General features: G+C 43.5%; 5 protein-coding genes and 1 long non-coding RNA gene across 7 annotated transcripts; 4 read left to right on the top strand and 2 right to left on the bottom strand.

Annotated features, from left to right (window-relative positions):
* Positions 1 to 5,918: 5,918 nt before the first annotated feature.
* On the top strand, positions 5,919 to 14,621 carry kcnj16a (potassium inwardly rectifying channel subfamily J member 16a). Its single transcript, XM_083786909.1, has 2 exons — positions 5,919 to 6,000; positions 12,585 to 14,621. Exon 2 carries the CDS (start codon positions 12,585 to 12,587, stop codon positions 13,908 to 13,910), a length of 1,326 nt encoding a protein of 441 aa, XP_083643035.1. The 5' UTR covers positions 5,919 to 6,000; the 3' UTR covers positions 13,911 to 14,621.
* Positions 14,622 to 19,609: 4,988 nt separating this feature from the next.
* Positions 19,610 to 26,023, top strand: kcnj2a (potassium inwardly rectifying channel subfamily J member 2a). The gene is made up of 2 exons (XM_083787855.1): positions 19,610 to 19,812; positions 22,181 to 26,023. Exon 2 carries the CDS (start codon positions 22,447 to 22,449, stop codon positions 23,728 to 23,730), a length of 1,284 nt encoding a protein of 427 aa, XP_083643981.1. The 5' UTR covers positions 19,610 to 19,812; positions 22,181 to 22,446; the 3' UTR covers positions 23,731 to 26,023.
* Positions 26,024 to 81,304: 55,281 nt separating this feature from the next.
* map2k6 (mitogen-activated protein kinase kinase 6) lies at positions 81,305 to 110,377 on the bottom strand (the record flags this gene model as incomplete). Its single annotated transcript, XM_083788065.1, is given in 15 exon segments — positions 81,305 to 83,616; positions 84,451 to 84,496; positions 87,683 to 87,822; positions 88,643 to 88,720; positions 90,250 to 90,377; positions 91,886 to 91,937; positions 92,632 to 92,748; positions 95,002 to 95,121; positions 96,107 to 96,220; positions 97,847 to 97,895; positions 98,681 to 98,744; positions 110,214 to 110,290; positions 110,292 to 110,312; positions 110,314 to 110,359; positions 110,362 to 110,377. Coding segments are annotated over 15 exon segments (1,146 nt in total). The 3' UTR covers positions 81,305 to 83,538.
* A 1,337-nt stretch (positions 110,378 to 111,714) lies between these two features.
* btbd17a (BTB (POZ) domain containing 17a) lies at positions 111,715 to 113,563 on the bottom strand (the record flags this gene model as incomplete). The annotated part of the gene is made up of 2 exons (XM_083787465.1): positions 111,715 to 112,792; positions 113,223 to 113,563. 2 exons carry the CDS (start codon positions 113,561 to 113,563, stop codon positions 111,715 to 111,717), a joined length of 1,419 nt encoding a protein of 472 aa, XP_083643591.1.
* Positions 113,412 to 138,220, top strand: gpr142 (G protein-coupled receptor 142). 2 transcript variants are annotated; one of them, XM_083786982.1, is made up of 5 exons: positions 113,412 to 113,515; positions 123,109 to 123,323; positions 130,552 to 130,694; positions 136,032 to 136,318; positions 136,724 to 138,220. In XM_083786982.1, the coding sequence occupies exons 3-5, from the start codon at positions 130,568 to 130,570 to the stop codon at positions 137,435 to 137,437; spliced, it is 1,128 nt and encodes a 375-aa protein (XP_083643108.1). In that variant the 5' UTR covers positions 113,412 to 113,515; positions 123,109 to 123,323; positions 130,552 to 130,567; the 3' UTR covers positions 137,438 to 138,220. The 2 variants fall into 2 exon arrangements, with proteins under 2 accessions (XP_083643108.1, XP_083643109.1); XM_083786983.1 differs by having other exon boundaries at positions 123,109 to 123,388.
* Positions 138,221 to 139,884: 1,664 nt separating this feature from the next.
* On the top strand, positions 139,885 to 140,974 carry LOC310874142. The gene is made up of 2 exons (XR_014570534.1): positions 139,885 to 140,572; positions 140,877 to 140,974. It is a non-coding gene; the product is annotated as an uncharacterized lncRNA (long non-coding RNA).
* Positions 140,975 to 144,179: the final 3,205 nt, after the last annotated feature.

Raw genomic sequence — 144,179 nt, 5'->3', positions numbered from 1 at the left:
CCTTGTACATACTGCCATTGGGTGAACTCATTACCAATCACGGAGTCAATTTTAATTTCTATGCTGATGATACCCAACTATATCTTTCTGTGGCTCCAGATGATCCCTGTGCTTTAGACCCGCTGTTGACCTGTCTGTCTAGCATCAAATGTTGGATGAGTGAGAACTTTCTCAAGCTAAATGAGGATAAGACAGAAGTTCTCATAATCGGTTCTAGTGAGCAGAAAGAATCAATAATAAGCAGACTTGGCAACCTGACAGTAACAGTACAGTAAAGAACCTGGGGGTCATTATTGATTCTGAATTGAATTTTAATTCACAAATTAATCATGTTACCAAGATTGCCTTTTTTCACCTTAGAAATATTGCACGAATCAGAGCCTATTTGTCTTTGGACGATGCAAAACCGCTAATCCACGCCTTTGTTTTTTCTCGGCTTGATTACCGCAATGCACTTTTTTCAGGACTGCCTAAGAAAACAACTGAACTAAGATGAGAGAACATATTACTCCAGTTTTGGCTTCACTGCACTGGCTTCCGGTTGTTTTTAGGATTGATTTTAAAATTATTTTACTTGTGTATAAAGCTCTCAATGGTCTCGCACCTTCCTACCTACATGACTGCCTGCCTAAATATGTCCCAAACCGCCCCCTAAGGTCTTCCACTGCTGGCCTGCTCGCTTTGCCTAAAAAATGGCAACTAAAAAATACGGGGAAGCAGCTTTTTGCTTCTACGGGCCGTCAGCATGGAACAAGCTCCCACTGTACCTTCGTCAGGCAGCATCTGTAGACATTTTTAAAGCACAGCTCAAGACCCACTTCTACAACATTGCTTTTAATTGATCTTTTATTTTTTGTTATTCATGTCCTCACTGTATTGCATTACTGCTTGTTTTTTAATGTCATTGCCTTGCTTTTCTTTTTTATTCTCCATGTTCTGTAAAGCACTTTGAGCTGCATTTCATGTCATGAAAGGTGCTATACAAATAAAGTTTTATTATTATTATTATTATTATTATTAATATGAATGCATTTACGCAATATGCAGTAAAGTTTAGGTTATACTGTATGTACAGTAAATGGTGAATGGGGCGGTAGAGTTGGTGTCTATAGTGATGGAAGGTTCCTGGTTTGATTCTCCGGGCATTGTGTCCTTGAGCAAGACACAAGACGTGCTCTCGATGAGTAGGTTGGTGCCTTAATTGGCTTGCATGGTTGCCTTATATGCACACATTTTAAAGTGCTTTGGATAAAAGGTGCCAGTTGCCAGTTTTAGGCATTTCAATCAAATCAGAAGACATGAAAAAGGGGAGAAAACACTCTCATTGAAGTCAAAACAAATCCAATCTTGACAGCTCATGTAAATCAATCTGTCCGATACAGCTTTGACTCTCTTGGAAAACAATAATTTATTGCTCCGAGAACGCTTGCCGTGTTCACAGTCAGTCCCAGTTTACCATTTCTGTGTGATTTGGCCAATTACGTCTTTTGACGACAGGTACAAGTCAGAATGTTGGCCTCAGAAGAACCTCAGTTATTTATAAAATTCTCTCCCTCTCTCTCGAAATGCTAGAGCCGAAATGTATTTTTAGAAAGGGGGCCAATCAATGGCAGCCTTCGGATCGTTTTCTTTTGCTTAGGCTTTGTTCTGGACCGCTCCAAGACCCCCTGAGATCCTTCATCAGAGCACACTACCCAAGAGTGTGGTCATGTACTTCTGCGGATCATTTTTATTGGGAACAAATTATTTATTTTTCCTGGAAGTGAGGCGATTTGTTATTGGTCCACTTTGTTAAGATCCCTGTTAACTGACCGGCACACACACACGTGTGCGTGCAGCCGTGCAAACACGCACACGCACACACACACACACACACACACACACACACACACACGACGTTGCATGCACTCGCACACATTTATTCACTCAGAAAATATGCAATTGGGTTCATAAGAATAAAAATTGGCGCTCTCATGCAGACATTAGTCTACCCTTTGACACCCACAAGAATTTAGTGTGAGGACCCCCCGCAGTGTTACAACCAGAAAAATAAAAACAATCTGCCTCTGTGTTATTTGACATTCTTTGCCTTTTTGGCCAGCACATTTTTACAGAGGCATCAAATGGCATGCATTGCTTAGTTTTTTAAGGCAGTGGCCAAATAGTTGAAAGTGAAAATTGATGAATTGGTTGGTGGTCAATATTATAGTGAAATAAATAGAACGAATAATGTATCATAGGGTAGGCCTACATTTAAATAAGCAACTTAAAATGTTTTGCCATGTTGGAAATAAGGGCCCTATTTTCTTTTTTTCTACATTGTCCGTTGTTAACAGTTTGTCGGTGCTACATATCTTATTTTGAAATTAGTTTCTATGCACGCTTAACACAACAAGCATAACATAACATCCAGACAACCGTTCCAGTCTTTGCATACTGTGCTAACCGCTCTGCTGAAGACACATATCCTGCCACATTTGGAGAAAAGGAACATCCATGTTGTGTGAAATGTGAATGCCGTTCTTAGACCCCCGTTTAGCTTTTACAACTATTCCCCAGTATACTTGGTGAGCCCAGGTGAACCCAGTGGATCTCCTCTGTAAATTGTAGTATTGTAGAAATTCTCACAAACAGGCCCCTGTCACTATGGATGGGAAATAACACCTCCAACACCATCTCACTGAAGCACCGGTTCCCCTCGGGGCTGCTGTGTCCACTGCTGTTTACCCGGATGACCCACAACTGTTGTGCCAACATAATAAATTACGTGGATGAGACAACGGCGTGGTTTGGCCTCATCCAGGATGACAAGGAACTGGCTTATAGGAAGAGGAGGAGGTGAAACAATTAGTGGAATGACACCTGCCCCCTGAATGTTGACAAAACGGAAAAAGATCATAAATTGACTTGAGGCGGAACCATCCCAATCACACTCCACTCTGCATCAAGGGCACCACAGTGGAGTCAGTCACACTCCACTCTGCATCAAGGGCACCACAGTGGAGTCAGTCACACTCCACTCTGCATCAAGGGCACCACAGTGGAGTCAGTCACACTCCACTCTGCATTAAGGGCACCACAGTGGAGTCAGTCACACTCCACTCTGCATTAAGGGCACCACAGTGGAGTCAGTCACACTCCACTCTGCATTAAGGGCACCACAGTGGAGTCAGTCACACTCCACTCTGCATTAAGGGCACCACAGTGGAGTCAGTCACACTCCACTCTGCATTAAGGGCACCACAGTGGAGTCAGTCACACTCCACTCTGCATCAAGGGCACCACAGAGTCAGTCAACCTGACCTAGTCCAAAAGCACGACAACCATGACCTACAGTGTATAGTCCCAAAACACAAACCAGAGGTCCCTGCATAGAATGGCGAGGATAACTGAGCATATCAATGGGACCAAGTCCTCCAACATATATACTGTGGCTGACTAGCAACTTGATGGAGACTGTTTTGGCTTGAGGTGGAGAGACAGTACAACAGTGACGGACAGCTTGAACCTGATTGGCTATAACACTCCACAGTCTCGCGATCATGTACATGCATACCAAAGCCTGGAGGGATGGTGGGTCTACTCTACGGTTATCAATTCACAAAAATAACAGTTGTCGTTGACCGAATTAAAAGAAAAATGGATTGAGTTGACTGTAGTCAGACTTGCTAGCAGACATATTCTGCTGATTGAGACAGACAGACAGACAGACAGACAGACAGACAGACAGAGCTTTCTGCGCCTTGCCTTGAAAAAAGATAATTAAAAGAGCTGACACACTGAAAGTGTCAGATGCACTTATCACTTCACTAGTACTATAGTGGACTCATAATGTGCCATAGTGAATAGTAAATCAGTGTCATACATATTCTGAAGATAACCTGTAGACTTGACATTCAGTAATAGGGTATTATGATCAAAATATGAACATGGTGTGTGAACCAGTGTCAAAGAAATTGCCACAGAGCCACGGACAAGGACAAGTCTTCGCCACGGACACATTTGTCCTTAATACGGACACAGGGTTTATGAACCCTGAAGTAACACTGTTCAGTGTTCAGGAGCTGTTTGCTAGCAGTAACATGCATGTACACGTAATAAGCATTCACACCACCTGAATGGAAAAGTCACATTGACCCGACAGGCCCCATTTCTGTTTGTAGATATCCAAGACAAATGGCCCATGTCATTGCCACCAAAAGCTAACCTCTTTTTCCAGCCCATACTCACACAGGGGAGTCAATAGGTTTTCATGTGTGAAACCCGAGTTAGGGGTTTCCTCTGGAGACAATGAATAGAGAACGTTTGAGAACCAACTATTAAGCAAAGGGGAGTCGAGATATTTGAGTTAAGATCTCACACTGCTCACAAAGGAGTCTCACATTGGGAATAAGAGAGTATCAGGCATTTTAACATAAAAGAGAAGCACAATGGAGGAATATTGTTCAACATTTTCTTCCTCCATAGTGAATAGTGTTAAAGTGCAGACCTCATTTTCAACTATTGTTAGGCACCTTGGTTTCTCATGTGTCACTTGTCAACTTTGCAGAGGAAATATATTGTCAGCTCAGGTCTCAGTTCCTGTCAATGCTATATAGCACATTTGCAGTAACAATACTACTACACAGACATGGTGTATGTGTGTAAACATAGGCTACATAATACACACACATGTATGTGTGTGTGTGTGTGTGTGTGTGTGTGTGTGTGTGTGTGTGTGTGTGTGTGTGTGTGTGCTGTATGTACGTATACATGTATTCATTGATTGATTAATTGGTTCATACATTTGTTCTAACGAGCTCATGCATTGTCCTACAGTATAGATGGGAGTGAGTAGTGAAGAAGTGAATCCATTTGAACACAGCAATGTATTTTACTGTAGCGGTTGCCGCAATGTTTTTAAAATACAATGCCAGGTGATTATTGTTTGCATTATGTATCCACCCAAACAAAATGCTCCAATACAATACATAAGTTATAAGAATAAACATAAGAGCTATGTCCAAATGGTATCCTTCACATGTACAGTACAGTATATGGTAAATTTTCTCAGAGCAGAGCCTACAGGTATTATCATAAAGAACAGAACACACACGTACATAAACACCCATACCCATATTATGCATGCACAGACACACGACAGTACTGTATATGCTCGCATAAGTGAATGAGTACAGTACTGTATGTGTTGCATACCGGTACATATGTGCTGCTAACAAATGGAGGCACAACGGACGCTTGCCGTAGCCACACCTCACAGATACAGAAGAAGGTATACGGTAGAGGGCAGGCAATCAAACTTTTGATCTTCTAGTAGACAGTATATGAACTTGGTTCAGTTTTTGATACCGTTTTACCTGGTGCCATTTAAAAAAAATTATATATATTTTGGGGGGCTTTTTCTGCCTTTATTAATGATAGATGCGCAGTCGTCTGACAGGAAATGGGGAGAGAGATGGGGTAGGTAGACACGCAGCAAAGGCCGTCGGGATCGGGACTCGAACCCACGACACACTATCAGGATTACCAGCCTAGGTGCTTATTTATATGACATGAATTCTTCTAGTTTTTAGGATTGATTAATTTCAGATCGATTACTTTCCGCAGTATTTGACATTTTTAATGAATTCATAACTAGGAGAAACATTTTTTTCCTAAAGCTGCTTGCAGAATGGAAAACAAATGACAAATATAGCAATCTTGAAGACGTTCACAAGCACACTCGCAGAGACACAAACACACACACACACACACACACACACACACACACACACACACACACACACACACACACACACACACACACACACACACACACACACACACACACACACACACACACACACAAGGGAGGTGTTAATCTTTCGTTTTTGTAACTACAGGTGGGCTGGACCATTCTGGCAGGTGACATTTTTGGCCAGTGTCTGAGTGTAGGAGAGCCTTCCACTCACGTAGGGACACTGCTGCGATTGAGTCATCGATCCATTTTTTACAAAAAAGGTAGGAATCTATTGATAACATACGTAAGTTTTGTTTCTACTGCAATGTCCAATTGTAGAGATGTTATCTCAAGCTATTGAAGCTATCATTTATGTCATGTTGTGCACAGTAAAGCCAAATCCCTCTCTGTATATGGGAAATGAATGTGCAGTGGCATATAGTCTACTCTGGAGAGTGCAACCTGGGTGCTGATAGAAGCAAAATTCAAATTTACAATTTCTAAAACATGTGTTAAGTCTGTTACTGATTGCCGAGAGCTATTATGTGACTAAAGTAATGGAATGGTGACACATTTGAGATGTACAGATACGTATGTGGACAGCAGAACAATTGAATGGTAATCTGAGCAGCCATAACACAATGCCTGACTGGGTTTAAACATTTGAGAACAATTATAGATGTGGTCAAGGGGATACTTATTGTAGATGAGCTTGTGGTCATGTTTCATCATGCAGTCTGATTTGAACACATTGACTGATTGATTGATTGATTGAAGTATTTATTAACAGATTGGAGAATTACAGTACATTTCAAGCACAACTCAATACAAAACTGTTAAATGTGGACGACACCATAAAGCATTACACTTGTTTACAATAGGGTCCACCATATTCAATTAATCATAATTCATTCTATCCAAGTTGTACTATCCAATAAAGTCGTGTTCAATAGCCGTATATGTAGCTTAGATATTACTAATATAAATTTAATTTATTCTGCGTCATTGCCATATCTCCTCGCTTGCATGCTTCCATGATTGTTTTACATTTTCAGTTAATATAAATAAGCGTAATGTCAACTCAAGGCTTTTTATGGTTTTAGTAGTATTATGAGTGCAGTGTGAAGAGAGCTAGAGCATGCTTGCATGACAACATGACACATGCTAACAGGGCAGGAAAGACACCTGTTTCATAAATATGTGTCTATTGATCTTTCAAACAGTGCACCGCACGAGAATATAAGGGTTTGTGAGATTCCCAAGGTTCAAAGTTGTACTTTATTGTTGCATCTTGTGCACAGGTAGCCTACTTAAGAAGAGAACAACTTATTTTGGTTTGGCTTCCTTCAGACAATGAAGCGGCATAGATTCTGAAGGTCACAGTCAAACTGAGAAAGTGTGACCTAATATTGTTACGCTGAAATACAGAAACAGAAGTTGAAGAAACCACACGCAAGCTTCCACATCAGCTGCTATGAGTCTTAATGAAGGCCAGCATCCTGACTCGGGGCTCTCCTGTGCAAGGAACATTATGCAATGTCCAACGAAGCAAAACTAAACACATGTGGTCCACCAGGGTCCACTTTGATGCTTGGGTAAACTATTACCCATTTTGTAACATAAAAAAGAGACTTGCGGACTGCTGTCCAGAGGAAAGACATAGGGACTGTGAAGGTCAATAGGGGTGAGACAAGGCCCGGGGCAGAGCAAAGGCGTGCCATCCGACTACAGTACATGGTTCTAATCCAATGAAGCACTTGATGGGTGCCACAATGTCATTTGCAGTAAGTGAGCATGTAATGAGTTGTAAGGGCCCCAAGCAGTAGAGGAAGTAACTTCAAGTAAGCCAAAATGGCTAAGTCGTTTCCAGAGGTCACCTCTTAATTCCTATTGTCAAGTACAGTATGGTGAGTGTAGTGGGTGTCTGTGTGAGTAACTCCGCTCTTAAAATCAGTACAATACATTGCTGTATCTTTTTGGCACTGGGTAAGTAAGATATACTGTAGCCCCACACCAAAGGTATAGTCTACCACCGGGGCCAAAGAAGAAAAAGAAAAAAAAGGGGGAAAAAAAGACTGTCCTTTTTTGCGTGTGAAACGTGTCTGTACTGGAAAAAACTATCAAGCCACACAGCCATAAAACGACACGCTAAAGGGCATGGCTTTCATTTGTTATACGCAGTGAGATGTGTTGTTTTGTACACAGAGCTGGCTTTTGCAACTCTACAACTGCATGGGCGCAGTGAATGCGGAGAGAACAGCTCAACCTAGTGGGTCAACACAACAGAGTGTATACGTGCTATCAGGGCTTTCTGTGTTAGATGTATAGCTGTAGGAAACATGGTGTTTTAAATGTGTATTAAGAAGACCAAGACAGACCCCAAAAAGCTCTGAGCCTCAATACAAATGGTACAGGGTTTTATTACTTTAGATCTGATAGAAAGGGCTGTATTATTAAAAATAATTATTACAAATAACACAGTATGCTGGGTATCATGGGAATTCACCTTTATGAACTGAATAGTGTAAGATGTTTTCATAGGGTGCAAGTACAGCGTTATGACTATGATTAAAATGGGCTTTCCAAAGAATGATGTACTCTGTCCAAGGACACATTGCACTTTGTTAAACCATATTAAGCCGTAAGAACCTCATGTCCCAAAGCTTTATCGTTCAAAATCTCACAAAATACCTTTTCTGAGGCTAGCAATGCCTTTGATGTTTTATTAGGATAAGCTAACCACATGCGACAAGATATAATTATCCCCTTTATTATTAAAAGTCTAACAGATTCAAGTCTCAACCACTTTGAATACCTTTATCAGAAAAGGCATTTATCTTCTGTTGGAAATGTACAGCTTTCCATTATAGCTATATGAAATCTAATCAATTATGAAATGTTAAAATCATCTTCTGTAACACAGACCGTATAGAAGGAAAAATAATTATTTGTGACAAAGATAGTCTTGAGACCATAGTTGAAATAAATAAATAAAATAAAAAACCTCTTTAACACTAATAAAATCTATATTTCTTTCTGCTTTGATGAAAGTACAAGTAATGTCTGAATCCGTTTATATTTTCTACCCTTGGGAGGGGATTGTGGGAAGTTGATAGGACATTATTTCTATGACCTCATGGAGTGAGTTCCACACTCTGGCATTATCGGGACATTATGTGTAGCCAGGAGGAAGCCGAGTCTGCGTCCAGAGCCCATTTCACTCAGTCAGATAGCGGTGATCTTTTGGGCGTAGTGAGGATGCTCTCAGTGGTTTGGCTGTGATTGATCCTTCCCCTGCCCGTGATCGCACCACGAGCCCGTTCCAGTTTCCACATTCATTTTCCCCCTGCTAACCTAGAGCAATTCAGTCCTGTGGCGCTTCCTTTATTGGCTTTCTGACAACTCTTTGGACTCCACCCAGAAAAAGAAAAAAAAAAGGTCTTGGGCCAATGCTTTGGACAACAGTAAACCTCTGCATGGAAACATTACAGTATGTTTACAAAGAGTTCAATGTTAGTGTGGGGCACAGCTATTATACTTTGATGCAACAACAGAGCACTCCTTGCAAAACAGACATCGGAATATAGGTTATAACTTCACACTGTATGTTGTGAAGTTATATCATTTCTGCCTCGAAATATATAATTACAAAATTGTTTAACCAGGTGATTCACAAGTACATTTCTCTCATCAGTTATTAAGTGTTGCATGTGTTATAGGCCTATCCCACTTTTTATATTTGTTGCACTTATGCTACGCTGGTCTCGGAGTAGAGTCGCTACTGTACGTGTTGGACAGATTCCTCCAATAGTCTACAGCGGCTACCAATGTGTCGCTTACAGCACTGCAGATGACTGTAGCAAATTATGAAAGATAAGTGCCCTTTTCAAAGCACATTTAAGTGGGCATAACTTTTTATTGGCAAGAAATTGTATTGGCCTTTATTTAATCAGGGAAGACCATTGAGAGCATGCTCTTTTGCAAGGACGCCCTGAGTACAATTTGATCACAATGTACGAACATTTCTTACATAAGGTGAAATATAGTGAGCAATATAAAATAAAAATACATCATAATGCTAATACACAGGGGCTACACAAAAACATGTATGTACAGTCGCTATATGTTGCATCTTCAAGTAGTGACTTAAATGACCATAGAGACCAGTTTGTCCAGTTTCAGAGTCCTGGATTTTCTTCCATTTGTCAGGGGCGCAAAAGATGAAAGCAGACCTTTCCTTGTTCACTGTTCATTCGTGGAGTTTGGTGTAATTATGTCTGTGAGCGCGTTAGATATCCCGTGGTTTTTGGAATTAAAAAGCGAAGATAAATACAATTGAACATGTAGAAGGAAAATGCACCTCTGCAATAATACCACGCGATACTTTAGGAGTTTCGAATATTACAAAAAACACTGGACCTAGCGTGGGTCTGTTGCGATGGGTTTTGTATCTCTAGGCAACTGCCCCATTATGATTAACTGTATTGACACAGTGCACAGAGGCAGGAAAAAGAGAATCATAGATGGTAAACATTCCCAGATTGGTGTATCTTAAAAATAGTCCTTGAGAGCAGTCATAGAACACACACACACACACACACACACACACACACACACAAAATCAGACAAAATATGAAAGAAAACACGTGAATAAAATTACGAGGAGAACCCGCAATGGAAAAAGTAGCAGGCAACACAGCTCGCCCCTATCGTTTCCTTGTCTCTGCCTCGTCTTACTGTTTAGTTCTTGTTTAACTAAGTCAAACCTGCGCTTTGCATTGAAATGAATATGCTGCAGCAGCGTGTGAGGAGAAGGCTGTAGCTTTCCAGTGGTCAGCCAATCTTAGCTTGATGCATGGAAGACTCCATTGTTAATTATTTCCTCCGACAAAAGTGGTTGGAAAAAAGAAAGAAAGAAAGAAAAATAAAGAGGTGGAAAATGGGCAAGCCTGGTGAAGGTGAATGCAGGGCCATATGGCCTGTATGACAGCCGCACGCTAAATGCTCATAGCTTAGGGTAGAGTAGCCGGTGGTTCCCCGCAGTTCAATCCCGCGGTCCCCCAGAGTTAGTGTCGAAGTGTCCTTGAGAAAGACTCTGAACCCCTAATTGCTCCTGCTGTGCATGTTGGTGCATTGCATGTTTTCCTTCGCCATCGGTGTGTGAATGTAATGCAACTATGTAAAAGCGCTATATAAATGCACATTTTACCATTTATTTACCATTAATTGGCATAAATAGTGATCCCTTTGACATGTGGCACACGCATGTCAAACGAGATATAGAGGGTTTGCGCATGCATAAAGTGAGTGGCAAATCGAGTGGCAAAGTGAGTGGCAAAGTGAATTTAATGTTGTTTAACATCATCTAATGCAATCAGATAGGACTTTTCTGTTTGGATGTATGGGCTGTCAAGGACAGAAAGTAGTTTTTTGCCACTCGGTAGGCAATAATTTACGAGTATGATGATGATGTCACGCCTATACCCTATTACAACCACTGATTGCCGACCTGAGGCCGATATAATATAATAATAATAAGTCAAAAATGTTCGTACACATTTTTTTCACAAAATAGCAGATATACAAGCTCATAGCGTGGCACTAAGTGATGTGCTATGAGCTTGTATATCTGCTATTTTTGAATACCCAAAGGAATAAAAAATGACACGTTGTAATGGGTTAAAAAGATTCTAATTCATTCTATTACTAATCGACTTCTCCCTGTTACGGAATCACATGCAGCTGAGAGTCAGAGCAGAGTTGAGAAGAAGCAGTATTTCCATCTACAGTATGCACTGATTGAGTGTGTGTGTGTGTGTGTGTGTGTGTGTGTGTGTGTGTGTGTGTGTGTGTGTGTGTGTGTGTGTGTGTGTGTGTGTGATTAAACATCAAAGCTGCCATTCGAGCAGTTTGTTCATTATATGGCTTTTTCATATTGAACTGGTGTGTACCTTAATTGCATACCTTCTAAACTAACATGTAATTATAAATAATGTTCTAGCGAATAAATCATATTAAACCCTTGCATCCTTGTTTAGATGTGAGACGTTTTATGGGTCATTAACATTATACAAAAAAATTCTCTGACTATAATTATACAGTATATTCCATGCTCTTCATTAACCACATGAACCCAGCTGTCCGTATTTTCTTTTCTTTAAAACAAATCTTGAACATAGATGATCTACAAGCTCACAATGCATCGTATTGTGATGTGAGTATGTTAATTGGCTATTTAAAAAATAGCTTATATATAATGGCTTATGTGGTAGATGTGATGATTCGTTTTAATAATTTGTTACTGTATGATGCTGACGCATTGAGTTAATTCATGCGGGGCACAGTAGTTGTCGCACGCCTCGACCATGTGAGTCTTCTGATTGTTTTCAATCAGCCTAGCTTTCCTACTGTCCAATCACAGCTCTGCTGGTCACTACCAAAAGCACACTTTTCCAAACTCGAATCAGAGCTCGCTCTTAACACGGCAGCTCCTTTAAATACAGCTTCTCCATTCGATGTCTGCTTCTCTTGCTGCTTGCTGCACTTCTGCTGCTGCTTTAGCAGCCTCCTCCACCCCAGCCTTCACCTTTTGATCAGAGTCTGGCATAGGCTCAAATACCGTTGTAATTTTATTTTATGTCAATCTGTCAATGTGTTGCTTTGGCCCTTTTTAGCTTAGTGTTCCCTGATTTTGCTTAGCAAGCTAAATTTCCCGAGAGCAGAGCCATTAATGCCAAGTTTAACTGTATTACATTTGTTGCAATACATGGATACATCTACAATGACTGTTCCTGACTGAAATGTCATTATATACTGACATTGAACAAAATATACTAAAACTTCTTTCTGATTTTTTTTGCCACAGATGATGATGCAGAAGATGTGCAAAAAGTACAGCTCCGTGAGCCCCTCTGACAATAACACCGCCGTGACCGTGACGACCGAGAATGGCTATCAACACAAGAAGTACCGCTACGTGCGCAAAGAAGGCAGCTGCAACGTCATATTCCGTCACGTGCCAGAGGAGTGGCTCCTCTACGTGACAGACATTTTCACAACCCTGGTGGAGATCAGGTGGAGGGTGATGTTCCTGCTCTTTGCCCTCTCCTACATCTTGTCTTGGCTCTTTTTTGGCATCCTCTACTTTGTCATCGCTCTGGCCCACGGCGACATGAAGGAGCGCACGGAAGAGCCGTGCATGTACGAGGTGCGCAGCTTCACCGCCGCGTTCCTCTTCTCGATCGAAACCCAGGCCACCATCGGCTACGGCTTCAGGGGGATGTCGGAGAACTGCATGGAGGCCATCGTCCTCATCACCGTACATGACGTCATCAGCTGTTTCATCGACACCTTTGTCATCGGAATCGCCGTCGCCAAAATGGCCTCGGCCAGGAAGAGGGCGCAGACGGTGTGCTTCAGCCACCACGCCGTCATCAACTTGCGAGACGGCTGCCTGTGCCTCTCCTGGCGCGTCGGAGACTTACGCAGCCACCACATGGTCGAAGGCAAGGTCGAAGCTCAGATCGTCCGCACCACCATGCACACCACGGGGAAGGTAGACGTGACGTACAAGGACCTCGCCATCCAGCAGAGCGAGATCGTCCTGGTCACGCCCATCACAGTCGTCCACAGGATGGATTCCAAGAGCACGCTGCACAGGATGAGCCTGGAGGACCTGCGGAAAGACGACTTTGAGCTGGTGGTGTCGTTCACCTACACGGACGACTCCACGGGCATCCTGCATCAGACCCGCACCTCCTACACTCCGGCCGAGATCCTGTGGGGCCAGCTGTTCCAGGAGATGATCCGGGTTAACAGGAGGCACTACAAGGTGGACTACGCCTTGTTTCATGACACTGCCAGGGTCCTGGCACCGGAGGTCAGTTGCGAGGAGTGGGAGCGCAGGAAGCGACACTCTCCGCGGCATTCCCCGAGGCTTTCTCCCCGGTCCTCGCCTCGGTCCTCCCCGCGGTCTTCGCGGCGGGGAGGAGGACCAGGAGCAGCTAAATCACAGCTAAATCACCAGGAGCAATATTTGAAACCCCCGCCGGTGGTGACTGTGGAGCTGGTGAAGGACAACACCCCTGAAGTGGAGGTGGCCGTGGCCCATGTGGCCATTTCAACAGCCCAAGGTGACCACTGTCATAAACAGGACACTTTGAGTCCTCCGAACAACCCAAGCACTACATAAGTTAAATTGGGAGAGCCATGATTTTGTTTTTTTGATGGCTATTCCAAAACACCATAGGCTCATGGACAGGTCTCTGTGGAGTAGGGGAAACTTAGGTAGCGATCACTTTTGACTTTTATAAACAGTGCCATGGACAACACCACAAAATACCACCATCCAATTATTGTATAAATATAATTCACTGAATATTTCATTTGTAAGTTGGCTGAAAGCAATAATCAGTTGCATATTTGTTGATGTGTTCTGATGTGTAAAAAAGCATAGAAGCAAATAAAATGATAATAGTGTCCCAACAACACCACAATGTCGGGAATAGTTGCATGTAAAATAGTGTGCTGCTTTCTGTGTGTGTGTGTGTGTGTGTGTGTGTGTGTGTGTGTGTGTGTGTGTGGTGCTGCTTTAATTTCAGCCACAATGAACATTTGGGAATACTGCAGGCTGTTGGCAGCGTGTTCTAATCATCGTTAATCAAAATAATTAATTTAGCATTCCACTGTGCTTAACAGATTCAATCCATTATAGTAAAGTTGTTGTTTTTTTATAATGAGGTGGGTTTTTTTATCTGACCATTTGGCCCACATTTTTTAGCACCACCAATGATGGCAAATGAATGCGAGTCATGAGGACAATCAGTCAGGACATGTTTCTACATTTAGGCAAAAGTATCCTTAATTAGCACAAAACTAAAGAAAATCGTGCTCGGAACACTGAAGTACAATAACCGAAACCATTAATTACACAACTCCCATTCCTTTCAATATAAGTAGTGGCGGAACATGGTTTTGTTTGTTCAGCGGTTACCACCCAAGCCATGCAATATCCCAATTTGTATTATCACACATCATGAGAATAAAAGAACGGAAATATAATAATGTCTGGTGATTATGCTGAATTTCTGAGAATGAATAATCAGTAGGCCTATTAGTATTGCAGAGCCCTGAACAGACCAAAGCTTGAAATCCTACCATTTGGTTGGGGTTATAATGTAGTTAAGTTATACATAGCCTAATAGTTGTTATTAACCACTTAATGGTTAATATGATTAGTTTACCGGTGTTCCCCAGGGCTCTATCCGCGGCCCCCTCATTTTCTCCCTCTAGGCCTACTATTTACAATATAGGCATTTAGCAGAAGCTCTTAATCCAGAGCGATTTACAGTAAGCAAGAACAACACATGGTAATACAAATACATAAAAATTGTCAGAGAGAATCATAAGCCATTAAGCTAAGAACCTAACATCTGTCTAACAGTAGAAAAACTGTACAGTAAAGCTATGAGTATACACTATAGAGTGCTATGTCTACATAAAATGCTCTCTAAATTACATAAATTGAGCCTTTGCATACGCCTGCAAGGTTGTCGAGGCTAGGGCAAGTGCTACGACAAGTGCTGCGGGCTACGATGGCGTCTGAAGGTGGGTTTTCAGACTACGGCGGAAGAAAATGTCTCCGCCGAACGTAGCCAATCCACAAACTCACAACACATCACAATGCAACACATTGTGCACTTTGTAGATCAGCCGTTTTTGCTGAATGTTTGCCTATATTCTATTCTCACCGAATGTTCGCCTGATATGCCCATTGTATGGATGTCATGTGGTCAAAGGCCATAAATGTTAGTATTACAGACCAGAAGGGGACCTCTGATTATAAAATCAAAGAAAGAGATCCGGCACATTAGAGAGAAAAAGAAAGAAAACTCTTTTTTGTCCTGCCACCAACCTTTGAGTTGTGCATCGGTCCTTTACAGACCAAAAATAACATGACCACTTTCAATCTGACCAGCGCTTTTCTTACCGTAATCTGATGTTAATACTAAAAACCAGTGTTAGAAAAAAAAGAATCACACCCGTGTGAAGTGTGAACTGAGCGGTGCAACTACTGTAGTACTGTACTACTCGTACTGTACACTGTACTCTGGCCTCTCTCTCTCTCTGTGTGTGTGTGTGTGTGTGTGTGGGTGTGTGTGTGTGTGTGTGTGTGTGTGCCCTGAAATCAGCCCAAATTAGCCCAATAAACATTGTTTGGGCTGATCAGCATCAGCTGCAGGGGTCATGCTCAGACACAGGGACATGGGGACATGTATACAGACATACACACAAAGTCACTCATAAGAGCAGTTGGCACCGCTGAAAGAAATGCGTGCTAGGGCACATGCTTGTTCGCCTTTTTACAGAAGCCCCTTTGGGACAAAACACTGTGCATCATATTTGGTCATTATGAAAGATAGAAAAATAATCCGAGTTTATCAAAATAAGCAATTTAGCGTATGACCCAACCCGTACCACTCATTATTGGATATAATAGCATCAGATTAAGGTAAGAAAATTGTTAATCCGGAATTCTCCTTTAAGTGGTCAATTTGAATCACATTTTACTATAGCTGAGTTACATAAAAAGCAAGGCTTTTGCAGACCTACAGGCGACAGGTGTGTATAGGAGGACGAACAGCCAAGTGCTGGAGGTACTAGAAGAGGAAGAAAACTCCCGGTTGCCGTTTTCAAATGCAGTTGAAACGTTTATTAAGGGAACAGCAACGTTTTGGTCTATTCGACCTTCATCAGGCTAACTTTATAAAGATAGCCTGATGAAGGTCGAAACTTTGCTGTTCCCTTAATAAACCTTTCAACTGCATTTGAAGACCGTGTGCGGGAGTTTTATTTTTCCTTTTTCACTAGCTATACGTTACGAAATATAAAAGAAGAATACAATACTACTTCAGTGCAGTGACAATGTCCACAACCCAACTACTGACGCTCCCACGTCTCTGGTATACAGCGCGTCTCCTCCCCTCTTCCAACAGGCCTGTCCACTCATCCTATATGGATCATGTCTCTTGTCTGAAAGAAATCGCACGGACTGGGCGACAAGCTTCTTAGCTTCGACAAGCTTTGATGTGCGATAAACAGGCACTGCCTTAACGTGTGCTACTGTGTGACTGTGTAATACCACCAAGACCAGACAACATACATAGACTTTTCATCAAAGTAGAGATCAATGCAGGCTGCATGGTTTGGTTCAGGCTGTTCCAGAGGGTTGCCAAAAAACTGTACAAGGTGTACAAGGTCACTGTACAAGGTCATGTTCAAATTACAGTATGATGCTGCTGATGATTATGACGACTGACAACGATGAGGATTGTCACGACGATGAATGATGATGATGATGAAGAAGTACCAAAAGTAGAAAGTACCCTATATGCAGAACGTCCTATTTCACAATGTTTTCAAATGTATAAAATGTATAAAGATCTTTTCAAAAAAGCCGATCTACATAAGCTCACAGATGTGATACATCTTGGGCTTGTAAATCGGTAGAAATGTGGGCTTGGAGATCGGTAGAAATAGGGCTGAAGTGCAGGTTACTGTATATGTTTTGTAATAATAGCCTATAATGATCTAAATCTACGATTTAAGTAGTAACTAAAGTGAAAGTCATACTCAAATATAGCAGAAATACCTCACAAAATGTACTCAAGTAAAAGTACAAAAGTATTGGTATCAAAATGTAGGTCTTCTTTAAGTACCCAAAGTATAGAAAGTACTCTTTATGCAGAATGTTCTATATCAAGTTTTCAAATGTATAAAAATCATCAATTCATATAATTGTATAGTGGAATAAAAGTACAATATTTGCCTCTGACATGTAGTGGAGTAGTAAAAGTAAAGGAATTTGGAAATTGTTAATACAACAGTACAGTACAAATACCTAAAAAATATACTTTTAAGTAAATGTACTTTCCACCACTGCCTGTGCAGTGTGCGTGTGTGTGTGTGTGTGTGTGTGTGTGTGTGTGTGTGTGTGTGTGTGTGTGTGTGTGTGTGTGTGTGTGTGTGTGTGTGTGTGTGTGTGTGTGTGCGTGCGTGCGTGTCCAATTATCAGTTAATTCCTGCAGCCTCCAGCTCTCCACCTTGTGGTGGTTCTTTGACTGGAAATTGGGCATGGAAAGCAAACACTACAGTTCGCACTGACACAGGTCATTTGGTCTAAATATACAGTATAGCGCTGCTATAAATAGCAAAGCCCCAATCTGTGACACACAAATAGGCAATTAAGCTAAACTCTTTTAGGGAGGTGGGGTGTGGGGGAAAGAATGTATCTAAATAAAAAGCTGTTGCGGGTTAATCTTTTAACATGACAAAGCAGTAAATAAGACTGTTATTATCCTAAAATGCTAAGGGCATGTCATCCAAATGAAACTGTGCTGTCGAACACAACCAAAAGGCTGACCTAAAATTATAGGCAACAGATGCATGGCCTAAACATCCTAAGCAACTTGATAGCTTAGTGGAGAAAGACAGTCATATCATAATACCCGGCATGTAAGGCCTTTTTATTGAGTGAGTCATTCTTTCCAACAGAACACATTTTCCATAGAGGCATTAAAACAAGAAGAATAAAAAAAAAAAGACAACAGACATAATCCTAATATGAGGACTTCAGTCTGAGTATGATGAGGATGATGGGAAGTTACATTGTAGCAGGTACTCTGACTGCAGGTCAAAAGGCAGGTGTTCAATTTTGCCACCATCTTGCAAAATTCCATCTGGGAAAGATTTAAAATAATAATAATAATAATAGTAATAATAATAAAAAATATAATATAGCCTATACAAAATGTGATATCCTCCCATGGCAGTTGGCACTTCAGAAGCAGCAGTTCCCATCACTGAGTTTATCTGACTTCTGACTCTGAGATTATGGACAAAAGCTCTTTTAAATTGCCCTCTCGTGGTATAGAGCATAGCAGTGTTTTTCTGGTTCCACTGAAAAAACGGCCATTCATTTTTCCCCATAGAGAATTACAAAAAAATATTTGTATCAATTATTTTAAGCCTAGCGATCCAGGATCCTAATCATTCATGACCAAGAAAACCTTTGATTCTGGGGGGATATTTAATATTTAATTACGATATACTATACATTTAATAAATACTCTTTGTTTAGCTTCTTTTTTTTAATGTTTTCACAGAATCAAAGGTTTTATGGCCATGAGTCACCAGGATCCTGGATGGCTTGATTATATAGGCTTAAAATAATTGATATAAATATGTTTTGTAAGTCTATGGGAAAAATGAATGGCCGATTTTTCAGTGGTGGAACCAGAAAAACACGCCCACTGCTATGCCCTATTGCCCTCTCTTGGTACTGGTAGTGCTTGTCAAAGTGGGGTCCTAGAGGGAGTTCCAGGGGGTCCTGAGCTAAATGTGATAGATAGTAGCTATAGGAACCAAATATTTGGTTCCATTTATACACTCTCAGAGTTAAATGAACTGTAACATTGATTGTACTATTTTTACAATAAAGTTGGGGTCGCACTATAGTCTAGAAATGCCATTAAATGGGGGTCCGTACTAGTCTAATGCATGTCAAACTGGGGGTTCTTGAAATTAAAAATGGTTGATAAAATTGAGAAAATCTTCTCTTTAATGAGGGTCCCTATTTTCAAATAGGGGGTCCGCAGGCTAATAAGTGTCAATGTGGGGGTCCTTGACATGACAAAGTTTGAGAACCATAGCCATAAAACACAGTTTATTATTATCCCCCCCTGTCTGTCTTGGGTGCCTTCGATCCTTCCTTCCCTCTCTGTCTTTATCATCCCCATCATCTCCTCATTGGCTGGGTGCAGATGGGGGGAGGAGCGTGCCGGTATATGCTATTTAAATTGCTTTGGGGATCTCTCCCTCTCCGCAAAGCACATTAACGAAGATCAGTCTAGTTTTGGCGACATGAGGGAAGTTTCAGTCCTGCTCTTTCTTAACAGTCGCATGTTAAATTAAACAACAATACGTCGGGGGAAACAGCACGATCGAGGATATAATAGCGGAGGTTAAAACTTCTGGGAATATTATTTCACCATCCTATCCTGTGATCTCAACCCCGGTCTACAAATGAGCAACAGGTAGATTGATTCAATCTGAAATGATGCTTCTTCGTTTGTTGTATTTACGTCTCACAGGGGGAGTAATATTATATAGGCCTATTTGTGATGCATGGATGGGGATATAAAGTGTAGAAGTGGTAGACTATACAACAAAGTGTGTGTAACTATAGCACAACGAGTGGTTTTGACTTGAGGCAGCCCAATAATGCTGCATGCTTTGCGCGTCCTGCGCGTAAATGTTATCCAAATCATTGCTTTGCGGTCATCAGAAAGATTATAGCCCAACTAACATCCAGTGCATAAAGAGATATATATTAAAGGAGGGGAAACAAGATCAGCATAGCCTATAATTTCCCCCAACTCTCAAAAACAAACTCAACCTTTGGACGTCACTTACATTTTCCAATTAAAACAGGCCTAAATAGGTTATCTAGATATTGACATAGGCTACTGCAAATGAATAAAACGAGCATACAACTCGTCGTTTAGGGGGTGTGTGTGAGCGATTGCATCAGAAGCCGCACGAATTCCCATTTTCACGCACCTGTTAACATTTGTCGCTGGCATTCTGGGTGCAGCTTTAAAGTGTATCTTTTTAGAATCACTGATCTGTTATATCAAGGACTTCTTCCCGACTTCCTCCCTATCCGTCAACTGACAGACAGCGTAGACAATTTGACAGATTGCAATTAAACTTTCAAAGGCGCAAGAATATCAAATGTGACATTGAATAATAGTCCACTTTTCCAGTAAAACTAGCTCATATTGTAAAGGTCCAGAACAGAAGGAAAAAAAGGGCATAACTCCAATTACAATCAAGTCTGTTTACCAGCCATCAATTGAGTAAAGATGACGATGAATGCCTGTCAATGTCAACAGTCCATGCAAATTGTTCCCTAGTTTGGGTGACATCATTGTTCTTGACCTCACTGGATACAAATGTTCCATCCATTTGGTGTTAAACTTGGAAAGGAACATAAAGATTGTGAATTAGCCACTCAGTTTAGTTGTAGGCCTGTCGTCTGTCATAGATTAAGAAATAAATAAAAAGGTTTGACAGCTCACTCACTACTGCACATCAAATGAGCCTAAAATGACCTGACATTTTATTTTATGTGGTAATTTTGATATGATCCAAAATGCAAAACATTCATCAGGTTTGCCCCTGTATATTCTTGCTCCTTGTCATATTTAATTCCCATCCTTCACCTCCCCAAAAAAGAGAGAACATTTGAAAAAGATGTATTAATTCATATATATAAAGGAGAACTCAGGGAAGGAGCTGACTTTGGAGATTGTTGCCAGGACAGCAAGGTCTAAGACTTGTACAGCAGACACAGCCTGGGTTAATGAGTGGAGCGTCCTCACGGGACAGCCATTATATGGCAGAGGATATTAAATCCTTGGAGTGTTCCTGCAGAATCAACAAGCCATGCTCCTGTGCATCCAAAGGGGGGGGGGGGGGGGGGGGGGAGAGAGTATACACTCCATTTAATGGTGATTGGTGATAATTCTGTTTATTTAAATTTAGATTTAAAGAGGTTTTATTCTTCTTAATGTAGAGATTTGTTGTAGAGAGAAGGGGGAACATGGAGCCCTGCCAAATCAGGTTTAAGTGGTTAATAATGCACCAATGAGCAATGAGGCCAGGATCGTGCATGTAATGTGATCAACAGGTTGGGTGTGTGTGTGTGTGTGTGTGTGTGTGTGTGTGTGTGTGTGCGCGCGTGCGTGCGTGCGTGCGTGTGTGTGTGTGTGGCGCCATATAAGATACAAACTCGTTTTCATCATTAGGGCCAACCCTTTGTGCAATTATTGCCTGTACATGGGTCCGAGTAGTCTCAGCTATAGTTTTCCTTTTTTTATTTTTTATTTAATGTAATAATAAATAAATGTTCATGGGATTCCATAGAAACATCACAACCCACAATCCAACAAGAAATGATCATGTCAGTGCAGCGCAGCCAAGGAAAACAACACTGCTTTGTAAATGCCCATCATTGGGACCTTAGTCCAATTACTCAGTGACCTCTTTCAGTGAAAGTTGAAAAGTCAGAAGAGGGTTAAATAGCACTGTTATTTTGTCACAATTGAATTAAATATTGTTGGCACAAGAAAGGCCTAGTTTTTTTCCGTGCCCCTGGGGTACTGAATATTCAATGGTTTTCTCAGACTTGCATGCAGAGTTTAGGGTGACGTAATTATGAATGACAGGTCATAGTTCAATACCTAATTATCATGTTTTTTTAATTAATGCTTGCATAATGTTTCATTGCCTGCTTTCATCAAGGCTACATGAGTGGCCTACAGTATATATAATTTGATCCATTTAGAAATGTACAGTTTAGGTATTTCTAAAAAGCTTGTCTGTCTTTCTTTCTCATAGCATACTGTGGATGAGGCCCCTGATGACAGAGGACTGACCGACTGACTCATCGTCAGTGCTGCATTACCCGTCCGTGGTTGCAGTCAAACCCAGAGGCCAACGAGGACAAAAGAGGCATCTCTTCTGTCCTGACCCCTTATTTCAGCACCATTTCCTGCTTGAGTCGGTCCCCGGGAAGTGTTTCAAAACTGTTTCTCCAACGCTTCTTCCAGAAACTGTTTTCCAAAGCAGAAGCAGCAGTGGCACAACCCTCCCAGACAGAGGTGATGGGAAGTGTGCGAGCCAACCGCTACAGCATCGTGTCATCAGAGGAGGACGGAATGAAGCTCGCCACTATGGCGGTGCCCAACGGCTACGGGAACGGCAAGGGCAAGGTGCACACGCGGCACCAGCCTCCGAGCAGATTTGTGAAGAAGGACGGTCACTGCAACGTGCAGTTCATCAACGTGAGCGAGAAGGGCCAGCGGTATCTGGCCGACATTTTCACCACGTGCGTGGACATTCGCTGGAGATGGATGCTTGTTATTTTCTGCCTCGCCTTTCTCTTGTCGTGGCTGTTCTTTGGTTGCATCTTCTGGCTGGTAGCCATCTTCCACGGGGACTTAGAAAACGACGCCCAGAGATGCGTCTCCAACGTTAGCAGTTTCACCGCCGCCTTCCTCTTCTCCATCGAGACTCAGACCACGATCGGCTACGGCTACAGATACGTGACGGACGAGTGCCCCGCCGCTGTCTTCATGGTGGTCTTCCAGAGCATCGTCGGCTGCATCATCGACGCGTTCATCATTGGTGCCGTCATGGCAAAGATGGCCAAGCCCAAGAAGAGGAACGAGACTCTGGTTTTCAGCCACACCGCTGCGGTGGCCATGAGGGACAACAAGCTGTGCCTCATGTGGCGCGTGGGCAACCTGAGGAAGAGCCACCTGGTGGAGGCGCACGTCCGGGCGCAGCTTCTCAGATCGCGCACCACGGCCGAGGGAGAGTACATCCCCCTCGACCAGATGGACTTGGACGTGGGCTTCGACAGCGGCGTTGACCGCATCTTTCTGGTGTCCCCCATCACCATCGTCCACGAGATCGACGAGGACAGCCCTTTCTACGACATGAGCAAGCAGGACCTAGAGACGGCGCAGTTCGAAATAGTGGTCATCCTGGAGGGCATGGTCGAGGCTACCGCCATGACCACGCAGTGCCGGAGCTCCTACCTGGCCAACGAGATCCACTGGGGCCAGCGGTTCGAGCCAGTGCTCTTCGAGGAGAAGAACTATTACAAGGTGGACTACTCGCGCTTTCATAAGACATACGCGGTGCCGAGCACGCCGCTGTGCAGTGCCAGGGACTTTGCAGAGAAAAAATATATCCTGTCCAACTCCAACTCCTTCTGCTACGAGAATGAGATGGCGCTGGAGAACAAGGAGGACACGGACGAGGGGAACGGGGGTAGCGTCGGCCCGGACGGCACCCAGACAGACAATATTTCGGAGCACGAACACACCCAAGCCACCGTGCCGCTAGAGCCACGGACTCTGAGGCGAGAATCCGAAATATGACTGTATGGTACTGTATAGACCTGACATGAGAGATTTAACAAAAGAAAATCACCTCGATCGCTCTGAAATGCACATTGAGCTGAGCCGGGCCTTGGGAAGAGGGCAAGTTCACGCTGACGGTACTGCTGTGGAATGGGGCTACGGTTGAGGACTTGTATGTAAGAATGTACTTATATACAGTAATGACAAAGACACAGCACTTAGAACAATGTTCATATTGAAGGAAGAACTCTCCATATGGTCCCTGTGAATGTGTGCATCTATTTAGTGTCTGTTGACTGCAAGGTAACACAGAGGAAAGGGTTGTTAAGACTTGAAAATTGCAGGCATGTCTCCATTTCTCTGTTCAGCACATTGTAATAACAAGTTGTATTAAGAATGGGGGTTTTATTCCTCAAGTGCTGCTAAATAAATTAATGTATCCTTAATACACAGGCACTATTGAAATTTTTGCAACAATAAAAAAAGCCCTTTTCATATTGACATTTTGCTCTTTCACAATGAGAACCAATGACGTTTTCTTTGCTAATTTGCACGTTCCTGAGCAAACTGTTTAAAAGTTCTCTACAAAAATCCTGTTACTATACAGTATATAACTGAGCTGGTTGATTTTTAGATACCCAAGAGAAAGTTAACAGTTTAAAATGAAGTACACAAATATATATCAAAACACTAAAGATCAATGGGAAGATATTTGATATTCTAAAACTTCTACTTCAACAACAAAAAAAGGTACAATACTGTAGATTTACTGTTCATGCATGAGCTGGTCTCATATCAGAGGTTACACTTTGCAAATATCTCATTTACCTAGCCCCCCCCCCCCCCCTTTTTTCCATTTTACAAAAGAGGGACATTTTTAGTCCTGTATATTCTGCATGGAAAAGACAGTCAAACGACACTATTAGACGTTTGCATCTTCTCATAGCTAGGCTTACCTTCCCGCAAATGGTCATGTTTTATTGTGAATGAACAGGTTAATTGTGTGACTAAAGGAGAATGTCTATTATTGTGAGTTAACCTTTTCCGTCACTGATAAAAATCCTGTTCATTGCTGGGCAACTAGAAATAGAAGCATGCCTGTTGATGTGAAGGAAACTAGCAGGGTAGTATTAATGACATCACAATGAAAAGAGATTACTTTAAACCTACGAAGGGAGGTTAAAGCGAATGTTCTTAAAAGTGCTGCTATGTTGCATTTTATAGGGTTAATAACACAAGCCAAAGAGTATTATTATTATCATAGTTATGTGTTTCTCAAAAAAATTTAAACTGTAAATTAGATTGGTACAGAAATGAGTAGATCATCATTTAGAAATGAAGCAGGTTTTCTTTTCAAGAACATGTACATCTTAGCATTCACTGTATGATGATGGTGATGATGCCTATCTTGAGCCACTTCATCAAGCCACAGTCAAAGAATGACATGAATATTCATGACCAATTGACCAACCATGACATCACGGTCTGTTTTCTCGGGGCAGGAAACACCGTTTTATGTTCTGTCGTATTGGCTGACCTAAACAATAGTAAGTTGTATAGGCCTACTAATGTTTGGACAATTTGAATCCAAGTGTAACCAAATCTTTGATATTCAATACAGGTTTTAAGACCATGATGCCCTACAGATGTCTTGTGCAAATCTCTATCACAGTGTTAAAAATGGAGATCTTCATTTGCCAGTTTCTGTAATGCACAGTTTGCCAGCAGGAGTTGGACTCCGTGATAACTTTTGATCAATAATATCATGTACCCATGCTGCAAAAAAGAAGAAGAGATTAAAAAATAAACGTTTTCTGTTTCTGTACAACTGTTCTAAGTAAACAGTTGAATTAATACAACTGCCCATTATGGCTGTAGATGCATATATACTTGCAGACTATGGATTGGCCTGCTTTATTATCAATAGCCTACTACTCTGTTTTTCATTCTCCATTTTTAATGCTTTGTTTTAGGGGATCTGAAAGTTTTGTTCAAAGCCAAAATGTACTGTAATCCTGGCATATGAAGGTGTAACGTTACTGCACAAGAGTTTGCATTAAGGCAAATTTATATCCTGTTTTTTTTAATCAACGATGGAAGGCCTTTAGGCTGCATATTTCCTACATGTGTAAATAAATCCCTTCCCTTTTTTGCAGTAATTTTGTATCAGTCTTCCAAATGTACTGCAAAACCATGGAATGTACAGATTTTTGTATTATTAATAATATTATTGTTATTATAATTATTATTAATATTATTTTACATGCTATGATAGTTCTTTTTTCAATAAAATGTCAGTGAAGGATCAAAAGCAGACGCGTCCTTTTGTCACATGAAACGGTATTAGTTTGGTGGAAATAATGAGAAATCGGTGTTACTGTGCAATTGCTTAACCACTTGAACCCCAGCATGCATATCCTGGGGGGTGAACATTCGCCAGAAATAGCAAATCCACAAGCTCACAGTGCATAGCAAAGTGATGTGTTGTGAGCTATTTTTTTAATATATTTCGGCTATTTTTGTCAAATAGGTTTGCTGTAGACAGAAAGAAGCATTCCAAGTACAGACTTGAAAACTCAGACTGATTTGACTACGAGTAGAGTGTAAGAGTGCATACATATATATTTATATAGAGTCTATATTAGCCACTATTATTTGAAAAAAATATTAGTTTGGCTGTTATGTTAAGACTTACACTGTTAATGCACATCAGAGGGCTTACCATCCAGTGTTGATTTTGACAGCAAATTTGGAATTTGTTTTAGTCTTTTGAATAAAATTCCATTTACTTCTTACTTTCATATTTTAGTCATCTGAAAAGTTTTTGTGTTTTAGTCGGCAGATTTTACACTTGGTTGCATGCTGAAAATAGCCAATCTACAAGCTCACAACACGTCGCAGCTCAACGTGTTGTGAGCTTCTAGATCTGCTATGTTCAGAGTGCAACCAAACATAAAATGACTTGTCTTTTAGTTAGTTCTACTGGATCTCTTTCTCCACTAGTCCCTCCTTAACATTTTAGTCAAGCTTTTACTTGACAAAATTGTCAATATATTAAAGTCTTAGTCATCATAGCCTAGTTATTATTTAGTTAGTTAAAAGGCAGTATTAAAAGGTAGTCAACATTTTGTCGTAGTTCGACAGAATCAACACTGCTTTGAGCCCTGCTTCAACACAACATTAATTTTCAACCAGTGGTCCGAGGTGGTCCCCAGCTAAATGATGGAGAGTTGATAACCAAATGGCCCAATTAGATCTTTAACTCTTGAGAGTAATTTTACACTCCCAAGAGTTAAATTATTGTTAAACATCTGCATTACTTAGTACATTTACAAGAGGTCTACACAATTAGTTATTTTGATCAATGTTTGCCTGTTATCTCTCCTATGGTACCAACATCACTATTCACTACAGCATGGAATTGTGGACAAAATGTTATCCAACGACAACAACATATTCTACGTTTTGTTTCTGAGAGGCTAAATCTCATCAAATGGTGGTCTGTGGCTCAAATGCCGAATAATAATGGACCTTGATATGAAAAGGGTTGAAAACCACTGCTCTTGATACATCCTTTGCTTATACACTTGTTATGCCGTCTCTCATCCTCCATCATTGTACTTCATTGTAATCTCCTTGGACCTCAGAATGTCAGGCTGCGCTGTGCCTCTGCCATAGAGCAGAGGCATATCAGAGGGTTTAATCCAAAACAAAATATACGTCCGTTATGTCATAATTAGAAACCTTTTTTTGTTTTCCCCCCTTGTTGAGTGGGTGGGTGGTGGAAAGACTTCTGCGAGGCCTGACGGTAACTCTTGTGTTTTCATCCAGAGCTCCACCTCTCTCCACTTCTGGTGAAGAAAGCAGTAGATTCTTGGAGAAAAAAACTTGAGGTCAAGCCTCAAAGCGTCATGGAAAATCCTTGCTTTACAGTTTAAGCGAGACTGACACTAATGTCAACTTCTGGAATCAGAACGGCAGAGTTCGAGCTACGGATGTGATATACTGTATAGTGTGTGATGCGTTTGTGTGTGTGCACACACACTTGTGTGCGCATTTATGCACGCATGTATGTGTGATTTATTGCACTCCAACATAAAGCAGTTATTTTATCTGAATGATCTCCATCATTTTGGCAGAGGAAGAGTGGGAATGAGACAAAATTAAGTTAGTTCCTCATTGCGATCAGAATCTGATGTTTGATATTTCCACAGTATTATAATATAACCAATTACATTTAAGTAATCTAATATAATCTCATAATAATCATGCACGCATGTCCGGACTCATGCAGCCCCCCCACCTACGTCGCACTGCTACTATACTGTATGGAGATATCTGTATCTGTCAGACCCTGCTACTATACTGTATGGAGATATCTATATCTGTCAGTCCTTGACCGATTTACAGGATATGGAGATTCCTGATGTTGCCGCAAATAATTCTAAACACAATCACCACTACAGTTTCACATGGCCACAATCTTCCCTTCTGTTCCTGGGTTATTATGGCATTAAATAATGTCCAGGAAAGTGTTTCTGCAGATTATGTCACAGTATAGTGTGAAAAGAAAACAAAAACAAAAATGTGTTGTGTAAGGTCACACAGATGCACTGGATGTGAAAACATAATGCCTCCAGCCAAGGCCGTCACTGGCGGAGGCATTAAAACCTAATGCATGCAACAAGCATTATAAAAGTGTGTTTCAGCTGACATCAAAGCCTATCACTCTACCAAACTCTGGTCACCTTCTGACCAGAGTTTGGCATTTTAAAACAAAGCTCATCTTAAAACACGGAGCTAGGGTGGCACCGGGGTGGTGGGAAAGAGTTTAGGAGTTGCCCTTTTCCCGGTCACACACACCATTTAATATTCCATTTATTTATTGAATTATTAATTTAAAGTTATGACCAGGAAAGCCACATTGAGGTTACTTCCTGCTCGGAAGGAAGAATAGTAGTACATTGTTAAGCACCACCGACCGCACATAGCAACGTACGGTAGCTTATAAATGCCGCTGAAGGTGAATGTGTCCATGTGCCATTGTGGTCTTCCTCTCACCCCTTGTTTATGAAAACAATAAGTATGTATACAGGCTAGGGCAAACATCCGAAAGTAAATGTTATGTTAACTTCCATTATTATTGTGTAGCCACCTATAGATATCAGTTCTAAGTATCAGAACAATTAACGTTTTATCACATCTCATTTCTGCTCATTATACATGCGCTCCCACTGATAAAAAAGCTTTCAGATACTCGAGGTACAGCTGCAACCTGCTGGAAACAACAATGTGGGACTAAAAAAGCCGACATTATTGGCAACACAAACACAATCCGTGTCCCTGACTATATAAACCGGAACGCCCCTCTTTTATTGAAGCTTCTGGGAACAAGACTTTCAGACAGACTCAGCCTCTCGCCCAGACCTGTGATCCTTTGTGTTGTTTTGTCTTTCGCTGGAGTGAAGTCTTCCTGCTTCACACGGACCCCCGCTTCCCCAGACACAACCATCCTCTGATGGAGCAGAGCTGCATGAGGGTGTAGATTAAGCTGCCTGGCTCATAGCTCATATTATGAGTAACGGCACTGGTTGAAGAAAAATATTAAGAGATCAAGCTGCTACACTGAAAAGCAAAGTGAAAATGTTTTGCCTTGATGATTAAAATGAACATTCTATCCTAAAAATTTACACATCAACAGCAGGCACAGATAAAAAGAACTGTGGTGCTAATTGCATACTGTAAGCTTCTAATGTCCACAGCTAAAGCACTAACGATGCAGAACCGGGGATGAGTCACAGCCATTCAGACAGGCAAGGTGATGGTGGAATTTTCCAATGACCTGACCATCCAGTGGACCTCAAGCCCCCCATGCACCCACCCCACCCCGCCCCTGCTTCTCACCAAAGCCTGACTTTGAAGCTTTGCCAAACCGTTTGGCCCAAACGATGTTGAGTCTTCTGTGATGTCTCGCCAAACACTGTCCGAATCACAGGCAAAAACTCTCTTGTCACTACAAGACAACACACAGTAATCATTTCCTACTGTGCTATAAACTATTTGATTTAGCTGAGGCCTTAATTTGTGCCATTTCAATAGGCAGACATTACTATACCCTAGTCTGTTAAACGGCTAAACCTTTTCTAAGTACCGTACATGCAGTACGTGCATTACTTGGCAAACACAGAGCACTAGGGCCGAGAGACTCAGCTGGTTCTTTGTGTGAGTGAGTGCGGCTCAGCGCGCAATGGACTAAAAATACAGTAGGAAATGAATTATTTCTGAACTCTTCTGTCGTCTATGCTCACTGAGGATCTGACTGCTGTGGCAATGTAAGAGTGACTAGGCCTATTATATGATTAATATTGTGCAAATTGCTTTCTTTTAGGAACACCTGTTCCCCGTTTTAAATTGGGGAGGAAATAATAATACTAGAAACCAGAATAGCCAGAAACCAGAATTGTGACATACTGTAGCCTAATAATTTGTCCAGCTGCGATCTTGTAGTCTTTAAATAGGCCAAGTAGAAGATTAATAATTTATAGTAAGGCCTAATATTTCTGTACCTTGGCTATTCTGTGATGTCCTCCAGAAGGTAGAATTAGATCTCCTCTGCACTGCCGACCAGACCAGCTGAATTGTATCCCCCAAAGAGGTCCCTCCATTTCCTGCATCTGCTTATTGGCAGCTGCCCAAGGCCAGGCTAGAGATAAAAAAGATGCCAGTTTCAAACCTTAGAATACATGTAGTGTGAACAGTACATGAGGCAGAATGTTGTGCATGGCCAATTAACTGTTGTTACAGAAAACGGATAGATTGAATGATGTCTACCTAACCACTTAAACCCTCTAGACTTAGAAAGCTGGACGCGTCGTGAATTGGCTCTGTACTGGACTGGACTGTTTTTTCACATCTCACCTGTGAGCTTATAGATCGGCTATTTTGGATGCTGGTGTAGTGGTGTTCTGGGCTTTTAGAAACATGTCCATTCTGATATTGTGCAATACAATTCATACAAGCTCTTGCTAATACTTTTCATTGGTTAAATATGTATAAAACCCACATACTGAAGTACTTAAACTTTGAAAATAAAAATAAAAAGTAAAATAAATCTGGTAAATAGCAGAGCCTTTTATAATAGCAGAGCTAAGCTCCCAACACACTGTGAGCCTGGCTATTTTCACTACTTCTAAGTATGACATCAATTCATGAAAAAGACACAGCCATTCGGCCAAGGTTTCCATCCAACATTGACAAAATCAAGCCTAGTTCCTACCCATCCCATGCAGGAACAGGTTTTTGACCTGACACATGCAGGTTTAACCTGGATCTCGACTGCAATGGGGGTTAACAGAGGCTAAGGTCGGAGGCAGACCACAGCTGGCCACAGCAACCTGAGCCCAACACTGGGCTTTAGTCCATGATGACAAATGAGATTCGGTTCTCTTCTCATTTATAGCTCATGGCCTTGGGGTCACGCTAGAGCTTAGCCTCTTCACATACACAGACATATATAGAGAACATAATAAGAAAGTTGGTGTGCAAAGCCCACTCCTGCATCCTACAATAAGTTGTGATGTGCCGATGCGTAAAACGTGATGGCTCTCTAAGGCCCAAACAGCACCAATGATTCGCCATGCAACTCAAGTAGATTGTCTGTAATTTTTGATAGAATAGGTTTTTTTTAAAGATTTTTTTTGGGGGATTTTTATGCCTTTATTGATAAGGAACAGTAGGCTACACAGACAGAAAAGGGGGAGCGATATGCATGGGGAGTGACGCGCGGCAACGGCCGCCGGGCTCGGGAGTCGAGCCCGGCGGCACACCGTCCGGCTGGCTTGTCTGCCTAGGTGCCCTGATGGTAGAGCTAACCGCCCGGGCCATAATCTTTGATATTGTACTATTGTGATATAGCATAAGTGTTCTATAAAAATATAAATACCGGACCGGAAAGAAATTGGTATCGGCAGATACTCAAAATAATCAAATATTCTGAATCGGGAGCAAAATAACGTGATCGGGACATCCCTAGTTGTGACACATTGTGACACATTGTGAGCTTGAAGATCAGCTATTTCCAGCAAAGAGATTTTTTGAGATGTTTTGAATGTATTAACATTTACTGCATGTAAATGTAAACCTTGCATTCATAGTGCAAAAGAAGGTACCACAAAATATCATATTGGCATAACAAAAGTACTATATTAAAGTAGTGTCTGCCTTTTCTTTGCCATTTCTTTGCATGTGTCCCCTTTAGGGTATATTGTGAAGAACAAATGTGGCAAAGATATGACCATTTGTGACTGATGTCCTCTTTGAACCTCATAGTTAACAGTATAAAATAGTTTAGTCAGTATAGCTCTGAGGAGAAGTGTCTATGGCCAGTTGGCCACATTGTGTAGTAACGGACACAGGGGTGTAAAAAACTGAATTTGCCCCTTATATTACATTCCATGTGTTTCGCAAAGAATGCAACAACCCTGCAAACACAGCACAAAAGGTTTCTGAGTGAAAACGCACCAGAGTTTGTTCAACAAATTCCAATTCTGATCCTCCCATTATTTGCGCCATCAGACAGTCACCCACTAGTATACGTCAGTTTAGACAAAAAAGAAAAGGAATCTGTGTGATGGCAATGTAATGCAGCTGTGTAACAGCAGAGTTATTTTGTCTATTGTACAGGACCACAACAGTGTGACAATGCATCGGAGAGGGTGACAAGCCCGCGGTTTGTGTGTGTGCGTGCGCCTTGTGTTATGAATAAAGACTGCATGTTGCCTCATCCCACTGACGGCCACAAACAATAACAGAAAATTAAGGAAGCTTCCCCATCATAATCATAATCATCATCATCATTACATGGCTGGATCGTTTTTCTAATTCAATTCTGGCCTCTTGTTCTTTTTATAGAGCATGACGACACAGACACCACAAAACAAGAGTGGTCAAGTTAACGACCTACGAATGGAATCGTTGTAAACATGTCCCCTCTCTGTCGTATACAGTATATTGCCCATGAAGTATAGAGTAGACCACACCCATAATAGCATAATAAAATCATACGCGTACCTGGCGGTGCATGTTCAACTTTGACTTACAAACTGTACTACTGTTGCGACCATAATGGACAACTCAAACCCCTCATGAGCTGCTATAATATGAGCTTTAGACACTAGTAGACAGGGCCTCACAAGGAATATTATATGACTACTTGGCTATTGGGAGTCTATATGGCCCTGAAAATGCAAATATTAAATATATTTTTTAGAAAATAATCAATTCAATTGAGTTACAATACCTGCAGACCACCACAGGGATTGCTTTCGTGACAGCGGTGCCTCAGGCTTGGTCCTGAACTCAGTTCACTCCGCTACGCCAGGGCATTGGGTTGGGTATTGGCACCAACAGTAGGCCTAACCATTGGGGAGACAAAGAAAATAACTTAAATAAGCTCACGTGTGGCATCGTGAGCTTGCTTTGTAGATCGGCTATTTTCTATATTTTTGTGTGACACTCATGTACAGTATGATGAAGTAGGTCATTCATTTACAAACCTTTTTTTTTTTTTTTTTTAAGTTGAAATATGGAGAATAGGGGAATTCCCCTTTGGACAGGGGAGATAAGCTTTTGGTCATTAGGCAGAGGCTCTGAGCCACTACCGTATAGGCACAGGCTGCCCTGTGAGGACCACTCTAGGTCTGTGACACAGGCTAGAACATTCCACTCACTGGTGATCAGCATGGAGGCTTGAGGTCAGAGAAGGCAGCTGGCACCAGAAGAGTCGACTGCCGGTCGGGGCAGGCCGCTAGTGCTGGCTGGACAAACTTCCGGCATCCAGGAGTACAAGACCAGAGACGAACCGTCTGCAAAGCTGCATTCACACACAGAAACACATACGAAGGTGTTCAAATATGCAGCCACGCCGATAAGCAAAGCTATATATGGGACACTGAATCGGAACAGGAACATAGAACAGTCAGTGTGTGTCCTTTGGGAGAGGAAATAAGCACTGTAATTGACATTACAGCTACACAAGTTGATTGTCAATTGTACACAACAATAAAAAGTAATGCAGGATGCACGATTGAAAACCAGTCAGACCTTGCGGCCTGGGTCCAAGAGTTAGACACATGGATGGGTCCATTTCTTTCCTAACTATCAATCAATTAGCTGGAGACCCCTTGTAACCCCCTCAAGGACCCCTGGGGTCTGTCCGTCCGTCCGTAGGTCGGTCAGTCCAGGAATCAGGGGGCTAGTAGCCTATATGTAGCCTACTCTGTTATTTTTATAATTATTTTAAGCCCACAAACTCAATCATTAAAAATTTAAACCTTGACGACTAACACTGTTAATTAGAAATAAATACTTATTTGCCATTTTATTGTGAACATAGACATAAAACTGCAGTTTTATTTTCAAAGCAAAAAGTTGAGGTCAGATAACGGACGGCTGCAATTCAAAACTGGCCCCTGTAAAATCTGAATCCCCCCCCACCGCCCACCCCCTTTTTCCCCTCACTGTATATGTTTATTTTCCCTTTTTATCTCCCTTATGATGAATTCCTGTTCTGTTCTTTGACTATATAGAAGTGTCTATTTGTACGTCTCTAAATGTTTTGATGCATTGAACAAGGTGGACCCTCTTGTAAACAAGTGTCGTCCACTCACAGTTAACAGTCTTTGTATTGAGTTTGTGCTTGAAATCAATGAAATGTACTGTAATTCTGCAAACTGCAAACTGAAATCTTGGAAAGGGGGTACTGAAGCCAAAACTGTTTGAGAAACACAGTTCTATATTAAAGCACAATGTATATTGGGGACTAGTGACCCCCGTGCAGCGTGCCTCGATAGAATTCCAACACATTGTGAAGAATGGAACTTGAACCGTCGGAAATTCCTCTGGGTTCTGAATCAGCAGGTGTTGAGCTGTCACATTTCAAGCTCCTCTCGTGCGGGGGGGTTCACATGCTTGACCTGGCTGTATCAATGTGTTTCACGCTGTCTTTTGACACAAGCTCCTACACACGGTACACCCCGCCACCACATCACCTTTATTGCACTATCAATATAGAATGGGATTACCACTGATTTAGCATTTATTGACAATGTGTGCATATAGACTTTCGACAGCTGTGCCTCCAATGACATACAGACCTCTGCAGGGTACAAAGGCTGTCATACTTTTGTATAGCTACTGTCAGTAGGACACATCGCTTTTAGTCACCTAGCTGGCTAAAAGGTCCTTTGTACAGTAGGTCAGTGTCACCATCCTGTGACGTGCTTCTAATGGACCGATTTTTCCCCTGAATGACCACAGAGTCCTCACTCCTGACACAAGAAAATGGTATCATAAAAAAGGTTGAACTTAGCTCCAACATTGCATCTACAGTGAACAAATATATGATACAATGGTAATCATTCATAACCATACTTAATTTTTTTCATGAAAAGAAAACGATTTGTCGAAGATAAATTCAGTTGATTCATTTTGTGTTAATATTGTTTAAGGGCGGAAGAGAAACTGTAAGGCAGAAGCTTGTCTACAGAGTAACCTGCATGAAGCCTGATATCTCCCTTGGCCAGGTGGGGATACCCCTTCCACTGCTCTTACAAAAGGGGAAACACCCTGCCGTCTGGATTCACACGGTAAGTTGAAATTGGCACCATTGCCACCTTCCTAAAGCGTATGAATTCAGAGGATGCTGCTGATGTCTCCCTGCATCATGTCTGCAATGCTCTTCCACACGACGTGGAGGTTCTTATCACGCAGTGCGTCAACTGCAATAAGATTGTGAGAGGGAAGCACTACAATGTTGTTAATGTTATGTTGCGATAGCCCCCTTATTCGATCCATTAGTTGTTCCACCGGTCAGTGGAAGGAAGGCACGAGTCTTGCTTTGTGATGACCATGACACTGTCTGGGCCACATACTGTATGTAGGCTAATGATCTTATTACCGGGGCAGAAAATTAAAGACCGTCTTTCCACAGCAAATACAAACTTGGTGACCCCACTAAAAGCTTATACTGCTGCAGGGTTCCCCAATAAATGGCCTGCAGGGATCATCTGTTGCTTTTTTTTTCCTATTTGAGGAGGGCTAGTGACAGTTACAGGTGCATGTGATATGAAATGTGAGCTTAGCTTTAATCACAGTGAATAGTGATCCTTAAAGGACAATTTAGTTTTTTTTTTACAACTAAGGCTATTTTTGACAGGGGGCTAAAAATGTTTTAATTACGTTGATTTCTTCATTATTTAATGAGCATCGTGCCTGTCACAGAGAAAGTTCAGTCAGGAAACTCAGTTTCCGGCCGCAGTTCATTGGGCCGCCTCAGCATCACGTTCTCATTCACATGATTCACTCATCCAATCCGCACACTCGTTCCATCTTCAAACCGGCTATTTAAACTGGAAGTTTGTACTCCTCATCCTGCTTGCTTTCTGCTGCATACTGATACTGCTGCGCTGCCCAGCGTTTTGGATCTGCTGTTTAGGTACAGGGGATTCAGAGTTCCTACGGTTGGGAGTCGGGACTGATGCGCTTGATCAGAGTACCGTACCTAAAAAGCAGATCCAATTAATCGCCGGCCAAACCATAATAAATATATTGCTCATTTTATATTCAATAAATATAATATTCCATTCATGAGTTGTCCTGACTGAACAAATTGTCCTACTAGACCCCAGAAAATTACATCTGGCCACAAACGATCATGGGATCTACTGAATGTTGACAAACAGTTTGGCATCCCCATGATATCCCCCTACACATTCCGTAGATCCCTTGATCTTTTGTGGCCAAATGTAATTTCCTTTCTATAGTTGTAAACTTTTTCTAGTTTATTCTGCATTTGAGCCATAGTTCGGAACACCATTTGATTGAGATTGAGCCTTGCAGACCCAAAACTAAAGAATAGTACACATTTCCATGCTGTATTGATGTTGGTACCCTAGTCGAGATAAGTTCAATTAAAAATAACAATTCTTCTACATTCTCTAATTATGTAGACTTCTTTAAAATTAACTTAACTAAAAAATATTTTTAATTATGTAGACCTGGAACCCCCTAAGGACCATTGGTAACCCGCAGTTAGTTAGGTCGGACTATAACAGGAGGTCTGACTTAAGGGCAGTCCCCTGCTCGGGAACATCATTCCATAGTGAAATGATTGCACAGCGTTACAGAATATTATAGATTGTGTCGAATTGACTGAAAAGGACAGAACAGAAGCTCTCCTGCAGCCACGGCCTATCACCGTACTTCAGGTGCATTCTATAGCAGGCATGCAAAGTAACACTTTGCACAGTCAGAGGAAGAAACGCGGTAGCTGTACTTCATACTTACTGGAGTTACGGCCATTCATTTTCATTTTGTCAGAGGCCTCATGGCTTTGTTGTTAACATGGTGATTTTATCGCACAGGATGCGGGATACACAAAGACATTGTGAATGATTAAATGGACGCCACAAAAGGGTTGGGGATAAGGCTGCGTTGCTGTGTGTGCCAGATATCAGCAGACAAATGGAGAGAGGGATTAACTTCACATGAGGGGAGGAGTACACGCGGGGAGGGGGTTATTCACTGGTCAGTGTGGTTGATGGGGGGGGGGGGGGACAAAAAAAGGAGAGAGAGAGAGAGAGAAAGAGAGAGGCAGGCAGGCGCATGTTGGCAGAAGTCTGGCAAACACCTCACTTCTCTCACCTTTTGAGAGAGCAACTGCATCCTGGATACATTACTCGCCTGGTCTCAAAACATGAGCATTAGGAGGGCTCAGATGGAACGGGTGAAATAGTGAGTTACCCACAAAGGGTTTTCCGATGGCCTCTGTAAAGCCCGACCCATTCTAGATATTTTTGCTCAGATGTCAATCCAGAGAGTCCAAGCACTGCCCCCGTTGCCAATGTTTTGACTGACATTTTGTAAATAATAAAAATTATAATTAAAAAAGGGCATAGGCCTAATCTAAATAAATTTCAAAAGCAGAACATTAAAAGGAGGCTGATCTACAAGTTCGCAATGTGTCACAATGCAATGCGTTGTTGTAAGATTGCATCTGCATTTTTGAGGGGCCCTTGCCCCTCCAATGCATGGCCTTTGAAAATTGTCATATTGCAGCCAAGTCTATGATTTTTTAATATTTGTTTAGAGCACTTATGACGTAAATCGAATGGCAGGCAAGGGTATGGACTTTTAATGTTTGAATGGAAAAATTACATCATAATGTTTCATTTACTTCATATTGTCTCTTTATTGTTAATGGCGTTTAATGTTTGTGTTTGCACCATTTGTTTTAAATCAACTAATCAACTTGAGTTTTTAAAAATGTTCTTAATCCCATGATTTTGTAACCCATTTTTCACCCCTGTGTCAATTAGGGCTCTATATGGGGGACATGGGGAGAGCAACGGACTTGAACTCATGCTTCCTTCATGCCTGAGTGTCAAAGTTTCTCCTTTACACCTGACAGGGGGGAGTTTCCCTGGTTGGACGTAGCGCGTGGAAGGAACACGTTATTCCAACCAGTTCCTTTCCCCCTCCATGGAAAAGAAGCTCCACCCATGTGGCTGAATGCCGCGACGATTCCCGGAAACGCTTGCCCCAGTGGCATTCTGTCGCGTGGGTGGAGCTTCTTTTCCATCCACCAGCTGTCTAAAAACCCGGAAGAGACCCCGGCAGACAGCGGAAAACGGCCGCGCCTGTCTGCTCAGGTCTGGAAAACAGCTTCTCGCTTTCTTTTTTTTGCGGCTTTCGCCTTTATTTTATATTTTTATAGAGAGACAGACAGTATAGGCTGACAGGAAATGGGGGAGAGAGATGGGGGAGCGACACGCAGCAAAGGCCGCCGGGATCCGGAGTCGAACCCGCGGCACACCGCCAGACCCGGGCCACCGGCCAAGGTGCCCGGACCGCTGAGCCACGGCCCAGGCCCCCTCTTTCTTTCTTGCCATATCTGTACACACGCCTGAGATGCAACACTGTGCTCATGCGTCAGCCGAGGAGTGTGTAGGGACACTCCCCTGAGATGGAATGGGACAGATGAAATGCGAAGAGGCTGAATGTGCACAGGATACAGGTGAGTTAAAAAAAAATTACCCACTGCCTATTCACAATGAAAGCTAGTGTTAATGAGTTCATCCAAAGTCTAGAGCATTATGAGCGGGCTATAGGTGATTGATTGGGCACTGGTTTACCTGAGATAATGCTTAATATAGGGTTAGGGGTTGGGTATGCACAATTGTGGTTGAGAGAATGAGAAGCAAATATACGAGATAAATTAGTCAAGTCAAAGTCGTACGATTTGTCACACGTTACCGCAGTGAAATTTATTTTCCGCATTTGACCCATCTCTTGGAGTGGTGAGCCGCAGCTGAGCAGAATCATTTGATTAGTTGATTTGAATTAAGCTGTTGGGAGAAGTAAAATCACAACCGTGTGAAGTGAGGGGCGCTCGTATCATGATACATCATGTCCAGCTCCTAATATTTGTGTTAAAAATGGCCATTCATTATCAAAGGCATTTAATGTTTGTGTTTGGACAACAAACTTCCAGGTGAAGAGAGGGGCCACATAAGGGCTGGTTAATACCAGCATGGTTTGGTAGAGGCTGTGCCAGGCCTGAGGAGCTAGCCTGGCTTTGGCCACACTGATAATGTGGATTCACTTACGCTTCCAGGTGTGAGTGAATCCACGTTGTGTGTCTAGCAAAGCCAGGCTAGGCCTGAGCCAGTGCCCACTGGTAGAGTTGGCTATGCCGCTGTACGTGCCAGGCCCGATAGCCAGTGCCCATTGCCAACCGGATTATGTCATTACTTGCGCAAGCAGAGCGTGCAAGTAATGTTTTTCGTCAGCTGCTACGATGCGTATGTCCCGTAGCAGTACATGACGTGATGAAGATATGTACCAATGCCTGGGTATAATTGGTTGTCGATGGTGACGTAATGATGATATGTTTCAGTGTCGGGTGGATTAACGGTAATATGCCCCTATGTATACATGTATGTAATCTGACACCACTGCCATATCAAGCACAAGTAATCATTACGTCATACGCTGCCACGGGACATATACGCAAGCAGACCGTTCTACATGGTCTGGTTCTACATGGCCTGGTTCTACATGGTCTGGTTCTACATGGCCTGGTTCTAGAGTACAATATGTATGGCCTCTACTTGAGTGTCAAACATGACAAACAGAAGTTCCGAAGTTTAAAAACAGAGACATCACAACAGTCTGCTCCACCATACAGATGGGGTTGGATTAACACTACATGCATATGGAATAAACTACCTGTACATGACACACTGTATCAGCAAAAGTGAAGTCTTTACTAATCAGTGGCCTAAGTAAAGCACATAGGAGTGGAGTGGAGCGAGTGCATTGTCTGGGGCTCGCTCACATGTTGGTGAATCATCACAGAGGTGGCGCTAATTGAAGAAAATGAACAGGGATTTCTTTTCCGGGTCTCTCGATGGGGCGGGACTGCAACACTCTATAGTCTGCATCGTGTGAATTTACAAAGGGTGCAGAGCGACCCCTAAATTGGGCAGTTGGCGCCTCTGGGTGTAGCAGATAACCCTACACAACCTCAGCCTGATGGCCTCCAAAGTCCATCTCCTCCGAGTATCCCTTTGGCTTAGTGGTTAAGATGTTGGTTTTCCATGCAGGAGACCCAGGTTTGAGTCCTGGGTGTTACACAAAGACCACTAAATGAAGGCCGACTGTAGGTCATTTATAATTTCACAATTAATTATCACATGTCTGTTTCTGCACTTATATGTTTATAAAAAACATTTTACAGAGAAAACCTGACTATAATTTATATTACACACACACACACACACACACACACACACACACACACACACACACACACACACACACACACACACACACACACACACACACACACACACACACACACACACACACACACACACACACACACACACACACACACACACACACACACACACACACACACACACACACACACACACACGTGTGAAGTGAGGGGCGCTCTTATCATCATGCATCAATAATCATACATCATCTCATTCCGGCCAATCAGAATGTTTGTGTTTACACAAACCCTCAAAGCTGACCATTCATTATCAATGGCAGTCAATGTTTGTGTTAGGACAATGTTTGTGTTTACACAAACACATACTATTTCCGGAGTTTACACTAGCCCCCCTATAACGAATATCTTCATAGAAAATAGCCAATCTACAAGTTGTGAGCTTGTAGATCTGCCGTTTCTGTAGAAACATGACCTTTGGATAACGGTTGTTGCCACGGAAACGGTCGGTGGCGTGACGTCAGGTCACGACGTCACGTCACCCTATAAAGTATGGCTCAGAAGACAGATCAGCGCGTGTATTCACTTCCTCAGAAGTGTTACAGAGGGATTACCTCAGAAGCACCAGATCTAAGACTCAGACTAACTAAGTGTACCAGTGTCAGGGGAAGACCGACGAAGTGTGCCAGTTCAGTAAGGAGAAGATCAATATAATATAACATAATATAAGCACTATAAAAAGCGGTACTCGAATTAAGATACTTCGGGCTCAAGCCCTAGACTCCCACCCACAAACCTACCAGCCCTTTGACAGCTGCCAATATAGGAAATCGTCATTACAACGGTCGCTTTTTAAAGCCCCGGAAGGAGGTAGGGTTTCACTAACGTTTCGATCGCACAGGATCTTCATCAGGTCAGTAACCCCCCCCCAAAAAATAAATGAGGTGAAGAAAGAAAGATTCTCAAATGTCCTGGTATCCCTTGATGGATAATGGGCTCCAGAGTACACACATAAGAACCACGGTAATGGGGAAACACCTGCTGTTGGGTTCATCGTGTACGTCTCTCATCACTTAGGCTCCGAAACAACACGCCAATGGGTGATTAATGCTGACATGCCCTGGCTTTTTATGGTGGCTAATGGTTGGTGGTGCGAGCGTCCATGTGCACACGGGTGTGCGTGTGCGTGTGTGTGTGTGTGTGTGCATGTGTGTGTCTCAGTCACCTGCGCCCTGCTGTCTCAGCCTCTTTGCAGCGCACACTTCCATAGCAACCAGAGGGGAGGTGTGTGTGTGTGTGTGTGTGTGTGTGTGTGTGTGTGTGTGTGTGTGTGTGTGTGTGTGTGTGTGTGTGTGTGTGTGCGTACGTGTGTGCGCTGTGCATGTGTGAACTTGTAAACATGTTCTTGCACGCGATGTTAATATCATTGGCCGTTGGTTAGTTTTATTTATCACCTACTCCCTGCTTTGGTTATACTGTTTGCACAAATGGATTGATTTGATACAGTATCACATCTGTCTAGATTAAAAACAACAGATTGCATTGCTGTGTGCAAGAACAAGGGAGCAGAAGTTAAATTAAGGTGAGACACTACAGGTGAAATCATGATTTTTCATTTTTTTTCTTTTTTGCTATTTTGCTTCCTAAACATGTTTTCTTTCAAACTAAAGCAAAATAAACATTAAAAATACAGATTTAGATGTTTATTTTGATAGTTTATTTTAGCCAATGACAGCTCGTTTTTCTGGGTGAAAATCCACCATCTCTATTTTCATGATTGGTTGTTGGTACAAAGGAAGTGACCATATTTGGATCAGACCACAGTCAGCTCGAGGTCCAGACCTTTCCAATGATATATGCCATTATATGTTGTTGCCAAGGTTTGGATGAGATATTTGTCTCCAAATAGTGGCTTCAAATAAAACGTTTTGGAATTTTACAATACAAATCTTTAAAGGCCGTTTTCTCAAAATAAGTTTTCCTCATACCTGGGACAAAGAATCTCCACTTCAGTTGAACTCACATACACCAAACGTTCCAGTCTCATTCATAACTATATTCCGCAGACATTTACACATGGATTTGTTGATATATCATTCACAGCCTGATTTACATCACATTTTATATCTAAAAACATGCCGAAAATGGGTTTTTTATGCCTGTTGACACTATTTTCTGATTTGTGGAGTGATAATTAGAGATATCAAAAATCCCATGTGTAATTTTCTTTGTCTCTAATGTGTCAACAAAATGAAATGATAATTTTGAACCTGGCTTTATCCGATCTTCAGATTTATCGTCCCGAAATGTATGCAAATTAGCGCATATAATGCCTAATTTGCATATTTAAACATATAATTTCAGAAAACTTGTAATACAAAAAATCTTATTTTTTATATAAGTAATCAACTGGAGAAGTTTCATTGTGATAGCTATTATTTAACTTTTTTTCCCTATTCACCTGGGGTGTCTCGCCTTAAACAAAGTTCCACACATTACTCCCATGCAGCTCAATTTGAAGTTTTCACCCATTTCAATTACAGTAAGACACCCTTAGGGCGAGGTCGCATGCACACATCCGCCTGGGTGACGGCAGAATGATGTGCGAGCGTTTTTTCATTTAAGAGAATATAGTACAATAGTATGTGTATGTAAGTGAGCTATGGGTCATTTAAACCACTTTAAACCCATTAAGACCTGGAACGCATTTGTGTCACCTTAGCTTTGAACCACTTTAACCATTATTTTAAACTTAGCTTTTGAGAAATAGCAGATATACAGCTACGAGCTTGTAGAGCTACCATTTCTGAAAAATTCTGAAAAGGTGTGCAAATCTTTGAATATATATTCTTTCACAGCAAACGTTTTTAACTCATGTTTGATTGTGCAACATATTTTCAGATGGGGGCCGGCAGCCAATTGCATATGATTTTTGGGGTCCTTGACTTGAAATAGTTTGAGAACCACCGATATAGCTAGATATAGAATCGGGTCCTAATGATTAGGTCCTAATGTTCCTAATCGGGTCTTAATGGTTTTAAACCTTCCATAGTCACTGTGGGTTAGAGGAGGACGGGTCAGTCTCCACGTGCACGTCCTCACCTAAACCCACCGACACACTTACCACGTCCTCACCTAAACCCACCGACACACTTACCACGGCAGGTCATCGTTTCAGTCACACCAGGATAGCCTTTCCAGCAAGCTGCTCCCTGTGACACCGGCACCTGTTGAAATGGAATTCACTTTAAGCGATGAATCATCAATTTTCTGTGCTATTAACTCAAAGGAAAAAAACAATGATACAAACCTGCCATCGAAGACAAATCAAAGCAAAGAAACCAAACAGAACTAACTTAATTGATGTTACGGGCTAACAAAACCACAGTTCAAACTAATTTAACTGACTATGCTGCTCTTTTGGGACAATCAGGGGTCATCAACATGTCCGTACAGGTACATGGATAAACATGTCCGTGGCAAGACTTGTCTATGTCCGTGGCCCATTTTATTTACTAGTATTTACCGTGAAATATGGTGCAGGAAAAGATCAAAAACAGACCTGTTCATATAAGGATCTACTTGCTATAAAACCAAAGGAGGACAGAACAGGGCAAGTAAAGCTTGCTGTTTCAAGGTGTTCATAAAGTAATATAATAACTAATAACGCTCCACAATCATAATCTGTGGAAACCCTTGATCCACAATCACCATCAGACCTCTACTTATACAGTAGTTTGTTCACCTCTGATCAAAGTTAGGAGACCTTGCATGAAACTAATTGTGACCTAGTTGTGACTGCTTTAAATCCTGTCATGCCCTTTTATCATTATCTAATCGCTCATCATGTACGTACGGTACAGGACTATAGGTACATGATGGTTTGAATCATATTTATTTTGTTCCAGTTTCACCACAACACAAGGTCTAAGGCCCTCATTTATCAACGTGGTGTACGCCCACATTTGGGTGATGGGTGAGTACACTGCGTTGATAAATGAGGGCCTAAGACTTTATCGCCATGATAGACGTCACCGTAATAGAAACAAAAACTATCGAAGGTAGAGTAAGGTACTGTAAAACTGGTAGAACTTGATCTCCTGACTAAGTAACACTGTCCTCTGAAAAACCAGCAATCTCTATAAAATCACACGTGTGTGAACTGAGCGGTGCAATATTTATTGGTAGTTACTGTACTGTACTGTACTGTACTGTACTCAACATCCAGCAGTTACGGTACCGGGGGACCAGTCCGGTTCCAACAGGCCGCCCCGTGTCTGAAACGACAGAGTTACTGTGTGGGGGTCCTCAGGGGTCCCAGGAACATCCAGACCCCCAGGAACACGCCCAGGGAGACGGCCCGGTTCCGGCAAGCCACCCCGCGTCCGAAACGGTGGAGAAATGACAAGTTACCGTGTGGGGGTCCACAGGCAGTCCCTGATACCTCCCTATACTGTACTGTACTGTACTTTACTGTCACACCCGAAATCACGTAATTGGCTGCTGGGGTGAATGGGTCATGCTCATACATACAGACATACAAAGTTAATATCAATGGATGCACACTCGTGCACGTCACACACACACACACACACACACACACACACACACACACAACCCCCCCCCTGTATGGCTCAACCATATGAACCATATGCCACACAGATATTTTACTTATATTCATTAAATGTACCTAAATGGCCCTTTGCTAAACATGTGATGGAAGCACTAACTCTACTGATGTACTACCTGTTCATCATAGCCACCTGGCAGTCTTAAGGTTTTCTCCAGCATCCTCAGGCATTTTGGGCAGGTAATCATTATAAGCTAAGTATCACGTGTGCGAGGCAGAAGGCTCAGGACCCAAGTTAAGTGCAGACAGCGTCAGATAGGCAGAGGCCAGTTTAATTTAATAATTTAACAAAACTTAAAAAGGAACAGAACACTGCTGACAAACGAACAGGGGTGTATATAAAGACACAGGCATAACAGGACACAGGTGAACACAACTGACAATCAACACTGGGATAGGCTGGGGAACTAAGAGGACACAGGTGGAAACACTGACAAATCACAAGGTTAGACAAGGCAGGTAGAGAACTACAGGGGCCGACAGGAAGGCACAGAACAATACTGCAAAATAAAGGTACACAAGTGTAAGGTAAACTTTAACTGGAAATAAACAAGGAAAGCAACATTACAACAGAACCAAATTAACCCTAGAACACTAAATGTAACTTTTGTCAAACCATCACTAAACCCGGGTATATTTTACCCAATGTCTCATTAAATCTCATCAAAACATAGGCCTATTGAAGAAGTACAGCAGTACATGGCAACTTGAGGTACTCTTCTTTAATAGTTCATCATGACTTTTCACAAAGAAATTAAAATAAAATAGATATCTCCTTTGTGAGAATGGTCCAGTGATAAAAAAGCCCATTGTGGGTGTATGACATTTCTCTATCAGTCTATCACTAAGCCCAGGTGAAATTCACCCGAACACGTGCCTGTAGAAAAAACACTGGTGTGAACTGAAGGGCGCTCTTATCATCATACATCACATTCGGTGCTCAACCAATCAAATAATTTGGTCGTGGTACAATTTACAAACACACAAAGCTGGGCATAGGAGGGGGGGGGGGGGGGGTACTACCTGTCAGTGGGGAGGGGGGAGGCGTACTACCTGTCAGTGGGGAGTGTTGGCTGATGAATGAATATCCACATCCTAATACATCCTAATACAGGGGGGTCTAATTATGACAGGCACTTTGTTTGAAATAGACACTCATGCTTTCCAAGGTGTGATTTGGGGTCCTAAGGATGAATACAAAATTAATATCAACATCTTAAAACCAAAATGTTGAATTGTGGGTTTGAGTTCACATGCCCTTTTGATGTAAATGAAAAGGGGGGGGGGGGGGGGGGGTAACTACCTGTCAGTGGGGAGTGTTGGCTGGGAGGAGGAGTAGGACTAAGGCCCTATACGACCTCTCTGGGGGGCGCCCCTCAAAAACAGAGATGTGGGCATACTGTAGGAAACAAACCTACCTTCTAATGATGTCGCTGAGTGAGCATCATGAAGGTACTGAAAGACCCATGCACCCACCTCATGGACATCAGCAACAATATGAAAATCACCCAGGTTTAGTGTTCTAGGGTTAGGAAGCGAAAGGCTTCTCTTACTTTGTCATAATGGGGCTGTTAGTGTCTTTTCAGGTAGTGGCCCCTTCATTAAGTCTCGCGTATAGCCAGAAAACTATTCAGCTGTCATCTGTTCATCATATCCTTTCACAAAAATCTCAAAATCTCTTTACATTCCATTTTCGCTAAGCAGCAACAAGCTTAGATGATTTTGATATATATATTTGGATGAATCTGCTCGACTGTAAAGCCGAAACGGAAACGGGCAGGAGGCTTCACATCCGCTTTATCGCTTGATCATTTTCAGATCTAGCTTCCGTTGCTCCAGACTGTATGACGGAAGCATTTGAAAAGTATGGGAGGCAGCAGTCTGGTTTGCGAAACTAGTGGCCGCTTGCAACGTGACTTTTCGCACACCAGGGAGAAGAACTCTGTAGGGTCCAGTACAGTACATTATGTCCCCCGATTACCTCATGTACAAAACGGAGCACTACAGCTTTAGGGGATAACTTTCCTAATCCCACGTGCACACTATCGCAAACCCCCAAATGTCCCAGACAAATTCCGCCGTCTGCTGTAGGCCGTACGGTACTGGACGGTGGACACGCCTCATAATTGTGACAAATTCCTGGTGACACATTTTGAAAGTATTTTCTTCTCGCGGGGAAATGTCACCGCTCCCTTGTAGTCAGGCAGCTGTTTTAGGATGTTTATGGAAGTAAACCTGTAGCCGTGCGTGTATCAGACGGTAGCCCTTGTGTCTGCTGGATGACCTAGACCAGTTGTACTTTTCCATTATGTTTCCCAAGATACCGGCCTCTTCTAACCCTGATCTGGGGGAAACACTTTGTGAGCTTGTGGATTGGCTATTTTTGCAGGAGAAACTTGTAGAAATAATAATAATATTCAAACTGGAGGGTTTTCATGATTCTGAATACATTCCAAGCATTAGTTTTACACGAAAAACACTCCTTGGCCTAAATTCGGCCATAGCCAAAATGTGCCCAAATGTAATGACCTCATCACATTTGTATACTGACTTCATCACATTTGTGATGACGGCTAAGGCCCTTTTTAGCCCAAGGAGTTTTTCGTGCAAAACTAATGCTTGGAATGGATTCAGAATCATGAAAAACCCCTAGTTTGACATGTCACATGGCACTTAAAGCATGATGAAATTTGGAAAATGTTGCCATATATGTAGGTTGTCTGTGGTGTGGTATACAAAAATGGCTATAAAGTTTTTTTCGCGATGTTTCCGGCAGAGCAGGCCTATATTCTGTGGACCCTAATGACCAAATTAAGAGAAAAAAACACAAATAAAAAGTATGGCATGACATCACAGGTCCTCTCAGGCTCCACGGCTAATAGGTTGGAAGTGATGATGTAACTGGGATGATCAGTGTCACTTGCTATTGCGTGTGATGAACCCTATTATATTGTTCATATCATATCAGAACATAAATAGGCCCAGACTGCTGCCGTAGCCGTCTGAGCACCTATAGTAGGCTGGTAATCCAGTCTGACAGCGTGTTGCGGGTTCCACTCCCGATCCACGACATCCTTTGCTTACCCGACGTCACTCGTGTCATCTATCAATAAAGGCAGAAAAAGCCATAAAAGAAAGAAAGAAAGCACATAAAAGCACACTAAGGACAGAGAAAATCACGGCCGTTTTTACCCAGGGCGATATGGGCTGAAATTGGCCATGAGGGCTTCATGAGTGCTACAGATGCAAAGTGTCTTTCGCTTTCATTATGACTCTTTGACGTGTTCTCGGTAGGTACAGCATGTGCTCCAAGAACTGATGGGAATCTGCATGGAAGTTAAAATAGGGAAATTACCCCTAAAGAGATGTCTCATGTCAAAGCCATCATTGCGCTTCAAAGCCAGATGATAGTCAAAAACAACCCGTCGTTCTTGTTGCATCATGCGTACACGCAGAACATGACGTGACTGGCAGGCAGTGATGGCCACAACAACAGCTAAGCGTGACTGATGTGATAGCTGTACACAGGGAGGGACATTAAGTGTCGCCTAATGACAGTTAATGAGATACTGGATAGGTTGTTGTTGGTTTGGTCCCTATATGACGCTCTTATGTAATTACATCCCTGCAAATTACTCAGTCTTCAGTATGAAGTGGTTTATGTATGTGGCTACTGCGCACCAAGGTATAGTAGTAGCATTAAGGTTAGAGATATTTGCAACACTTTCTATGAAGCCCATGTCTATAATTATGAACTTACTTATGCAATATTATAATCTGCTCATAACACATTAGGCCTGTCCCCGACTAAGAATCTATATAGTCGAATCTGACCAAATGTTGTCTATAGTGTACTGGAATCATGCAAAATGATTTGCATGATTCGACTGAGAGTTTGAAATAATTTATTTATTTTATTTATATAGCGCTTTTCCTATCAGTGCCTTACAGACTTTTCAAGAGGTTTTTTTTCAGCTGATAAAGCAAGGAATGTTGACACGTCATCATAACATGCTTTATAATGTGTTGTTTATAGTTAAGAAGCATTATGAATATGTATGAGTTCTAATGGTTATAATTATACAGAGTTATAAGCACTTTATAAGCAATTTATAAATAATACATTGTAAGTTTATAATGATTATATAGATATGGACTTCATAGAAAGTGATGGTATCATTACCTGCACTACAGTCTCCACAGTTCTCGTGTTTGTTGTTGGAAGAGTAGCCTGGAAAACATTGGAACCTTAATGTCCTCACATGATCACCAGACACAGGAAGCAAGCAGGGTCAAGATTTATTTCCATACTTTTTCATTGGAAATCCTCTCTCCACTGCCGCGACGGCCTGCGGCCATTAGCAGACATGTGATAGTTAACCCATTTAGGCCTGATTTTTACGATTTCTCAAAAATAGCAGACCTACAAGTTCATAGCACGCCACTATGAGCTTGTAGATCTGCAATTTTTCAATAGCTAAAGTATAACAGAATGCTTGAAACACCAAAAGGGGTTCCCGCCAAAAACTTTCACTGTTCTTCAATGCATAGCAGAGCCTGCGACAGTTACAGTATGCCATGCAAATTAATATAACTTATAATTAATAGATACAAATAAAAAGCTACTTCCCGTATAGCATTAAGCCCGACATACTGTCAGACATGTCCTGAATAAAAAAAGAGAAATCACCCGTTGACCCAACAAAGTGATAAATGCTTCGGAAACAATCCAAATATTGACATTAAAATGTTAAATTGAGTTGAGAGGAGCTGACTTTAAATATCATTATTTGAAGTCATGCTAAAAGTGCAATCTTATTTCAGCTGAAGTTCTGTTCTCATGTTGCATCGTTGCTGCTACACGTCCAAAGTGCACACGTCTTTGCAGTTCTGCGGTCGATTACGTGTATTCTGTTACACTAAAGTGGATTACATGGAACCAAACGTTCTCTTACAAACGCTTCAGTGGGTTTCCTGGTATCAGGTGCAGGATGGGCAGAGACAGGAAGATTGATGGACACTAACTAGCTAACCTCTAACCTTAGATTGGAGCCTGGTGTGTAAGACAATACAGTTCCTGTCACAGTGTGGACACACAGAGGTGTAGGACTCAAATGAAGGACGACCAGGCACAGGTTTTAGAACTGACCACATCGTATACGACGACAAACTGACAAGGCACTGAACCCACTGAAGCATATATATATAGGCTATAATATAGGGGAAAACTAACCTGACACAGGTGAACTGAAACAGACAATCAACACTGGGATAGGCTAGCCAAACAGAACACAGGTGACCCGCGCGCGGCGAGAGGTGAGACAAGCATAACGTTATAAAGGATAGAGAGCGGACAGCCCCTGTTATTAATTTCAATGGAAGTTGCTCAGTGGTGTTTTGAAGCACGCGGAGGAACGGTCTACTTCCGCATGTCTTCGATTTGGACACCACAATTTGGTGTCCCAATGTTAAACCCCAGCTGCACGTTTCCTAGTGCTAAATACACGGGCCCGCCTGCAGTCCCAGCTCTGCAGCAGTAGGGCCGAGCGCTTCAACGTTGGCCAGCCATTCTGGGGGCTTGGAGACAATTGGGCATGAAACAGCAAACAAGGCAGACAGGAAAGCACAGAACATTACAAAATATGTACTGGGAAAACAACAAACTATACCAGAATACAACACTGAAACAGAACATAAGTAAAAGTCCAAAAACTAATAATAAACACATACAAAGTCCAAGGGCAGAGGAGCGGAGCGTGACTAGATTTCAAGATATCCGCACATGTCAAACATGATATGTGTGTGTTGTGGCGTGTGCCTCGGTCTCCAGAGACTGATTGTCTCAAACTATAGCTTTACCAACACGTGATTCAATTGTTTGCACTTTATACAACTTGTTAAATTAAAGGTTGTCGTAATACCTCACCTATTTTACACATTACACATTTTACACATTGACAAGAAAACATGAGACAATCATGTAACATGAATAGACAGTGGGCCCATTTTTTTTAAGTATAAAAGTCCTAATTACATTTTTTATTGTGCATTTGGTTTCGTAGCCTTGCAGGTATATTCCATAAACTCCACTACTTTATATCTTAAGTTGGAGGCCTATTGTTCCACCTGTAGCGGCTGTAAATCATGGGACGTACACTGAGTGCACACACACACACACACACACACACACACACACACTCTCTGATTTCTGCACAAGTCGTGGAAACGGGAGCACGATTTAGACAATTACAGGAAGGGGGGGGTGGGGGGATTCCGCCCTCACTAACCTTTACATAATAAAAACACCACATTTACGACTGCATGAAATCTTTATTTTTAACTGGCCGTCTGATGCCGTTTCAAGTTGCGCCGCAGTTGCCCTCTCCTTCCTGCAACACAGAGTCTGAAATACTCCCCAGCTCCTATGGAATCTTTGGATGACACTATAAACAAGCGGGTCATCAGAGTCTAAAAGCGGACGGTATGGGCCTTCAACTGTTATTGTCTCCCATCCGTCACACCCTTGTCTCTCTCTCTCTCTCCCACACAGCTGTTTCACACACAGGGCACATGACAGCTGGCTGCAGGCAGGCAACCATAGCACGTTACCGAGGTCAGAGTGCTGTGGAACCAAGGAAAAGTGGGAAATCCCAGGGTGGGAGGCCGTGGTATGGGGCAGCTGATGGGCCTGACGACAACCTGTCACCGCTCCACTCAACAATGACTGATAAACATATTTCCTCCTTTCTTTCTTTCTATCTTTGCTTCTTTCTGTTTCACTTTTTACTCCGACAATTGTGTGCGTGCGTGCGTGCGTGCGTGCACGGTGACGCACACAGAAAATGCAGACAGAGCACCTCATACAGTTGATATACACTCGCGTACGTACCTCCTATTATTGACAGTACATTTGTTAGAGCGAACAATCGTCCTTTTCCTACTCATGATCAACAACCTCAGAATGCATGTACAGTAGCATGAAGAAGATTATTAAGGCCCATAAATAGTCAATACAGTATGTAAGTTTAAGTGTGGACCCTCTGAACGTTTCTTGTGCCATCAGAGGCCTTGCATATTTCCATGGTGGACAGCTGTGATCTAAATATACAGCTAGGGAGGGGTTCCTACCTTCAGGAAAATGACTGAAAGGGCTCGGATTCAGATCTCCCTGCCAGTTTCCTATAACCAAATAAAGAAATAAAAAATGAAAACATTACAGTGGTGATATCCAGACATCCAAGGGCAGACAGGTCTAGTGTGTTTGTATATTATTTTCCACTCATCCGCTCACAGTCTATAGATGCAGAATGTCTATGATTTGCCTCTGATATATCTGAAAAGAACGTCAAAATGAGCAGATCTACAGCTTGTGGACTGGCTATTTTTGAACAGTGTTTAGATAAAATAAAGTTAAATTTATTTCTTTGTTTCTTTGTATGTATAACAACATTTATAGGTAATTTTCCTATATTGAAGTTTAATAGTTATTTTGAAATTAAACTAGGCCTACTTTCATAAAAGTTGATTTCAAGATGTTGTTATTTTTTGCAAATAATTGTTCGAAATGTTGGTAATCTGACTCTCCAAAATCGGGATCAGCATCGGACTCCAAAACAATTGGGACGGGTTGGGCTCTGTCTACAGCGCAGGCTTAGTATGTAGAAGATGCAACGACTCCTCCATGTCAAGACTTTGAGTTCACACCTGTCCGTTTGTAGCATTCCAGTGCTCACAGCTGCTGGATGTATACTGCCGCCAGTCCGTCGAACTTCAAATGAATGACTATACTCAGTGTATACTGTTGTATACTGCAGGCTACGCCTCATCTGTGCCACCAGCTTTTGTGGCTTCCAGAGCAAATCTCACAGCGGCCGGGCCAGGCTGAGAGCTAATATGCACAACTGTGTGCCATGTGTGAGGCATGAGGTCTTTCATTATGTACGAGCTGTGCTGCAGAGAATGTGGCCATCGACAGCAGTCCCTCTGTAACTGAGCTTAAGTTACGTAAGCTCAGGGGAAGGACGTGGATCTCATGTGATTTAGGAACGCCTAAAGGCCATGCATTGTAATACAGTAGCTTTATGGGCTAATGTCATAAACAGTTTCACAAATCATAATGTCTTAATCTTATGGGGCAGAGCTGGGGGTTGTGGCCTGCAAAACAAGTTCTGCTGAAACCCATTCCAGTTCACTCTTTTGTGTGATATAACTGTCTATAATGTGTATTACATTACCAACGGAGTGTTCCAGATAAACTGCATTGTTTCTGCCTGCAGGAGACATTGCGAGGATGGCTGACCTCCGCCCACAAGGACACATGAACATGCAGGCCAGGGGCCGTCGGTGCTGAGTGGGTTCACGCTGTGATAAACTGAGGGTAGAGAGGACAGGGGCCGTCGGTGCTGAGTGGGTTCACGCTGTGATAAACTGAGGGTAGAGAGGCCAGGGGCCGTCGGTGCTGAGTGGGTTCACGCTGTGATAAACTGAGGGTAGAGAGCTGACGTAGGCTAGTGTCCGGCCAGGGCTGGAGCAGCCGTCCGCCTGTAAACAGGTCCTCTACTGTGTCACCCCGACTCCCGTAACAGCTGGTTCCGCCTATTGTTCCTCGCTCCTGGAGTACGCGTCACCAGCCTCCGTGTGACACCTCTCAAGGGTGTCCCCAGAGCGACCCAGAGCAGTGAGCGCACCTCTTTCACACAATTCATGTCTGTCCATCTTGGAGAGAAGAAATGGACCCGGCAACCTTGTGCAAAGTATTGTTGTTATTTTGACCAATTAAGAATCGTGTGAAGTGAATACACGAGGGTCAATGCAGAATGGCTGTTGGTAACTCACGGTGGGCAGAGAGAAACGTGTACAGGACTGGGCTTATGAAGTTATACTGTACATCATTCACACCCTCGTTTTCAGTGCTGAAAGCTCTTCTTATAAGGCCATCAGTAAACTATTTAGATACATGTCAAACTGTTTCTGCCCAATGCTGCCCCTGAAAGCATAGTCTTGAAGGACAACTTTCACCTCTCAGATGGTGTCCTCACCGGGTCACAACAAGATAAGTTATAAATCGGCAAGCAGAAAAAGAGGTATAGGCCTACTCTTGATCACCATAATTAGCCTTCCAGTAGTGGCAGGTTTGTGTACAGTTTGTTGGCTGCAGCTGTCCTGCCGCCCCACCCATGGCCTAATTTCATGACAGGTAAATATTGTGTTTCACCGTTCCTCTCCAAGGGTCACTTCTAAAACAGTCCAAGTCGCCCGGCCCCGTCTTGGACTGTGTGGGTAAACAACGCGTGCCGCAGATGACCCAGGCTTGGGTTACCCTGTTTTGTGCGCTTCACTGCACTTATTAATGGAACCAAATGTCCATTAAGAATCTCAGACGGGAACTATGACATGTTTGCAGCTTGCAACACACCATATGGTTTTCCATAGCTCTACAAGACCCTGACGAGAAGATAATTAACACATGGCAAATCATCTGGAACAGAGTCATATATTTTCCATCTTGCGGTCTATCGTTGATGGACATCTGAGGCGGCTCAGAACTGTAGATCACTGTCACACAGTAGGGCTGTCACGATTAAAGCTTTTAAGTTGTTGAGGAACTGCCACAACAATATTCGATCGTGTCGTGAAAACTAAAAGCACAGGCCATGGCATCTATACCTGTATGCTGTTGTTTCTTCCACAACACTATTCTGGAGCTCTGCGTTCATTGTCATACACCACCGTGTATGACAATGAACGCATTAATTATAGTAATGCTAACGCAGGAGAGGAGAAATGTGACGATGTGGGGAAAAAATCCATTAACTATCGATTTGAGCTCAACCACTTATCTTAAACGCTATGTACGTAGTACCCCAGAGCTCTACACCAGGGGTAGGCAACCTTAGGCACCGGTGTCAACATTGGCACCAAGGATGGTTATCACTGGCACACTGGCATGTGTGTGTGAGAGAGCATTTTTTTATGAACTATTGAAAAGGTCAAATAAATAAAGTCCCTCACATTTGTATGCAAATGACATCGTGTACATAATTCTACATTCATTAAAACTCTGAACTCTGACTTTGGAGGGAGTCTGGGAGAGAATCGAGATTATTGTTTTGAGTCTAATGATCATTATAACAATGTAAAACATGTAAAAGGTTATTGTAGCGCTGTCTGTTGCTAATGTGGGTTCCTCTCAGTCACATGGAATGACAACTTGATGCAGGTTCACTCATTTATTGGCCCCCAGACACTTGGTTAAACATAACATAAATACTTGGTGACAAATAAAGTCAGCCCAGCCGTGCTGGGAACATTGCCTGCCACGCAGATTTTAGTTCAGTTGGTCTTCTCTTGCACTCTGCTCTCTGTGTGTGTCTTCAGTCTGTGTAGCCGCGCCAACACTCTACTAAATAGAGATCAACCTCGTTAGTCACAATCACAAACACATCACAAACACCTGCCATTCAAAAAACCCTGACACTGACTGCTCCCATGAGCCACTCCCCCCCATCTACAGCAGAGCCCAAATCAAACCCCACAGTTACATTCGTGGACAAAATTACCGTTGACAATTTACATGGCACATCTAGAAAATAAAAACATGGCACTTTGTTTCCAAAAGGTTGCAGACCCCTGCTCTACACTACTCTATACCCAATTATAACTTATAATTGCATCATCCAATGGTTACATGCTTCCACAATATATTGCACTTTCATGACAGGATTAATGCATGATAAAAATCCATTCAAATATTAATCACTCAGTATATGACTCACTTGTCCATTTCTCAGAATGGCAGATAACAACGGTCTTCACTCAGCTAATGACAAGCACACATCCTTTGCTTGACATTATTTCAATTTGGTGTTTTTTCGTGTATGCATGTCATGTAGCTTTTTTAAATTATTGCAGTATTACCCACAACCTTATAATGTAGGTTAAAAGCCATTCAATCAGGATCAAACTATCTCTCAGCACTTCTATTCACAGCGGTGCCATAAAGAGAGATTGGCAGATTGCATTGAAACCAGATGGGTGTATGGATTCCAGATAGATTCTCTAGTCTGTTAATCTAAATTTAACCCCCCGTGGTTTTATTTTCTCCTTTAACAAGGGAAAAACCAAACTGCAATTGAGAGCAACGTGATCAGCTTGGCCTGTCAGATGGAAAACGAGTGAACAGACAAAGTATAGCAGATCTCTCAGGGGGTGAGCTCTCGTTAAGCACCTCATCCTTTGCAGAGCGATGGTGGATGATCCGAGGCTTCTTTTATCCGTTCCCCAACTCCCTTTTTTATGTTTCGACATTTTAGCCACGGCACAGAGCCGATTGTGTTGTGTGGTCTTGGATTACACAGAGGAAGAGCCGGTGGAAAGAGCAAGGGCAGGAGACATATGATACAATGGAATCACAAGGGGAGAAACTGTGTGTGACGGCCAATTACACATACCATCGTGCATAACGTATGCACGTGCTCCGGCAACTCCGTTTGTTTGTCACCCTATACACTGTTGACATAGCAGTGGTCGGTGAGGAGTTATATGGAGGCTGCTGACCCACTTCGGGCGATGCCACTGAGTGCGGACCATGCAGCATCCCAGCCAGGGTCATTCAATGTGACCGACGCACTGCCGTGTCAAGGTTGGAGATCGCCCTTGTTGTTCCCGGGTAGAGTTTGCTATAAAACATAACACTACGTCATCAGCAAATATCCCCGCTGTTGCTCAAGGTCGGTTCTTAAACGCTGATGTCCACGGACCATTAAAACTCATCCAAGAGCTTAAGATTCTGAGGGCCTGCTATGCATGTCAGCGGGGCTCAGAAGACCGTATCAGGTTTGTCACACATGGAGCCTGCATGGAGGCTGTTCACCAGCAGCAACACATCATTAAAAGAGCATTAATGTATTCAAGATTATACAAGTGCATCTCGGCAATTGCTACATCTGTTGCTTTTCTTCCACTATGAATGCCAGCATCGGCCATGAGGTTAATGGCTGTAAATTAAATTCCATAGACGTTATCTACGGAATTTACACAGCCTCGAAGTCTCCTGGATTTATGTCACGGTTCTCCTCCTTTGTCTCGACTCCCATTTTCCTTTTCCCCCCCTTCTCTTCTGTTATTCAAGGTCTACTTCCTAAAAGTCGGTTAGGAACATTCCTCTTAGTGAAATGATGTAGCCTCTAATATCTCCATTACAACATAGTGGTAGTATTTAGAATGACCAGACGGAGAAAAAAAGAGATTCTTCCATATCTCCATATCAACAAACACCAATTCAAACCCTTGCATCTCCACAGTCCCAAGTGAAAATTCCCATGTACTCCTACATGAACCATTGCACTCTAACCATGCACTCTAATGAGTGCACGCCAAGGTCGAATGACCCCATTCGAATGCTGTCATGCACTGAATGGGACATCGTCACAGACTTTGGAATGGTCTCAGTAGGTCACCTACTGACCTACCGACGAGCTCAGTATAGGCCTTTTGTCACTATTCTGTTGTGGGTTGATGACGGCTACTGTTTTGACCACGACTTGAGGCACGCCATCTCAAGAGGAACTTGAGCCACGAGAGGCACCACCAATCGAGCGAGTTCCCATGCCAAACGTTGCTTCCCTGGCAGTTCACCATTCCTTAGGGGCTCCTTACAGTTCTATAACAAGGCGCCGCCTGCATAGCACGTGCAGTGTGCAGCATATGCACATGGGCATGTCATCTTAAGTTTGTTTGTCACCCATACAGTACTGTTGACATTACACTCCTTGGGCGAGGAGTTATAGTTGACCCACTTCCAGCCATCAGTCCAGCATCATAACCAGGGTCACTGAATGTGACCATCACACATGTTGTTTCAAGATGCCTTGTTGCTCCCAGGCCGAGTTTCTAAAGCACTACCTCATCTGGCACCACCGTTCTGAAAGAAAAGTTAATCTCTGTTGTTGATGGACGTCGATGTCCATGGACCGTTAAAGCCAATCCCAGAGCTTAAAGGTGCTGGAGGCCGGCTATGCAGGTCAGCCCGGCTCAGAGTGGGACCGTATCAGGTTTGTCTCACAACATGAAGCCTGGAAAACCATCTGCGTGAAGATCAACACCGATGGAGGCTGCTCACCAGCAACACCGCATTAGAGGTGCATTAAAGATATACAAGTGCAAGTCGACATTTGCTGCAGCTAAAGTCTACAGTGTCAAATCTCGGAATGAAATCTAAAGCACTGAGATATCAGGCAGATCATTCTACCAAGGTGTGTTGGTGATCGGTCAGAGCTGTGAGTGTCTTTTCATGTCGGCGGGTTCTTGCACACACAGACACAGACACAGACACACACACACACACACACACACACACACACACACACACACACACACACACACACACACACACACACACACACACACACACACACACACACACACACACACACACACACACACACACACACAGTATGATGCAGTGTAGAGGGATCTTAATGGTTGTGGGAAGTACCAATTTCAAGGCTGCTTCGATTATTATGGGACAAAGACTTTGTCTTTTTGTGCCATAACAGCCATTATACGACTTTATACTTGGATCAGTGGAACTGCCGTGGTTGTAAAAGACATTGCATAACATAAATGGAATATAATGGCTGAGTAATTACTTATGATGAAGGCCATTATGAGAATTTTGAGATTATTAGGTAGGGGTGAGTGCAAAGCTAAGTGAGTACATGTGAACCTGTGGGTCTCTCGGTTCATTGCTGCCCCCTCATGTGATTTCAGACAGCTGCAGCAACTCAGCAGCCTTATGAATGTTATGGTAGGTGAGTGAGTGGTAGGATAGAAAGAGATGGAGAGATGGAGGTGAGACTGACGCAAGATGGTGGGGCAACAGCTGAACCTGTCAGTGCCCGTCACCCAAACAAAAGCCAGAGGGGTAGCTTCTGGGGACATGCAGGCCTTTGGCCAGGGCGTGCTGCATGCTTGGCAAGTTGGCACGGCCCGGCCCGGGGAACATCACATAGGCCACATAGGGCACCTGTGCCCACTCTGGACCAGACGTGTCTGAGTGGCAGCTCGGGAACAGGAATAGTATAGCTTGGAATTAGGATGGCTTCAGGAATAGAATGGATTTCGATTCCTTCCAGTGGTACCTCCGGCTTGGCTGGACGCACCACCGAACGCAATGCAATTGGGAGGGTTGGGCGTGAAACTATTAAACTACTGTATGTTGCAAAAAGACCCACCCCCACCTGCCTCTGATTGCCCCATAGGAGGGGCCCCATAGGAGGGGCCTACTAGTTCTCACATTAATACAGCCAGAAAGCCCCTTTCTGAAAGCCAGCTTGGTAGCGTGCCTTGTTAGTCAGACTCTCAACCCACACCTCCTGGGATTGAATCCCACGGCCGTCCAATATTTTTCAAACAACTGCAGACTATGTTTTTGGGCCAATGAAGTATAGTTTTATACCGTGACGGAGGGCCACCGTCTCAACCAAACTTGAGCCACGAGAGACACCACCGAGCGCGCTAAAGCGTGCGAGTTGCCATGTCGAATGTATGTTGTGTGTTCAGGGCACTTGATCAGCAGGGAGCGGAACTGGAAAGGATAGCGTGTTCCTCTGCATGCCTTACATTACCCTCCCGGTTCAAAGATGTGACTGCCAACTCCATGTGTATCGAAAGGAGACACTTGGTTGTCTAGCGGCTAGCCCTTATCCAAGACCAACAAGCATGGGGCTGGCAGTGACAGGGATTACAGTATTATGGGGGGAACTGGCAATGAGATTGGGAGAACAAAAGAAACTGTTGATAAAAAAGGAACAGAATTGACATTACAGCTTTAGATCAAAGCTGTCGATTGGACTGTCAGTACGGGGGCGCATGAAGGTGTCTCGATCGTTGGAGGAAGTGATACTGTAGGTGCAGTGCAAATACAGCGGGAAGTCCAGTGCTGCAGGTATTATCTCAATTACTGATCAGCGTCATCGGATCGCTGTCAACCACCCACACAGAGGAACAGCGCCGTCGGTGGAGAATGCAAGGCACTGTGCCAAGCACAAGCTCTGTCAATCATGCCCCGTTACATCAACAGCAGCAGCTTTATGTAACTCCTTACTGTCAGTACATCAGCACGCATGCTGGGAGTAGTTAAGTTGTGTTGGAGGAAAAACAGTGTCATTCCATACCTTGTTTCTTTTACTTCGCCCCTAAAAGGAAACGCCACACGACAGCAGTTGTTGCATAATGTGACAGACAACACCAAAGCTCAAAATAACACAGAACAAGGATTTAGACAATTGGAAGGCTGGCTTTCAGTCTTACACTACAGTACAGTAGTTTCATGTTTATGTTATTATTTTATTCCATCCATGTGCATTTGGGGCTTATTGGGCTAGTGGGACAATATACCATCTAACCCAATAGTACCCCTGAATTGAATTATACAGCAATTACACCTTCATACACCTGCTATATAAACAGTGTACTGTAAATTGAGAATAAATAAAGCGGAATCTTGTAAAAAACTAAACTAAACTAAACACACAAAAACACATACAATATACCAATCCAGTGTTAAATGTACGGTGCGTATGGTGAGTGAGTGAGTGAGTGATTGAGAGAGAGTTTGAGTGAGTGAGTGATAGTTTGAGTGAGTGAGTGAGTAAATGGTAAATGGTGCATTTATATAGCACCTTTATCCAAGGCGCTTTACATAGATTGTGCATCAATTCACCCATTCACACACACATTCATACACCGATGGCGGCGGAAACCATGCAAGGCACCAACCAGCACATCACTCCTGATGTTAGGGGTTCAGTTTCTTGTTCAAGGACACTTCGACACTAACTCTGGGGGAGCCCAGGTTCAAGCATCCAGCCACTCTACCCCGCTAGCCCAGAGTGAGTGAGTGAGTGAGTGAGTGAGTGAGTGAGTGAGAGATAGTGTTTGTGCAGGCGTTTGTGTTTATGTGTAATAATAATGTGTCACGCATATGTCAGTCTGACATCATCAAACCCTCTACACGCAAGACACGCTATACTGTATATGGCCATGAACCCTGGCCATGGACTCTGGACATACCTGTTTTTCATTGTGCATTTTTTGGCCAAAGTTGATCCCATGCCAAAGCGACAGCACTCGCCCAGCAGTTTGTACTAGATCTGCATATATGAGCCGGCCAGCAACTCTACATCTTACCTCACTGACACCAGATCAATAGTTTAACTTGTGCTTCTCAACTGTGCCGTATTAAGAAGCTCTGTTGTTTCAGCGCGACCTCGCCCTTTAGGTCGAGGTCGCTTCTTGCCCTCAGGGCGTCTTACCGGTACATTCTGTCTGATATACCAGTGGTTCATGTCAGGGACCCCCAAATTGGCACCCATTAGCCTGCAGACCCCCATTTGAAGAGATATGCCAGGGTCCCCCATAAGAGAAGATTTTCTCGTTTAATTTCAAGGACCCCCAGGTTTGACATGCATTAGTCTACGGACCCCCATTTAATGGCATTTCTATCTCTAGGGACCACCAATTTAAATGGTAAAATCCATTTGGTTCCATGTGTAGACTCAAGGACCCTTAGGGGTCCCCGGACCCCACTTTGTGGGCCAACGTAATAAACTATTCAATCAATCTGAACAAAACTATAAGGCTTAATGCTGCACTCTTCATCCTCCCCATGCTCTCCAGGCTGCTGCTGTTGTTGTGGGGCATCGTGGAACCAACAGGATGCCCCCTAAACACACACTGCTCCCCCTCGGCTAATAACTTTAACACTTCGTCTTCCCCTTGCTGCACACAACCGGGACATACTCGCTTCCTCTTTGGCAGTCACTTCCTCTGCATGTGGTCTGTGCGTGTGCGTGTGTGTGTGTGTGTGTGTGTGTGTGCATGTGTGTGCGTGCGTGCGTGCGTGCGTGTGTGTGTGCGTGCATGCGTGGTCAGCCTGCCTTTATGCAAGCACTACGTCCCCGGGGACCAGCAAGTAACGCATTACACACGCTATTCTGTTTTGATGTTTGATCATTGGCTGGGTGATCGGCTGGGTATGTAAATGGTGCATTTATATAGCACCTTTATCCAAGGCGCTTTACATAGATTGTTACATTCACCCATACATTCATACACCGATTGCGGTGGAAGCCATGCAAGGTACCAACCAGCACATCAGGAGCAATTTGGGGTTCAGTGTCTTTCCCAAGGACACTTCGACATGTAGACAGGAGGAGCCGGGATTCGAACCGCCGACCCATGGATCATTGGATGACCTGCTCTATACCTCTTGAGCCACAGTTGTATGCATGCATGCATGCATGCATGCATACATGCATGTTGGGGTAAGAACGGTGGTCCCTGATTGGCCGAGGGACAATACTGACATACGTGGAGATGTATGTATGTTGATGTTCTCCACCAGCTAATAAAGTGCCATTATTGTTTTGGTTTTGTTGTTTGGCTTTTTGCCTTTATTGATAGATAGGCTACAAGTGAAGAATGACAGGAAAGAGGGAGAGAGAGACGGGGAGAGATATGCAGCAAAGGTCGTCATGAACGGGATTCGAACACGCAACACGCTGTCAGGCCAAAGCCTATATGTGGCATGCGCCTGGACCACTTGGCCAGCGGGTGCCATTATTGTTGGTGACGTAACTAATCTATGTTTCAAAGCTATATATAGGAAACGTAAAACATTTAGAAACCATTATAGTGGACATCTTGGTTAATAGCACTCAACAGATTTAAGCCAAGGGACCGAGACAGCTGGGAAGGAAGGGGACTCGGAGGGGAGCTATATAAAGTTCTAAGCTGTTGTAACTTCGTCTTAAACTGTAAAGGACGGTCTAAGCTGTTGTAACCCGGTCTTAAAGTGTAAAGGAGACAGCAAAGAACAGGGACTCAGACGGAAGGGACAGAGACTCACTAACAAGACGACAGCTGTAACCAGTCAGACAATCCAGTGGTCATCATGGTAGACTCAGAAAGAGAAGACAAAAGACCTCTTCTTGAAGAGGAATTGGTTAAACGATAAGGAGTTGAGTCTCAGAAAGAAGAGAAAATACCTCCCCATTGGCTGGGTTCAAGTCCAAATGATGCATGGGAAAAACTTTTGTTGTAGACTAAATCGAACATAGAATCAGAGACATGAAATGCATGCAGAAGGGTGATCGATTGGGGATCACCCTTCTCTATATTTTAACCCATTTAGAAGCAATGATATGACTTAAAAACGTTTGCTGTGAAAGAATATAAACTTCCAAGAATTGCACACATTTTTCAAAGATAGCAGATCTACAAGCTCGTAGCGCAGCGCTACGGGCTTGTAGAACTGCTATTTTTCAACAGCAAGTTTAAAATAATGGTTAGAGTGGTTGAACGTTAAAGCGACACAGGTGCGTTCCCGTCCTAATTGGTTTAATACCTCGCTCAACAGGTGAGACCATCGTGACCATATCATGCACACAATCACCCTCACTGCATGATGATGACCGTAACCACACAATCACCCTCAATGCTTGATTCCGGTTTCTTTTTCCCATTCTGAGAAATTGTTCCGCAATCAATAAAGCTGACACGCGTCAGAGTCGGTGTGCGTGCGAGGTGGGCGATGATGTGCGTAACGACCATTCACAGATTGATAATAACGACACATAATGAGAACACGAGCGGTACAACCGTCCGCATAATTATTGACAATTGGACGCGCAATGAAAACAGCACAGACTTTAGTGTGTGGTGCGAGAACCTCCGTCGCTCATCGGTGCTATTCACGTCCCTGCACGGCACGGTGACGCACCGCCACGCCACGCCACGCCATGCGTGAGTAACGAGTCAGAAGTGGTGGGAATTAAAGAGGGGCAGACAAGGCGGAAAGTTGACAAGAGTCAATTCAATTTAAATTCAAAGGGCTTTATTGGCATGAGAAAACATACGTTTACATTGCCAAAGCAGAAAGAACTAGAAAAAGTGCCCTTCTGGGCACAGGTCTCCACCAGGTTATCCACAGATCCGTGCAGTTAGAGGTAAAATCACTTTTCGGCCAGTTATAGCGCCACCTTGAGGTTGAGTTGAAATTGTTCATGTGGCATTTTGTCCTCGGCCTAGTGGGAATGTGGGTGCACAATTTCACGGAAATCACGCGATGTGTTCATGATTTGCAGCATTTTGTTTGAAACTGAGCACTCCTGTGAAATTTGGAAGCCAATCTTAACCAATCAGGATGGAGTGTGAGAAATCTGAAAGACCGGTTTGGTTGAATGGCTCTAGAGAGACTGTGTACCAATTTGCGTGATGTTTGGACAAAATCTGTAGGTGTGCTGTGCAAAAACTTGTTTTGCACAAAGCGGCCTCCTGGTGGCGCTATAACAGGCCGTTCTGGAAGGTTTGGGGCAGAGGTTCATCGTTGGCATCCAGGGAGTGTGTGTGGAAAATTTGGCATCGACCGGGTTAACGGTGGCCGAGATTAGCTGCTAACGGACACACACACACACACACGGACACGCGGACGGACGGAGTGCAAAACATACTCTCTCCCCATGCCTTCGGCCTGGTGGAGACAACAATACAACAATACAGCAATACAATCAAAACAAAAATGATGTACTTTGAAGGTCAGAATCTTCAATAGATCAACTTCTATGTACCAAGATCACTCGATGCAGGTATAGTGCAGGAATATACACAATGATTAGTCTTTAGGGTGGTTGTGTTCCATTTGATATCCTTCTCCTATCACAGCAACTCACAAATCTTGCTGCTGTGTTTGCACATTGTTGTACTTCGCCCAGCAGATATGGGAGTTTTTTGTCATGTTTTCAAAATCTGCGTGTGTGGTTGTAATCTGTGGAAAGTATTTGTCTCTGATGTCTTGGTACAATGGACAGATGGTTAGGAAGTGTAGCTCGGTTTCCACTTCATTTTGTGTGCAGTGGGTGCATAGTCTGTCTTCTCTCGGGATACAGGTCTGCCTATGACGGCCTTTCTCGATCGCGAGACTGTGCTCACAGAGTCTGTACCTAGTTAAGATTTTTCTTTGTTTTGGGTCGGTCACGGTGCTCAGGTATTCTGCCACTGTGTATTCTCTGTTTAGGGCCAGATAGCATTCTAGTTTACTCTGCTTTTGTGTTGCTTCTTTCCAATGTGTCAGATAGTTTTCCTTTTGCTGTTTTATAATTTGGTTTAGTCCAATGGGTTTTCTATCTCGTGGCTCTGTTTGTGTTTGTGCCCGGAGATCTTGCCTTGTCTCTCAGGTCCTTTACAACTTGGTTGTAGTTCCCTGTGCTGGTGATGTTTAGGCCAAGGTAGGTATAGTTTTTTGTTTGTTCTAGTGGGATTGTATTTAGGAAACATTGGTGGTTTTGGCGGCTGGGCCTTTTTTTGAAATATCATGATTGGTTAGGTTCACTGTCAGGGCCCATGTCTGGGAGAATTTGTGTAGGAGATCAAGTTGCTGCTGTAGTCCTTCCTTGGTTGGGGACAGCAGCAGCAGGTCATCTGCGTAAAGTAAGCATTTGATTTCTGTGTTTGCCAAGGGGATGCCTGGAGCTGTAGACTGTTCTAACGTTTTTGCTAATTCGTTGATATAGGAGTCAGCAGTAGGTTGTGCGCTCAGCTCGCACACAAGTAGGCCATTCTTGTGGCCAACTTGTGTTTGAATTGAATTGAATTAAATTGTGTGCAGCCCGACAGAGTGCATTTCTAGTTATGTCTGTGTCCCTTTTATGCCCACATATGGAGTTCTTTGTCAGGCATGCCCACATATGGAGTCTATGCAGATGCCAGAACAACCATTGTGATGTCAGAACAGGCCAGTTCCATATATGGAGATATAAGGGTGATCAGGTCCAGAGTCCGGGCAGATGATTTTGTGCTGGTTCTGGACAACCGGCTATCCGACGGACCCGACACCGGGCACTGCACTCCATGTGGTAGTGTGGAACGTGTGTGTCAAATTTGAAGTCAACGGGGCGAACTGTTCTTGAGTTACGTGGATTACAGACGTACACACGTACGCACTGTATACTACACACACACACACACACACACACACACACAGAGACTTGATTTATAGATATAGATATTATTCCGAGACGTAGATGCTTCATAAGTGAAAGAGAAACAATGGAGAGATCGCTTCTATAGTGTCCACACTGTCCAAGAGGATAATCTAAGGATGAATGAAAAGGGAAAGAGCCGCAAGATCAGTGTCAGGGTTGAAGTAGTTGAATTTGAAACAGGAAGTGCGTGTGCGATTCCAAAACGACTGCATTTCTTGGCTTCTTGGTTCTAAAAGGAAGCCGTTTGAAGGTGACAGAAATATTGCGCAAATACTGGCAGTTTTCTATAAAAGAGACACACACGCACGCACACACACACGCACACACACCACGCCAGCAGTCAGCACACATGCACCGGCAGTCACGTTTTCATTCTCCACAACAGGATGTGATGCCTCTCATTCCCGTCGGCGGAGCTATATAATTTGAATAAAAAAGATGAATGGGAAATGGGAGTGTGCGTCAGCGAGCACACCGAGCAGGTCTATCATACAGATGACCCCTTATGCAATTTATACTTTCTGCTTTGGTCCGGGTTGCCTCTTCGCGACGGCAAAGCCACAATTCCTCCATAATCCTCACCTGTGGTGAGTTTTTGATGATTGGTGATGAAGGTTGGTTAAACATATCAGGGAGATGCAGGACTAAATGGCAGGATTCAAACTTCATTCTTTATTCATATGTCATTTAATACGGCAGAGCAGCAGCATGTCTGCGTCCAAGTTCAACGCGTCGCCCTTGTCTTATGTCCATTTAATATTGCATCTCTGTTAAGAGTGGACTATAAGGACAGTCTCAGATTGGGGTTGGGGAGGACTTGTACCCTGAGGGGCGTAGAAGGCTTGTCGTTCCCATATGATCTGTATGTTATTCTTCTGCCTGCCTGAATCTTCCTAATAAATTCTCAACACTAAACCCTGAATGGACATTAATATTTTCCATAACAGATTCTTCCCTTTCCTACTTTCTACATGGGAGAGCAGGAATAGCTGCACAAACAGTCAATGGGATGTGGTGTGTTTGGCTGGGGGGGGGGGGGGGGGGGGGTTTGGGGTGGGTGGTGAGTGGGGGAGGGAGGGAGGGTGTCGGTGGTGACAGGATGTTGTTTGAGTTTCAAATCCTGTTTTCTTCCTTTTCCCAAGAAGCTACTCGAGCGCAGGTGCACAAGTGGACTCCCCCCCATTACCCCCCCCCCCCCCATTACCCCCCCCCCCCCCCCCAACAACACACACACACACACCCCCCCATCACAGGACATTTCCACCCGGACCAATCTCGGGGCCAATCTCCCGCACACCCAACTAAGTACAGTTCTTCCTCCTCGTTGTTTGAAAACATAGTCCCCCCTCCTCCACCCAGATCTCACCCTTTCTCAGACATCCCAATGCACAGTCACGCATGTACAGTACACACGACCACACACAACACTACACACACACACACACACACACACACACACACACACACACACACAGATGTGCCCTCGCACACCCTCACAAGACTTTCCATTGTTGTCCGGGCGAGTGACCTTTGACATCGCCGATCAATTTAGGGTGCCCTTGGGGAATTAAGGAAGACATGAGGTCAAGTATTTCTGTAAGGATCTGAAGTACTTTTGTCTGATGTTATGTAAGATTTTATGGCCGTGCCTTTCCCCCTTGAACGGAAAGAAAAATATCTACCCATCTGTCACTGAGCAGAGCGGTAGTGCTACCCCAGGCTTAAGTGACCCATGATGAGATGTATTGCAGTTGCATGTCGGTATTGCGCACCAAAAATAGCTGAATAGCACTGCGACACCTTGTGAGATCGTACTTGTGCACCAACCAACTACAAATAAGTAAGTATTAAGCCTTGCCGGGCCATGAGGCCCTTAGGGCAGGAGCCTATCTCCTGTCTCTGTAGCGTGAGGCGGCTTGATGTACATGTACACCCCCTGGACTTGATGATGTACAAGTACACACCATAGGCAGGGACACTTACCCCAAGCCTTGACGCTGCAAAGCAGGGAGGCACTGCATGGGTCCCATTTTTCACAGTATTTGGTATGACCCAGCCGGGGATCGACCCCCGACCTCCCCAGTCCCAGGGCGGACACTCTAACCACAAGGCCAGTGATCTGGTGAAGTAGAAATCAGCCAGGCGTCATGCTCCAGAGGCCTTGCTTTAGCCATGGTCTCGGAGCAGAAAGAGACCACAGAGAGGCTGGAACAGAGCGGTCCGTCCGGTCAAGTGAGCCTTTTGTTTCCTGATGTATTTACAGTGAGAGGATTTAGAAGCTGTGGGGCTGCATGGGGATGTAAAATATGCATTAAGGCCCCATTTTTCCTGCAGGCGCAGAAAATGAGAGGGTAATAGAAAAGAAAGAAAAGAGAGGGGAAAAAAAAGGTCTGGTGCTAGACATGGGGGGGACGAAGCGGCTGCTTTTGGTTACTTGGGAGCATAAATGTCTGTGCGGTGGGGTGGTGGTGGGGGAGTGTTCGAGTTCAATCCAGGTATGTGTGTTTAATGAACATAAAGCTTGCAGACCTCTTGCACTCCCTGCTTTCATTCACCATGTCCAACGCTCCCCCTCCAACGTACACACACCCACCACCACCAAAAAAAGGAGACTCAGGGGCTGCGTTTCATTACAAATCATTCTCCAATTTTTAAGTGCGCTCAGAAGAAGTTTCCATGACATCATCAGCTGTCAGTATGGGAAGCCAGTCGCTTATATTCTGAAATTCAAACCAGGGCAAGGAAAGGCAACATAGAACGCATGCAACAGAGGATCCTGCTGGGATATAGGCATTAATGGTGACACATTACCTGCATGGGGTGAGCTTGCCTTGCGGCATGAATATTTGAACTTGAGCCTCCAGATAAGTGCACAGAATAAAACAGCAATAGCGAGGAGGGAACGGGAAATGCCTACACAAATCTTTAGCGAGAAGAAAATAAAATGACACTGACTTGGCTTAAAAATACTTCCAAAAAAGGAGAGGTGCTCATTGTGAGGTGGGGTTCTTATCCATGTAAGAAAGAAAGTAGTAATTAAACATTGCAAATATTGGTACATTCAAAAATAAATATATTTGCATATACTGCTTATAACAGTGTAAAACTATATGATAATTAAAGCCTACTCAATTCTTTATAACAATTATTACACATTACAAAGCATCGTATAATAACTTAAAAGGCATTCTAATACTTAATAAGTTCTGGACACTCATAATTTTCATAGTGTATTGTTATAGTTGTAGGCCTACATTATGCAAGTAAGTGAGAATTGCTGTGAAATGTTGAGAAATTGAATCAACTGATAGGCATGGACGCTTAAAGTAATAAATTAACACAAAAGTAACAACAAAATAAAGTATTTCCTCGATTACGGTATTGAAAATAGTGAAACTATTAATAGTGACTATAATATAACAACTATTAATAGAAAATATTGTAATAGAAGTGTTGTTCAGGGCGTACACGGTCAAAGGTAAAACATGAATGAATGATTTAATTTAAGTGTCATGCCACCTTGTGGCCCATCCCTCGTAGGATTATAGAACAGCTCATACAGTTAAAAGGATGAAAAGGAAGGAAGTCTTGATTGATCAAATAGAAATACATTTTCGGTTACAAAATCAAATCAAGCACCAGTCTTTGATTAGACAGCAGTCTGTTATCACAAAATAACACGCCACTGAATTCAGCGGTTGTCCAATAAGAATCAAGCATTCAACCGAGCCGTGTAATAAAATGTATTATAATAAGCACCATTCTAATGCAATATAGTGTGGTGTGAAGTTATGACATTCCTGAAGGTGTAGGCAGAAATATGTTGAGTGTTGTTCTTGCATAGTTGAAACAAATTAAAAAATGCATTACGATTGCGTTTATAATTAATTATATTTATAGACATAGGCTACTGTATAGGCTTCATAGGAAACGTGAGTGAAATATTTGGCTTAAAAAGGAAACTTGAGAAGGAACCTTGAACCTTGCAACATATCCCACAAACACCTGCTAACAAAAGATTTGCTGTGAATGAATAAACAGTTTCACCTTTGTGTCTCTTCCTTACTGTGTAGTGCACCCAGACATAAAAGCATAAACACAATGCAAAACCAGGGACAACAAAGCCTGTGGTTTGCACGGCTGGCCATCAAAGGTAAGTGAAACTGAGGTGGAAGGTATTGTTGAAATGTCCCTCGCCGAGCTATCCTCGTGCAGGGAAGAGAAGTAACGTTAAGAAGAAATTAAACAGAAGCAACCCAGCTGTGGAGGCGATAAAAATACATATACAGGATGAACGGCATTCCAATGAAACCGGATATCCAGATGACTTGACATTAGGGACAACGCTGCCCGACAGTGGCCGCACAGGGAGCCTGACCTTTTCCTTGAAAGGTAGGCCGATTCTCTCACTCCGTGTGTGAGAGAGAGAGAGACTTATTACTTTTCAATTCATGAGGAAAATGGCATGTAGTAAAAGTAAATGTTTATTTTATTTTAATTACTTTATGTAGTGTTATCAGTTAAGCCATGTTTTAGCCATGCTAACAAAGGCCCCTTTAAAGGCTGCCCTACTCCTTGGATTATATGAGTGCTAAAGATCATCATCCTGGTTCTCTCTCAAGTCATTTTGGAACTCCATCAGTTGGAAGTTTTATTTTGGCTTTGGTTGTCACTCACTGGGGTCTTTCCACGAATGCAGGATGGGGGTATTCCAACCTGTAGGGTGACCTTTGCTTAGAGGTGGGTCACGCACGGGAAGGAAGACTGTGTGGCATGACATGTCTCTCTCTCTCTCTCACACACACACACACACACACACACAGAGTCTGTCTGTCTCTATGGTGCGCTATAAATATATACTCTGGCTGCAAAAGTCGTGTTGTAGGATATTAGTGGAAGGAGGGATGTACCATCAAAACACAGCACGTCAGAACAGGTGGCCCTGGATGGAGCAGCTAGGGGCCACATGGAAGTAAAGTCTGTGTGTGTGTGTGTTTGTGTGAAACGCCGGCGGAGAGGGGGGCATTGTTAAACTAAAGCGTTGTAGGGGAGTCTCTCATCTACTCGTCTCTCACTGCTGACCAGTGGTGGAAAGTAGGGATGCACCGATATGGAAATTCTTGGCCGATACCGATATGATGTTTAAAATAACAATTTATCCAATACCGATACAATATAGATTAATTCAAATTGTTGATTTTATTTCCCCCTTTTGTGCCAAACAAATACATCTTCAATACAAGAAATAATCTACAACTTGGTAGTCTGCAGATAACCAACAACAACTTATAGCCAATGCAAAATGTATAAACAGATACATATCGGCTACTGTCATTATATTGATAACAGCAATATCTTCCGATACCAACTATGTGGCTGATACATCGGTGCATCACTAGTGGAAAGTAACTAAGTACATTTACTCAAGTACTGTACTTAAGTACAATTTTGATGTATTTGTACCGTACATGAGTATTTCCAATTTCCAGTACTTTTACTCCACTACATCTCAGAGGCGAATATTGTACTTTTACTCCACTACATTTATTTGACAGCTTTAGTTACTGGTTACTTTGTAGATTATTTGGATTATTATTACAAAAAACATACAGAAACCACTTCAGCGCTATTTGCATTTCGGTCATCTGAAAATAGCAATACTGAAAATACAAGCTGACAAGTGAGCTTTGCAGAACTGCTAGTTTCAAAAGATAATTATACATTTGAGAAATTGAAAGTAACAGAGTAGTAACAAAGTATTTCTATGTTGCAGTATTGATACTCCCATTCAGGACGGGAACACCTTTTGGTGTTTTAAGCATCATGTTAAACTTTAGCTATTGACAAATATCTACAAGCTCATAGCGTCTGCTATTTTAGAGAAATCGTGAAAATGTGGCAAAATCTTTGAATATATATTCTTTCAGTGTAGACGCTTTTAGGTGTAACAACACATTTTCAGATGGGGGTCGGTGGCCGATTAAATATAATTTCTGGGGTTTGACATGAAACCTATTAGAAACATACTGTAGGTTTTTCAGAAAACGGTCATGATTTAGAAGATTTTTTTTAGAATCTTGGTCTCAGGTCTAAGTAAATAAATGTGAGTAGCTTTCCACCACTGCCTGGGGTTTTATTTATCTTTGTTTCAGTGTTCTCACCCCCCCCCCCCCCCCCACCCCTGGCCCCTTCCATCTTCCTTTTGTTTTGCCGTATATTTACAGGAGTTTGTGTTTTTATTAGTTTCTTTTTAAAGCACGCAATATCCTCCTACTGTACACGACGGAAGTTCATTGGGTGCAATTCCCAAGACCAAGGCTCCACACCTCTTGTGCTACGTGACATTTCTCTGCCAGAAGCAGTGGTTTTCAACCCTTTTCATATCAAAGTCCAGTATTTATTTATTGGGCATTTGAGCCAAGGACCACCATGAGAATTAACCTCTCATTTGAACCAAGGACCACCATGAGAATTAACCTCTCATTTGAGCCAAGGACCACCATGAGAATTAACCTCTCATTTGAGCCAAGGACCACCATGAGAATTAACCTCTCATACCCAAACGTAGAATATTTTTCTCATCCTTGGATAACATTTTGTCCACAATCGCTACCGTAAGAGAGATAACGGCAAACGTTTGATTGATTAAAATAACAATTATTCCAAATTCTAATTGTGTGGACTTGAATTAAAGTAATGGAGATGTTTAACAATATTTTAACTCTTTAGAGCGTAAAATGAAACCTCTCCATCATTTAGCTGGGGACCACCTGGAACCCCCGAGAGGACCACTGGTGTACATTTACTCAAGTACCGTACTCTAAGGAACATTTTCAGGTACTTTTACTTTCTAATACTTTTACATCTATTCTATTACATCTCTGAGGAAAATAACACACTAACCACTTCAGCCCTGTATATATTTTGGGCATTTGAAAATAGCAGATCTGCAAGCTTACAATGCATCTAATCGCCAAAATGATTTTGCACGTGGTGCATTTATAGATATAGATTTTGATGCAGATACTTTTTTTTTACTGCAGTACTTCTACTTTACTCGACTTCTACTTGTGAGTACTTCTTCTATCACTGCCTCCGAATGAGTGTCGTCTCCACTTCAGGAGCACGCTGCCGGTCAGTCCGTCTTTTGATTTGACCATTATTTTAGTGTACAGGTCAAAGGTCGTGGGGATCAGGAGTCGGACCCGCGACACGCTGTCAGGCTTAGAATTAGCAGCCTCGGTGCCCGGGCGGCTAGGCCGGCCTGCATGGGCTCAGTCTGGCTATTTGAGTCAAAGGGCCTTACAAAGAACAGAAAACCTTCCCCCAAAATGCCTTTTACTCTTGGGCTGACCTCAACGAAAGGTACTGGTACAAAACAGCATAACACGGAGTGCTTATATTGTGTAAAAATACCTCATTTTTTTATTGAATTTCCGTCATTACAATTGCACACAATCAATTTGAGCAATCTAAAATATTAATAGAAATTCATTGAGCTCTAAATGAACAGTCATCAGTCTTAAGCAGAGGCTTTAAGAGACATAAATATACTTGAGAACTTCACTTCCCATGCAGGGGTCAAAGGAACTGTAGCTGTGGTTACCCTCCCCAAACCCGCCCAATAAAATTATAATAAAAATAATTAACCAAATCATTAAGATGCCCCTTTTTCCACATACAGTAGCGTCTCTGGATACGTGTTAAGGTCTTTTTAGACAGGGAGCGACTGACGCGCCTTAGTAATTAATTTTCAATGAGAGGCGTGCGTTTATCTTGGACGCGTGGAAAATTTGAGGGGGGGCGATTACGTAAGTGCTATTTTCACAGACACAGGTCCCGTGAAATTGTCGCTCGCATGCTCGTTTTGTGCACACGCCAGCGGGCGACTAGACCTGGATTGTGGCGAGTTTCTTTTCTTCTTTACGATACACGTCCCACAGGGCAGATACGTTGGTCCGACGTATTAAGACGCTTCCGACATGCGTTGCCGGTTAACACTTCCCCGTGAGGTTGGGGTAAGGTTAGGGTGTCGGGACTAATGCCCGTTAGTAGGTCACACCCAACACATGCTTCCGCGCCCCTCATGAGCAGACCCGTCACTGATCCGGGGCCAAAACACCTGCGCCACTCGCGTCCCCGTCTGAAAGGACCTTTATTCTGAAACCAGTCAGCATCGAGCAAGAACCCATTCTTCCCCATTCTCCTCAAAAAAAAACCCTAATAAGAGAACACAGCACGGCAACATTACGTCACATACAGCCGAGTATGCACCAGCAGTTAACCATCCGCAACAGAGAGAGACATAAAGCTCTGATATTCACAAATAATTGTAATATTCCGTCAATGATGCCACAGACGCAGCAGTTCCCCAGGGAACCGTTCAAGCGAAAGGGCCGTGTGCAATAGATTGAATAAAAACAAAAGCATAGTATTAAAATATAAATGGAGCAAACATGTCACACGCAAAAAGAAAAAACACGCACACATACAACAGATTTACAATTGATATAGTCTGGCAAACGCATAACACAATTTACAACTTTTTGAAAGAAGGGTCTCGCTTAGGATGAGAGGGAAACAGAGTTGCTGCTCATACATGAATATGTAATTTGATGGACTGCACTTGTTTTTTATTTTGTTAAAGAATAAAACAATAGGAGGAATCAATATACTAATTTCAAGGTGTCATGACTCATGTGTTTACAGTTGTCCGAGGATGAGGAAGATGGTCACAGATCAGGCTTCCTCTGATTCTTGTCATGGCAGCCGACACGGCTTTTCCATTTCACCTTTAATTTAACCCCCCACGAGTCACCAGCCATTTAGATAAGGGGGCTTTGTGTTCCGGTAAACGGGCCCCCGAGATTACCGACACGAGGATCCATAAATACACGCTCGGAGAAAAAAAACTGAGGATAAATTAGAATCACAACGGGAAGCTTCGTCGTCTGGGAAGGACAGTTTCCACTCCCGACGTCCTGCCCCCCCAACAACCCCCCCCCCCCCCCCCCCAGTGACAGACGTTTACTCAGCAGGTGAGTAGCACACATGCACACGAATAGAATCACGGACGTGCATTCCCACACACAAGCACACGCAGGACAAAGATCCACATATGCTCACGCTCACACACACACGCACATAAACAGACCTGAACATGACAGAGGCAGGAAACACTTTTCAGTTTGTCTTGTGTTATGCCAATTAGTGTGTGTGTGTGCGTGTGCGCACGAGTATGAGAGATCACACGCAGCCATGTGACTGACCCCATTATCTTCCAAGAGTGGCATCATCAACGCAGGAAGCGCAGGGGGTAAAGATAGCACTGCCGCTCTGGCCAGCCCACCGACACACCGACACACTATGCACGCCGAAACGTAAAATGTTTTTGCACACGCTTACAAATGGATAATGGATGATAAATTAAGGATTTTTTTTACAGTGCACACAGCAGGCACGTACGTGGCCAGCCACACTCGCACAAGAAACAAACCGTAGTGATTGGATTTAGCTTCACGTTTGAGTGGCAGCTCAGTCAATTGAATAGGAGGCAGCTGCAACCACATAAGCTATGCATGCTCGTCAATGCTTGTCCAGGAGGTAAAACAACAGTGAATGCCAGAAATTGTCTAGAAACTGTCCGTGCCAAATTCACACAGTGACCTTGCATACGGTAAACCCTACCTACGCTATGTGGCATGAATGGGCTCGATGCACACAGAATAACTCGTCCTACTTCCAGGCCGCTTCCCTACTTCCTTCACAGGTGTTACCGATGATTCAAATTAAGGCTCCATTTAGTGTAGTGGTTTTGGACCCCCATAACTCCGAGAGTGTACAAATGGTCCATGCTACAGGAACAGGATGGCTATCTTCTTGAAAAAGACATTTGTATTCGTGAACAAAGTGGTAAGCCGGCAGACAAGGACAAGATCATTCAGAATCAGCATGCTGAGCTTGAACGCATGGAGAAGACTACCACATTGCAAGAATACAAGATTGACATTGTCAAGGCCAACAACGTATGAGGAGAACAAGCGCCCTATGCAGATGGAGACCCACTCAAGGACACTTTGAGACGCACACTGGTGTAGCAGAGTGTTTCCAGTGAACCAACATGCACAATAGCAGCACCCTGACTCTGTATGACCAGAATGGAACAGAGCCTTCATTAGTATCATCGGTAACATCCGATGTAGCCCATTTGGCGTTCCCTTGTGGTAGGAAAAAGCCAGCCCTGCGTGATTGATTTGACTCGCCCAGCACAATCACAGCAACGTGCAGCTTCAGTGTGTTACAGAACATGATCGAAACTCTGAACAAAAGAGTGTTGGGCATTACTTAATAGGCACTTAAAGGACCACTTCACCACTTTTCAACTTATCTTCATATAATAGGTCCTCACTAATAATCATGATAAAATGGCACGATTTCTTTCTACTCAGTCTGTGTCTCATAGGAGGGCTGTGGGCAGTTTAGAAACCGTCTTCCAGTCATCATTAGGCAGATTTTTTTTTAAACAAGAATCTTTTTACAAAAATGTTTAGATTTTCATTATCGTGAGAACGATGGCTTCCATTTTCACATTGCAACGTTTCAGGACTAGAAAGCCTGCAGTTTCTATTAGCTTGTATTCCCCATCGATGATGTCACTGGAAGACGGTTTCTGAACTGCCCACAGCCCTCCTATGAGACACAGACCGAGTAGAAAAGAATTGCGCCATTCTTTCATGATTATTAGTGAGGACCTATTATATGAAGATAGGTTGAAAAGTGGTGAAGTGGTCCTTTAACCTCTGAACATTACGCAAAATTACTGCTATGGGGATCATCCACGTGGTTGGCACATGTAGCAAATGGGGACATGTCCATTATTTTCAGCGTGGGCAGGATATACATTACAGTACACAATTATTTCTAGGACTGTATTCGTCACCTTACTTATTCATGGTATAATAATATATTATAAGGAGGACTGAGTCACGGAACACATTGTGTCCCTTTGATCAAAGACCAGCTCCACGTGGTCCCTCGCAGTGACACACTTTGGTCTCGTTGACTAAAATGGATAGAAATGATGATTATCCCAGGCATAATAAAAAGGGAAAATGGGATATGGATGATCCACTGCGTGTCACAATACCATTAGAAACCTAATTAGAGAACTATTCTAGAAGGTGGCGTTATTTTTAGTGTCTTTGTGTAGGCGACAGGCATTAGTCCGACAACACCGTCGCTCAAGACATGCGTGGCCGGATACAACTATCCCCTGGTGGGTTAAAACTCACCCATGGCTCCCGACATGAAACTAACCAGTGGCAGGTTAAAACTCACCCATGGCTCCCGACATGAAACCAACCCGTGGCAGGTTAAAACTCACCCATGGCTCCCGACATGAAACTAACCCGTGGCAGGTTGAAACTCACCCATGGCTCCCGACATGAAACTAACCCGTGGCAGGTTAAAACTCACCCATGGCTCCCGACATGAAACTAACCCGTGGCAGGTTAAAACTCACCCATGGCTCCCGACATGAAACTAACCCGTGGCAGGTTGAAACTCACCCATGGCTCCCGACATGAAACTAACCCGTGGCAGGTTAAAACTCACCCATGGCTCCCGACATGAAACTAACCCGTGGCAGGTTGAAACTCACCCATGGCTCCCGACATGAAACTAACCCGTGGCAGGTTAAAACAAACCCATGGCTCCCGACATGAAACTAACCCGTGGCAGGTTAAAACAAACCCATGGCTCCCGACATGCGTGGCAGGTTAAAACTAACCCACGGCTGCTGGCCCAGGCCGTAGCGTAACGGTCTGGGCACCGGACTGGTAATCCAGTCGCAGTGTGCCGCGGGTTCGACTCCCGGACCCGACACGGCCTTTACTGCATGTCATCCCCCCATCTCTCTCCCGTTTCCTGTCAGCCTACTGTCTGTCCCTTCAAAAATCAATAAAAGGCGTAAGCCGCAAAAAAAATATCTTAAAAAAAAAAAAAAACTAACCCACGGCTTCCTGTGAGGTTAGGTTTAGGGTTTGGATTTTGGGTAGGGTGCCGGACTAATGCCTGTCGGACTGTACGTCGGATCAAACACATATCACCTTCTTTCTGTCAAATTGCGGCGTGAATTTGACGGTCCATTAATGCAACCCTACAATCGACACTCTAATGCAACAATGTTGTAAATAATCAAGGGAAATTAGCATTTGTTTCAGGTGTCTAATCTATGCCTTTATAGGATATTAACATGAGTGAAATCACAATTCATTTATTTTTGGCAAATAAGTACCTTAATTATAATTGAAAGTTGACCGTTTTATGTCTCCGTCGCAAAACTCGGTCATGGGTTTTAGTCCCACGCTCTTGATGAATTAATGTTGTAGAGAGACGCTGCAGTGGACTTGAAAAGCAATGAAACATAAGGAGCGCTAGGGAAGGGAAGGACTGATTGGGTTGACTGAAAAGGTGTGAAAATGAAATGCAGCAAAGACGACGAAAGTCCTTTAGTGCTAAACGCAAGGATATCAAAATAGGACACATTCGTGACTGAATGCAGTTGATGTTGCTCAATGTACTGGATTCAGGACAACAGCTGATGCTTTATTATGTGGAGTTGAAATGCTTCGTCATTTAAAACAGAAAACACAGCTGTGCACAGTTCGTTTGGTGTTCAGAACAGCGTGCACGCCAGTCGCCATCCACAGGTAGTCCACGTTTGCACGCCAGTCACCATCCACAGGTAGTCCACGGCTGCATGTCAGTCGCCACTATAGCCTCGGAGACCGCAGCAGTTTAGCATTCCATGCCACTGACTTGACATACAGCTGAAGGCTTTTCTGCGACTGCAAGGTGACACTGGAATATTGTGTGGAGTGGGAAAACACCACATGCCTTGCCCTTTGCCTTCCACACACGCCTCCAAACAGAAGAACTGAAGGACACAGCAATGCACAGCAGGGTGAGAAGTAAGTAAGTAAGTAACAGGCAGAGAAGGGGAGTGCTTGACGTCATTGATGAAGAAACAATGCTGGAGAAAAGCTGCTACAAGTGGCCGACCAAAAATCGACTTGAGCCGTCAGACCTGCAGTGTCCCTCTGAACGTTCATTTGATAATGACATTATCAAATTAATTCCTTCCCACATAATGATACAGGACGGTCCACTGCTGGGAAATATGGGCATGTGTGCTGGGTGGCAAAAGTTGTACCAAACGACCAAGAAGAAGAAAAGGCCACTCCAAAACAAACTCTTAGATAATGATCCTACTTCCTTGACATGCGACCAGTGGGTCATGCAGAAACGGCGCAGCACAAGAAGACAGCACGGCACGAAATTGACTCCTTGGGACCAGGGCATAGAGCGTGTCCGTAAGATATTCGGTATGGAACTGATCAGGGAGACAAAAGAACCGGTTCCAGATCACACTGCTCCAGTCCAGACCACACATTTTCCTTAAGAGAAACCTTAAGCGGTGTAGGGTGGACAGTAGGGTGGTCAAAAGGGGAAGGAGGACTGTAAGAAAGGCCAAGAGAACGCAGTCCGCCAAAGATGGGAGCCTCACCAAGCAACCACGTGTAGTAAGTAATTATTTTAATTATTGGAAATTGGTTATTTTTGGCTGATTCAGAGTATAAATTAGTCCTAAAAAGACTGCCTAGTTATAAAATGAAATGCTGTAAATATAAAGCAGATACAAGTGAATGATATATATGAACACGGATGCAAAAACATGCACTGGACGTAAGAGTACTGTAAAGTGTCAGTTTGTTACGCGACAGACAATTTAAGAAAGGCCATCACTGAAATGGACACTTATGTAAGACACCAGGACCCCCCCCCCCACACACACACACACACACACACACACACACAAGAAACCTGGCAAACAAACGTGTTTACAGAACAATGCAAACGCATTATTTAACTGACGATACACTGCCAGTTTCCCGTTGACATTCGAGTAGTACTTTCAAGAAAGGCAGAAAGAGTAAAGTAAGTGTGAAGGTATCGGTTTGGCTCTCCCTCTGAGCAGCCCAACGCCATCAATCTATCTCTCCCTCTGAGCAGCCCAACGCCATCAATCTATCTCTCCCTCTGAGCAGCCCAATGCCATTTATCTATCAGCAACTAGCCGCTACCACGACATGAATGAATCAAGCCATCGAGAACAAAGTAATAAAAACTAAAAGATAATTCACCTTGCCATCAACCACTCCCCAATAGGTGGCCCGCGGGCCATTTGCGGCCCACAGAGCACCCCCTTGTGGCCCATGAAAGAATTTCAAAAAAAAAAAAAAAAAAAAAAAAAAAAAAACTTCTAAGGGTCCCAGATATAAATGGCATTAAATGGGGGTCAGTAGCCTATGCATGTCAACTGGGCATCCTTTTCAAATGGGGTCTTGCCCTGAAAATTTATTTTCAGGGCAAGACCTCAACCTCGCGCGTGCAGACTCGGCCCCCAGCCTGGTACGCTAGTCAAAATATGGCCCTTGAGGAAAATTAATTGGGGAACCCTGCCCTATGGACTCAGAAACGGAGAGCACAAGGCTAGTCGATGCCTCACTACGTACAGTAGCATCAGTAGTTTCCAACCTGTTCTGGATCAGGGCACACTTGAATCGTGCCATGAATTTTTTCAGAGCATGTACTGATCAATCAATCAATTGTATTCCGGCTTGGATCAATGGAACTAACGCAGTATACTTTGAAGTTCCTATTCATCGTATCACAAAATATGTTACATGTTCAATAATATCTTAACCCATTCTGAACGGGCACCCATTTTGGTGTCGGCATCATGTTATGCTTTAGCTATTTAAAAATAGCAGATCTACAAGCTCATATCGCGCCACCGAGTGGCGCGATACGAGCTTGTAGGTCTGCTATTTTTTGAAAAATCGAAGAACGACTGACATTTTTAGAATCTGATCTCAGGTCAGAATGGGTTCATCAGACCAGTGTGTGTCCGTCGGAAACCTCGTATGAATCTGATCTCAGGTCAGAATGGGTTAAGCAAACAGAAGGTGGAATTGAAATGTGTCAACGGGAAGGTGGACCGCACGGGAACCGAGGCTGACCGAACACAGAGGAGTACTGAGAGAGGCACACACAGAAGGCTGACCGAACACAGAGGAGTACTGAGAGAGGCACACACAGAAGGCTTACAGGTTATGGTATGTTTACAATAGAGAAGCTTTTGTTGTCACCTGGTGGAACCACACGATGCAACGAGATAAAACCATAGACAAAACGCGCACGCACGCACGCACGCACGCACACACACACACACACACACACACACACACACACACACACACACACACACACACACACACACACACACACACACACACACACACACACACACACACACACACACACACACACACACACACACACACACACACACACACACACACACACACACACACACACACACAAACGTCTCAACTGGATCAGGTCAAGTTTCCAGATGGGGAAAACAGCAGCTGTAATAAATAAGGAATCTGCAGTAAATATCCTTTGGGGGGGGGGGGGGTAATAAACCAAGATCTGAATAATATTAATAATAATGAAAACATATAGTTAATTAATATTTTCCAGTCCTTTTCACCTCGAGTGTGGAACGGAGAGAGAGAGAGAGAGGGGGGGTTGCAACTGGCTCAGTACAAACAAGGCAAAGAGGTGACACTAAAGAAGGACACCCCCTCTGCCAATAACTGACCACGACGACGGTATACACATGCCACGATTTTGTGTTAAACACACAAATAAACGTACACGCGTTTGCACACACACACACACACACACACACACACACGAGAGCCCATTTGACATGTAGTACTGTAGACCGAGGGAAAGCAGTCGCAGCAGTGCAGCACCTACGTCCGACCACGACGAGGCTTTTAAATCTGCAGGTCTGTAGGCTTACTGCTCGGCTATTCGACCCAAGTTAGACTTTAAAGTGTCCTTCAAAAGGTCATTGGAGCCAAATGTAGCCCAGAAATATATTCTGTACATGCAGTCAATTAACAGATCAATGCATCACTCGCTTGAGAATACAAACATTTAGATATACATAGATATAATTACACCATTCATCTTTTTTTATATATATATTTATATATATATAATCTGCATCTCCTTTGCACTCGTATTTTAATACAGGTTGACCACATACGTGCGGTCAACTCGCTGACATCTAACGAACAACAATTAAGCTGTTGTTTGAGTGGTGGTGGTGGTGGTGGTGGTGGTGGGGGGGGAGGGGAGGCGTTCAATCACGATGGCGGGAAAAGTATCTTATACGTTTTTTTCTCAACCAAGGTTCATGTTTTAGGTTGTTGTTAGAGAAAGTAAAAGATTATTATTATTTTAATTTGCTGCTTTCTTTCATTTTAGCGATTTTAGCTATTTTTGACAGGGGGGGGAGGGGGGGGGGGCGGGCATTCGAACATTGGGCTAAATATCTTTTCTTTTCTTTTTTTACACCATTTTATGGCGATTTCTTTATTTATTATAGTCCTACTAGACCTGAGTAAATTACATTTGGCCACAAACGATCACGAGATCTACTGAATGTGAAGGAAGAGGTGACAAACTGACATATTGAGCCTATAATACACAGTATGGCAGGAACCGAGTAGTCAGTTCTGTGGCCAGATGTCATTTGCTCGGGTCCAGTAGGACAATAGTAAATAATAATAAATAATTCGCCATAAAATTGTGTACCGTAAAAAAAATGTTGTTGGAATGTTTGAATGTCCCTGCCCCCATGTCAAAAATAGTATTTTAATAATGCTCTAATCTTTTACTTTCTCTATTAACCCATTTTGACCTGAGATCAGATTCTAAAAATGTCTTCTAAACGTTTTCTAAACTCAAGCTCATAGCGTGCCACCAAGTGGCGCGCTATGAGCTTGTAGATCTGCTATTTTTCAATAGCTAAAGCATAACATAATGCCCAAAATGGGTTAACACGAATGTTGGTTGAAAAAAACTAAAGTAAATTAATCCAGATTATGCACAAGACAGTCACCTCTGGTGAAAAAGGCCTGTCACCGTCCGTCCTTCCCCGCCCTGTCTGGTGTGAGTGACAGGGACGTCCGACCGACAGGGACAGACTCCTCCTCGCCTTCCTGACGGGAAAAAAAGGAAGGACATCTCTTCCTCCAGCCCACCGCCTGTCTGTCCCTCTCCCTCTGCGCTAGAGGGAGGGGTGGGAGGGTACCATGAAGGCCCCCACGCAGGTAGCAGGGGGGTCGCGGGGGGGTCGCAGTTGATTTTTTTTTTTTTTTTTATGTTTTTGTTTTCTCTCTCTTTTTTGTTGTAGATCCACCTCTCCTCACTCAGTCTCCCAGGATGACTTTGACAAATGATGCCACGTCTGTCTCTTTGGCCTCGTAGGACGTGAAGAAGGGATGTTCCTGCACGCATGCACGCGCACACACACACACACACACACACACACACACACACACACACACACACACACACACACACACACACACACACACACACACACACACACACACACACACACACACACACACACACACACACACACACACACACACACACACACACACACACACACACACACACACACACACACACACACACACACACACACACACACACTTTAGTGCATTGGTTTTCAACCATTTCAACCATCAAGGTCCATGATTTATGCAACATTTGAGCCACGGACGGACCACCATTTAATGACATTTAGACTCTCCAAAAACTTTGAATATTTTGTTGATAGGATTTTGTCCACAATTCCATGCTGTGTTGACGTTGGTACCATTAGGAGTGATAACAGGCAAACGTTGATCAAATTCAACAATTATTTTACATCATCTGATTGTGTAGACTTCTTGTAAATTAATTAAAGTAATGCAGATTAAACATCTGATGTTTAACAATAACAACTCAACTCTTTGAGAGCGTAAAATTAAACCAACAATCCATTTGGTTACCAACTCTCCATCATTTAGCTGGGGACCTCGTGGAACCGTTTCATGGACCACTGGTGGTCCCCGGACCACTGGTTGAGAATCTCTCTAGCACCAGCATTACAGTAGAAACCCAGCAGCAGGAGCAGCAGCAAGTGAACCATAATGTCAAAAATAGACTTAGTCCGCCCTCTAGAGGCTGACCTACAGTATTAAAAAGAGGTCTGGGGTCTAATCAGTTACCAAAACATATAGTAGTAAATATACAGTATGTTCCCATGCAAAATCCAAAACCACACTCACCATGAGTTCTGTGTACGCTGGCCGCTCTTTGGAATTTTTCTTTAAGCTGGAGGTATAAACAGCAGTTAAAATAAGAATTAATTCACAATAAATGTGACTCATCACTTTTTCAACATGGATAACTCCGTTAAACTTCAATGACTGAAGTTTGATTTCTCGTAATTTGAAGGATATTTTTGTACAGTATGAGATATGTGCATGAGAGCGGAGAGTGGGATAGACAGAAAAAGCTACAAATTAAACTCTAGCCTAGCATATGAAAACGTGACATGACATGATGAATTGCATTATAAACAGTACGTGTTGATTGTTTGCTTAACGGTACCCATTTAGACCTGAGGCCGATTAAAAAAAGGCTTCTAAATCCTAAAAGTTTTCTGAAAGACCTATTTTTCTATGTCAGTGGTGCTCAAACATTTTCATGTCAAGGACCCCCAGAATTATATGTAATTGGCCGCGGACCTCCATCTGAATATATGTTGTTCCAGGGACCTCCCAGATCGCAAAGATTTTGGTTAAAAACATTCGCTCTGAAAGAATATATATTCAAAGATTTGAGTTTTAGGTTGTTAGTAGAGAAAGCAAAAGGTGAGTGTTCATTATTTTTCATTTGCTAATTTCTTTCGTTTTAGTGATTTTAGATATTTTTGACAGGGGGCTGGGACATTCGAACATGGGGCTAAATGCGTCTTTTGCGTATTTGAATTATATTTTTGTACAGTATGTGTGCATGAGAGCGGAGTGGCATAGACGCAGAAAAAGCTAATAATACTCATCTTTGACTTTCTCTAATAACCTAAAACATGAACCGTGGTTGAAAAAAATCTAAGTTGTCCTTTAACCATTATTTTAAACTATATTTTTGAAAAATCGTGAAAATGTGTCTCAAATCTTTGAACACATTATATATTATTATGAATTATTTCACGGCAAACGTTTTTAACCCTTTGCTTCTGGTACAAAACATTTTCAGATGGACGTCGGCGGCCGGATGCAACCATTTTTGGGGTCCTTGACATTAAATGATTTGAGAACCACGGACATTAGAAACATAGGTTTTTACCACGGACATTAGAAACATAGGTTTTTCAGAAAACTATCATGATTTAGCAGACACTTGTATAATCTGTTCTCAGGTCTTAATGGTTTAAACTCAAAATACCCCCCAAAAAGTGTCAAAAACCTTTCACAGCTCAGTTTAAATCTGCCCTCTGGTGACACATGCTGTGCACTACAATAATAATACAAAGCCTCAATACAGAATCTCTGTATCCGTGTATATATATATAATAAAGTTTAATTGAATATAAAAAGGAGAGCCAGACCGTATAGAATTTCACACATCTGGATTTCAACACCCTGCTATACAAACCCTCGTATAAAACAATTACACCTTCCAAGCCTTTGGAGCTTCTAGTGATTTTTACTAGTTGACTAGTCAACTAGTTGTTCAACTAGGCCTGCCAATTATGTTAAAAATATATATATACTAAAACGTTTTTTTTTCTCTTAAAAAAGATATTTGTACATTTTAAAACTGTACATTGGTAACTATAACTATAATCTAGCTGATTACTGGGAAAAAAAAGATCAACTAGTCAACTAGGTACCAACGAGGTTAACTAGTGGATTTACTAGTCGACTACTTGAATAGTCGAGTTGCTTAAAGCAGCGGGTACATGAATATAATGACAATAACACTAAACACCATCAGTAACATTCTGCCTGTTAACACAGAGAGATGCAAGGCATTTTTAATGCCATTGGACAAACAGTGCAAACCTGTACCAGGAGACCAAGAGACTTTCAGGGGGGGGGGGTGTGTGTTTGGGGGGGGGGGGGGGGGAGTGCTTTTGCTATTGTGCAGCTATGAAAACATGTGAAACCCCCCCCCCCCCCCCCCCCCCCCGACAACGCTAGCTTTGAGCAACGTTTCTACGGCACGGGATAAGCTAATCCACGCAGCAACGCGGACTAGACATAATAACAGGTTGGTGAGAATGCACATCAGACACATTCCACTCAGAGCTCAAGGGCCCTGGCTGGCACGCCCCGTTACATTCTGTCCAGGTCAGTACAGGCTGCCTCTTACAACAGCTAAATGTAAAACAATGTCATAATGAACTCTATTCCACAAACCTTGGAAGCAATGCAATTTTATTTTATTTTTTTGCTTTATGATTTATTGTGGGAAAGCAACGGTGGACTTGGCCAGAGAATCCTGTTGAGTACTACAGACTCTTAGGAGCTTTCTCTTTGATATGGCCAGCCTCCAGTCACACACAAAATGGTGCATTTATATGTTGCATTTAAATACCGCTTTTATCCAAAGCACTTTACATAGATTGTGCATTACATTCACCCATCCATTCACACACACACATTCATACACTGATGGCAGAGGACCAACCTGCACATCAGGAGCAATTAGGGGTTCAGCGTCTTGCTCAAGGACACTTCGACACCAACTCTGGGGGAGCCCGGGATCAAACTGGGAACCTCACGGTTTTCCCATCTGGCCTCTCTACCGGCCACTCCACCCCTGAGCCACAGCCGCCTCACACACCCCTGTCCCCTCGGACAGAGTTTTGAATGTTTGATTGTAAGAAGTGGTTCTGATGGTTTTGGGAGAGAAAAACTCCCCCCCTCCCCCCAAAGACCATGGTATGAACAATGCCAAAGAAACATTAATTGATACAGGTCACATTTGCACCTTTTGACAGGGAAAATGTGTACAGTCAAGTGTGGAGTTACTTTTATCTCCATTTGCTGCTAGCGTCTACAGGCATGCAGCAGTATATTGATGTTTTCCTTTCTTTTTCCCCAATTATATTGTTGTTGTTTATCACTGTTACTATGCTGTTGCAAAGTTTGAGGAGTACTTTTTACTCTCACGTACCGGTCCTGTACGTGACATTACAATAAAGTAAGTAGGTCAGGAGTGGCTTATCATCAGTATCAGCAGGTAACACACGGGAGTCTGTCCCAGAAATGATGCGCAAAATCCCTGGGAGATGGATTTCTGAGGTGGAGCACTACTTCCCGCACGACTTGCTGGACCCAAGCCGTGCTACTCATCCGCTGAGTTGCCAGTGCCCGGGATCAAACCCATGAACTTGTGGTCCAAACTTAAGGCGAGAGCTCTATAGTCTGAGCTACCCGGACAGAATAAAGAACCTTGAAAAAAAAGGGGGAAAAGAACAAGAAAAGATGATAAGGTCATGTACTGTACCACTGGGAGGTGAAGTCCACAAACTCCGGGGAGAAGCGGTCGGCGGGGAGCTGTGGCGACGGCTCCTCCACAACCTGCTTGAGCTGCTGGAAGGGCGTGCCCCACGAGTCGTAGGGGAAGCGAAGGATCGCCAGCTCGATCTGAGGAGGAACAATTGTACAGTGAAGCTATGCGTATACACTATAAAGTGCTATTGTCTAATACGACTGTAAGGTCGTCGAGGCTAGTGCAAGTGCTGCGGCAAGTGCTACGGGCTAAGGTGGAGTCTGAAGAGGTGGGTTTTCAGACTACGGGCGGCGGAAGATTGGGAGTGAGGCTGCAGTTCTGATTGCAACCACGGAACCACGCAACACAGAGGTTACTACTAATACATCCGATAGTTTAACCCCATTTTTACACTCTCATGAATAATGAGGATTTAACTGCGTGCGTACCCGCGGAAGCTTTAAAAAGGAAGCTATAATTCAAAGCCTCGGATACTAAGTCGTTTTATATTCAAACGCTTTTGAGCCTCTAATAGACAATAGAGTGTCTACTCTATACCTACGATGGCCAGTCCGATTAAGGAGACATTGGAAGTGGTTGGACGAATTAACACGGTTCTGCTGAATCGCGTCCAGTGTGAGCTGGAAATGTGCAAACAAGCGAGCTGTGAAGATTTCACAACTCATAATAAAAATGTCTAGACACCATTTTGTCTTTCTTAAGCCATGGCTTCCAGACAGCTGGCCTTTCCCTTCCGTTACGAAGCCGGTCAACCTTTGCTATTATTGTGAGGTTATTTTTTGCAGCAATGAATGCAGCCAGCCAGGGGAGAAAACAAAAAGATGGTAATAAACAACGGGTATGACCCCCTGTGTGTTCTAAAAAAGAAAAATAACAAAATTACGTTAACACAGACACACATTTCAAAACATAATAAAAGCAATAACCACAGCAAAAGACGACAGACAGACTCACCAATGTGATTCCTAAGCTCCAGATGTCAGACTTGACATTGTAGCCTTTCTGGTTCGTCTCCGGGTTGATCCTCTCCGGCTGACGGGACAGAGGACACACCGATGATGTCACACACACACACACACACAGGGGTCGGTTGTCTGAGTCAACGGGCACACCTGGCCATAGCCGTCATCACAAATGTGATGAGGTCAGAACATTTTGGGCACATTTGGGTGTCTATGGCCGTTTTTAGCCCAAGGAATGTTTTTTGTGCAAAACTAATGCTTGGAATGGATTCAGAATCATGAAAACCCCCTAGTTTGACATGTCAGATGCTATATAAAGCTTAATAAAATCTTGCCTTATATGTAGGATGTTAATGGTAGGATCACTTATAAACCCCTATAAAACAAATTACTCAATACCGACAGCCGGTCAGCAAGTGGATTCATGAATGTATGTATATAGACAATATTTTAGGCCAATAAAAAAAGACTATATACCAAATTTCCCACATTAAACAAAAGTCGGCTGCTGGACTATTAACAATTTTGTCAACAAATAAAAACTAGACAAAAAAAAGGGAGGGACTAATGGAGAAGAGAGAACCACTAAAAGACAAGTCATTTTATGCGTGGTTGCATTTTGAAAAAAGCAGATCTACAAGCACACAACGTGTCGCAGTTGTGAGCTTGTAGATTGTCTATTTTCAGAATGCACCAACGTGTAAAATCAGGCATTATGACGCCATCAAGTCTCGCCAAAACACATTTTTGTCAACTAAATCAACTGTAGATTTAGTCGACTAAAAACGTATTGTATTTAGTCGACGAAAAACTAGACGAACACTAAAACATGACTAAAACTAAATTACTTTTTATTCAAAGACTATGACTAAAACTAAATCAAATTTTGCTTTCAAAATCAACACGATTCCCATGGAGCACCGCCAAGCCCCTAAAAATGCTCTCAGCCAGTGTGGAGCCACACTCCTCATTGGTTGTTACGGCAGTTAAAATGTTAACAGGGGGTCATCGAGTGTGCATCGGCTAATGATGAGATGGATGGAACCCACCTGTCTGTCCTACATTGAAGCCAGGAACCACGTTTATATACACGGATTCTGTGCCTAAAAAACAAGTTTTCAAGTGGGGGCTGCCAACTTGATTTTTTTTTCTATCCAAATTAAATTCATGTGATCGTTCTGCCCAGTTTGACCACGTTCAACCTGGCGTCGCCATTTCGGGTCAAAATTGTCAAAGTTTTATTTTATTGTGAAAATCATCATCAGAAACGTTGCTCAAAGCTAGCGTTGTCGGTGGTGTTTACACATGTCTTCATAGCTGCACAATAGCATCATCACTTGTCAAATTTCAAATGTTACTTAATGCAGGTGATGAATGCTACAATATTTCTTTTTCTTTCATTCTTTTGTATCGTTTTCTACTTAACCCATTTTGGGCGGGAACCCCTTTTGGTGTCAGCATCATGTTATGCTTTAGCTATTGAAAAATAGCAGATCTACAAGCTTGTAGGTCTGCTATTTTTGAAAAATGGAAGAATCGTTTTCTGCTTACAAGAAACAAACAAAACTTCCATGCAGCCTGTCCCACCACGGTGCTTACCGCCATGTAGGGCTTGCAGCCGGCGTCCATGGTCTTGGCCACAGAGTCCACCAGATAACCACTGATGCCAAAGTCACACATCTTGACCTGGCCCTGTGTGTTGATGAGAACGTTGGAGGGCTTCACGTCTGGAGGAGGGCCATGCATGGAGAGAGAGAGAGAGAGAGAGAGAGAGAGAGAGAGAGAGAGAGACGCAGAGGGAAAGATGTCAGCAATGTGGACTGCTGAATTGCACAACCAATATTAGGAGACCATTGTGCGGCTGTGCCTTCACCAGACTCCATAGTCACCACTCGCCAGGCTAGGAGCACGGTTACAGTGGTTCCCAAACAGCATGTTTTTTGAGTGGTGCAACCACTCCAAGGAACAGCAATGTCTGTGTCCACCTATGTGTTGTTCACCTATATGTGTTGGTTAATGAGCACCAGTATGAGTACCAGTAGGGGCGCTGTTGTGCCAGAAACAGAGAGAGAGAGACAGTGCTGCACTGTTGCCTGCTAATGAGAGAGAGAGAGAGAGAGGAGGGGGGGGAGAGAGAGAGGGGAGTTCACCACTCGGTTTACACAGGTGTGATTTTTTAAGTACCTCAAAACAGACCATCTTTGTCTTCCACCCCAAGGGGGAGGGCAGTTCTGGGGGGGAGGGGGTACTTCTGTCTTACACAGCCCCTGAAACACGCTTCAGCAACGGTAGTACTGTGATAGTGGCTATCGTTAAGGCCCAGTTGTGGCACTTTATTTTAGTGACATATAATCTTCCTCAATGCCTACACGGGCCTTGGATACAGCAAAAGCCATACTGTGGTTATTGTGGTGGTGGGACCACTGCTGTGGTTTTAGACAGAAGACTTTAACCGAGCAACTGAACTTTAGCCCAGCAACAGAAACACGTGAATGAATGAAGTACCCGGGAGTCTGTCTCCTCAGTCCAGGTGAAGAGCTGGTGACGCTTTACACACTTTATGTATCCATCTTCTAGCACAGAGGTTCTCAACCTTTTCAGACCGCGATCGTTAGGCAGATTTTTGTTAAATACGATTTTGTTTTTACAAAAATATTTAGGGTTTTATTATTGTGAGAACGATGGCTTCCATTATCACATTGCAACTTTTCAGGAATAGAAAGCCTGCCGTTTCTATTAGCTTGGATTCCCCATCGATGATGTCACTGGTTTCTGACCCGCCCACAGCCCTCCTATGACACACAGACCGAGTAGGAAAGAAATGTGGCATTTTATTTTTATAACATTAGTGAGGACCAATTATATGAATGTAGGTTGAAAAGTGGTGAAGTGGTCCTTTCATTTACAAGAAGTCTACAAATTTGGGAGAATGTAGAAGAATTTGATCAACGTTTGCCTGTTACTGTATCTCTCCTAATGGTACAACATCAATACGGCATGGATAATACGGCCCATTGTGGCCCAACGACAACAGAATATTCTGTAGCCTTGGGTCTGAGAGGCTACCGAACTGGATATGAAAATGGTTTAAAACCACTGCCATAGGTATAAGACAGCCAAGATGTAAGTATAATTTAATCACACATTGTCCGAATGTAATTTGAGCCGGATATGGTCATTTTTTGGGGCGGTGGGGGAAATCTGATAGTCAGTTAGGATCCAGCCCTGCTCTTACCTCTGTGTATGACTTGCAGATTGCTGTGCAGGTGCTCCAGAGCCTTTACTATCTGTAAGACAGCAGAGAGAGTTGAGAGGCTGGTGAGATTGGGCACAGGTCATTACATAACGTTATATAACGTGTTCACGCGGCGGCTGCACAAGTATATCACTACCTTTATTGATAGTATCAAGTGAAGACGGACAGGAAAGAGGGAGAGAGAGAAGGGGAGAGACATGCAGCAAAGGTCGTCATGAACGGGACTCGAACACGCAACACACGTATAGGCTTTGTCGGGCCAAAGCTATGCGCCTGGACCACTTGGCCAGTGGGCGCCCCGATAACGACATTTTGTCCACACTAAAGTATATAGGGATTTGGGTGGGTAGCGATAATTAATTAGGGAACAAATTAATTCACACAAATCACAATTCATCTGTCGCACTACACAGTTTTAGTACAGGTTGGCCGCTTGTGGGAATGTCCAATTGTGGTGAGGGTCTACCTCTCCCATCTACTACTTCACCTGTAAGTGCAAAGGTGCTTCATGAGAACACGGCCTTCTAACTAAGAGATTCACTGGGGGCGGGGGAGGGGAGAGAAATTAAGTTTAGCTACCATCCAAATTTTTTGACACAAGTTTCCCTTTCACTTTGTCTGGCATTTCCTGGTTGTGCAGAGACATTTCCAAGGTGGTTCCATTTCGTGACACACAGACAGGCACGCACGCACACACACACACACACACACACACACATACTTACAGAGACGGTCATTTTGCCCATGATGTCCTCTGGGATGGTCATCCCCTTCTCAATCACCTGCTTGTAGAACTTGTCCAGCGAGGTGTCCATGAGCTCCATACAAATCCACACGTCACCCTGTCGACAGGCAGAGGGGGGGGGGGGGGTTGATGTTACTCCGTGGTGGGAAATAAATATTACTCTGTGTTGGCATTGCCTTGGGGGGGGGACACTAGTCTGTCCATATCGTGTTGCAACTCGAACAGGGCTGAGTCGTCTCTAGCGACTAACGATCGACACGGCAACTCTGTGGTGTCTCCCATGGCTCAAGTTCGCTAGAGACGGTGCCCCTCCGTCGTGGTCTAAAACTATACTCTAATCTAATCTGCGGTTGGTGGAAAAATAGTTGCGGCAACCCCAGGCAGTCTAGAGATTCGACCATTATGCTAGCGAGCTGGCTGCATGAGTTGGTTTGGAATTTGTATTTGAGGCTGATAATGTGCTCCGCCCCGTGGGTGCCTAATACTTCTTACTAGTAGTAGTACTACTACCTGTCAGTGGGGAGTGTTGGCTGGGAGGAGGAGTAGGACTAAGGCCCTATACGTCCTCTCTGGGGGGGGGGGGGGGGGTACTACCTGTCACTGGGGAGTGTTGGCTGATGAATGAATATCAACATCCTAATGTATCCTAATACAGGGGGGGTCAAATGATGACAGGCAATTCCTCCTGTCAAAATATGACCCCCCCAGTAAAAAAAACCCACTTTGTTTGAAATAGACACTCATGTTTTCCAAGGTGTGCTTTGGGGTCCTAAGGATGAATACAAAATGAATATCAACATCTTAAAACCAAAATGTTGAATTGTGAGTTTGTACTTCTAGTAGTACTACTACTAGTAGGAGGGGGGCAATCAGAGACAGGTGGGGCGTTACCATGGTTACAGACAGACGTAGTCTAGAACTAGGCGAGGGGGGGGGGGGGGGGGGACAGGTTAGTGTTTTGGCCCTTGGGGAAGTGGAATCTGGAAACATGATGCCAACAAAGGGCACACTCTTCTTGACAGAGCGATCAAACTTAACAGGAAGCTACAGTTCTTTCCAACGTGACTCACAGCGGGGGATATCCTGTGGAGTGACTGTCACACTTTTGGGAGGAAGTCAACCACATCCGCAAAATCTTGAGAAATCTTTTAATTAGGTTTTCATCATTCACTACAATGCTATGATTGGGTCTATCTTCTTTGGGAGTATTCTGGATCGAACTTGTGTTTGTTACACAGAAAGGCAACCAGTAAACTGCCTCCCCCTGCCTGGCCCCTGCCAGTGTCCTGTGTGTGTGTCTATGGGCGCGTTCGGAAATGCACACCGGGAGCGCACTCGCCTATTAGTTTGCATTGCACAGTGCGCTCAGTGCGCCATTTCCGAACACGCCCTTCGTCGCCCTATATGTGTTAGTCTGTCTGTCTGTGTGTGTGCGCGTAGGCTTGGTTCCTGGCTTTTCAGATTGGCACACCTGGCTCTGATCATCTCATCTCACTCACCTGCCTGCCATCTTCTCATCACCACCACTCCATAAAAGCCCTGGTTCTCGCCGCACGCTGCCAGATCGTCCCACAGTCCTCTGTGCGGTAATGCTTCTAGCTGTTTCCTAGTGCTTCTTAGTGTTTTTCTAGCCAATTATTCCTAGTGTTTTTGCTCTACTTTGTTCCAGTGTTTTTTTACTTTGTTTTTTTTCTCCCTCTGCTTCAGTTTGTCTGTCTGTTTGCCTGCCAGCCTACCCACCACCCCAGCTCCAGCCAGCATTCTGAAAAGTAGCCAATCTACAAGCTTGTCTTCTTTTGAATAAAAAACCCTTGTACTTTGCCTTCCTTGTCGTGTTCACATGAAGTGTTTTGACTTGACTATCACCACCCACCACTAGAGACAACGTTAAAGGTGTAGGGAAACGGAAATGGTGATCAATTTATTTTGAAGTTTCAGACGGTTTCAACATGAAACACCGGTCTGAAGTTTCTGAACCAATCAGAGCGTCTTTTTCATTTCACTACGCCTTTAAGACAAGTGTGACTGATCAGGTTCTGTAGTGCATTGGGGGGTCCCTATAGCTAAATTAGAGATAGTTAGGGAACCAAATATACCCTTGTGGGTCTGTAACTCAGAGAGTGTACAAATAGACCTGTTACACACTCTAAGTCAAATTAGCAGTGATTTGAAATTGGGGTGCCAGAGATCGAAATGACATTAAATGGGGCCCAATGCATGTCAAACCGGGGGTCCTTGAAATTAAAATGGTTGAAAATCACTGCCATAAACATCTTCACTTATGGGGGTCCATAATATAATAATAAATGTGTGAAATAGTTTGAGAACCACTGCTGTAGTGGTATGGTACCTCTCGGAACAGCGCTCCGTAGAATGTGACCGTGTAGAAGCAATCCACCGTCCTCATGGAGATGTCCAGATCCATCAGCAGCCTCTTTTGCTCCTGAGTGTTCACCGTGGCCCGGATCCGCTGGAAGGGAGAGGACAAACACATCGGTGTCATGGCGCAGAGCTACACACCACCTACGTACCTACCTACCTACTGGGCATTAGTCATTAAAAAAATTAAGATAATTTTTTAGGGAATATTCTTAGTTATAAGTAAGGGATAATGTATGGCTGAGTGGTCATTGTTTATAGATAACGCCCCTCTGCCCACCTCTATACGCCCCTCTGCCCAGCTCTACCCTCTGCCCAACCTGTACGCCCCTCTGCCCAGCTCCATGTCCCTCTGCCCAGCTCTACCCTCTGCCCACCCTGTACGCCCCTCTGCCCAGCTCCATGTCCCTCTGCCCAGCTCTACCCTCTGCCCAACCTGTACGCCCCTCTGCCCAGCTCCATGTCCCTCTGCCCAGCTCTACCCTCTGCCCACCCTGTACACCCCTCTGCCCAGCTCCATGTCCCTCTGCCCAGCTCTACCCTCTGCCCACCCTGTACACCCCTCTGCCCAGCTCCATGTCCCTCTGCCCAGCTCTACCCTCTGCCCACCCTGTACGCCCCTCTGCCCAGCTCCATGTCCCTCTGCCCAGCTCTACCCTCTGCCCAACCTGTACGCCCCTCTGCCCAGCTCCATGTCCCTCTGCCCAGCTCTACCCTCTGCCCACCCTGTACACCCCTCTGCCCAGCTCCGTGTCCCTCTGCCCAGCTCCATGTCCCTCTGCCCACCCTGTACACCCCTCTGCCCAGCTCCATGTCCCTCTGCCCAGCTCTACCCTCTGCCCACCCTGTACGCCCCTCTGCCCAGCTCCATGTCCCTCTGCCCAGCTCTACCCTCTGCCCACCCTGTACACCCCTCTGCCCAGCTCCGTGTCCCTCTGCCCAGCTCCATGTCCCTCTGCCCACCCTGTACACCCCTCTGCCCAGCTCCATGTCCCTCTGCCCAGCTCTACCCTCTGCCCACCCTGTACACCCCTCTGCCCAGCTCCATGTCCCTCTGCCTAGCTCCTCTCACTCACCTTGACGGCCATGATCACCCCGCTAGGCACGTGCCTCATCTGGTCCACCACCCCGTACGCCCCTCTGCCCAGCTCGCTGATCTGCTCCAGATCATCTGCCTTCACCACAAAGTTCTGCTCCGCACACACAGAGAGAGAGAGAGACAGACAGACAGAGACAGAGAAATATAATATATATTGGAATATAAGAGAAAAGAAAAACACATTTTCAAAAAAAAAGTAGTGGAGTAAAAGTACAATATATGGATCCGAGATGTAGTGGGATTCAGAGACGTTCCAAGGGATCCCCCAGGAGGAAGTCACTAATGTTGCTCTGGAGAGGGAAGTCTGGAGCAGTCTGGAGCTGTTGCCCCATGCGACCCGACTACAGATAAGCGGTTGAAGATGGATGGATGGATGTAGTGGGGTAAAAGTAAAAGTATTGGAAATGGAAATTGGAAATACTCAAGTAAAGTGCAAATACAACATTGTGCTTAAGTACAGTATTCAAGTAACCGTGAGGACGGCCGTATCTCTGTTGTTTGAACAGCTACTACGAGAGTGGCCACATGGCTTTGAACTTTGAGAACTCACTCAGCAACAGAACTCATCTGTCCTCTGTAACAGTATCAAGGTCCATTATTTATTTGGCATTCGAGCCACGGACCACCATTTGATGAGATTTAGCCTCTCAGACCCAAAAAGTGTGTCCACAATTCCATGCTGTATTGATGTGGTATCAAACCACTGGCATAGGAAAGATAACAGGCAAACGATCAAAATAACAATTCTCCTACATTCTCCAATTGTGTAGACTTCTTTTACATTAAGTAATGCAGATGTTTAACAATAATGTAATTGAGAGTGTAAAATGTACAATTAAAGTGTAAAATTTTACACTCTAAAGAGTTAAAGATCTATAAGGGTCCATTTGGTTACCAACTCTCCATCATTTAGCTGGGGACCACCTGGAGGGACCACTGGTGGTCCCCGTTCCACTGTTTGAAAACCACTGCTCTATAATGGCCTAAATGGGGAAAGATGAAGGACTCTTCATGCATTAATCACGGGAACAAAACAAATAAAGAGGAAAGAAAGGGTAACTTTGACATCAGGTAAGGGTGAAAAAGTAATCTTAGCCAATGGAAAATTCCAGTTATATAGTTAGTTATTAGTTTATAAAATAAATATTTTTACTGCCTAATGGTCAATAAAAGGCATTCCAGTCTGCCTACAATCAGAAGTGTTCAATTCAGCGGTAATGCTCACTGGGGTGTTCTTTACAGCTACGAGTCCTTTTTATTGAGCCAACCGCTTTGCAGAGAGAACAAATTAAAGGACAACTTTGGGGGGGGGGGGGGTTTCAACCAAGGTTCATGTTTTAGGTTGTTAATAGAGAAAGTAAAATATTTGTAATGATTTTAGCTATTTTTGACAAGGCTAAACATGACTTTTTGCACATTTTACAGCGATTTCTTGAATATTTCTTGCCATAAGTGTCATAGTCTAAATAGTCTTGTCACATCCCCCTTCACATTTAATAGATCCCGTGATCTTTTGTGGAAAGATGTAATTTCCTGGGGTCTAGTAGGGCTATAGTACTCAATCAATTATTATTTTTAAAAACCCTGAATGATTGAGTAAAAGTGCACGATAATTTAAAAGTAAACGGAAAATCCTCAGTTAGGTACAAACGTGAGCAACTACATGAAGTAGTCAGTAATATCAGTAATATTCATAAATGAGCTACAAAGCACATACCTTATCCCCGATGGTGACACACGCTTTTGAATCCAAATCTCTGGGAGGGCTGCAACAAAGATGATATCGTCACCTAAAAACATCTAAACCTGATTTGTTATGGTATCTGTTTTGGCAAAGCAAATACAACATATAACAATTTCTTCCCAACTCATTTCACGCTGTAAGCCTAGGGATTAAGGGTGATTTATAGTATAATTGGTTGTGCACCGGGTGTCGTGCACCGAAATAGCCTGATCTACTGTAATTTTCAGTGTACGACTGAGTGGCACACATCTGAGTGTACCAGGCCGTCCAGTAGCTGGGTCTGATAAGTGAGTGCTCCCGAGTACTCCCCGAGCCAGGCTAAATGACACCTAACATGACACTCCAACATTTTGCATAACGGTCAGATTAACCACAGAAATCAGCTGCTCTGTTCTCCCAGAGCGCAGCAGACTGGGTTGCTACTTGCTAGGCTAGCGGGTTTCTTGGGACATTTGTGGTCGTAGTGGCTACATCTGTCATCAAAACAATATGGTTTTTTTAGCGAATATCTTAGTTTTAACTTTGAGTTTGAGGGTGTTCTTTACTGAGTAAAGTTTACTCAATTAAGCAATATTACACAAGAGGGTGTTCTTTATGGTCATTAATGCACGCCTGCGATGCTGCAGGAACTCGCCCGCATAAAGAACACCCTCTTGTGTGATATTGCTTAATTGAGTATTCCATTTATGAGGGGCCGTGTAAATGGCAACGCCATATCCAACAATAAAGAAGCCAAATATCATCATTGGGATATACAGTATTTAAATGTATTCATGACTATTCATAATGGTAAAACATCAATCTTACGTTGCTGCAGGAGGAGGCTGTTCAAAGGCCTCCTTGAACAGCTTGAGTTTCCGGGTCTTCTTACCTGACAGAAGAAGACACAGGCAGAAAGATTAGAGTCACTGGAGTACAGTGAATAGGCCTACACCTTGCATCCCAGGCTTCCAATGCCATCAGTGCACTGAATGAGACATCACGCTTAACCCATTCTGACCGGGCACCCATTTTGGTGTCAGCATCATGTTATGCTTTAGCTATTTAAAAATAGCAGATCTACAAGCTCATATCGCGCCACCGAGTGGCGCGATATGAGCTTGTAGGTCTGCTATTTTTTTTTTAATCGAAGAACGACTGATATTTTTAGAATCTGATCTCAGGTCAGAATGGGTTCATCAGACCAGTGTGTGTCCGGCGGAAACCTCGTGTGAATCTGATCTCAGGTCAGAATGGGTTAATCAGTATCAGAGCCATCTCAGTAGCCATCTATCGACCTACCAAGATCTCAGCAGCGGTCATTGTCCGACGTCGCGTTGGTCGCGTTGTCCGACTAATAACCCTTTTACTAACTCTAACCCTACCTCAGTCTAAGGGCCGATTTATACTCCTATTTTACCGCTGTTTCGGGGCTGTAGTGCCAAAATGATTTCGGCTCGTCAGACATTTTCAGTAGCACCGAAGAGCCGACTTTAGGACGGTACCCACCCCCCCTGAAACTCAAATGACGTCACATTGTAGGCTCTACAGCGCAGAGCCGACTTTTATTCGTCTCTAAAATAGGAGTATGAATCGGCCCTTAGCCGGCCCATGTCATTGAACATAGCAAAGTTGTTGTATAGTGCAGTTTCACGTTGTTTTCACTTTGACGGCAGTAATTTCACTTCCGCGTTTCCTAGTCGCCTACTCGCGGTAGGCCGTGTAGGAAATGTCCATATTGATCCATTGCATGGTTTAATAAGGAACATATTGGTGAGTATCGCTTATTACATTCAAAGCGGGTGAGTTAACTATAACTACCCATGTCACTGCAAACACTGTTGGCCACTACAAACACTGTTGGACAAGATTTGAATCAGTTGTATACACTTGTAATCCAGTGTTATTCACGCAATTTTCTACCGTAGGGACGATTAGGTTTTGCTCCTTTTACTGTGTAACAAATGTCTCAAGACAGAGAGAGAGAAATTCAAATTACTCGAATGACCTGCTGGCTCTGCACAAAGCTAAGAACTGCCATGAATCCAAATAATCCCACTCATTTGAGACTGATGCTCACAGGGGGCACACATTTCTCTCAACAACCACCGTACGCTATGGGTATGGTACCAACTACTTCTGCCTCAGGATAACAAACGGCAAAACCACTGTAATGTCAGCACAGTCCATCTATTGCACCGTGCACAGCAGGTACAAGTAGCAACTTTAAGCTCCATTATATTCTAGGACATCATTAGCCCAAGGTGCTGCAGCATCAGAGCAAAACATAAATAAAAAATAAAATAAAAAGCTTAACAAGTGTGCTGGACCCCGGCCAATTAGTAGCATCTTAACACATCTACAATTTCTGGCACATCAGGTCGAGTGCTGGATAATGTGAGTCAGTGCACTGAAAATAACAGATTTTCAAGTTGCAAATGCTGTGGCCGTGGCGCTACAGCACATAAAGCAGAACAATCTGCTGTGGCTCATCTAGTTCTGAATGCACTCTGGTCTTAACAGCACGGTTGGATGCAGTAAGTGCAGATACTTTATTGCAGTGCTTCCCAAAGTGGGGTCCGGGGACCCCCAGGGGTCCTTGAGGGAGTTACAGGGGGTCCCCAGCTAAATGATAGTTTGGAACCAAATGGACCCTTATGGCTCTGCAACTCTGAGAGTGTACAAATGGAACGAATGGCATATCCCTGGCATATCTCTTCAAATGGGCATGCGCAGGCTAATAAATGTCAATTTGGGGGTCCTTGACATGAAAAGGTTTGGGAACAAATGCTTCATTGGACCAAACAAGCATTGTCACAGTAATGCTGCATTCACACGAGGCAGATGCAAAGGATCACAGGATATTTGTTACTTTGTATATCTGTTGCTCACACGGTCGTGGACGCCATCCAGCGTGCGTCCGTACTCCGTAGTGACGTGTGTAATTGCAGCTACAGACAGTTGTAGCTTTGTAGCTTTGCATCTGGAAGTTAAACTAGGCTGAGCTTCAATTTGTATCTTTGTAGCTTTTGCAGCAGCTAGCTACAAACGTCGCATGGACCTTTGTATCTTCATGTCGCTGGCTTCCATTGACAATGAACTGTATCTTTGCATCTGCCCGTGTGTGAACGCAGCATATAAGAAGAATATATCCGTCAGTCCAGGAGGACAGGCGTGGTTGCTCCATCTGAAGGAGATACCGGTACACTGTGTTGTTAACCCAGGTGTTGCATTGCTGGGTGTGACCTACAGAGACTGTTATATGTGCACTTCTGTGCACGCGCATTCGTGTGAGGGCGTGTGACTGTTTGCCTTGTCTCAACGCAGCCTCTGGCTCAAACCTCCCCAGACTGGCTTACTCTTCAGTGAGTGGTCCCAGCCTGGTTGGAGCTCGTTACAGCAAACATATGTGCTGCTCATACGTTATGTATGCAGTCGGGTGTAACTAACGATATAGTAACTGTATCGAAATATAGATTTTATTTATTTTTAACCCATTTTGACCTGAGATCAGAATCTAAAAATGTCTTGTACATCCTGACAGTTTTCTGAAAAAGCTATGTTTCTATGTCAGTCGTTAGCAGACCTACAAGCTCGTATGAGCTTGTAGATCTGCTATTTTTCAATAGCTAAAGCATAACATGATGCCAACACCAAAAGAGGTTCCCGCCCAAAATGGGTGTACGACTGAGTCTGGCACACATCTGAGTGTACCAGGCCGTCCAGTAGCTGGGTCTGATAAGGGAGTGCTCCCGAGTACTCCCCGAGCCAGGCTAAATTACACCCAACATGACACTCCAACATTTTGCATAACGGTCAAATTAACAACCACAGATGTCTCTATATCAGATATTAGGCTGATATTATTCTGCATTATACAACAGGTCGTTTCAAGCAAGCAATCTGATTTGTTTAAACAGCATTCTAGCCGTGCTTAAACGACAGTATAAGGTGTGTATAGGTTAAATCGAAGTATATTGATATGTAAACAGAAAATATCGTATCGCTTGACTTTGTATCGTTTTGCAATGTAAATAATCGCAATCGAATCGTTTTGGAATGTAAATAATCAATTTTATGATATCAATACTAAGTATTTGTGCATTGTATTTATCAACTTTAAGAAAAATCACACCCGTGTGAACTGAGTGGTGCAACTCCCCCACCTCTCTCTCTCTCTCTCTCTCATTAGCAGGCAACAGTGCAGCTCTATTCCTTTCTCTGTTTCTGGCAAACAGCGCCCCTACTGGTACTAATAGTCATATACTGGTGCTCATTAACCAACACATAGACACATAGGTGAACACATAGGTGAACACGGACATTGCTGTTCCTTGGAGTGTAATTGCACCACTCAAAAAGAAAAATAGGGGTTTAATTACATTTCCATATCACTACACTTGGGTCTCGATAAATGTGTGTATTCTATTCTATTCTCTGTGTTCATGTCAAGGCGTGGGTGTTCAAAAACAATGTCCTACTATTTGCCAGTGAATCCCTCACTGTGCTTACTTATGTATATCCATAATAATAAATCTTTCCTTTCCTTGATTTCAATGATTTTCAAATCATTGAATCTTAGCGCCATATTGAACCAATATCGTCAACCATGTATCGTGATGCGTATCGTATCACTGTTACAATGTATCGTTACACCCCTAGTATGCAGCCCTGTTCCTCTGAACCGTAGCAGCAGGACGACCAACGGAAGAGAGAGAGAGATAATCACAATTATTTTTGAACAATCTTCATCATAACCATTTCCATGTTGGATTTTCATTTCCACTACTCATATATAAAGTTATTAGTTTATCTAAGTTATTTGTCGTATCTGACCATTGCATCTTTTCCGAAGCCTAAAAGCCAAAGAGAAATTACAATTATTATTATTCATATGTTCCAATGCACAATAACGCCAGGCAAAAACACGTTAATGGCATTTATTTGTGTGAAAATTAATCGTCAAAGCCCTAGTCATACCCCTGCTGCTATAAATAATAACAGTTGAGCTAAAGGTTATCTTATCTCTGTTTGGAATGAAACGTTACCACTGTCTGGAAAGACTCAAATCTGTTTTACATTATATTACAAAAGCAGTACTGATACATTTGCACCCGTAAGTTTGTTTGTGCGTCACTCAGATACAGTATGATCACCTGCCCTTAAAGGCCCACTTTGCATGCCATGGCCATCTCTTTCACTCGCATGCACGCACGCACGAGTGTGGTTGCCGTGTCCTGGTTTGGGTGAAACAGTGCAGGGTGTGCCGCCACTCTGTGCTCTGCTATGCAGCCCTCCAGCCGGTGGGCCTCATGCTCCCAGCCTCCCAGTCTCTCTACTTTCCAAAGCAGCTTTGTGTTGTTGCACTACAATGTCACTGAGAGCCCCTCCCACGTGCATTTACACAGACAACAATAGTAACTGAAAAACGACACTCTTCTAATACGGTAAGTGCATAACAAAAAAACAACAACATTAGAACTTTCAACCAAACATGGCACAATCCATGGGTTGCAAATAATGTGCATCTTCCGCAAGACGTGACCGTGAAAACGTTTTCCCCCATGACATTACCACAGCGGTTCTATTCACACATGGCCTTAATGTTGTCTGGACTGGTGATCAAGTATCAGTACCACCATCACTGACTGTACATACTGTGTGGCTGCATAATGCACCACAGGCTTATTTATCATTTTATGATTGCATTTCATTTGCTTGATGTTGTGTAAAGCCCATTAAATTGCCTCCTTGTTGTTGAAATGTGCTATATACAAATACAATTACCGTGCCTTACATCTGTGGCTGAACATAATCCACGCACTGCATGCACGCATGCCTACCTAATGGCTGTACAATGCACCGCAGGCTTGCGTGACTTTACATGCAGCTGTGCAATGCACTGCATGCTTTGCTTGCATTACTTTACCTATGGCTGTGCAATGCACCGCAGGCTTTGCTTGCATAACTTTACCTACAGTATGGCTGTGCATGCACCGCAGGCTTGCATCACTTTTACATATGACTGCGCATGCATGATTGCATCATTGTTTTTTAGGTCTGCGCATGCACCGCATGCACCACAGGCTTGCAGTATGGAGTCTGCAACCTTTTACAACATCCGTGTATCCGGATGATGGGACAACAAGATGCGGCACGCTCCGTATGAAAAGGACAGAGCTTTTATCTCCCGAGACCCCGTGCAAACCGCCGTGCGTGACCTGACAACTGCAAATCCCTGAAGCACTTCCAATCCACTTTAATATTCATGGATGCTGCACACGCAGCCGTAGTGTGCAAGTGTCTTGGCTTAGAATCTAAAGAATGGAGCTCTGTAGTCTGTATGCAAAGTGCTGCAATTGGAGGTAACACAGTCAGGTATTGACATGCTACTACTAGTGTGTGACACTGCATCAGGCATGCATGCAAATAAAACTGAGCCAGAGCAAGGGCACGATCAGTCTAAATTGTTGGGATTTTGATGCTCAGCTTTCCTGCAGAGATGAACTGAGTACTAGAAAACCTGCTGAGTGACTGAGTGTGTGTGTGTGTGTGTGTGTGTGTGTGTGTGTGTGTGTGTGTGTGTGTGTGTGTGTGTGTGTGTGTGTGTGTGATCTAGAGCATATTTTGTCCTACATGTTGTGCATGTAGCAGAGAGAGAGAGATATGTGGAATGGAAATAAGAGAAATGGTGGGGTGGGAGGGTTGGAGCAACAGGAACATTATGGATAGTTGCAACAATAATGAGCTGTATTGTTTGACTTGCATCAAAGTGTGAATTATACAAGATCAAATATTGAAAGGCTGAGTGGGAATCATGGTGCATGAATATCGTGCAGGTTTTACACTAGTAGTTATTCTAGATTATCTTGCATAACTCAAATACACACGCTCCCATTGTTCTTGCTGAGCTCAGCATCAAATGTTTTTTACTGTCGCAGGCAGCGAAGGGTTAATTAAAAGCAGCAGTACATATTATTCCTGGTGATTTGCAGCACATGAGCCGAAGTATGTAGTGAAATAAATGCCATGAGTGAGAGGCCACAGGAAGCGATATCTGCATCGAAAACACTCCTAGTCCTTTCTGCAATGACTGTCACCAAGGAAAGCAAAATGATAGGGTTTCATCACAACATGCACAATGACCACTTGCAGAGGAGAGGACTACAACAAATCAGAGGAATTCAACTGAAAAAGACAACGGTATACAACTCTGCCCCACCCAGCATTAATATGCAACAGTGCATAAGTTAGCCGCAAGTTGCAGCAGCATGCCATTAGAAGATAAGAGTATGCTGCCAGGACGGCTGCCTGCTGCCAGCCCGATTCGGTACCGATATGGAGGCTGGTTGGGAAAGCCACGATTCATATTTTGTCGCACGGCGGTGTAGCATGCCTGAAATAGCAGATCTACAAGCTCACACAATGCTTCGTTCGCACAGTGATCAGGAATTTGCGGCACGTGTCACAGCTCAGCTGTACGGCGGAGCATAAATCAGCTGGAAGAAGAAGAACGCTGGGTAAATCTGGGGCGAAACGTTCTGCGTGCACGAGGCGAGGCAGGCGATGGCCTCCGCCTGGCTGATAATGAGCGCAGGATGACAGGAACACAGGGGCGTCTGAGCCACCCACTCCCTCTTCCTAACCCACACATGCACTCCGGTCTGGAATTCCAAGAATCCTAAGAGTTCCTCAATGGAATTCCACAGACCCGGAGGAAGACACATCAATCACACAAGAGAGAGAGAGGGGGGTGGGGGGTGCAGAACCAATAAGCTTAAGGACAGGAGAAAACAGCAACAGAGAGAGGACTGTGGAGTGATTTGGGTTGGGGTTAAGAGAGAGAGAGAGGGGGGGGGGGGGGAGAGATGAAAATAACTCCTCTTGAACCGACGGCTGTTTGGCCCCTCCTGACCGCTCTGGCAGTTTGTGAGATACTCTACACTCGGATCCTTTAGGTTACAGCTGTTGGAACTGGAAGCTCCATTGGGAACCGTGTCGTCACTGACTATACTATACTTCCTGAGCATGCACTCGACTGGTCTTGAACGATACTCCGAAACCGGAGCGCAATATGTGCAAGGGTATCGGCTTCAGATTGCTCCAGAGAGAGGCCCCCCTTCCACTGGTTAGCTAAGAGTTCTAACATCATGATAAAAGTCTAATATCCCCGACTGCCTGACCCTTGACGTTGGCCATCAATGAGCACCTGATACACTTGTCATTGGCGCTTATTATCACTGATAGTTAGCAAAGACATAAGCAAGAAATACATTTAGGTCACTGAATGGAGGGGGTGGACTTCAACTGCTATTGCAGGCCTTGTTACATGCACCAGGCATGTCATACGGAATATGTCAGACATGCCTGTTTGCCTGTGGCCGATATTTACAGGATGGCCCAGCATGTTTGATTTGGCTGGCAGGGGCCTCTGCAAAAGAATCTGGCTCAGTATGAGGCATTACGTAAAGAGGCAGAAACAAATGTCCCCCTCCCCACCATGCTGACCCACCTTGAAACAGGACGTGACAATATACTGACACAAAACGTTAAGTCCTGATCACACTTCCCATCACCGCAAAGATGCAAAGTGGAGAAAGTTAACAACTAGGGCCCAAACCACACAATTAATCGAAAAAAGATCAAGATCTAGATTCAGACACCTATGCAATCTCATTTTGTGAAGAATCATGCAGCATTACTTTCTTTTTTATACTTTTTTTTTTCATGGATAAAGTGAGAATCGTGTGAGAATCGTGATCTCAATTATTGTGGAATGGAAAATCGAGATTCACATTTGAGCAAGAATCGTGCAGCACTACATGTCACACCAATGCAACTCCACCTTGTAATTGCCACTGGGAATAATGGTTGCAACTACTGATGCAACTACTCGCAATGTAGTGTGCAGGTGTACATGACTGGCCGATTAGTAAAGCAACCATATGAAGCTTCTTTAGATGAACTGCAGCATTTTTCTCTTTTTGTTCAAACCAATGCCAATACTCCTTCTCCAAGAGCAGACAGTGCAGCCACTTTACTTTTCTAAATCACCATTTAAGTGTGGAACAAAGTGTCTGGGAATGCTTAAAATTCTAGATAGACCTAGTACCAGCAGAACAAATCCGAGAGCTGTCAACTAGAGGGCAATACATTCTTCTGTGGTAACTGAGTGCAAGCTCTTTGCGAGACAGGCATGCTCTTGAATGTATGTATGGTATGGTAGCTGGCGTTTTATGAAAGTGGAAAAATCGGGAGGTGGGGGGAACTAAGTGCAGTCAGTGCACAAGTGTGACACACATCCAAACACGATGACAACAGCAAGCTATTTATTGCCTCTATCTGACCCAAGGAATCAAAGTTCAACTACCTCCTTGATATGCCTTTTTAGACAATTAGTTAAAATTGCCAATAATAACTAAATGCATGGCTGTAACCAGATCGTGCGTATACTGTATGCATATGACAGTTTGAATGGCAATCAGTGGGAAAAGGAATGAACCACTTAAAACTCTATAGGCTATCTTGCTGTCGGGCAAGATAGCCTATTATCTCCATATTTTCGTAAATTAATTCCCTACTTGATCATATTACAGCGTCACACAAAATCATCAAAACTTTCACGCTTGTAGATCTGCTACTTAAAAAAAAAAAAATTAACAGAGACGATATCCTTTGTCCCCCAGGGGTCTATCCTCCTTGGCCCATTCCTTTTTTTAAGGCTCAACACCAAATCTCCTCACTAAAAATAACTGGTCTACACTCTACAAGCTCAGAACGAGTCGTGTTGTGATGTATATTTAGCTTGAAGAGTTGCTATTTTCACAAAATGTCCTCCGATTAGGACATGCCTAGAAAAGGGACGTTAGGGGCAAATGTACATATGTTTTGATGGTGCATAATAGTAATATGCATAGCTGCATTGTAAAAACAAAAGAAAATAAAAAGTACAGTGCAAGACCCCTCTGTCCTGATCTATTCCCCTTTCAGCAGCACCAAGGTAGGATATTCACAAGGGTTAGTCCATATTGAAAAAAGACAAGACAATATTTTAATAAAGTCTTGTGTCTTGTGTGCATAAAGTTTATACACCTCTCGTTTCCACCACGGCACAGATACTGCACTGTTAAGAGAGCCCCGGGCTATGTCACAATTGCATTAAGCTGGTGTTTCACATACAGGACAAAGCTGGGATATATTGGAAGTGGAACCCTTTCACGTTTTGGGAAATTCTGAGCATCGCACATGCTACTGGTGGTTCTTGCCATATTGGATAAGTTGCTGCTGTCTGGAGTGAGTGGTCGGGACTGTGAGTGTGAACGTGCTTGCTCAGTCAACCTTGCACAAAACGCCGAAGTACAGTTCGTGGATCATCTGAACAATGCACAGTGGACAATTCTACTGTTATTGCAGCAGAAATCCACTATAGGCCCTGGAACCAGACCAACAATCGGCCCGTCGAAACAGCAAATTTAGTATCTGTGCAGCTGAAAACGCAGGTTCCATTTGCATGACAAATGTTCCATTGGTGCGGGGTTGCAAGGGCTGGCTGAGGCTGCAATAGTGGCAGGCTGCAGGCCGCGGACATGGACTGGGAGGACCACTGTCACTTTGCCATCACAGTACAGACTACACCATACAGCACACTGTACAATGGTGAAGGCACACAACTGTGTGGGCCACAGAGGGAGCCCTTGAGGACCAGTCATAAGACATACAGTTGAGTACAGTAGGAAGCATTCTGTGCCAAATGCTATGACAAGGTACAATGAAAACAGAGCAGGGTGCAAGCAACTGGAACAAAGGTGTTTTCATTAACATTTTCCTTTTTTTAAAGGAGAGAGACAGAAAATATGATCGTGGTTTTGTTAAATATGCCATTGCCAAATTCAATTAATTTGGCTGTCACTCTCCCAATTGACTGGACATTTTAATGATGGAAAGAAACCAATTTCCAGTCACAGCCTGGGAAATCCCTAAAACTGACCATCCATCAAAAATCGATTTGTATTATTCATATAGTAACAACATTAGGTGACAACATTAGGCAACAACTCCCTTCTTCCGTGTAGCCAGGCTGATAATGCATTGTGCTAAAAAGCACAGGTAGGTAAACATTGCAAGGCCCTGGCCATTGGGGGCTTAGAAAAACGTAGTCATGCCCTGCAAAGCCTTGTGTGTGTGTGTGTGTGTGTGTGTGTGTGTGTGTGTGTGTGTGTGTGTGTGTGTGTGTGTGTGTGTGTGTGTGTGTGTGTGTGTGTGTGTGTTATGCAATATAACCTAGCCTCTTTTGACTTCTCTTGGTGGAGCTTTTGAGGAAAGGGGTTATTTTCCAATAAAGTGCATCATGGGAATTTTATTGATCGCCGTTTAGCAAGAAAGACTAAACTAAATACAGACTTGACGAAGTCAAGAGTGCACTGCAGTGCATGTTACTGCATGCGCACGGCACAGCTGATATGGTCAATTATATGTGTGAAAACAGTGCATGCATGCAGAAAGTTTCACATAAATGCATGTTGCAACAAACAACACCCCACCATACTAGTGGAAATGCACCCAAGGGGTTTTATCCACTTAAATAGAAGTAGCAGCTGACAGCCTATTTACTCTAGGACTTTTTTTTTGCTTGGAGACTTCTTAGTTATTTTAATAGCCTATTGCAACAGTTCCTTGAACTGTTAGCACCACCTAAACGTTCACACACCAAATACTATATTTAGCTTTTGATTTATATTTTGTACGTCTATGTATTATACACACCAATAAACCTTAGCAGGACGTGGGGCGTTCCGGAGACAATTTACCTACGCGGTCTCGCATAGAAAGAAAATCTGCACCTAATGTAATTGTCACAACAACTTGACAGCTGCATGTGGTCACGTCGTGTTCCATTAGAACCATATCGAATGCACAATGCTAACTACACAAAAAGATACTGTAGCAGAGAGTACATGTACGTGCAAGCAGCTGCGTGCTTTATTATTCTTTACCTTGAATAATAATGCAGATGCACTGCAAGGAATTTGCATTAACTCCTGCATACTTTATTATTGCAAAGTGTAGCAATTTTCCTCTGAAATCTCGTGACTCTGGGGAAAAAAGGGCATGATCTACATCCCTGGTTCAAGCTGGTTGCAGAGAATGCAAATAACGTCAATAATGAGAGAGTACACAGCATCGCCTTACCAGGAACTCTGCAAAGGGGAAGATCTTAAAACAGGAAATGCAACTGACCCTTTTAAAGCACCCAACTTTAAAATGCATTGGTCGCATTCAACCTGCAGCAATGCACATTGCAAAACGTGCAGCAGTGACTGCATATCGGTAGTTTTGCACAGATCGCAATTCATATTCTTACCTCCCTTTGGCTGAGACATTTCCCCTTTGCTTTGAGGGGGGGGAGGGGTAGCACAAAAGACTTTGCCTTCTTTCTCACTCCCTCCCTCCATCGCCCTCGCACTGGAGCTGCTTCAGCGGCTCGCTTTGCAACAAAAGATGCAAAATACAAGCCTCGATCTTCATGCACCTGGAGCCTTTTTGCGTCCGAGTTGTGGGTATCCGTGCAAAGAGCAATATTACAATTGCACGACCTCCAGAACTGCCAGGGAAACGCACAATTTTGCAATTGCACTGCAAAGAATTCTCCGCAGCACTTACATGATGGGCCAAGGCTGGCAGTCGAAAGCTCCTAACTTGGATCAGTGTGAGCCCCTGCGAGAGAACGTTCTTCCTGCTTAGAGCGAAGGGGGTTATGGGAACTGTAGTCCTGCAGTGTCACGATTTGCTACCAATTTATTTACCAACCTTTTTTTTAGTTAGGGGGAACTGAGGGAACTTTTTTTTTTACTTAGGGGGAACTGATAACGTCGTTACTCGTTACTTGCGTGTTTGCGAATATGTGAATTATTGCGTTTCTGTGATAATTCGGATCCCCTCCCTCACAAATATAAATTGGTTGAACGTGTGCATTACTGTTTCAAAACAGGTGCTGATAATCTGCGTTGTTAATTGGTCAAACATTGAATCTAGCAACCTGCTTAATAATAACAAACAAAATGAGCACTATCTGTCTGAAGACACGGTGAGTAGGCTATTTAAACATGAATATATCAATATAAATCAACAAAAACTAACTTATTTTTGTGTGTAACCTACCAAGAGAAAACCTTTTTACAAACTCTTCAACAATCTTTATACACATGTGTTGTTCAATGGCATTTGGCAGCATATGTTCTCATGATATAAATGACACACCACGTCCACGTTGTATAAATTCATATATTTACTCATGGTTAATTATGCTAAATCAGGGGTTCTCAACGTTTTTGGCTGGGGATCCCCGAAAATGTCTCGCGACCCCGTCCCACCCACCACCAATACAAATTGACCGCAATAACCTTAAAATACATCATAAATAAATACTGAAAACCAATCATTAAGGAAAGTTTATGCATGCACTATGTGTACTATGTAAACTAGCTCTACATTTCCATTTTCCAGCCATTAAGTTGCAAAAAAAAACTTTTCCCCCGCTTTTTTTTTAATAATTTGGGGACCCCCCCGAGGGGCCGCGACCCCCAGGTTGAGAACCCCTGGGCTAAATGGTAGAAGAAAAAACAGGGAAAAAACAGACATTTAAATTCAATAAACACATGAGGAGGATTCAACTTTGCCAAATGTGATATGAGGTCTCCAAATTCAAACATAACTTGAAAATTTATTTGGGTCTCTGAAAGTAAATGTTTAACACATTGTTTTGATACTAGGCCTACATTTTGGAAAGTTTAAACATTTTCTGTCAGCAGTATATGTACAGTAGCAGTAGTATCTTCCTGTATGTGAAGATGAATGTGGTTGGTTCAGTTCTTGGTAGTAGTAGTAATGAGGGTCTGGTACAGAGGCTTGACTACCACATGGAGGTAGAGGGAGCCACCAGTGAGGTATTGGGAGCTCCGGCTAGTCAGGTCAGCGTTGGCCAGGAAATCCCCGTTTTCCTCCGTGCTCTGATAAAAGTTATAGATGTGCTTCACGACCACCTTGCCCTGCTGGCGAGCCATCACGAGCACCGTCTTCTGGAAGTTCACGCCGGCAAAGTCCACGCTGGAGGTTGCGGGGGTGACGATGATACGAGGCTGAGCCCCGTCCACACGCCCGGGCTGTGCGGCGCCACCCGTTTCCGTGGATCTCATGCTCACGGGCAGCCAGCGCGGGGAAAACAGGGCGTTCCACGTGACCCGCTTATTGGCGTCGTGCCCGCTAGGACCCAGGTTGGCCAGGAAGCTGGTACTGCGGTCGTCTCGGGCCGGGCTGTTGATGACCCAGGGGGACCCCCAGGCCGGAGACAGGTAGTTCCTGGGCACGAAGAGACTGCAGTTGACGTCAAAGTACTTGGCCATGTGCAGTGGCGAGGCGGAGTGGAACTGGTAGGACATGTAGAGCAGGTCGCGCACCGACTCCTGGTAACGCGCCAGGACGGGTGACTGGGTCTGCAGGCGAAAGAGCTCGCGCGGGGGCATCATGGCGTAGCGCACTGCCCTCAGGGCGTTCTCGGTCGTCAGACCGTCGGGCTCGTTGCAGAGGATCCAGGCCTCCAGTGCGGCGAAGAGCTCCATCTCGCTCTGCAGGACGAGGTCGGAGCGCTGGAGCAGCGACATGAGCAGCTGACCGCTGATGGCGGTCCACTCTTTGCTCCGCAGCACCGACGACAGGTTCCATGCGAGGTAGTCGAGGCAGCTGTCCCTCGTTGTCGAGTCTCCGGCCTGAAGGGCGTACTCGTACCAGCCCACCACGTGGCCCGACGGAGAGTCCCTGGCCAGATTCTGGGTCATGTACTGAGTGATGCCTTGCTGCAGCGCCAGCACCCGGTACTTGGTAGCCAGCTTGTGCAAAGGGGTGGCCTGATCCAATTGCAGGGAGATTTCGCCACAATATAGATACCTGCAATATGAATATTACAAATAATTTGCAAAAGCGATCTGTGAAAGAATCCAGCCTTGTTACACTGGCATAATAAGATATTAGGTAATAACACATCGTTGTTAGTTATTAGTTAGATACCCTGCTGTTACACTACTAGGCAGGCACTGACACTGTTTGGGAACAAAGCAGTTAATTTGTTTTACAGTCAGTGACAAACTGTACCATTGATTGTAGACCCGTCAGGCTGCAAGTGCACATTTCACCCCAGTAGAGGGCATGCTAAGTTCATGAAATCTGCACGATATATGTATACCAGGGTCCATGCAACATTTCCCCCTTATTCTGTGGTATCTAAATAATTAACCTTCATTGAATATTTCCCTGCCCTTAGTAATTTTACATTTCTTTAACTACAGTAAATCTGCTCAGTTGTGCAGCTGTTCCTCACCTAATGAACTTGTCAAAGACGGCTGCACAGTCTGAGCTCTCCTTAAGCACCAGGGTGCCGCTGCCATTGCGGCTCAGCAGCAGACCCTCGAAGGCCGGGCTCTGCAGGGAGAGCACCAGGGAGTGGGCCTGGATCAGCTTCACCTCGTCCGCGTTGGGCGTCTCCACCCTCAGGGTCACGTCGCTGGCATTTCCCTGCGTTAGCAGGGCCTCCAGACGCTGTACCACACCGATTGTGTGGCTAATGATGTCCCCTCCATCCCCGTTGGCTCCCACCGTCACTATTTGAAGGAAGTAGGTGAAATTTGGTTTAACACTAGAGAAAGAATAGAACTGGCACATCTACTGGATGGCAGGTACAGGACCAACAGTGGATGAGGCAATGCATACAAAATAGAAGTCTGCACACTAACTTTGTAAAGCTCCCAGTCAAGACTTTAACGTTTCGACACGTTTCATCAGAATGATTCTGATGAAGGCTCTTATATTCTATATTTTGAGGGGCGAAGTTTCGACTTTGTAAATCTAAAATGGGGCTAGTAGACACACAAGACTACAAAAGTGAAAAGTGTCTGGGGGTGGGGTGGGAAGGGAAGAAGGAAGCCTGCTGTGATGGCAGGCAGTACCGCCCAAATCCATGGCATCGATTAGCACAGCTGCACTGGTTGTCTCCATAATGAGCAGTTGTGGGTAAGAATTAATTAGAGCTTTGCCTCATTTGCTGCTGAGCTTCTGAGATATAACCCCACCACCCACCCATTGACTCTGTCACTGCCAGGATGTGAGCTTTGATTCATCGTAGGATTCATAGCGGTGTTCCTCTTTCTGATTCTTGGCTTGTTTGTGACACTTCCTTTAACCTGATAACGAAAAGGGAACTAGGTTGGGTACTAGTAGGTTGTGCAAAACTGCACATGCTGTCGCCGTCAGTAACGTAGAGCAGGGGCCCACACTTTGTTGAGTGGTGCAACCACTCCCTTACGGAGCTATGTGTGTGGGTGGGTAGCTGGGTAGCTGGCTGGGTATGAGCACGAAAACAACATGGTTGTTTTTGTACCTGCACTTGGAATGGGAAAATAGAGGGTGAGAAATGGAATAGGTAGGGCTTTTTTTGTATTTAATTTTTAATGCTACCAACGTTTGTGCACAGCAACACTCTTGGAAACCAAATATTGCATTGTGGGTTTGAGCTGACATATATATTGAAGTATTCTTTAGGCCTTTAGGGCCATGTCATATGTGATCTACATGCACAGCCTTTGTGATCTACCTTTTGGACACCCCTGCTGTAGAGCATGAGTTTAAGGTTCTTGGTGTGCAGAGACACAGGTGTTTAATGTATTGACCACTTTCAACCTGACATCCCTGTTCTGGGCATGTCATATTACAGGTTCCAAAAAACAGCAGATCTACAAGCTCACAGTTATGAGCTTATTACGCTGTGTGACACCATCATGCGACAGAGTATAAATTGGGGGTTTAGTGGTTAACTCCATAAAGAATGTTAAACATTATCTTAACTTATTGTGACAAATTAAAATGGGTTTTATTACAGGTAATCTGTGACGATCCATTTGGTTCCATGTGTACACCCCCTTAATTTTCAGAACTCAATATGTCAATATGGCATCATCACTGAGGGGAACTGAGGTCCACAGGGAAGCCACCCTGTCTTGTTTTCTCTTTATAGTTGGCTGAGATGTTTTTGGTCATGACTGCCAGTTCCCACCTGGTCGTGTGTGGGAGTTCAGACTTCTCCAGGTCGTACTTACAGTAATAACTGCTAGTTTACACAACTTCTTAAGAGTAGGACTCAAGTCTAAAGGGCAGTCCATACTGTCTCCGACCACCAAACTTTTCGTCCGGATGATCAGACTTTAATTTCTTTTCCGAAGTAGAGTTCGGCGAGTCACAACATCTGGGAGTGCAGCTTTCAGAACAAAAATTCGGAGGAATGCGTTTCAGAAGTTGCGAGTGACGTCATGTTGTAGTTGTACCGGAGCTTTCTGACGAAAAGTTTGATGGTCGGAGACAGTATGGACTGCCCTTAACCCTACGTTTCAACAGCGGGAGACCTTAGAGACCCACGGTGAGCATCGCTTGAATTTCATTGGCTATAGCCCAATCGCCCACTATCGCCGGGCGACGTCGCCCAAAAGATGAATTATTTTTATCTTTTCGGCCGACGTTCCTCCGCCCAGTAGTTGCCGGGTCCCATTGACAAATAATGCACTTCCGGAGAATTCATCTCACTGTTAAAACGTAGGGTTAGATGTACAGGTCATCAGCATGGTCTCCTTTGTCCAAACCCTGCATTGAACATGGTCTTTTCCCCTTTGGCTCAACCTTCTTCCAGGAGAAGGTCTCTGGACTGAATTTCCACAGATCATTGAAGGTCTGGTTATCGTTGTGACCACCAAATATGTACAGCTCTCCATTGTAGGTAAAGGCTGAAGGACCGTAGCGTCTTTCCGGGAGAAGCTGTGCAGAAGTTGGTCTTCATGCATAATTGTTTCTACAGATGAGCAACAGGCACGTCAAAACAAAATGCCCCGGGCAGTTCGAATAGCGTTTGAGACAGACTCTGACTTACCTACAGCGACCGGCCCGTTGTGGAGACAGAGAGCCAACAGCAGCATCCTCATGGAGATCTGGACAAGCATCCCTGCTTGAATGGACATCCTTTTATCACTCGTCTGTGAACTCTGCCTATCTTTCTCGCAGTCTCCGTGCTCCGTGCCTCTCTTGTCCCAGAGGAGATCTGTTTTCTGGGTGCGTGCTTCTGTCCTGTTCTGGGAGAAGAGGGGGGGTCTGTATCTGAATGTGGGACACGGGTTCTTTTAGGCACATCCGGGCGGCAATGCTGATGCTGATCACCCCATCGATTGGTGGGTGGAATCCAGGCCTAGGTTGTTTCCATGGCTACCATTTTGACTCTCGAGTTTCCCATCTTTGTGTATTAATGCTCTTGCGTGGCATTGATCTATACTAGTGAGTAAGTAAGCCATGGGGGACCTTGGTCGGCTCTGATTAGGAAGAGCTGGGTTTGAGAAATAGGGTTTGCAAGAAAATGTAAGCTTTCTCTGGTTGTGTCTTAACCACACGAACCATAGCATCCCTATTCTGGGGCATGTCTCATAATAGGTGAACATTCGCCAGAATTAGTAGATCTACAAGCTACAAACTATATGACATATTTTTCAGATATTGTATATATATACAATATATATACATATATTTTTTTATATATAATAATTTATAATATATATATATATATATATTCAAAAGTTAAAAAAAATATATATATACACTGGTTACCGTGTAGATTCCTCACCCCCACCCCCAAAGGTTTTCACCAAAAAAAGTATCAATTTGTCTTTAGAATGCAAATGTAGTTGTACTGAATGTGGGTCACTGTGCAGCCGGGTTCAGTTCAGTAGGCCAGAAACAGCCAATCTATTCACTGCTCCCGGCCATATAGCGTGCTTCATTAGAAGGACTAAATAGTATAATCAATCAATATAATTATGGCAACGTTCACTTTCACCTCCTCATCACTGTTGCACCAAACGTGCATGATCTAAACTAAGAGCTTATGGTCACGTCAAGGAAATGATGTGTACTACTACTGCATGTAATGTATGTGTTGAGATTGTGCTCCTGCAGACAGTGATGTGGTTGCTGGTGTTACCGGTTGCTCCTTGCGTGTGCATACTGTGGCAGGATGGAGATCAGGCGTGATTGTGTCAAAGTCGATAAGCATCCCAGAGGACAAGTCCTTTTTATTCCAGTCTGTCTGTGTGAGAGGAGACCAGTGTGTCTGGCTGTCAGCCAAAAAGCTAGCTCATCGTGTGTGTGTGTGTGTGTGTGTGTGTGTGTGTGTGTGTGTGTGTGTGTGTGTGTGTGTGTGTGCGTGTGCGTGTGCGTGTGTGTGTGCGTGTGCGTGTGCGTGTGCGTGTGCGTGTGCGTGTGCGTGTGCGTGTGCGTGCGTGTGCGTGCGCGTGCTATCTGTGATGGGATCAGGATAAAGATGTGGCTTGTTTTTCTCTTCTCATAGTTCTTTATAAGGTGTATAACTAGATACCGGTCAGGTCAAGGATAACAGGGGGGATATGTCTAGTTCCAACAACAGTATAATGTTTGAAGGCAGTAAAGTAACATAATGATAAGTTACAGTAGCAGATAATTGGTGCATGGCTGCTTTGAGCGTGTGTGTCCTCCTGTGAACAAAGACATGGGTAAAACTGTGGTGAAACTACAGTGGTACGGATACATTTTATAAAGGAACTGGGGGAGCTCTAATGTCTATTTGGTACCCAGAAAGCAAATGTGATGTGAGAATGTGGACTAACCAACGCCATTACTGGATGTCGATTGAAAAGCAATGAGTGAACATCTATAGGTGTGAGGTCTCCAGGATTGGTTAGTAACTGACTATTATGGTAATCAGGATTACATAATCAGATTATGAAAATGAAGTATAATTATAATCAGCATAGATTGCATTTGGAAACATGTAATTACTATAGATAATATTGTCCTGGTATGGGAATCTCTCAGTTAGACATAAAAACAAGCTTACCCAGGTAGTCAACCAGGCTAGTAAGATCATTGGAGACAAACAATTGCATCTTCAGGACATATACTGTACAACTCACTCCATAACCAAAAAGGCAATTCAGATTTACAATGATTCTACCCAGTACCCACTCTCTTTGCCCTGAGTTTGACTTGTTACCATCAGGCAGGAGGCTTGAAATGAGCAAAAAAGAAGGATTACAAGACTTTGTTTTTGCCTAAGAAAATGTTTAAATACTTCCACCACCTAATCCCCACAGCCCATGATCACTGTTGCTGCGTTATCTGAATGCATTTTATATAGTATTTTAATGCATTTGTGTATATTTAAGACAAATTTCCATTTTATGTCAAATTTAATGGACAATGAAGTCTTTATCTTTATTGTCATTGAAGCTTGAATGTTGATATGATAAGGCCAGTTGCAATATTTGCAATCTATGTTTGATTTAGCAGTAATCCAAAGGTATTCCGATTTAGATTAGGTTTTAAAATGGAATAAGCTAAATAACATTTTCTCGGTTCTTGATTCTCGGTTCAAATGCAAGCCAGGCAACTCCCACACTAAATCCTCAGTGTCAATTTAAATCAAAGGGTGTACAAATATAGGATTTATCTGCTGAGTGCATATCTGTTACCCTCTTTACCTCCCGCAACCAGTGGTGTAAAGTAACTAAGTACATTTACTTAAGTACTGTACTTAAGCACAATTTTGAGGTATTTGTAATTTTGTACTTTACTTTAATACTCCAATACTTTTACTTCTACGCCACTATATCTCGGATCCAAATATTGTACTTTTACTCGAATACATTTATGTGAAAACGTACTAGTTACTTTGTAGATTTTGATTATTATTACAAAACATACAGTAACCACTTTAGTCCTATATACATTTCGGTCATTCGAAAATAACCGATCTACAAGCTCACAATGTGTCACGATGCGATGCTTTGCAGATCTGCTATTGTAAAAAGATATTAATACATTGATATCTTGAAATGGGACATTCTGCACATGCACAATGACATACTTTTATTTCTGTACTTTTAAGTACATTTTGATGCCAATACTTTTGTAATCAAATTTGAGAAAGCCTTGAAGATCATTGCTGTCTATTGTATTAAACTAAAGGGTATCTAATATCTATCCATTTATTCTTGCCAAGTGAAATGATTGTCATTAACGTCTCACAACCACCAGAGGGCACACTAGGCTTTTCTCATCAGCTGTGCACAGCAAATCAGTCACCTCATCTGCCCCTGTGTGTGTGTGTGTGTGTGTGTGTGTGTGTGTGTGTGTGTGTGTGTGTGTGTGTGTGTGTGTGTGTGTGTGTGTGTGTGTGTGTGTGTGTGTGTGTGTGTGTGTGTGTGTGTGTGTGTGTGTGTGTGTGTGTGTGTGTGTGTGTGTGTGTGTGTGTGTGTGTGTGTGTGTGCGTGCGTGCGTGCGTGCGTGCGTGCGTGCGTGCGTGCGTGCGTGCGTGCGTGCGTGCGTGCGTGCGCGCGCGCGCGCGTAGATCTCAACTTATATTTTCGAGCCTTGCACCTATAAGGATTTTGTTTGAACTTGGAGTGCTGCGGGTTGTCTGCTACGGTAGTACTTCTCTCACATGCCTATATATGACATGGCCGGGCCATACTGCCCATATGGAGTATGGCAGTTTGTTTATGGTTATGTCTGAGTCATAGTGACATGCCTATATATGACATGGCCGTAGTCCTGCTGCCCATATGAAGTATGGCACTTTGTTTATGGTTATGCCTGCAGTCAGAGCGACGTCAATTCCGTTCACCCTCCCAGTAGCCAATTCTAATAAAAAGGATAATCCCCAAGAAAATAATCATAGTTGTAGCCTTAGGCTATGCGAGCTATTTTTAAGAAAAAAATCCAAGAACATTGTCTATAACGACAGGAGTAAAATGGAGACGCCAGGGTTAATGTGGTTAACTGTGCCCTCATTACTCAGTCCATTTAAATAAGAGAATCGATGCTCTGTAATCAAATTAATTAAGCACCAGGAATTAATGTTGTTAATTTTTCCTAATGGAGGCCCATTGAAGTCATGTTGGTGCCACTGCCACAGCTTGTTTGTATTACAAAAGAAAAGAAGCTCTTAATTGAGTGAATAATGTGGACTGGATTATTGGCCAAATAGAGTCACGGCAATGGTATGAGTCTGAGCTGAAATAACAAAACATAACTGTGAACTCTGCCGTGAATGATATTAGTAAATGAACCAGCCACAACAAGGAGCTCAGGTAATTTGGAGATCAAACAAACACAGGACTTCTAACAGAAGGCATTTCATGGCAGGACACCACGTTCCCATTTAGTGTGTGAATTGAACAATGTTAAGTCAAGACATGACTGCAAGGCTGAACCCCAGCGAGATAAGAAGAGTCTTGTACTGCTTGCTTTCTGTGTACTGTACTACTGAGTCACAGTTACAGTTTAGAAGCCAAAGTTTATGGAAGCCAGCCCAGGACTGAGGGACGGGGTGACCTACACAAAGTGCTCTGTCTCAGCATCAGTTTATCTCAGTGGAATGGCTCCATTATCTCTCTCTCTCTCTCTCTCTCTCTCTCTCTCTCTCTCTCTCTCTCTCTCTCTCTCTCTCTCTCTCTCTCTCTCTCTCTCTCTCACCACACACACACACACAGGCTGACACAGAAGAAATGCAGGTTACACACACGCTTGTGTGTGCGTGCGCACACACACACACACACACACACACACACACACACACACTCACAGTCACACACACAGTCACACACACAGTTCAGACCAGAGGGAGATTTATTTAGCAGTTGTCTGTGCAGCAGAGGCTGGTGAGATAAAGATTGCCTATAACTCAGACTACACCTTGCAGGCGTGGCATATTGCCTCCATATGGGCTAGTAGGCTACACAAAAACAGTCATTACCACGACAAAAGTAGCCGATCTACAAGCTCACAGTTCATCGCAACAAGAAGTGTTGTGAGCTTTCTGGCTAATATAATGTTCCCCCCAGAATATTCATGCATGCTGAGCTTCAGGTGGTTAATGTGATGGCTGGGCCACGCTGACATTGTTCCAATCAGTGGGCGATAGATAATGTGTTTTACATAATTGGTAACAGAATAGATAAAACCCTGGATGATGGTGCTTGACTTTATGAGACATTTGGTACTAAACAAAAGTAAAAAAAAAAAGAGGTTGGCTGACAGAAATGGTGGAATGCGCAGCGTGACAAGGTATAGTTCTACAATCTACACTACACCCACACACAGGCCCTTATCATTAGTTATCACTGTCAGTATAAGCACAGGTGTATATATAGCTCCAAAAATAATGGAAGAGACCCTCACTCTGCAGGGGTTGGGACTGGTTCAGTATAAAATAATACTGTAATGACAACCAGTGTTGATTTTGACAGCAAATTTTGATTTTAGTTTTAGTCATAGTCACTTGATTAGTTTTCATTTAGTTTTACTCACATTTTAGTCACCTGGAATGTTTTAGTGTTTAGTTTTAGTTTTAGTCGACTAAATTTCATAGGATTTTGGTTGACTAAAGCTATAGTTGATTTAGTCGACTAAAATGTATTTTGGCGGCCCTTGATGCCGTCGTAATGACTGATTTTGAAGTGTAAAATGACTTATACTGGATCTCTTCTCCACTAGTCACTTCCTAACATAACATTTGTTGACGAAATTGTCAATATATTTAGTTTTAGTCACTATAGGTCCATAGCTTAGTTTTCATTTAAGTTTCCACAGTATTAGTCGACGAAATCAACACTGCTGACGACAACAAGCCATACGGTACATTGATGGAGCTACAAATGTTCTTTTGTGAGACCTTTTGGTTGCCGTTTTTTAAATGATAATAGTTTGAATTGTGGTTTTGTGTGTGCACACTCTTGTTGGTAATAAAAGGCCAGCAGAAAATGTGACTGGAACCCAGTGAAGTATATTCATAATAATGTGCAACATGCATGTGAACACAGTTTCTGTGTAATTCTATTCTTATGTTAGGTAGAACATTACATTTCCCACCACTGCTGCTGATTACTGTGGATAAAGGTACACCGAGTACATGAGTCAGTGAGCATATGAGCTATGGCTCATATGCATTAGTATCACGAAGCAAAGAATGCTGGCGACCACCACCCGATCAATATTCCCCCATTGTCCCCCATATATACAGCATCCACCCCTATAGTCCAAGGAGCCTGATTGATTGTGCGTCCTGCCAGCGCACGTTTCTTGTCGCTGGGCGGTTCATTAGATACTTCAGTGAACCTCTGGTGCATTGTAAAGTCTTAAGTATTGTGCATGCCAAGTAAACAGCTGAACACGCAGAGGACAATGATCGTGATGACCTTGGCCTATCTCCTGCACCGAGATCCTCTAACTCTGCATGCAGTCTTATCTGCAGTTCTTTCTATAGACTGATTGCAGGGTGGCCATATTGGGTCAAAACGAGTTTGCTTTAGGCCTGATCAGGTCTGCACATGGTTTGCCAAACAACCGGCCTGAAAGTGATGCAGGTTTTCCTAATCTATGAGTTAAAGTCAGTCATTCTGTGTTGTTTGCTTTGGAGTGTTGCTACCATCAACAATTTGCAATTGTGGGAAGTGTTTTTTCTCAGAGAATTTAGTCAAGTAATTGGGCCAAATTTATCTTATAAGTACAATGCTGGGCCAGGGGCCTGGCAACGTGGCTCCCATTTTGATGATTTACTTAGTTGTAATTGTGTGGGTTTTGACTGCTGTTATGAATACATGCATACAATTAGCAACATCACTTTGTTTCTCGGATCCTACGTGTCTCCTTGCGTGCTGTGGACTGGGCACTGCTATATATAATGGCCGAGGTCCATTTACATTCCGATCACAACCTACAAAAGCCTTTGAGACCTCATTAAACTTCACTCAGGCGCAAAGCACACATCATGTCTGCACGGGTAATGTCGCAAAGAGGAAACCATCTATGTTTATAATGTAATGTCACATTTAGATCTTTGTAAGTATATTAACACATGCTTGAGTTTGTTTGTAATTTCAGCCACGGTTTTATCACTTCTTCCTCTCGCTTGCTCGCCCGCTCTGCAACTCCTTCTCGTCACTCTTTCAATGGATCAGTTTCCTCTCATTTACCTGTTTTCCATCCACAGATCAATCCCTCTATCTGCCCTCCCCTTCCTATACCTCTCTCTCTCTCTCTCTCTCTCTCTCTCTCTCTCTGTTACCCCCTCTCATTCTCTTCCTCTCTTTTTTCACTCCCCTCCTCCTCGACCCCTTCACTCACTCTTGCACTCGTTGCAGTGATGTACCGACCGCTGGGAGCCCGCGTCTCCTTCTCCTCCTCCTCCTCATTGTCTTCCTCCTCCTCCTCCACTTGTGCACTGTGGGTCGTGAGTGTGGCCAGCAGCGATGTCGGGGACTCAGCAGGAGCCAGCCGGGCCGGGGGGACAGACGTATCGGAGCGGAGGACAGTCTCTAACGCAGATGGAGAGGCTCTGTGAACAGTTGAAGTGAAGGTGAGAGTCCTGACCTGCACCTGCATGCGTTGTTTATCGCCAAACACGAGGACGGACCGTAAAAGGTAACACAAACTTGCTTCCTTCTGAGACGTGTACTTGGTAAAAAGAGCTGTGCTAATACCGGTAATTCTTGTGTAAATCGGCGCTGTAAACTGTCAAACGTTGCGTGCATTGTCTTATAAAAGTTAATAGGCAAGAAAAGGCGCATGAAGGGAGGATCTGGTCTTTATCATTTCAATTGTGTTTTGCAACAGAAGATTCCTCAGTTTCAGTTTTTTATCAACCATAAAAACAATATTTACTGTATGGCATTTTTCTGCATGTTCAACCCCCCTCATATTCCAAGGGAGGGCTTCTTATGACACATTTGTCATAATATTATTCTGTGTCATTCCTGACGCCAGCATGCACTCGTGGGTTATGTCTTCATAACAACTCGGGTCAGGGTATCACTGGGCTTGTGAACTTTGAACGACTCATAAACTGTATGTTCAGGAAGTTGGGCTTCTTCAGAGAGCGGATCCGGTGCTGCCTGTCAGCCGTTTCTTTACTGCCCAGGGCGAACCGAGCCCTGCACTGTACATCTTCCCACCCGTCTTACCCCAACCGACACAGGCTTCTCCCGCTGCAAGACAGGCCTGACGTCAAGCCCAAACTTTGAACACTTTTCCTCGCAAACAACCAAAACACATTCTCTTCACTGTGACATGAAACGGTGATACGTTTTTGTGTACAGTTATGCTGGCAGCAAGCGTCCTTTCAGTCCTCTCTAATCTCCCGGGCGCTGTTGTTTCAGGTGCATGTGGCCGCTCCATGAATAATTAAGAGACTTTAGTGAAGGGACAGCAGATAGAGTTTACCGGTACCGAATGCCCCTTTTCCAGCCCTTCTGTGCCGGAACTCAAACTATGGGACGGCCGTGGAAGTGATAGCTTTAATCTTTAATCAGGAACATGCACTGGCCTCTGATCCTTTAAGCTATGGGTGGCTCAGTTGTTCTGCTTACCCCAAGTTCCTTCCCGTACTTATTATCTACTTATTTTCCGGGATATTTCATCCTCTGAGGACACTATCTGCTGATATATACATGGGTGAATCAACAGTTCTCAATTTCGTGAGTAAAGAAGACCATAACCGTTGTGTCAGAAGTGCTAGATTTAATCTAACACCTATAACGAATGTCATTATAATGGTGTGAAGCCCAGGAGAGTGGAAGGAAGATGCTCTCTTTTCACAGCTAGAATGCATTGTGCCTCTGGGGCATTATAGGATGTCAGAAATGTAATAAGCGTGAGGAATGACAGTTGGATGTGTCGCAGCCTCAGCTTTTCATCATGCTTTGTGATTACTGCCTCCTTTCCCCTTTAAGTATAGGACTCTAGCATAAAAGTACTAGCTGTGGGGTTATTGAATGCCGACTGCAATCAGTGGTGCCCTTATCTTGCAATCTGTGCCTTTTTCATAATGAATCATCTAATCTCCCTACCGATTCTGAGACTGGGATTTCATTACAATTTACAATTTACAATTTAGGCATTTAGCAGACGCTCTTAATCCAGAGCGACTTACATTTAAGCAAGAACAAAAGCATGGGAATACATCACATAAAAGCATTGATCATGAAACATGCGTAAGCTAAGAAAGTAACAGTGGAATATCTATATAATGAAACTATACATACACTATACATATAAACTATACATATTTACTACTATGCTATACATATGTACTATGGCGTGCTATGACTATATACATTCATACATACATACATACATACATACACACACAAACATGCATACATATCTGCATGTACACTCGTATCTCCACGTGGATTGCAGATGAAGAAAATATGCCCGGTTTCTTTTTTATTTTTATTTATTTTTCCTCCTACACGCAGTGGAGACGGAAACATGCTGCAGTGTCTCCTCTTTAATGTCAAGCTGCAGTCTAGTGGATATAATAGGGCCAATCTCAGTTCTGGTTCTGTCCCTGTTTTGAAGCTGTGGCTGTGCTTAAAAATGTTTGTCTCTGAGTCTGCGTTGCTTCTTAATCAGAACAAAGCCATTCTTTCTAAATGCCAAAAGGCTACAATCCCGAGGTCAGCAATATGTCCATACACAGACTTTTTCTTTTTTTGTTATTATAATGTTCTTATTTTGATCATAAGACCCAATTACTGAATGTCAGGTTTTCTTCAGAATATGTATTATTTACTACGACACTATGGCACACTAGGACTCCAACTACTGTAGTACTAGTGGTTCTTAAATGTTTTATTTGCGAGGACCCCGTTTGGTTCTATTTGAACACTTAGTTACAGAACTGTTATGGTCATTCAGGGCTATCTCTTTATGTGTTTCTCGTCCACTCAATTTGCATGTTGCCTGCTACCATTCTTTGTATTGGTATGTATGGGGTATTTGTATCGTGGAAATGTGACCTTTTGCTTTGGCAGTGAAGGCAATATATAGTTGTTGTAGTCACTGGTCATGCTAATGGATGAGCACAACGGTATCGTCCACTCAAACAGATACGGTTGCATTGCAGAATCCTGCGTGTTTGTTTTAACTCTGACAGTGAACAGTCAGAATAGTCCCTTACCAAGTCTATACTTCCACTGGGACTCACACCCCCTGTTAATTAGGCGTTCTTCTTCTATAAAGTTCTATTAATACCACGACATCCTATCTCAGCGAGAGTGTGAGTGACCTTACATAACAAAGGATGAAATATGAGTGTGTTTTGAGTCCGATACGGTTGATAGACCAAGCAGCCGCTCGCTTGCTCGCTTAAGAAGAGACTCCTTCAAACGCAGAGAGGCGCTGCCTGTTCTGCAATGGTCCTAGGGAAAGGCTATATTGATTTATTGCTTGGCTTATATGTATATGTCTGCGGGAATAAACCGCACGTGCACAGCATGTATTAGTGGGCTCATTACAACATGTAACGTTGGTGGAGCACCAGACCTGTGGCTGAAGGATCAATTAATCAATCGTTCAGAAGAAAAGACAGCATGTCATAACATATTCACTTGGGGGCGGGGGGGTTGGGGGGGGGGGGGGGTGCGAGGGGGGTCCCATTGTATTTATTTGTATTCCGCAGGACTGCAGGGCCAAATGTATCTTATATGTACAATGCTGGGCCTGGCGACGTGGCTCCCAATTTGATGATTTACTTAGTGATAATTGTGTGGGGGGTTTGACTGCTGTTATGAATACAATTTGTGCAGTTCAAATGACGACAAGAATCGATAACTCATAGCTGAGGATGAGTCGCCTTTAATCGCTGACTGTATTACTTTTCGGCAAACGCACGTCACGTCATAGTGTTTGTTCCTCGTCGTGTCACAGACTGATGGCCGCTGAGCTGAGCAGGAGATGGAAGGAGGCTCTGTGATGTTGGCCGAGCGTCCACAAACATGTCGTGTCACTGGAAGCCTAGGAGATAACACAGACAAATATGCTTCCGCATGGATGAGCCGAGTGAATTAAGGATGACAGCAGGTGGAGGAGAGGTCGGGGGAGGAAGATCAGCAGTGGGGGGAATGAACTAAAGTACATTTACTTAACTACTCTACTTAAGTACAATTTTGAGGTATTTGTACTTTCCAATTTCCAGTACTTTTACTTCTACTCCGCTACATCTCGGATCCAAATATTGTACTTTTACTCCACTACAATTATATGAAGATTTTAGTAGTTACTCAGCCCTATATACATTTCAGCCATTTGAAAATAGCTGATCTTCAAGCTCACAATGTGTCGTTATGCGACACATTTTGAGCTTGTAGATCTGCTATTTTCAAAAGATTATGTATTACAACAAAACATTAAATGGGACATTCTGCACAATTGGCACTTTATTTTGATGCTTTTTGTACTACATTTGAATACTTTTGTACTGCATTTGGAATTCCGTAATTGTACTTGTAACGGAGTAGTTCTAATTGCAGTATTGATACTTTTACTGAAGTAGAAAACGTGAGTAGTTTTTCCACCACTGATGGCGTCCAGGTGAAAGGGTGAGGCGCGGAGACGGACAGACACAAGCGGTGTAATAATGAGTGACCGACCACGTCACAGGGGTCACCGACGTAGGACTGTCCATCTGCTGTTGTGACCGTCCGTCCAGTTAAATGGACTGCATCTCTCCATGGCCTTACTGACCTCCATTAAGAGACAGTTTTCTCCCTGACAAACATCACGACATCAGGCCCAGCCAGCACTATTTATCTAACATCCTTCTCTCTCTCCTAAAGCACTTTCAATCTGTCATCCCTATTTTGGGATGACAAAATGTCCAAAAAGAAAGAAAGAAAGAAAACAATCGCACCTGTGTGAAGTGAGGGGCGCTCTTATCATCGTACACCGTCATGGCGTAAAATAGACACTATGCCTATTTGCTCAGACACTATGACGTAAAATTCTCCATTCATTGTCAATGGGAATTTAATGTTTGTGTAGGACGGAAATCTACACTAATAGCTGAATATAGGAGGGGGTAGTGCCACTCAAAAAAAGGTTCTACGTGTTGTGAGCTTGTGGATGGAGATTGGGTAAATGGGGCATAACCACTTGGTGGTCCTAACCACCAGTGGTCCTTTAGGGGATTCCAGGTGGTCCCCAGCTAAATGGACCCCTGCACCAAATCAAGCTACACCAAATCGTCTCGTCCGGATGCGTTGTGAGCTTGCAGATCAGCTATTGTCACTGAATGTTTGCCCCATGTGGAATAGAGAATCATTTTGACCACTTTATTGTATGTTGGCTATTTAAAAATAGTTCACATTGTTCAGATTGTGTGCACATCTCAATGCCTATATTTAGGCCAGGTGCTGGATGTCAGGCATCAAGGCAAACATCAAGGAAGAGAAAGAACATCCGCACACTAGTTTCTAGAGCTCCAAGACTTACTTTATTTAGAGGCAACAAATTACAACGTTTCGACCTACAAGGTCTTCATCAGGCAAATATGACACAGCGTGTCACCTTTTGCCGTGCTGTGAGCTTGTACATCTGCTATTTTTGAACATGTTTTAGTGTCTCCCTTAGTGATAGGGTGAGAAGTCACGCGAGAGAGACTTGGGAGTAGAATCTCTGCTTCTTTGCATGAAAAGGAACCAACTTGGTGGTTCGGGCATCTGGTTAGGATGCCTCTCGAGCGTCTCCCTAGGGAGGTCCTCGATGCACATCTCACTGGGAGGAGACCCCTGGAGAAGTCTGGAGCTCTCTGGTGGAGCTGTTGCCCCCACGACCCGAGTACGGATAAGCGGTTGAAGATGGATGGCTGAATGGTCCGTAGCCAAAAACACATCAATTTGGTGGGGGTCCTTGACATATCCTTGAAATGTCCTTGACAAGTGTGAGATCTAATCTAAGAGTGGAAGGAAGATGCTCTCTTCTCACAGCTAGAATGCATTGTGCCTCTGGGGCATAGTGTAAGATGAAGGCAGAAATCAAAGTTGTTCATGTAATAAGTGTGAGGAATGACAGTTGGATGTGTGATAGCCTCTTATCTTTAGGGGTCTGTGTCGCAAATTGTATACTTTCAAATTGGAGTCAAAAGCCAAAAGCGTATCGATTTGGGGGTCCTTGACATGAAAAGGTTTAAGAACTACTGCTTTAGAGTTCATCAAGTGCTCAAGTGTTTAAGTGCACAGAGGTCTGTCCACCCTCTGTGAATTATGAAACACTTTGAAGATCATGTTAATCCCATTCATATTATGGAAGACAGCAGGTTCTCATTCTGTAAGGTTGTTCTCGTTTTTTCTTTTTTTTTGTAAATTAATTCCCTTTATCGTACAACAACAGTATCGCACAAACAAAGATAATGAAAATAGCCCATCTACAAGTTAACAACATGTCGCGATGTGACTCATTGTGAGCTTAATTGTAGATAGTGTTTTTTTCACTATTTTAAAATATGACAATATAATATGACAATATAAGACAGGGCCAAGCCATAAAAGCAATAAAGAAAATAGCTATACGCAATATGCACAATAAGACATAGAAACACTGTGATGGCCGAACTTTGGAGACTGGAGATGACGTCACTTTTTTTGTTAAGCTGATTGGCTGAAGGGGTTGTCTAGTGTACTCCCGCGGCCAACCATGCATTAGCAGCATTAGCGTGCCGCCCCGTGTCCGAAACGGTTGAGAAATGACAGAGTTACCGTGTGCTGTACTGTACTGTACTGTCACTGTACTGTAGTGGCACACCCGAAATCATCATATACAGTTAATATGTGCGTGTGTGTGTGTGTTAGGTTGTTAGGTTGTGTGTTAGGTGGTGAAAAACAACCATGCTGTTTTCGGCACCCACCCACCCACACACATAAGTCCGTAAGGGCACCACTCAAAAAACGGTAGAAAAACAATAGGGGCCTTCAAGCTTTCCCCTAATAAAAAAAGAACGGTTTAAGGTTTTCCACCCGACAGCAACAATATTAAAATCTGTCTCCTTTACCATCTAAACCTCCATGTTCTATTGTTTTATTTTCATTGTTCAGGTGAAGCAGTAAGGATCATGATTGAGTGGCACAATGCACACAGAATAACTGTGTGCATTGTGATAATAATAATTCCGAGCCGCTTCCCTACTCCTTCACAGGTGTTACCGATGATACTAATTAAGGCTCTGTTCCATTTAGGCTAGGGTGAAGTGGTTCTCAAAGTTTTTAATTTGAAGGACCCGCATTACTCTCAGAGTAGACCTGCAGGGCCATTTGGAACACACTGAAGGACACTTTAGAGGCCCATAGAGTATTAAAAGGATAGAGATATCTGGCGTGAAGCTCCGCCCCCTCCGCTATTCATGTCAGTGGAAGTTGCTCAGTGGCGTTTTGAAGCACCCGGAAGGACCGTCTACTTCCGCATTCAGCATTCAGCATTTGGGCACCAAATTTTGGTGCCCAAATGCGGAAGTGCAGCTGGGCTTTAACATTGAGTGCTCGGTTGCACAGGGTTTCCTCGTCATGAATCCACGGGTCCGCCTGCAGTCCTTCCTCTTACCACTAGGGTGTTTCCAGTGAGCCAACATGCACAAGACAATAGGCAGTAGCAGCACCCTGACACAGTTTGACCAGAATGGAACAGAGCCTTCATCAGTATCATCTGTAACACCTGTGAAGGAGGTATAGGGAAGGGGCCCCAAGTTATTTCCAGAATGGCATATAGGCCTATGCATATAGCCCATTTGACAGTGTTTTATATTCATGTTTCAGGTGACGCAGTAAGGTCATGATTGAGTGGCCTAATTTGACGGTGGCCGCCAGTTTGAAACCAGAGGAGCTACGACCGTCTGAGTGTGTTCTGGGCTTCTTTGCTGTCATCTACTACAGCGCACTCCTCTGTGTGGGGGTCCCAGGTACACTGCATATATACACCAACCACTGTGTGGGGGTCCCAGGTACACTGCATATATATATATACACCAACCACTGTGTGGGGGTACACTGCATATACTAACTACATATACACACCATAACAATTTACAATTTAGGCTTTTAGCACACGCTCTTAATCCAGAGCGATTTACATTAAGCAAGAACAAAAAAGCATGGGAATACATCACATTTATCATGCACTGCTTCTCAAAGTATGGTCCTCGAGGGGACCCCCAGGGAATACATCACATAAAAAGCATTTACCATGCACTGCTTCTCAAAGGATGGTCCTCGAGGGGACCCCCAGGGGTCCTTGAGTGAGTTCTAGGCAAAATGAGGAACATTAGTATCTTTAAATTCGACCTTTTCGGCTATTTTACAAGCTCACAGTGCATACAAAGTTCTTCTCACATGGGGGTCCCCGGCACAAAATCTTTCTCAAAAAGGGTATCTTTGAAAAACAAAGAAAGGGTCCTGCATACTGTCAGACACTGTCAGACAAATGTTGCTCTTTATTAGGTAGACGTTTATTAGGGCAGCGATCCAGGAATCCCGAGTTGGTGTTGGCTAGACCTCACTCTCGCAGCAACAGGTCGACGTTTCCGTCGCTTTAGAGTAGACCTTCATCAGGATCAGGACAGACAATACAGGGCACAATAACCACCAAACATTTATTGACCACACCCCCAGTAGAGATGCAGGTCATTGGCTGCACAGATAACCAACATCTTTCTCAAACAGGGTTCCGCGGTCAAATAAATATCAATTTTGGGGCTCCCTCTCCTTGACATGAACACTGATTTTTCAAAGTTAGTCTCTGTTGAATCTCTCCTGTTATCTCCTGATGTCTACTACAGTGTTATCCACTGTGTGGGGGTCCCTAAGTATATTATATAATATCCACAATTGTTCTGATTATATAGTACTATAGTGTTTAGTTTAGTTTAGTTTATTTAGGATCCCCATTAGCTGTTACACCTGGCAACAGCTATTCTTCCTGGGGTCCTCACAGAATAATATACTATACAAAAATTGAAATAAGAACAACATTACAGATATCACAAAATAAATACATTAAAGCATAACAACCATGCAACAACCGTGCATTCACTCTAGATTACATTAAAATAAACAGAATTACAATTTACCATATATATAAAAAGTCCTTCAGTCTTTTCTTAAAATGCCTTTTACCCTTAATTTCTGTAATGCATACTTGTAGAGAGTTCCAGAAAGTCATTGCCCTGTACATGACTGTATTCTTCATTGCTTCAGTTCTTGGCTTAGGCACTGTAAATCGACCCATTGCAACATGTCTGGTATTATGTATATGTCTATCGCTGGTATAATGAATATTTTTATATAAGCATTTTGGTTTTTTATTTGAACAAATGTTCCTAAAAAATCCAGCCAGACTGGCAGTTAATCTCTGCTCCACCAACAGCCATGACAGCTTCTGATGATTTAACAGTGTACTAGATCTAGTATTGCAGTTCAGGGCAAGGCGAGCTGCCTTATTCTGGGCTATTTGTAATTTACGCAGGTCCTTTTTAGCTGCATTGGACCACACAACTGGACAATAGTCAAGGTGGGATATCACTAGTGCCTGGATGACCTGGACAGCAGATGTTGGAGTTAAAAACTGTTACCAATCATACTAATTAATGATTTGTTCCATTTAGTGTAGAAATGCCAGTTTCCAGTGAACCAACATGCACACTAGCAGCACCTATACTCTATTTGAACTGAATAGAACACAACCTTAATTTATAGCATTGGAAACACCTGTGTTTACCAATGTGTTGATCCTGTCTAGACCGGATGGTAAAAAAAAACTCTTATTCCACTTTGTGATTTCCGGCTATTTTGGCATTGGTTTGTTTTGGTCCTCCTGTTTGTTTTTAGTCTCGACACAAACTATTCCAAGACATACTTGTCGGATTCATACGCCGCAAGGCTTTTATTGGATAGGCCCTAAAATTATGATGTCCTTGATCACGGGGAATTTTGGGTACTTCTGATTCCGGTTTGTGGTTTCCTGCCTGATGACTACAAATCAGTGACTACAACATGTTACCATCCACTCCCGACCAGATCATAAACCCGAAAAAGGAATGCTTTCCAGGCTAGGTCAGGACAGAGATGCCCCAGTGGCTCTACTGTTTGACGCTCTGCTGGTCACATTTGACGCAATGTTGCCCTGCCTTCGGGTCTCACTCAAGAATCGGTGCTGCTGTGTGTTGTATATCTAAATAAAGCTGCACAGATGCCTAAAAAAAGAACTGAAGGTCAGTCAGAAGTGCATTTGACTGATAGTCGTATTACAGCAGATGTGCTTGTGTTACACCGCAATCAATAGCTGGACCGAGCAGTGCTGGACGGATGGATCTCTCAGTCCGTTCATGTCTATTCATAATGAAAGTGGTTGAGCGACTGCACAAGATGGACACGATCAATGCACAAGTGAGTTAAGTATACATTACTGGTGCATTTAGCAGCCAGGAGAGTTACTATAATCACACATGATCAAGCTTTCTCCCCTGGTTTCATCATGGAGTCAAGTTCTGATAGCTTCGGGCCCATTAACACACTCAGAATTTAATTTACAGTCAGGATTTTGCTGTTATAATTTGTGAGCATCCATCCACCTTCCATCACTCTATTCATTCATTCTTTGATAGTCTTTTTTCTTTTTCAATTTTTGCAACCCACCCTCCCATTTGTTCAGTATCAATTGACTAATGTAATCCTGGGTGCTACACTCCTTCTACCAACCTGGGGAGCGCAACGGACTGACCTCATGCCTCCTTCTATGCATGAGGAGTCCAAGCCATACTTCTTTGCACCCGACAGTGGGGGGGGAGTTTCCCCGGTTTGACGCCGCGCGTGGAAGGAACACGTTATTCCAACCAGTTCCTTTCCCCTCCATCAGACTGGCCAGGCTGCGGCAGTTTAGACTACAGGATTCATTCTTTGATAGTCTTATAATTCCACATCGCTCCAAACCCTCTGGTGTTCACAGCAGCACTGCTGCCATTACTGTGTATGAGACTGCTAGACAGACAGGCAAATCGATGGCCGTGATTTGGTATTGATCCTGCGGCGATGAGAGAGTGTTGTGGAGTGGAAGGAAGAAGGGGTTCTGACCGGCTGTATATCAGACCCGTCACAGTGGACACTCCGGATGACCTCATGGGACACATCAAGGGCATTGCAGCGTAATTGGCCCCGAAGGGAACAAAAAAAAAAGGTCAGCCCGCTGGAGTCAACAACTGTAGGGGTGAAAGGGTCTGAAACAGCCTGGCGCTCTGCGCTCCAAATAGCTGTAGCTAAAAATATGTACGGTAGTTGAAATTATTTTAACCACTTGAACTCTAGCATCCCTATTGGCATTTCACAATAGGCGAATGTTTAGCAAAAATAGGCAAATCTACAAGCTCATAATCGGTTGAAATAGGCAGCGCATTTTGAACATTTAGATCTGCCATTTCTTCCGGGAATATATGTGTAGAAGGAAACCAGAGTGGACCAGCCCAGGTATAGAGACTTGAGATCCTCAATCAACAAATACATTGTATATATTTAAATCTACAATCCATAGGTTGTATACAATGTGGCATGCGCTGTCTGCTTCAAATGACTTGATTGACGTTATCAACCAGTCAGTGTCCTACTAGTCTCGTGTGGAAGCTCTTTTGATGATTAAAGCGATGAAGTGGAAGTGAAGCCTCCTCCCCACTTCTGTTTTGTTTTTACAGTAGTGCAAATGTATTCGAATATAAATAAAAAATTATCGATTAACCAAGCATACAGTATTATATATAGCTTGCTTATTAGCAGAAATGGAAATTAAAAAAATAAGATCTAAAGACATTTTAAAATATATTTTCGTAAACGGAAATGACAGATGACTCAGATTTCAGACTCTATATCATTAGTGTGGACTACTGGCCTACACCTCCAACCGCTGCAGATGTGCTTGTTATATTGTATTAACATACACATGAATAATGTGAATAAGTCCCGCATTGTGGCTTTAAAATGTAGCTACTGGAAGATGGATCATGACTTTCTGCAGACAAATCAATGCCTTGTTTGTAACTCATACTACTGTGAACGCATCCAGCACAATATGTTGACGATGATATCGCTTTGCTCTCTGATTTACCTCCCATCTGGCAGCCTTTGCCTGTCTCTGTTTCTGTTTATCTCCGTCTTTGTTCTTGCACCTGGCAAAGATCTGGCAAACTGTACCGGGGCATCGACCCCTGGATCATGTAGTAAGTAGGGTATCCTATCCTTTAAATTGCTTCTGAAAAGTAATCTGTCTCTTCAGACTCCACCTTAGTCTGCTGCCTGTAGCACTTGCCCTAGCCTTGACGACCTTGCAGGCTTATGCAAAGTTTAAAATGTTATTAGACATGATTCATTTGTTGACCTGGCATCCTATAGTTTGTGTAGTTTCAATGTACAGTTTATAGATGTTTTATTATTATACGGTTTAGACTGATAATATGTACTTTGTTTACCTATGATCCTAGATTACCATGCAGTAATGCAACTAGTCGCAACTCCTTGAAACAAAACGGTTTTAAGGCCAGTTCACACCAATGCAACTCCTTGCAACTGCCATTGGTATGGTAGTTGCATGTTGCAAGGAATTGCAACGAGTGCATTGGTGTGGACTGGCAGAGTGTCTGCTAAATGCCTAAAGGCCTATACAACAGTTTTAGGTGATAAGGTGACCACCAAAACGGTGCATAGTTATAGTAAAAACTAGAGAGATGTGTTTTGGCGACGTCAGGTTGAAGTTTGAGGTCAGATGTAGAGTTGCTGGCCGGCTCCATATATGCGCAGATCTAGGTAATGATCCAGTCTTCTCCATGTATGGTTATCCAGCGTTAGATGAGGTCAGTGTCGTGATCTTCATAATACTGTATGGAGATGGCCATATATGGTGGCGTGAGTGTCACGAGGCGCGATGTCACGAGGCGTGACCATATATGGAGGTGTGATGTCACGAGGCGTGACCACTGACCATACATGGAGGCGTGACGTCACGAGGCGTGACCTTATATGGAGGCGTGGGTGGGGTGACTAACTAATTGACAGATAGGAGATGCAGGAACGTGACCTACGGTCGCAAAAACTGTATGATTCTCCAAGTAGGCCTGCCGTTGCTGTGAAGCTTTCTTACTCCCTGTCTCTCTCTGTCTCTCTGTCTGTCTGTCTGTCTGTCTGTCTGTCTGTCTGTCTGTCTGTCTGTCTGTCTGTCTGTCTGTCTGTCTGTCTGTCTGTCTGTCTCTCTCTCATATCAGTGAACATCCTGACGGCGGTGGCTCTGTCCCGTCTGGCGTGCCGCACCAAGAAGCCTCTGTACTACTACCTGCTGGCGGTGACGGGCTCCGACATCCTCTCGCAGCTCTTCATCATCTTCGTGGGCTTCCTGCTGGAGACGGCCGTGTTCCACCGCGAGGTGCCCGCGCTATGGCTGCACGCCGTCAGCGCCGCAGAGTTCGCCGCCAACCACGCGTCCATCTGGTCCACGGTGCCGCTCACTGTGGACCGCTACGTGGCGCTGTGCCACCCCCTCCTCCACCGGCAGGTTAGAATATAGTTTGGGGGTTTTCCTTTGTATTTTGGTTTTAGTTTTTATTCATGACTTAGTTTTTTATAATGCTTTTAGTTTGAGTTTTTATTAGTTTGTGTTTTTTTCCAAGGCCCTTTTCAATCCTGTACCTGACTGAATAAGTCAGGTGTGGCATTGAAAAGGAGTAAGTATCATGTAATAAAAACTCAAGAAAAGATAGCATTTAAAAAAAAGTTACAGATTAAGCTCATAAATAAATTGACAAAAACTAAAACTAAGGGTATTTTGTCTATGATTTCACTGAGTTTTAGTTAGTTTTGTAAAAATACAGTTTCAGTTAGTTCAGTTAACGAAAATGCTTTCATTTATTTTAGTTTTATTCTTTTAGTTAACAATAATAACCGTGCTCTCCACCGTCAGATCAGCTACCCGGCGCGCACCCGGAGGATCATCGGCACGGTGCTGGTGCTGTCGCTGGCGTCGGGCGTGCCGTTCTTCTGGTGGTCGGACCTGTGGCGCGAGAGCCACCCGCCCACGCCGCTGGACCACGCGCTCATATGGTCGCACGTCACCATCATCTACTTCCTGCCCTGCGGCGTCTTCCTGGTGCTGAACTCGCTGATCATCCGCACGCTGCGGGCGAGGCAGCGGAAACATTGCTGCCAGGAGGAGGGCAGCGACCGCGGACCGGGCGCCGTGGTCCAGCGGCGTGGCCTGGGTAAGACGACGGCCATGCTGCTGGCCATCACCTCGGTGTTCTCGGTGCTGTGGGCGCCGAGGACCGCCGTGGTCATCTACCACCTGTACGTGGCCTCGGTGCACAGCGACTGGCGCGTGCACCTGGCGTACGACCTGTCCAACATGCTGGCCATGCTCAACACGGCCGTCAACTTCTTCCTGTACTGCTACGTGAGCAAGCCGTTCCGCGGCGTGGTGCGCGACGTGCTGCTGCTCCGGGGGGGCCCGCTGCTTCACCACGGCGGTGGAACCACACCCAACGCCCTGCGGCGGAACCACACCCCGCCCAACGTGTCCGTCGACTCTCTGTACAGCGGCGCCAACAACGCCAAGCGCTTGCCGCGGGATGCCACCCCGTCGCCACTGCCATCTCCATCGCCGCGTGGGGCCCAGTGAGACAGTTTGACCCTGGCCTGCACCCCACCTCTCGCCCCGCGGGACTACATTTTTCGCAGAGCCTGGGAGCTGATGGGCACTGATGGGGCACTTGTTTTGGGGCCAGTGGGGTAGGGAGCGCTCAGCTGTGTATTTGGATCTCACGCAAGTAGTTATATAACCTCACCAAAACCTTAACCCTAACGTACTTTATCGGCCAAAAAAAGTAGTCTGCGGTTGTTGGAATAACAGTGACGGCAGCGGGATTCGATACCAGGAGGTGTGTGTTGGGAGACTAAGGCACACTAGTAGACGCTACTGAGCTGGCTGCCAGAAGGGTTTTTTCTGGCTGTGTTAGAATGTGAGAAAGGCCAACCCTGAGGGCGCTCCACTACTTCCTACAAGTTGTCGTAGCTGGTGATGTAAAACAAGCGCCTCATCAGCGCCCATCAGCTCCCAGGCTCTGCGGAAAAGGTAGTCCCCTCGCCCCCCACACCGTCCGCCTCCACCCCCTCCTCCTCTTAAGCACTCGTCCCACGGCCCCGGAGCGCCTGTGACCTCAGAGCCACATGTTACATTCCAGCCATGTCCATGGACAGCTGCCAGTCACCGTTTGAGATTTCTCAAAAGGCCCAAAACACTGAGTCACAAAACGGTATGTTTTTTGGTTTTGTACGATTTAGAATGGGTATTAAAGTGTTGTCTCTGTTCTGTTGTTCTAAGCATGAATCAGCTGAGATGACAAGAACATATTTATTTTTCTTGAAAGGAATTTTGGCTAAATTAAACTATAACATTTGCTACCTCCCCCCCCCCCCCACCCCCCTTTTCCATGTACGGCTGAAATGTCATGCAAGATAGTTTTTTTGACATCTTACAGTCAGTTGACAGATACAGTCAGACTGCGTTACGTTTGATAACCCCCTATGGTTTTTATCATTTGGTTTGCTAAGACACCGCCAACTCAGCATATGACATGCATGGCTTGGGTGCGGAAGTTGTGCAGGAAGTACTGGGAGCTGATGGTAGGTGTGGTGCACCACCTCAGCAATCCATCTCCCAGGGGTCTAGCACATTGTAACGGGGACAGACTCCCACGTGTTACCGGCTGATACCGACCATTAAGCCACTCCTGACCTACTTGGCACCGCACCACCAGTGGTCCTTGAGGGGGTTCCAGGTGATCCTCAGCTGAATGATGGAGTGTTGGTAAATTGACCCTTATTAGATCTTTAACTCTCGAAAGTGTAAAATGAAACCTTTAATTTTACGCTCTCAAGAGTTAATTTATTGTTAAACATCTGCATTATATTAGCCTATTTAATTTACAAGACGTCTACACAATTATAGAATTGTTATTTTGATAAACGTTACGGCTGTTACATCTCCTATTATGGTATCAATACAGCATGGACTTTAATTTGGGGTCTTGAGAGGCTAAATCTCATGGTGGTCTGTGGCTCTAATGCCGAATAAATGATAGGCCTTGGTGTGAAAAGGGTTGAAGACCACTGACTTAAACTGCTCTCTATTGTAGTCGGTGGCTGTCTTTCCTAATCGAGGGGAAATGTGCATCATTCAAATCAACAAATCATCAGGCTTTCCGAGCATAGCCAATCGAGCAAGGAAATTGTCCCTTTCAGCAGTTGGCTCCCAGGCACAAAGAGCACAGCTGCTAAGGCCAGTGTTTATTTTTCATGAAATGCAACTCGATGGAGCCTTAAATGAAAGCTTGCTGTCTAAGCAGCAGGAGTGAAGACCCTGCTCTTCAAACAGCCAGCCCCTAGCCTCTGCCACACCACCCCCATGCAAGATTTTGCTAAACAAACCGAAGATTAGGCTGATTGTGTGTGTGTGTGTGTGTGCGTGTGCATGCGTGCGTGCGTGTGCTCGAGCGTACGTGCATGCGTGCGCGCGTGCGTGCACATACATACAGTACATACACACATACACACACACATGATCAAAACACACATGAAAGTGAGTGCACACAAAGATGCTCACACACACACACACACACGCACACAAACACACAAACACATGAATAAGCACATGCACTCATGTATGCACATACACACACATCATCATCTAGTAAATTTCCATTTCCTTTTTTTTGTTTGTTTTTTTACCTTTTTAGAAATGACCAACATTCTACCAATATGTTGAATCATTAATGTTAATACATGATTGCAATGTGATTTGACTACCAATCAAAGGCAAGTGATAATAATATGTACTTAAAGTAGGCATATGTGTGGCTAATGTACTTTTAAATACGTATTTAACAAGATGTTTGAGTGCTGCTGTTAAAATCTTTTTAAATTTAGATACTTAAAGGACCACTTCACCACTTTTCAACCTACTTTCATTGGTCCTCCCTAATGTTCATGATGAAATGCCACAATCTTTTTCTACTCGGTTTGTGTCTCATTATATAGGAGTTCTGTGGGCAGTCATCATCAATGGGGAATCCAAGCTAATAGAAACTAATGTGTGAAAAAGTGATAATGGAAGCCATCAGTCTCACGGAAATACAAATTATTTAAACCTTGTTTAAAAAAAAAAAACATTTCCGAACTGCCCACAGCCCTCTATATGAGACACAGACTGAGTAGAAAGAAATTGTGGATTTTTATCATGAACATTAGTGAGGACCAATTATATGAAGATACTGTAAGTTGAAAAGCGGTGAAGTGGTCCTTTAAGAGTGGTGAACCATGTTCTATGATCTCTCTAATATGTGTTGTTTTTTTATTAGACTCCACTCAAGAGGAACTAGATCTGTCTTGTGCCTATTAGAAATGCCATGACATTTTATTCCCAGTTTCCCATGTTTTTTGGATCAGTTTCATGTTGTTGAATCAAGTGATATTGCTGCATCCACACTCAAAGCTTGCTTGCCTGCAGGATCAGTGTTAGAAGCTGTCTGATGATTATTGTGAATGATTATGGTTTTTATGACACGCTGTACAATCAGCAGCGTTTCGTTAGAAAAGGTCAAACATGTTCATATTTTTCTAAGTGGTCTGGAAATGTCAAACATTGTTGTTCTCAACGGCAACTTGGATGTGCCTTTTTATTTTTATCGACTGCTATCCACGTTACAGTGTGTGGTGTTCATGTTCTCAGTGATGGATGAGCAGCAATGTTTAGTTTGTTTTATGATAAACGGCATTCTGTTCTTCTGTATCAGGTAGTTTGGACACGTCATCACAAGCAAAGATCCTCACAATTCCTCGGATATTGTGAAAATAGCTGACGACATACAACGCGTTGTGAGCATGTGGATCGATTATCTTCACCACGGAAAACTGTATGTGCGTAACGGTATAGGCATAGGGTCTTCTCTTTTTCCCCACTACACCAAACCTCTTTCCTGGAAATAGCCGATCTGTAAGCTCACAACGCCCAGCGAAGGTTATTGTCAGCTTGTAGATCTGCTATTTTCGGTTAAAAAAAGGTTTCTGTATCACTCAAAGATTTGGTGGGACCCCCTGTTGAAGACCCCTGCTGTAGAACATTCTCTTAAAGAATAAATACACATGAGACCAACACACATTCATCTAAAGTCTGTATCTAATACTGATGAACAGTGCTGTGAAAGTAACCCTGAACACCAGAGTCTGTCTGTGTCGGTCTGCTACTCTGCTTATGTCATCCCAGCGTTAATTTGACTCTAGGAATGTAAAAATAGACCCATAAGGCTCTTTTTTTTTTGTGGTATACACTCAGGCAAAATGACACCCAGGATGTTTGCAGTGTGCGAACATACTGAGTTCTGAGAGTCTCTGCGCAGATGTAGATGTTATGAAGCACTTTGTTCTTTGAAGATGTCCCCCCTGCTGTCTGACAGAAAACAGAGAGGGGAGAGAAGAGCGTGTAGTGGCAGCGACCCCGGTGAATGTACACAGTTGGGGACAGAGAGTGGAGGATTGGAGGGATTACAAAATAAACAGTTAAGGCCATAGCTCGGTGGCAGGGTGTCGGGGCAGGCTTTGATTAAAGCCTAATGGGGGCTGTGCTACGGGCCCTGACCCAGCTACAGGGCTAGTTATTACAGGCAAAGAGGAGGCCCTGGTTGACTCATAATACCCCTATGTCAGTGGTTTTTCAAACTTCTCTATTCCCGGGACCACCAAATAGCCATAGCCTCCGGCTGTGCACCCACCCCCCCACCATTATTAAATGGCGTTAAAGAACCATTCTCACTGGGCGCAATAACTATAAAGATAACTATATCGTTCACCCTTGTATTTTGTTTTATAGTCTGGTGGGAACTCTGCTGCTCTGCCATGCACTTGACTTGATTTTTTTTAGATATTTTTTTTGCGGCTTACGCCTTTTATTGTTTTTTTGTTTTGAAGGGACAGACAGTAGGCTGACAGGAAACGGGAGTGAGATGGGGGAAGACATGCAGTAAAGGCCGTGTCGGGCTCGGGAGTCGAACCCGCGGCACACTGCGACAGGATTACCAGTCGGGTGCCCAGACGGTTACGCCACCGCCTGGGCCTTGATTTTTTAAACTATATCTTTCTAGTTATAGTTCTCAGTCTCTGTCAATGGCCCTTAAGAAAGGGGGAAATTGGCGCAGTCGGTAGCGCTGTCGCCTCACAGCTAGAACGTCACAGGTTTGATTTCCACCGGTGACGCTGTGGGCGTGCTCTCTACTCGGCGTCATCAGTGCCCATACTATAGGTGGGGTTGGCGAAAGGGCCTTTCTGTGTGGAGTTTGCATGTTCTCCCCGTGTGCCCCTACGGTAGGTACCCTCACAAAAAACATGCAGTAATTCCGGTCTCTATACTGCCTCCCGGATGCGCCTGATGGAGGGGAAAGGAACTTGTTGGAATAACGTGTTCCTTCCACGCTCTACATCCGGGAAACTCCCCTCAGGTGATGAGGTCACTCCTCATGCATTGAAGGAAGAATGAGCTCAGTTCGGGGCTCTCCTCACATTGGCAGAGGTAGAGTAGCGCCCAGGATTACAGTTTAGGCATTGGCACCGGGTGAAAAATAGGTTACAAAACGGAAAAAAGGGGAAAATAGCAGAACTACAAGCTCTGCAAAGAATTGTATGTGTTTAGAGCTGCTATTTTCGAACATCTTTGAACGTTTTCGAAATGACATTGATGGCTGGCATGTCCAAAATAGGGACACCAGGTGATTAAACTGGCACAATAAATAATCCTGTGAATTGAATTTGAATTGAACAATTACCTATCCTTTCCACCTCCTGTCGCCAACACTTTGAAAACCACTATCCTGGCTATCTGGCCTGTCTGTCACCATGGCTTTGTGCTTTTTCAAACACTAGATGACGTCCTCCATGCAGTCAGTCGTGCAGGTCTCCATTCAGCCCCTGCATGGTTGCCATCCTGCAGGTGACAACATGAGAAGACAAGGCAATCAGCCGCTGGGTTTGATTACCAACCAAGTTGACAACTTTGCTCCTATCGGATTCGGATATCACATAAATTAAGCTGATCTGTTCCTTGCTCCTTTATGTTCGACATGACATGACATAACTTAACGTGATGTGAAATAACCTGCCATTTGGGAAATACATTTATGAAGTGTTTTGTACAATGTTTCACTGTTGAGTGAATTTGGTAGAACGCGCAGTAAAATCATCCGTGTTAAGTAACTCTGAGAGTGTAAATAATAGGGCCCGTGACGGTTAAGTTTGGTTACATTATTTTGTACACTCGGAGTTGAATTGATAAAGGAAAGAAAAAAAATAACACCAAAGATTTTACTGTGTACAATGGACTTTTGAATTCATGTTGTCTTGCATGTTGCCTTGTTGTTGAAGTGGCTTCATGAAACATGTTTACATTATTTCTCAATTTTTTTCTTTTATGGCACAATTATTATTGTAAAGCGGAATGATACTGTCTGTAAGCACTGATTAGAGTTGTACTTTTATATGGAGAGGAAATAAAGGTTTAATAAAAATTCTAATTTGTAGTCTGTTTTTACCACTGGGTAAAACAAGAATGACTCGAGTCATAACTGCCAGCTGCTTGGCCGTCTCCGTTGTGCATCTTTTCTCTTTTTATTTTTTCCTCCCCAAAAACCTCTCTGTAACAACTTCCCGTTCGTTTCCGACGTTGTATTGTTCTGTGTTTTGTCATGGCTTTCCTCTTAGCTCCAGTTAGCTCATAACATTAGTTGCTGTTGCGCTCTGTGCGTCCAATGTCACTGGTGTAAGGGTGTTAACCCTTTACACAACATGCGCATACATGCATAAAGTGTGGCAAAGTGAATTTAATGTTGTTAAAAGTCATTTAATGCAATCAAATAGGACTTTTCTGTTTGGATGTATGGGGTGTCAAGGCCAGAAAGTAGTTTTTTGCCACCCAGTAGGCGTTCCCGCTAGGGATGCACGATTAATCGGTAGCATAATCGGAATTGGCCATATCGGTATCAAAATAATACAGATTATTTAATCGGTTTTCACCAGCAAATTAATAAAAAAAATACATTCTACATTTAATTTGTGTTGTACTCTCAAAAGAGTGTATGCTATTTATTGGTGGATTGAATACTTTATTAACAGGCTTTGGACCAAGCCCCTAGGCTTTTGATTGATAGATTTATTGAAAGATGTATTAACAGTTTGCAGAATTACAGTACATTTCAAGCACAAACTCAATACAAAGACTGTTAACTGTGAGTGGACGACCCAATTAAGCATTACACTTGTTTACAAGAAGGTCCACCTTATTCAATTCATCAAAACATTTAGAGACGTACAAATAGACA

This window comes from Protomyctophum parallelum, assembly GCF_964188405.1.
Source record: "Protomyctophum parallelum genome assembly, chromosome: 17".
NCBI classification, from domain to species: domain Eukaryota; kingdom Metazoa; phylum Chordata; class Actinopteri; order Myctophiformes; family Myctophidae; genus Protomyctophum; species Protomyctophum parallelum.
This window is presented reverse-complemented; position numbering and strand designations above follow the sequence as displayed.

Coding starts and splice junctions, on each gene's coding strand:
- kcnj2a (XM_083787855.1), top strand. CDS start 22,447: ATGGGAAGTGTGCGAGCCAACCGCTACAGCATCGTGTCATCAGAGGAG.
- gpr142 (XM_083786982.1), top strand. CDS start 130,568: ATGATTGAGTGGCCTAATTTGACGGTGGCCGCCAGTTTGAAACCAGAG. Junction 130,695..136,031: donor CCTCTGTGTGGGGGTCCCAG/GTACACTGCATA, acceptor CTCTCATATCAG/TGAACATCCTGACGGCGGTG. Junction 136,319..136,723: donor ACCCCCTCCTCCACCGGCAG/GTTAGAATATAG, acceptor CTCCACCGTCAG/ATCAGCTACCCGGCGCGCAC.
- kcnj16a (XM_083786909.1), top strand. CDS start 12,585: ATGATGATGCAGAAGATGTGCAAAAAGTACAGCTCCGTGAGCCCCTCT.